Source organism: Manihot esculenta, chromosome 2 (assembly GCF_001659605.2).
Source record: "Manihot esculenta cultivar AM560-2 chromosome 2, M.esculenta_v8, whole genome shotgun sequence".
NCBI lineage: Eukaryota > Viridiplantae > Streptophyta > Magnoliopsida > Malpighiales > Euphorbiaceae > Manihot > Manihot esculenta.
In genome coordinates, this window is record NC_035162.2 from 3,665,764 (window position 1) to 3,787,659 (window position 121,896).

At 33.4% G+C, this 121,896-nt stretch overlaps 17 protein-coding genes, 2 non-coding genes and 2 pseudogenes across 25 annotated transcripts; 10 read left to right on the forward strand and 11 right to left on the reverse strand.

Annotated features, from left to right (window-relative positions):
- Window positions 1-8,316: 8,316 nt before the first annotated feature.
- Window positions 8,317-9,537, reverse strand: LOC110608295. Its single transcript, XM_021747518.1, has one exon. The coding sequence runs from the start codon at window positions 9,535-9,537 to the stop codon at window positions 8,317-8,319; it is 1,221 nt and encodes a 406-aa protein (XP_021603210.1).
- A 3,419-nt stretch (window positions 9,538-12,956) lies between these two features.
- On the forward strand, window positions 12,957-14,118 carry LOC122721909. The gene is made up of 3 exons (XM_043951005.1): window positions 12,957-12,971; window positions 13,114-13,653; window positions 14,038-14,118. The coding sequence occupies exons 1-3, from the start codon at window positions 12,957-12,959 to the stop codon at window positions 14,116-14,118; spliced, it is 636 nt and encodes a 211-aa protein (XP_043806940.1).
- Window positions 14,119-15,990: 1,872 nt separating this feature from the next.
- Window positions 15,991-20,890, forward strand: LOC110609077 (annotated as a pseudogene).
- A 62-nt stretch (window positions 20,891-20,952) lies between these two features.
- Window positions 20,953-22,502, reverse strand: LOC110609076 (expansin-like B1). Its single transcript, XM_021748405.2, has 4 exons — window positions 22,323-22,502; window positions 22,067-22,173; window positions 21,618-21,929; window positions 20,953-21,352 (listed from the first exon to the last, which is right to left on the reverse strand). Exons 1-4 carry the CDS (start codon window positions 22,447-22,449, stop codon window positions 21,155-21,157), a joined length of 744 nt encoding a protein of 247 aa, XP_021604097.2. The 5' UTR covers window positions 22,450-22,502; the 3' UTR covers window positions 20,953-21,154.
- Window positions 22,503-24,246: 1,744 nt separating this feature from the next.
- Window positions 24,247-30,884, reverse strand: LOC110602870 (annotated as a pseudogene).
- An 876-nt stretch (window positions 30,885-31,760) lies between these two features.
- Window positions 31,761-33,228, reverse strand: LOC110604904 (polygalacturonase). Its single transcript, XM_021743195.2, has 4 exons — window positions 32,794-33,228; window positions 32,413-32,702; window positions 32,074-32,302; window positions 31,761-31,979 (listed from the first exon to the last, which is right to left on the reverse strand). Exons 1-4 carry the CDS (start codon window positions 33,226-33,228, stop codon window positions 31,761-31,763), a joined length of 1,173 nt encoding a protein of 390 aa, XP_021598887.1.
- Window positions 33,229-34,724: 1,496 nt separating this feature from the next.
- On the forward strand, window positions 34,725-36,315 carry LOC110609302 (light-harvesting complex-like protein 3 isotype 2, chloroplastic). Its single transcript, XM_021748781.2, has 3 exons — window positions 34,725-35,199; window positions 35,695-35,832; window positions 35,929-36,315. The coding sequence occupies exons 1-3, from the start codon at window positions 34,815-34,817 to the stop codon at window positions 36,177-36,179; spliced, it is 774 nt and encodes a 257-aa protein (XP_021604473.2). The 5' UTR covers window positions 34,725-34,814; the 3' UTR covers window positions 36,180-36,315.
- Window positions 36,316-36,838: 523 nt separating this feature from the next.
- Window positions 36,839-41,485, reverse strand: LOC110609301 (dihydroorotase, mitochondrial). 2 transcript variants are annotated; one of them, XM_021748779.2, is made up of 8 exons: window positions 41,293-41,485; window positions 41,028-41,173; window positions 40,778-40,959; window positions 39,877-40,013; window positions 38,590-38,755; window positions 38,369-38,485; window positions 37,827-37,987; window positions 36,839-37,264 (listed from the first exon to the last, which is right to left on the reverse strand). In XM_021748779.2, exons 1-8 carry the CDS (start codon window positions 41,320-41,322, stop codon window positions 37,070-37,072), a joined length of 1,134 nt encoding a protein of 377 aa, XP_021604471.2. In that variant the 5' UTR covers window positions 41,323-41,485; the 3' UTR covers window positions 36,839-37,069. The 2 variants fall into 2 exon arrangements, with proteins under 2 accessions (XP_021604471.2, XP_021604472.2); XM_021748780.2 differs by having other exon boundaries at window positions 41,289-41,480.
- Window positions 41,486-43,732: 2,247 nt separating this feature from the next.
- LOC110609914 lies at window positions 43,733-49,293 on the forward strand. 4 transcript variants are annotated; one of them, XR_006349912.1, is made up of 5 exons: window positions 43,733-44,008; window positions 47,818-47,871; window positions 47,996-48,171; window positions 48,699-48,757; window positions 48,943-49,293. XR_006349912.1 is itself a non-coding variant. In XM_021749754.2 (4 exons), the coding sequence occupies exons 1-4, from the start codon at window positions 43,888-43,890 to the stop codon at window positions 48,100-48,102; spliced, it is 369 nt and encodes a 122-aa protein (XP_021605446.2). In that variant the 5' UTR covers window positions 43,733-43,887; the 3' UTR covers window positions 48,103-48,305. The 4 variants fall into 4 exon arrangements, 1 of the variants encoding a protein (XP_021605446.2); XR_002487116.2 differs by lacking the exon at window positions 48,943-49,293 and adding an exon at window positions 44,307-44,393 and having other exon boundaries at window positions 48,699-48,910; XM_021749754.2 differs by lacking the exons at window positions 48,699-48,757; window positions 48,943-49,293 and adding an exon at window positions 44,307-44,393 and having other exon boundaries at window positions 47,996-48,305.
- A 10,735-nt stretch (window positions 49,294-60,028) lies between these two features.
- On the forward strand, window positions 60,029-63,127 carry LOC110609978 (cationic amino acid transporter 6, chloroplastic). The gene is made up of 5 exons (XM_021749830.2): window positions 60,029-60,594; window positions 60,732-60,954; window positions 61,335-61,665; window positions 61,770-61,998; window positions 62,483-63,127. Exons 1-5 carry the CDS (start codon window positions 60,171-60,173, stop codon window positions 63,034-63,036), a joined length of 1,761 nt encoding a protein of 586 aa, XP_021605522.2. The 5' UTR covers window positions 60,029-60,170; the 3' UTR covers window positions 63,037-63,127.
- Window positions 63,128-69,194: 6,067 nt separating this feature from the next.
- LOC110609684 lies at window positions 69,195-71,960 on the reverse strand. Its single transcript, XM_021749450.2, has one exon. It carries the CDS (start codon window positions 71,389-71,391, stop codon window positions 69,949-69,951), a length of 1,443 nt encoding a protein of 480 aa, XP_021605142.1. The 5' UTR covers window positions 71,392-71,960; the 3' UTR covers window positions 69,195-69,948.
- Window positions 71,961-72,449: 489 nt separating this feature from the next.
- On the forward strand, window positions 72,450-73,334 carry LOC110609685 (germin-like protein 9-3). The gene has a single exon (XM_021749451.2). The coding sequence runs from the start codon at window positions 72,500-72,502 to the stop codon at window positions 73,124-73,126; it is 627 nt and encodes a 208-aa protein (XP_021605143.1). The 5' UTR covers window positions 72,450-72,499; the 3' UTR covers window positions 73,127-73,334.
- Window positions 73,335-74,325: 991 nt separating this feature from the next.
- Window positions 74,326-74,397, reverse strand: TRNAW-CCA. The gene has a single exon. It is a non-coding gene; the product is annotated as a tRNA-Trp (tRNA).
- Window positions 74,398-75,750: 1,353 nt separating this feature from the next.
- On the reverse strand, window positions 75,751-79,951 carry LOC110609420 (phospho-2-dehydro-3-deoxyheptonate aldolase 2, chloroplastic). The gene is made up of 5 exons (XM_021748981.2): window positions 79,373-79,951; window positions 77,659-77,936; window positions 76,999-77,275; window positions 76,289-76,534; window positions 75,751-76,183 (listed from the first exon to the last, which is right to left on the reverse strand). Exons 1-5 carry the CDS (start codon window positions 79,862-79,864, stop codon window positions 75,899-75,901), a joined length of 1,578 nt encoding a protein of 525 aa, XP_021604673.1. The 5' UTR covers window positions 79,865-79,951; the 3' UTR covers window positions 75,751-75,898.
- A 4,166-nt stretch (window positions 79,952-84,117) lies between these two features.
- On the forward strand, window positions 84,118-86,518 carry LOC110608775 (protein FEZ). Its single transcript, XM_021748066.2, has 3 exons — window positions 84,118-84,866; window positions 85,219-85,520; window positions 85,628-86,518. The coding sequence occupies exons 1-3, from the start codon at window positions 84,674-84,676 to the stop codon at window positions 86,336-86,338; spliced, it is 1,206 nt and encodes a 401-aa protein (XP_021603758.1). The 5' UTR covers window positions 84,118-84,673; the 3' UTR covers window positions 86,339-86,518.
- Window positions 86,519-87,504: 986 nt separating this feature from the next.
- TRNAL-CAG lies at window positions 87,505-87,585 on the forward strand. Its single transcript has one exon. It is a non-coding gene; the product is annotated as a tRNA-Leu (tRNA).
- A 1,393-nt stretch (window positions 87,586-88,978) lies between these two features.
- Window positions 88,979-91,056, reverse strand: LOC110605277 (60S ribosomal protein L34). Its single transcript, XM_021743721.2, has 4 exons — window positions 90,880-91,056; window positions 90,709-90,788; window positions 89,401-89,510; window positions 88,979-89,314 (listed from the first exon to the last, which is right to left on the reverse strand). Exons 1-4 carry the CDS (start codon window positions 90,956-90,958, stop codon window positions 89,221-89,223), a joined length of 363 nt encoding a protein of 120 aa, XP_021599413.1. The 5' UTR covers window positions 90,959-91,056; the 3' UTR covers window positions 88,979-89,220.
- A 1,462-nt stretch (window positions 91,057-92,518) lies between these two features.
- LOC110607353 lies at window positions 92,519-96,306 on the reverse strand. Of its 3 annotated transcripts, XM_043952576.1 has the most exons (6): window positions 96,062-96,305; window positions 95,707-95,776; window positions 94,298-95,616; window positions 93,495-93,908; window positions 93,174-93,406; window positions 92,520-93,088 (listed from the first exon to the last, which is right to left on the reverse strand). In XM_043952576.1, the coding sequence occupies exons 3-6, from the start codon at window positions 95,505-95,507 to the stop codon at window positions 92,831-92,833; spliced, it is 2,115 nt and encodes a 704-aa protein (XP_043808511.1). In that variant the 5' UTR covers window positions 95,508-95,616; window positions 95,707-95,776; window positions 96,062-96,305; the 3' UTR covers window positions 92,520-92,830. The 3 variants fall into 3 exon arrangements, with proteins under 3 accessions (XP_021602136.1, XP_043808505.1, XP_043808511.1); XM_021746444.2 differs by having other exon boundaries at window positions 92,519-93,088; window positions 95,707-96,306; XM_043952570.1 differs by having other exon boundaries at window positions 92,519-93,088; window positions 94,298-96,306.
- A 6,206-nt stretch (window positions 96,307-102,512) lies between these two features.
- On the forward strand, window positions 102,513-104,261 carry LOC110609678 (transcription factor MYB30). The gene is made up of 3 exons (XM_021749443.2): window positions 102,513-102,805; window positions 103,003-103,132; window positions 103,311-104,261. Exons 1-3 carry the CDS (start codon window positions 102,673-102,675, stop codon window positions 104,056-104,058), a joined length of 1,011 nt encoding a protein of 336 aa, XP_021605135.1. The 5' UTR covers window positions 102,513-102,672; the 3' UTR covers window positions 104,059-104,261.
- A 6,515-nt stretch (window positions 104,262-110,776) lies between these two features.
- On the forward strand, window positions 110,777-111,883 carry LOC110609960 (mini zinc finger protein 2). Its single transcript, XM_021749812.2, has one exon. The coding sequence runs from the start codon at window positions 111,166-111,168 to the stop codon at window positions 111,460-111,462; it is 297 nt and encodes a 98-aa protein (XP_021605504.1). The 5' UTR covers window positions 110,777-111,165; the 3' UTR covers window positions 111,463-111,883.
- A 5,615-nt stretch (window positions 111,884-117,498) lies between these two features.
- Window positions 117,499-119,442, reverse strand: LOC110602953 (zinc-finger homeodomain protein 10). Its single transcript, XM_043951684.1, has 2 exons — window positions 118,090-119,442; window positions 117,499-117,720 (listed from the first exon to the last, which is right to left on the reverse strand). The coding sequence occupies exon 1, from the start codon at window positions 119,140-119,142 to the stop codon at window positions 118,156-118,158; it is 987 nt and encodes a 328-aa protein (XP_043807619.1). The 5' UTR covers window positions 119,143-119,442; the 3' UTR covers window positions 117,499-117,720; window positions 118,090-118,155.
- Window positions 119,443-121,896: the final 2,454 nt, after the last annotated feature.

Consider the following 121,896-nt stretch of genomic DNA (forward strand, 5'->3'; position numbering starts at 1 on the left):
GACAGCAAACAGCAGAAATCAGCACAAACAGCAACTGTACCAAAACTGAAACCATTGCCCAGCCACCTCAAATATGCCTACTTGGGAGCTGAAAATTCACTTCCAGCAATTATTGCTAACCAGCTCAGCCAAGAAGAAGAGGAAAAGCTCCTTGATCTGTTGAGGAAGCATAAGAAAGCAATTGGGTGGACCTTGGAGGACATAAAAGGCACCTCAAGACCATTCGGTGGAGGCTCAAGACAGGATGCAGCACATGGAAAGCATGTTGCAGCTGCTGGTTCAACATTTTCTGCCCACAGACCAGCCACGACAGTGATTTGACTAGTGATTTGCCCAAATCACCTGCTCAAATCACCCACATCCCAGGCAGTCCCTTTCCTTCTCCTTATTAATTTTTTCATATTTATGTTTAAACATTGAGGACAATGTTTGGGATAGGTGTGGGGGTATTTGCTATTAGGTTTAGGTTATATTTTTTCCGTTTACATTATCTTTTTGCTTTCTTTTTATTTCTTTTTGCATCTTTTTGCCCCATAAACACACACCAAAATTTTTTCACACATTTTTTTCACTTTTTGCACACACACACACAGAATTTTGACTTAGCTTTTGCTCTACTCAGCATAGATAACAAGGTTAAAAGAGCTTCCTATCTCATGACCCCATTGATTTTCCACCCCTTTAAGCCTAAATTGAATCAATTATAGTGTGCTACCTTCACTTTGGAAGTTCTTTTCTTAAATTGAATCTCTAAATTTGTATTGGTCAAGGGAAATAAAAATATAAATACATGCAAATAAAAAGTTAGTGTAACTCCCTATGAGGTGATTTGCACAAACTGTCATGAAAAGAAAAGAAAAAGAAAAACCAGCACAAAGCACAAATCATAAAACCTGTTCCTATGGCCAAATAAGCTGTGAACAGAGCTAGTAGCCACTTGAAGAAGTGACTAACTGAGTAACCGGGGGTGGGTATCACCAATATGCACCTTCGCGTAAAAAGGTTAGTGACTTTTTCAGGCAAGAATAAAAAAAAAAAAGTGCTGCTGAATAAAATAAAATAAAATGTCCATAGAAGGGCAAGTCTCTCTTAGATGTTGCATTGAGCTTATACAAAGAGAATAAGCATGAATGAATCAAAAACCTTTCCTTTGACCATGATAGGTAAGGGGAAACAAGGAAAAGAGAAGAACAACCTTGGTGCATGTATTCTATACTGTGATACTTCAATTTAGGAGTCTAGGGGGGGCTAATTAAGTGGTACTTAGGCTCTAAGGAAAAAGGAGCTTGATTGACTAAGTTATTTGTTGCTTGAGGACAAGCAAAAAGCTAGGTGTGGGGGTATTTGATCAAGCATAATTTAGCCACATTTTTATCATAATTATTATTGTTTATTTACACATTTTTTAGTTTAATTTATGGTTTTTATCTTGTTTTTACAGAAAATGAAGAAATTGGAAAATTGGAGAAAAAGTGCAGAAAATTGACAGAAAAGTGATTGGGTCAGTGATTTGCCCAAAACACTCAAATCACCGGGCAAATCACTTTGACAGCAGAAACCTGGAGGCAACAGGCAGAAGTGATATGGGCAAGTGATTTGCCCAAGACACTCGAAGACACTGGCCAAATCACTCGCAGAAGACAGAGAGCAAAAAACTGGACTGACTCACAGAAAAGTGATTGGGTCAGTGATTTGCCCAAAACACTCAAATCACCGGGCAAATCACTTTGACAGCAGAAACTGACAGAAGAGCGGGAAATTGTTCAGGAAATCGAATTTTGAGTTTTCAGAAGTCCAAATCCAACTCAATCACTACCAAAACAATTCCAAGAGCCACGAAAGAGTTTCTCACTTAAGGAATTCCAGTTGCAATTAAATTCAACATCAAAAGAGGAATCACAAGCCAAATTAAAAAGGGATTTCAAAACCCTAGAAGGATGGAATTCTTCAGCTATAAAAGAGCAACCTCCAAACCAGCAAGGGGCATCTTCTGATCATCTCTCAGCTTCAGAAACTCTCCAGAAACGCAGCAATCTCTTCTTTCTTTTTTTCTCTTCTGTGATTTTGTCCACCATGAGTGGCTAAACACTTTCCTTTCTAGTTGAAGTTGGAAAATTCAGATTTGTGATGAATTGGGAGATTTAAATCTCCATTGTTAAACTTCTATTTATTTTCAATATTTATGCAATTTGATCTTTCTATAATTGTTGCTTTGCTTCTAGAATCAATTTAGGCCTATTGCTTTTAATTGCTTGAGTAACAATTGTTTGAATAATTTAAGTCCGTAATTGCTTATATTATTTGAACACAAATTTAATCAAGTTGCATGACCTAAACTTGACCACGCGGTTGGCAAGGTTAGAATTAGGTTTCTCTAAATCTTAATGCAGTTAACAGTTGTTCGATGCCAAAGGCTCCAAGGACGTTCCTTGGCAACTTGTTAACTAGTGTTTGATTAGCGAACGTTTCCTAATCAAACTAGAACTAAGGAGGAATTTGGATTGTGAGAAGCGTCTTCCACATCCTAAACTAATTTATTGAGATAAATAGGAGTATTAAAGAATCAATGATCAATTCTAAACAATCTGAAATAGATCCATACTGCAACTAGAAGCTTTTCTCTTATTGATTTACTCATCTTTAAATTATTGCTTTCTTTTGTTATTTAGTGTTAATCCATCAACTCAAAACCCCCCTCTTTTAATTACTTGTTATTTACTTGACCTAGTCATTATTAGGAAAATCATTGGTGTCAATTCCCTGTGGTTCGACCCTATTGCCACTATCTACAAGTTTATTGTTGATTGTTGATAAGCGGTTGTCGAAGCCGTCAAAAATAAACCTATTATCAATCAACAAATAAATTTGCAGATAGTGGCAATAGGGTCGAACCACAGGGAATTGACACCAAAGATTTTCCTAATAATGACTAGGTAAATAGCAAGTAAATAAAAGAGGGGGGTTTTGATTTGATGATTAAAATTAAATAGCAAAAGAAAGCAATAATTTAAATAGATGAGAATTTCAATGAGAAAAAGATTCTAGCTGAAGTGTGAGTCTTAATTCAGTTTGTTCAGAATTGATCCTTGATTTTTAAAGACTCCTATTTGATTTCAATAAATCAGTTTTGGTTGTGGAAGACGCTTCTCACAATCCAAATTCCTCCTTAGTTCTAGTTTGATTAGGAAACGTTCGCTAATCAAATACTAATCAACAAGTTGCCAAGGAACGTCCTTGGGGCATTGTAGCATCGAACAACTGTTGACTGCATTAAGACTTAGAGAAACCCAATTCTATCCTTGCCAACCGCGTGGTCAAGTTTAGATTATGCAACTTGATTAAATGTGTATTTGAACAACCTAAGCAATTACGGACCTCAATCATTCAAACAATATTACTTAAGCAATTTAAAAGCAATGGGCCCTTATTGATTCTAAAAGCAAAGTAATATTTATAGAAACGATCAGATTGCATAAATATTGAAACAAACAAGAGTTCAACAATGGAGTATTAAACCTCCCAATTCATCACAAATCTGAATATTCTCAACTTCAACTAGAAAATAATGAATTTAGCCACTCATGGTGACTAAAATACACAAAAATAAAGAAGAAAAGAAAGAAGGAAAGTTTCTGCTGTGTTGCTGGAGAATTTCCGAAGATGGCAGATGCAGAAAGAGATCCTGAGGTGCCTTTGATGCTGCCCTTTTATAGCTGGAGAGTCCCAAGTCCAATTTGATTAGGGTTTTGTAATCTCAATTTGATTTGGTCTTCTTTGTAGTCTTTGATTCCTCTTTGAATTTTGTGTTTGATTGAGAATGGAACTCTCTAAGTGAAGGGCGTGGCTCTTGGGACTGATCTTGTGGTGTTTGAAGTGGACTTGGACTTCTTTTCTTTGAATTTCTAATTTCTGCTCTTTTCCCGCCTCTGCTGTATTTTCTGCTATTAAAGTGATTTGGGCAAATCACTTGCTCATTTTGCCCCAATCGCTTCCTGGGGTTCAGTCCAGTTTCTGTTTTTTGTCTCTGCGAGTGATTTGGCCAGTTTCTGCGAGTGATTTGGGCAAATCACTTTGACCCAATCACTTTTCCAGCTTTTTCTTCACTTTTTCTCTAACCTTCCAATTTCTTCCTTTTCTGTAAAAACATATCAAAAACACAAATTAAGCTAGAAAAATGTGTAAATAAACAGTAGAAAATATAATAAAAATGTGGCTAAATTATGCTTGATCAATTGTTTAATAGATTTATTTTTTACGGCTTCGACAACCGCCTATCACCCTTTGACTCATTAATTTCCCCAACAGGTTGATTTTCATATGAGCATTGAGCTGCATCATTACCTTCACCCTCATTACTTCTTAATAATTCACTCTCTGTCTCATTAACTTCAGCTACAGGTTGATTTTCATGTGAACTTTGAGCAATAGGGTCATTTGCATCCATTTTAGGACCACACAGAAGTAATGGTGCTCTTCTCTTATATTTTTTCTTTAAAACCGTATAAGAAGATTTTTCTTCTTCAATCTCTTCTAAAACAACACCCTTACTTTTATATTTCATTGTTTCTCTTTCAAATTCTTTCTTAAATCATCTACTGTCAAATGCTCAATAAATACTTCTATAGTTCCCCCTTCCACAGCATGTTCACACATAAACATAATATCCTAGTCACTCCCTAATACTCTAAGACCATCCCTATAATCACTACCAGGAACCCTCCAAAAATGCCTAAGTGTTCTCTCTAACTTTAAAGCTTGGCAAATTTTATCAATTCTTACCAATGACATTATATTATTTTGATATTTTTTAATTGGCCAACAATCTCCATCAAAATATGAGTACTCACCCTTAACTCCCCAAACATGTAAATTTATTGTAAATTTTACAGAACTACCAACTCCTGCCATTATCTTTTGCAACTAACAAGTTTCAATACTCTAAAAAACTTCTTTTTCCTATACATATACCATTTTAAAAAAAAATATAACCAAAATGAATTATATTGAGAATCACATATTCGCATTCTAAACCAGTACAAGAAAAAGTGCAACTTGGATATTGAACGAATCCCCTATACAAATGCTCCTCATTGAACTTCGATTCGACAATGACTATATGAAGAAAAAAAGAAGAAGAACAGATGAAGATACATACGTAATTTCTAAGGCACTTCTTCACCGATGAAAGTGGGAGAACGAAAAAACGTTGAGTTACAAATGAGAGACTTGAGATTTGTGAATATCATATAAAGAGAGGTTTAAAGCCTTTAATTTGATTTTTAAAATTTTTAAGTTACGTATAACATGTCACGCGTATGTTTCATCAGAAATTTAATCAAAAACTCATTTGAGTGACTGTTTCAGTTAATTATTTAAAAATAAATGATTTTTTTAAAATAAATTGAAGTTCAGTGATCGCCGTGAAACAACAACTTAAATCGAGTGACCATAAGTGAAAATTACACGTTTCATTTGCTTGAAGAGGAGATGACATGTCTGTATGTGATCAATATTTTCATTTTAAGGTATAATTTGTTATTTATGACATATAAAATATAAATATGGGCACAGATAATTATTCATATTTAGTAATTCAATTGATAAAACATTTAAAAAATTAATCAATTAATAATCAAAATTTTCTCTAAACTCGGCATTACATGCACGACACATTTAGTAAGATCTACATATCAAATAAGTAATTTTATTTCATTGACTGTTGTAAAAATATTTCATCCTTCTCTATTTCTTAGTCCACTAAATCTTCAACTGCATGAAAATATGTTAAAGCTATTGTTTGGTATATACTTCTTCTATTAATAATAGAATTTAATTCTTTTTTATTTATAAAAGAATTTATTTATTTGAAATTAATTTAAATATAATCAAATTCAATTGAATTTTTTTATATTAGATAAATTAATAATAAATTTAAATTAATTTAATTTTTATTATTTTTAAACTAAATATAAATATTTATTTTTATCAATAACAATATTTTTATCACATTAATTGAAAAATTATTATTAATATTTTTATAACATTTAAAATCTAAATTTTACTTAATTTTTTATGATTTTTTTACATTAGTAAAATAATATAATAAATTTCTTAATATTAATAGTTAATATTAAATTAAAATAATTTTTTAAAAAGTAATTATTAATTTAAAATAAAAAATAAAATTAAAATAAAAAAATAAAAAAAAGTAAAAAAAAATTCAATGGCTAATTAAGTAATTCTAATCTAAATAGCATTAAGTGAAATCATTTCTCATAAAATTCTAACAATTTTAACAAAATTTATTTTTTAGTTCAAAATTAATACTCATAAAAATTTAAAGAAATTGAATTTTTATATTATTAGTTTTGTCAAATATAAAAATTAAAAAAAATATTTTTTTAATTTTTTAAAATTAGGTATTCTAAAAAAAGGCAATATTTATTATCAATGTTCATTATTTTTATTTCAGATAAGATTTATTACTTAGTTTTAAATATTAAAAAAAGGCAACATTAAAAATAAAATAAAATAAAATAAAATAAATTTATAATAGTATGATGATGTAAATAAGAAAAGTGGATAATATTGTAAGAAAATTAAAAATGAATAAATATAGAGAAAGTATGATATAAGAAATCTTGAGTTTGAATTTAAATAGAACTGAATTGAAAAAAAAAAAAAAAAAAAAAAAAAAAAAACAGAGAAACTTTTAAGGATGGAATATATACATCATTGGTTGTGCTGCACCCATCTCTCTCTTTGCCCACAGGAAACTTGAATCTCCTAAATACGGCTGTAACCACCAAAACTTCGCTTCAAATTCATGAATTGCTCATAATTATACAACTCTCGAATTTTCTCTTTCTTAATTCCAAATCTCTGAGTCATTTTGATAGAGATCTTACTTTAGCTAGTTAATATGTCTATGAGCTGATAATCACTTTCAAGTTTCGATTACAGCAGGACTTGTGCATATAAATTTTCTTCCTTCTTCATTGTGATCTGTTCGAGAAATTTGATTGGGAAGACAAGCCATGAGTAGATCCAGAAAATCTCCATGCTTTTCTCTTTTCCTCCTCTGCCTTGTCTTCACCACTCTTTTTTGTTCCCTCAGTGTCCAATCTGATTCGGATCCTGTGGGGGAAGTTCTCGACCAAACAAAAAATGTGACCCAAACAGCCGCCGATCACACCAAAAGCTTCATCGACGGCACAACTTCCACTCTTAATGACACTAAGAACGCGGCGGAAAATGCAATTCATCGGACTACAACCGCCTATAACGATACAAAGAACGCTGCTGAAAACGTCATCAGTGATACAAGAGACGCCTATCATGGGGTTGAAAACGTGGCGAATGATGTGAAAGGCAATGGAGCAGCGGAAGCCCATACTTCACCGGCCGGTCACGAGGAACGTATATTTGCCATACTTCTTGTTATTGGACTGTGTTTTTCCAATATTTGGAATTAAAATAAATAAAAATAAATAAATCCACCGGTGAAATTGGTTGTGCATGTAAATTAATGGTTTTTGAATTTCATAGAACTATTTGTTACTATTTTCAGGGATTTTTATTGCCATGAGCTTCAAGATTTTGTGTTGATTGAAAGGGAAGTTGTTGAAAAATTTTGATGGGATTACTGTTCTTAAATTTTCCTCAAATCCAAATGAAAAGAATTCCGGTTTTTGGTTTCTTTTTGCCTCTTGATTCTCATTCTTATATTTTTAATTCATGCTTTTGCAAGTAGTATCATTTCTATGGGTATTTTCACAATGAAAGCATCTCAGGCTTAGGCATGCCTGATCATTCATCAACTCTTATGAAGAAGAAGGTGGTTTACTCTCTCTCTTCTCTTCTTCTGATATTAGAGAGTTTTGTTGTTACAGTTGATCGCAGTTACGGAATAATGGATATTTTGGCTTATCTTGATCTTATTTATTATGTCCTTGTAACACAAATTAATAATTAATGTTAGCTTAGATATTTAAATAATTTTTATTTTTTAAACTATAAGACATTATTTTAGATGTTTAATTGTGAGTGAGATAAATTTATAAATTTATAAATTTTTATATTTTTTTAGTAATACAAAAGAATTGAAATTAGTAATAAAAATACAAAAATTACATTAAAATTAGTGAAGAAATTTTTGATATACTCAAAGAATTAAAGAAGTGTTATTATTTTAAATGATGAAAATGATAATATGTTTTAAACAACTTCAACTATTCCATTTTTTATTATGTATTTTGTATCTTTTGTTATTTTTGTGAATATTTGATTTTTTTTTTGAATCAAGAAAGACTTTATTTATCTTGTAGAATAATAATCCAAGAGACAATCAGAAATGTCAATCCAAATCTTGAATCTACCATGATGAATAGACTCTCTAGCTAATAAATGGGTGGCTCTATTTTCTGAACGCCGTACCCAACGAACATGAATGTTACCATGAGACCGCATAGCATCCTTGCAATCAGAAATAACTAATCCAAACTCCGAAAAGTCATCCAGAGGAGAGCAAATAGCCAAGACTAAGGATTGGTTATCCGTAAAAATACAACCAGGCTGAAGAAAACAATCTCTAGCATAAGATACACATTGACGCAAGGCCAAAGTTTCAGCAATAACAGGTTGCCCACCCCCCTCATAGAAACCCGAAATTACAATGGAAAAGAAGCCTTCCAAGTCCTCAAATACTGCTGCAAAATCGAACAAATCAGCACTAGCAAAGACTGCACAATCAATGAATGCAATCCAATCAACTTCAAGAGTGGTAGCCTCAACCAAATGGAGCACACGAGGAACAGATGAGTGGGATAACGTCCTTAGCCGAGCCACAAGTAAAGCCACATAATCAGTAAAATAGGAACTAGCAGCATGATGAACCTCACTAGGTGACAAAACTTTATTGACCCATAATCTTTCATTCCTGACATGCCATAACTTCCATGCATGTATAGCCATACGTGCTGTCCTTTCTCTGCCAAAAGTATTATAAATATGAATAAAGAAATCCATGAATATAGGAAAATCAACAGCAGTAGAAAAATCAGCAAGTCTCAATAACTCAACAGCCATTGGACAATGCAAAAAAACATGTGAAATAGATTCATCATGATCACAAAAAAGACATGTAGCAGGTACATGTATCCCACGCCTCAAAAGAATATCCCGAGTAGGAAACACTCCACGATAAGCACGCCAAAGAAAATCACGAACTTTAGGAGGAATATCAAGAGACCAAAGATGGTTCCACCCATCATTATAATCTAGCACACCAGTCCTACCCGACAATTCTAAGGCACAAAAATAGGCAGATTTAACTGAGTACACACCCTTCTTATGCAAGTGCCAAATTAATTTATCTGGTTTTGGGAATAGAGGCAATAGAATAGTAAGAATAGCTCTCATATCAGCAACACTAAAAATATTCATTAGCTTCTCTACATCCCAACGCAGCTCACCTTCAACAAACAAATCACATACTCTCATGGCTTCAGGAACAAACATCGACTCATCTAAAGGCATAAAACCAATATCCCGAGGAATCCAAGGGCAATTAACAACAAAAACCTACTTACCATCACCAATTTGCTACCTTACCCCACGTTGCAACACTTGTTGAGAAGACAAAATACTCTTCCAAACGAAGCTATAGTTAGAACCTAACCGAGCTAACAAAAATTCCCCATTCGGAAAATATCTAGCTTTGAGCACTCTATATAAAAGAGAATTGGTATCAACCAACAAACGCCAACCTTGCTTTCCCAATAAGGCAGTATTAAAACTAGCCAAATCCTAAAAGCCCATCCCACCTTCCGATTTACGCCCACACATTCGATCCCACGAGAGCCAATTCATCCCTCTCCCATCCTCACGACAACCACCCCACCAATTTTGTGAATATTTGATATCCTCAAACAATTAAAAATGTTAGCTTCTAAAATGAAGAAAATGATATTATTCAATTTTTATTATGTATTTGCATCTTTTATTATTTTAATAATAAAAATATTAAAGTGAAGTAAAACATGGAATAAGTAATTAAAACATTTAAATACTACTTATAAAATTATATCTGTAATTTACTATTACTTAAATATTTAATAGAAACTTTTTGAGAAATGCTTAGTTATTAATTAATCAAGTCCTTTTTTTTTGTTTTTTTTTGAAATAGGGGGTGGGGGAGTCGAACCTTTGACCTCACAAGGTTACAAGGATGCACTTTTCACAAGGTTATTGTAATACCCGGCTCGTTCAGGCATCGGAATTCTTACCGTCCGGTGGAATGTCAGATGTCGGACCCTTTGGTAAGGGTTAAGCAAGGGTTTAACAAAGGTTTTCTAAAAGGTTTTAAGTGTTTTGATGATTTTAACATAAGAGGAAATGAGTTTTGACGAGAAACGGTCAAGGAGGTCAAATGCAGGTTCGGCCGCCGAAGGTCAAGTTCGGCCGCCGAAGGTGGCATGGTTTTGGCTTCCGAAGGTCATGTTCGACTTCCGAACGTTGCATGGTTTTGCCTGCATGTTTGGCCGTCGAATGTGGTTGACCAAGCCAGCTATAAAAGGGGCCTTAGGTCGGTTGAGGAGTAGAGTTTTCTTCCTCTTCTCACCCAAGGTGAGCTCATGTTCTCCTTGACGTGATTTTATGGTTTTTAGAAGTTTTTCCATGATTTTTAATGAGTTTTATCCTTGTTTTGAAGAGTTGTGAGCTTTGAGCAAGGTTTTAGAGGTTGAAGCTTGTGAAGCTTGGTTCTCCACGTTGTGAAGTTGAGGTCACACCAACTGTAGAGGTAAGGGTTGATCTCTATGTTTTATAGTGTTTTAAGCAAGTTTTCTGAAGGGAAAAGGGGTAGATATGCATGTGTTGCATGGTTGTGCATGGGAGGGTTTTATGGACCCTTTATGCACTATGTGTGTATATGTGGTTATGTGTTAGAGTTTAGGGTGTTTTAAGCTCTTTTAGAGGTTTATGCATGGTTTTAAGAAGTGGTATGCATGTTAAGTGGGTTAGGAAGGCTTAGGGAGGTGTGTTGGTGCATGATCTGGGTTCTGGATGAACTCAGGTTCGGCCGCCGAAAGGAGTTTCGGCCGCCGAACCCCTTAAGGAGGTAGTTTCGGCTGCCTAACCTTGCTTCCGGAAGTTGGACTTTCGGATCTGTCATGCACATTCGGCCGCCGAAGGTGCCGCCGAACCTACCTGAGTTTCGTCTCTGGAGGAGACTTTTGGCCGCCGAAAGTGCCGCCGAAGGTGCTCTGTTTTGCCTTCCTTTGCATGTTTTTCCATGCATGCTTATGAGGTTTTAGAGGGGTTTAAAAGAGATGTTTCAGAGTTATGTTAGAGTTGTTTGGCACCTCATGTGAGTCTACCTGTGTAGGATCGGACCTGAGGAGAGGTGTTTAGCTCCAGTGTTAGAGATAGCCCAGAGTTAGCTGAGCAGAGGCTTCAGGTGAGTAGAACTAACTATGCATGTTTTAAAGTTAATGTTTAAAGATAATGCCAGTATGAGCATGAGACACGCATCATGGATGCCATGTAATACCAGGTTGTATTGCATTAGAGATCACGAGAATGTTGCATTGCATTGCATTATTATTGTTGATAGGGATGGACCAAGGCGACTCCAGTAGCCCGCGACCTGTTATGCCTAGATAAGACCTTTGAGAGCTTCGCAGTAGAAGCCGGGCACTAGAGCATGTAGTGCTTTTGAGAGCTCCTCAGGGAGCCGGGCACCGACAGAGGGAGTTCTGGAGTCATGTCTAATCCGAGATGTGATATGTTTGTGCTGTGATGCATTTCATGAGAGCATGTAAATGAATGAATGAACTGTTTTTATAGTTTCTACTCACTGGGCTTTATAGCTCACCCCATTCCCCTAACCCCAGTGTTGCAGGGCCAAAGTGTGATCAGAGTGAGCTATCAGAAGGCAAAGATGATAAAGTAAGGAGAAATGAAGAAGTTATATAACAGCATAGTATGGCTTGATATGTAGGCATGTATAAGTATGTGACGAGTTGGTGTATATGTAATGTTAATAGTTCAAGAGATGTTATGTTATGTTATGTATGCTTGTATAGTATAGTAGTGGACATGATGTATATAAAGGATCTGATATGATGATGTATGTACAAAGTTAATGAAAAGCTAGAGGATGGAAAGTATAGTATGTGCTTTGCCCAGTGTGTGCTGAATCCCTAGTGTCTGCATGTGTCCTGTTTTCCGTTTCTTGATGAGAAATGTGTCAAGCTAGGCTTAACATATGCTGTGTTTCTAAAACTCCAGTGATCAGGGAAGAAAGGGTATAAAATCCCTTGACCCATCTGAGAGGGAAGAAAGGGTAAATCCCTTGACCCAGAACAGACATCAAGACTAACCTGTGATATGCTGACCCTGAGAGAGTGGGTTCTATGTTTTCAGACATAGTGCATAGAGGTTGAGTGTGGTAGTAGATCACTGGTGTCGGCCTTGAAGGCTGTGATTTTAAGGTTAAGCCTGGTAGTTTTACAGAAAATGTTTTCAAAGCTAGTGTTTAGTTGGCTCATGTATGGGATTGAGCAGGTACCCAGAGTTCAGTAGCAGGCTTGCTACGGGTCTAGGCGGCCTTAAGCCGATCTGGATCCTAGCGCCGAGCAGTTTGGAGCCGTTACAGAGGGGTATCGGTGTCCGGGCTGTTACAGATGGTATCAGAGCATAGGGCCTCAGAAGTACGGTGTGTGGAGCAAGTTATCTCACATCGGAAAGAGGTTTTGTTTATCGGAGGGCAAGCACAGTAAGAAAGATTAAGGGTAAGATCATGTCCACTAGGATAGGATGAGGAGTCCTGTCTTGCATGTTGATGTGTAATGCCATGTTTACGCATGTGCGTTTATGTTGTATTATGGATGTTGACTGATCTCTAGTTCCTCAATATGTTGTGTTATGATATGAGATGAGTTGAAAGACCAGATATGGCTTTTGACACAGTTGGTCATGGCATGTTATGCTAGGTTGAGGGCTATTGGAGACAGGTTCATCCATTATAGGAGAGTTCATGTGTATGCCACATGGACCCATGATGTTATGTGATGCTGATGCTTGTGTGTATGTGTGCCTGTTGTGTGTCAGAAGAAAGCTGAGATGCAAGGTGCTAGTCAGTCGGTGAAGTCAGATCCATCTGAGTGGGAAGGTACAGACACCTTTCCCCCTGTTTTGCCAGGAGTGCAGTCAGGCAGAGCTGGCAGTGGGGATACAGCAAGAGACCTTGGAAGATCTGTTGAGGTTAATAGAGGAGGTATAGTGCAGAGGAGGGATATAGGTGTGCAAGTGAATATGGATGAAGATAATATGGGAGAATCCGAAGATGATGCGCAGATTAAGGAGTCCAAGAGTTCAAGTTCAGGAGAAGTTGATCCCTCCAGTCTGAGTACAGCTGCGAAGAGAGGCAGAGAGGGGAGAAGAACCCCTAGGCAGTGGGGCAGAACTAGGAAGGGTAGACTGTGGAAGAGGTTGCAGGCTCGGCTAGACGTTGGAGAAGGTTTAGACCGCCCAAGATGTTTAAGGTGTGGAAGATCACACGGAGGAGTATGTCTAGCAGGGACAACAGCATGTTTCAGTTGCGGACAGGAAGGGCATTTCGCACGCGAGTGTCCTACTGCGCCCAGGATGGTACGGTCCCAGTGGTTAGCTCCAAGTAATGTGGCTCAGACCAGTGAGGATAGAAGGGGAGCAGACACATCGAACACGGTGATGCCAGGTACGCTCACTTTTGACTGTTCTGATGTGTGTGTTGTTGTGAACCCTGGTGTGCTTCTTTTTCTGTAGTTGCTCTAGGAGCCTTTGAGCGGTTGAGTTGATCGCTTCTAGGTGTAGGGTGTTCTCTTTGGGTTAGTAGACCCGGGTAGGATTCATCTGGAACAGAGGTTCCGTCCAGTGTCATTTGCGAGTAGATGCCTTCCACCTGATCTTGAGGTCCTAGACTTGAGTGTCTGGATGTCAATCGGGGGATGGATTGGTTTCTTCTTATGGTGCTGGTGCTCTTTGCGTCTGCAGCGCAAGGTAGCCAGGAACGGAGTTCAGGATGGCTCTGAGGTAGGCTTCAGAGAGGACAGAGTAGGATGCCTAGAAGTTTGATGTCAACTGTCAGGCTCGTAGGGTGTTTAGGAGTGGTTGTTAAAAGGTTCTTGTGCAGGTTCGAGAGGTTAGTAGTCAGGTCTGGGAATCAGTCTTAGTACCGTAGATAGTGAGAGTGTTAGTGATCAGGGAAGAAAGGGTATAAAATCCCTTGACTCATCTGAGAGGGAAGAAAGGGTAAATCCCTTGACCTAGAACAGACATCAAGACTAACCTGTGATATGCTGACCCTGAGAGAGTGGGTTCTATGTTTTCAGACATAGTGCATAGAGGTTGAGTGTGGTAGTAGATCACTGGTGTCGGCCTTGAAGGCTGTGATTTTAAGGTTAAGCCTGGTAGTTTTACAGAAAATGTTTTCAAAGCTAGTGTTTAGTTGGTTCATGTATGGGATTGAGCAGGTACCCAGAGTTCAGTAGCAGGCTTGCTACGGGTCTAAGCGGCCTTAAGCCGATCTGGATCCTAGCGCCGAGCAGTTTGGAGCCGTTACAGAGGGGTATCGGTGTCCGGGCTGTTACAGTTAAGCCTCGGAGTGCATTAATCAAGTCCTTATAATGTTAAATTCTTTAATCATTTTATTAGATTTATATTAAAAGATATTAATTAATTTATTTTAAATAATTAAAATATTAAATAGCATAAATAATTAAAATCATAATAACCAAGTAATTTTATTATTTTCAAACTACAGAAATTAAACATCATAAATATTCTAAGCTGCATTAATTTTGCTTAATACTTTTTTTAAAAGAAATATAAAGTTTAATTGTTTTAATTGATTTTTTTAAAAAAATAAAGACTAAAGAAAGTCGAAAACATATGTTTGAATAAATAATTTAAAATCATAATCACTAAGGCATAAATTAACTATAATTTTTGTAATATTTTCTAGAAAAATATATGGAGGTGTAAATTATATAAGTACATACACTTAAAATTTTAAATAAATTAAATTTAATATATTTTGGTTAACATAATTAAAATGGTAAATTTGATTTCATTTATAATATCTTTCTATTTGTGTCGTTTTTTTATTATATATATGTTAACTGAATATATTAATAGTTAATTATAAATTAATTTGCATCTATCATAAATTATGTTCACTTTTGTAAAATTATATTTATTATTACAGGCGTAGTCGCCGCAAGCCTGCAACGGGTTTTCAATCTCAAAGCACTTAAAGCAGTAGGATTGACGTTTCATTCAATGCTGTTAACGGGGAAATTTTCACTTATATGTGCGTTTTATTTATTTATTTATTTTTATATAAATTCCAGATTTATTGAAAAAAAACATAAATGTTTATATTAATTTTCATTTATGATTTAAAATTTAAATAATAAAATAAAAAATTTTAAATTTATTACAATTATAATTAAAAAAATTAATAGTAATTTATAATATAATTCTTAAAATTTTATATTAATAAATTACATAATTTCTTAATTTAAATTTTATATTAAAAATAAATATATTTTATATTTATTGTATATAATATTAAATATTTAAAATTAAATAATATTTATTATATATTAAAATATTTTATTGAATATTAATATACATATTTATTAACTTATATATAAAGTGAAAATAAATAATAAATAATAAAATTGATAAAAAATATTATTAAAATAAAAATATATATTTTAAAAATTATTTAATTAGTAAATAGAAATTTAAGACTATATTATAACTTATTAAATTAATTTCATACTAAATTAAAAATATTTAATTTTATTATGTCAATTTTAAAATTATAAATATAAATGTAAATGATTTTTTTTAATGTCCCAAAATTCTGATATATATCAAAAGAAGCTTTTAAATTACGCCCATAGCAACTTCTTAATAAAAATAAAAATAAAAAAAAAAAGGAAAAAACGCCCGTAGCATGACTAATTTTCCGCGGAATCATCTAAAAGACGCCGAGTTCATCACTGAGACAAAGAACGCGCCTTTCTCCCTTGGCAGTTGGCATTTGCGGGCTTGCAGCTATTCCATCTGTCCCTCGCAACTTCATAACTGACCATTCCCTGTTCTTCTTCTTCTACTCTCTCTCTCTCTCGCGGGCTCGTTCTCTCATATCTGATTGATGATTTCGTAGAAATTAAGCCGGCAACGCTCTCAATTACTTGGTCAGTGATCATCTATATGTGGATCGTCTCTTTTTGATTTACTTTCTATTCGATTTTGGATTTCTTGTGAAATACTATCTGTTGGATGAACTTTTTAAGTAACCAAACAAAATTATGTATACTTTAATCAACCGTTTGTTGAGGATTGTTGCTGCATTTAGTTGTTGTTTATCATACATCGACTGAGCATTTCTCATTATGTGTTTAATGTTGGGTTTGAGCTTTCAATGCTTGTTTGTTTCCTGAGAAAATACAGGAAACTTAGCTGAGTCGAAGTTTGTGTTCTTAATTTCGTTGGACCTGAGAAATTAAGATAGTTGATATGCCATAAAAGAATATATTACGAATTTATATGTTTTATGAGAGATTTTAAGGCTGGACTTCAATTGAAAACTAAAACATATTCGTCTATTACCATGTTGCCATGTAACAATTTAATTGGTTTAGTCGACACTGACGTGGTAGATTGAGTCAACGAGTGTCCCTAAGAATTTGTCTTTTTTATTGCCTTAGTTCCATTTGAAGGCCAATTTGCGCTACACAGTAAGTGTAAATTGTTTCATCCCAGTGGGACTTGAGCATGGAATTTCACTGAAGGCCTTGAGGTTGCATCTTATGTTTATGAAGACTCCATTCATTTGTTGGATTTATATGTGCTTTTCGTTTTCCTGATATTCTTTGTCACAAGCAGAGGGTATCTTTCATTTCGTATAAATCCTTGAAATCAACACTATGATGATTATTTTTGTTTTAGGTTGTTTCGAGGTGTTTCATCAATCTGTTTCATGAGGTGGAATGGGTTTTGCGGATAATACAAAGAAAACGCAGTCATCAAGAATGCTATCATTAAGTAATTGCGATCATTCTGAGGGAAATTGGGGAAGATTGCTGATGGAAAATGGTCATTATGATTCTCGTGTTGGTTTTCCCAAGTGTAAGCGGGGGAGAGTTTCGGCCATTCGGGACTTTCGCCCTGGGTGTGGACAATTTGCCCCTCGGATCTCTTTGAGACCAACTGAAGAAGCCATTTCTAATGGTATAGTTCAGAATTCAGTAGACCAGGGGAAGAGTTGTGATGCATTTGGGGATGGAATTAGGCATGTGTCCAGATCTCCTGAAGTTTTGGAAAATTTTGATTTTACAGTGATTCCTAGACAAACAATTGACGTGGAATCCAAGCCGGAAGCACCAGTGGTATCATCTGATCACGTGGATGGACTCAATTTACTAAATACAACACTTCTTAAGATGCCATGCCCAGAAGCGCCAGACACTTTTAGTAATGCAGGGGATATTGAACCGTTAAAGTCTTCAGAACATGAAAGGTTTAATGTGCCAAAGGATTTGCATAATGTGGATATCTCTGCTCCTGTGGAATCCATGGTCCCACGACATTATCCTTCTCGGAGGAAAATTTCAGCTGTCAGAGACTTCCCTCCATTGTGTGGAAGAAATGCTCCAGTCTTATTAAAGCGAGTGCAAATATGCTTGCTTCCACAGAGAACAAAAATTTTGGTAAACAGGAGTTGTATGTTGAAGAAGAGGTGATGAAATGTGTAGATGTGAAACAAATGGTAGAGGATGACAATGTTTTAAATAGAGATGCCCACAAACATAGGTTGGAGAGGAATTCTTCTAGTCTGAGAGAGGTTAATTCTCAAGCTGAATCCAAAGTGCCTACTACTATAGATATGAAAAATCAAGATGAGTATGGAAATTGTTGTGGGAATAAGATGAAGGTGTGCCAAGAGGATTTGCTAGAAGAAAGCATCAATTCTCCTGTGGAAAGCATTCAAAATCTATGTTGCTTGAAGTCTGAGTCAGTCCCTGAATCAGGCAAGAGGAGGATTCAAGGCCTGGAGGATAATTTGGAGATGGAATTTGAATTTAAGATGGAGAAGAAAAGCTCCACAAGTAAGCTCTTAGCTATAAAAATATAATGTTAGAGGAAGGCAATGGGGATGTGGAACTTGAACTGGACAGAGGGTTGTCATGCAGGGGCTTATGGCTGTAGGGAATGATCCTTGGAGGAAGGGGAAAATGGCCCCTAATGACTTTTCTGGTGGTACCGATGAAAGCAAAGGGAGAAAAATGATTTGACACTGCAGGAACAATCCAGATCTGCTGTTGGAACAAAGAAGAATAATGTTGAGAACTTTGAAGGGACACATATGAAGAAGAGGAACAAGAAGAATTCATTTGCTAGTGGCAAGGCTTATCACGGTATAGGTGAGATGGTTGCATGGGATGCAGGAGATGATGTTAAGCATGGTGGTGAATCTAATGATTTTCAGTTGGTTAGGAGATCAAGTAATTTTAGTGAGACACTTCCTTCTTCCTGCCCCAGCAATTTGACTGCTAAAGGCAATGGTAATGGTACATTTGTCACCAGAAACAAAGTTAGGGAAACACTGCACTTGTTCCCAGTTGTCTATAGGAAACTTGTTAAGGAACAAGAGGCAAAATTGAAGAATATTAAGAGGCCCAATCTAGTTGCAGCAACTATTCTTAAAAGTAAAGGAAAATATGTAAACATGAGCAAGAAAATCATTGGATCTGTTCCAGGAGTTGAAGTTGGTGACGAGTTTCAGTACAGGGTGGAGCTAAACATTATTGGTCTTTCATCGCCAAACTCAGGGAGGTATAGATTTTGTGAAGGAAGGTAAAATTGTGCTTGCAACAAGTGTTGTAGCATCTGGGCGCTATGATGATGATATGGATGGCTCTGATGTCTTGATATATACTGGTTCAGGAGGGAATATAAAGGGGGGTGATAAGAACCCTAAAGATCAGAAGCTTGAACAGCGTAATCTTGCTTTAAAGAATAGTATGGATGCAGAGAATCCTGTGAGGGTCATTGAGGGTGATATAAGAGTGTCTGAATCATCTTGTGCAAGAACTAGGATATATGTTTATGATGGGCTATATTTGGTGAAGGAGTGTTGGCAGGAATCGGGACCACGTGGCAAACTTATATTTAAGTTTAGGTTGGATCGAATTCCAGGTCAACCAGAGCTTGCTTGGAAAGTGATGAAGAAGTCCAAAAAATTTGAAGTAAGAGAGGGTATCTGTGTAGATGATATCTCAAAAGGTAGAGAGTCAATTCCCATTTGTGCTATGAACACCATAGACAAGGAGAAGCCTCCACCATTTGAATACATCACCCATGTTACATTTACTGATTGGCACCACCCTATTCCTCCCAGGGGTTGTGATTGTACTGATAGCTGTTCTGAATCTGGGAAATGTTCTTGTGTGGCAAAAAATGGAGGGGAGTTCCCATAAAACCATAATGGGGCTCTTGTTGAAGCAAAGCCATTGGTCTATGAGTGTGGTCCTTCTTGCAAGTGTCCTCCTTCCTGTTACAGAAGGGTCAGTCAGAATGGTATCAAGTTCCAGCTTGAAATCTTTAAGACTGAATCAAAGGGATGGGGTGTGAGATCTTTAAATTCAATCCCTTCAAGAAGTTATATCTGTGCGTATGCAGGAGAGCTTCTTGAAGAGAAGGAAGAACTGGTGGTGATGAATATTTATTTCATCTTGGAAATAACCGCAGTGACAGTGCTCTCTGGGAAGGACTTTCAATCCTCCTGTCTGAGGCACACTCAAATTCTCGTGAGTCATGGAGGAAAGTTGCTTCATCATTGATGCCGCAAAGCATGGCAATGTGGGGAGATTCATCAATCATAGCTGTTTCCCCTAATCTTTATGTGCAAAATGTTCTCTAGGATCATGAGGACAAGAGGATTCCTCACATAATGCTATTTGCTGCTGAGAATATTCCCCCCTTGCAAGAGCTAACATACTATTACAATTATAAAGTAGGTAAGGTTCTTGATTCTGATGGCAATATAAAGAAGAAGAACTGTTACTGCGGTTCTCCAGAGTGCGTTGGGAGGATTTATTGAGGCTGTCTGGCAAAAGGAGTTGGATTTAGAAGCAGCTGTGTTTTACTTTGTCCAAGTAAGTTTCTCTATGAAGTACAAATATGTATATATCCATATATAGATATATGTTTTGACCCCATATGATAAAGGATGTACGTCTATATGCATGTTTCCTTGTTTGTAATTTGAGCGCGTGTGATATTTCAGTCTCACATCAAAATGGGATTATTGATCTGATCAGTTTGTATATATGGGCCATAAACAGCATGAGGCAATGTCTTCATGTTAGATTTAGTTTAGTTTGGTTTCACCATATTATATTTACAACGCTGGTTCTTAAACATATGCAGGGATTCTCGTATCTGCTGACCAACAAAATCGTAGCTCCCAGTCAGTTTTCATGCGTTGTGGTTTGTTGCGCTCCAGCGTCATCAACCCCATCCATATGGTAGGTTAAATTTATGGTTGGGTAGATTATTTGCTGGTAGGTAGTAATGCAAGCCTTTAGTTTTAGTTTTTCAAGTTCCCATCAGGTGTTGTTTATGTTGAGAGTTGTGGGTTTAGTACTGGATAAAAAAGGAAAGTCTAGAAATCATTGCCATTTTGAGGTAATATTTGCAATAAAATTCATATTTCATATTTTTCGCATGGAGTTTATCCAGTATTCCGAACTTTTGAATTACAATTACTTTTATTATCTATATGTTTTCTTCCATCTCAAACCTAATAGTTAATGATATATAAAGTGTAGTATTTGGAAGGCATCAGCTTCTATTTCGATTAGTTCGACTCATTTGTCAATTCAACCATGATTTTATAAAGTGGTAACAAAATTATAAATTAAAATAAATATTTAACAATGCAAATGCTAAATATGCAGAGTACAAGATACCTTCTAATTGAACATGGGAAGCTGTGCTTATTGGCTTACATGGAAAAAAGACATACTAAGAACAACTAGCTAGTAGCCCCAAACCATATGCTAAAATAATAACTAACTCGCTGATTGCACATTTAAGTGAGCTGAATGTTTGAGTCATAAGCAACCCCAGCTTTCCAATCATTTGGGATAGCATTTGTTGCCTGTAGCCATGTTAGCCCTGCACTCCCACTTACTTGCAACCTCAAGGTAATGTAACCATTTGGTGGGTTCGGCATGTCCCAAACTGCTCCAAAGGCCCTTCTCATGCCTATCCACTCCTTGCAATCTTCCTGCATCATTCCGTTTTAACAAAAACGCAATACATTAGGAAAAAGAAAACCTTTTTAATAGCGTTCAGAATAAACTAATAGCACTTGGCAAATCAGACAAAACCTTTTTAATAGCGTTCAGAATAAACTAATAGCACTTGGCAAATCAGACATATTAAAAAGTATATGTTCGATTGTCCCTTTTTCTCTATTTCTCTCTATCCCTTTCCCTTTATTCCTGTCCTGTCCCCTACTGTTGTAATTGAAAAAGGACTTGGAAATGTACCTGCCATATTTGCACGGCTAAGACATCATTTTGGCCACCTTGGTAAAGAATGACAATGGCCAAGTACTCGGGAAACCTGCTATGCTCATGAACTTTGAACATGATGTTGTAATCCGCGAATCGACAAGAAATCCTCCGGTATTCTACATCGACCACACCATATGCAAACAAGTCTAAGACCATGTTTGGATTTGCTAATCTTGCATAAGCTCGTGTGCTAAGAATGAAGTCAGTGTTGTCCCCTTCACCATAGTCAGTTGCCACTACATTCACCCCATCATCAGTGCAAAGTTGTGAGACCTTACACCTAACCTGAATATTATTGAACCACAAACCATCATCATTAGATCAGTTGCAATCTTTTCATTAACTAATGAGTGCTTCCTTAACTAGCTTCTTGATGGTAGCAAGCACTTTATAAACTTGATTTGAATTATGTTTTTATATACCTGATAGCAAGCACCACAGCCAGTGCCATTCTTATACAACCTAGAAACTCCGGCGACATTAGCATCATTGACCGTCCTTCCATATTCGCCAAATCCACAAGCTCCACCTAAAGCATCATAAACAGAAGGAAAAAAGCAAAAACAGTAATAATGAACATAATTATTTAAAGGTACATATGAGGGACATTTCATGTCTAATTAAGAAAGTGTTCTTGTATTCATTATTTTATACGCAGACAAGGATTGAGTCACGTACTTGGTGTCCCCAAGCAATCAGGGCTACCATAGTAAGTTGCCCTAGAACATGTGAAGTCTTGGGAGTAACATATTACAGGCAGTAGCACCAAGAAACAAGAAAGGCAGTAACCATATGTGAACCCCATAGCTTAATATTAGTAGCAAACAAAGCTACAAGGCACAGAAAATGAAAATGAGAAGTAGGTTATGAGTTGGGAAGCTATGGAAATACCACCCCCTATTTATAGGTGAGAACTGAGGCTGCTGTGGATGCCAATTGCAACCCTTTTTTCTTTTCCACTTGGACAAGGTGGGAGGGTTAGATTAGTGATGTGTCAAGTCCATGTAGGCTCCTGCAAGACACCTTTCCATGTATTAGTAAGAGGATGCATTTGCCAAAAAAGTGCCCAACTTTTTTTTCCTTTTTATTTTTCCATATACGCCTTTTTTTTACGCTCTCATTGTGTTCAGAATAAAAATTTTCTTTTTGAACGCTCTTACAACAGGGGTCATGGTATGATTGTTGTACTTGAGGGAATTGTTAATTCATCATTACATTCCTTCACTAGCAATTCTGTTTTATTATTAATTTTATTTAAATAGTAAGATTTGAATTTCGGATGTAGACAATGAAAAGTATATTCTTTTTGTGAATATTATAGTTTTGATATGGACGATTTTTGACTTGTAATAAGTTTTTTCTTTAAAAAAAACTATAAACTTTAAATTTGTTCTTACTAATGCACTTATTATTACATTTTACAAGATTCACGGCAAAGAGAGATACATGAGAATCATAATACTAATCTAGAAAAGACAAGCCCTCATCAGAATACAACTCCAAATAACAAATTAAAAAATTAATCAAATCCAAGAAAATTAAACCCAAACCCAAAAGAAACCAAGCCGAAACGGTAACACTAGAAAGCATAAGACAAAGCAGCACCGCCAGCAAGCCGTAGCCACACCATTAGAGACTGGAACCGGCATCAACGAAGCAGCCCAACAAAAAATGCATCGATAAGCATCTCTCAAGATAAAAAAAGGCGACAATTAGACTAGCAACAACAAACACTCAAAGAGGGAGGGGAGAGGACAGAGCTCGCAACGATCTTTGCCTAGGGATGCATGTATCATCGGACGTAGCGATGGTATCCCTGAGTTGTCATCCACCCGCACCAGCCCTTGTCCATTCAACAAGGCCAAGATGAGAATTTAAAAAAAAAAAAAACAAATAATTTCGAGTAAAAATTAAATTTAAACTCTAGACTTTTTGAATATGAAGATAATTTGAGTGTCAATGAGTTAAAAAAATCCATTAATAAACGGAACTCTTTACTTAATAGAGTCAAGAACGAAAACTGAGGGTTATGATCAATCGGATCAAAGCTGCTAACCCATTGTCAGTTTGGTCGTAACGCACTGAAGGAAGGCTGACAATCTAGGTAAGCATATAGATATTAGCTATTCCTGGTGGTCAATTGTGTGGATAAGACTGGAAATTTTGGGGTGGGAGCACTTGATCTTTTGAAGATCTCTAACCAAGTTAGTTTTTTCAGAAAAAAAAAAAAGAAATCGTTTTACGACCTTTTGGGCTTCAATGCACTTGGTGTATACAAAGCAAAACGAGGTACGAATGCCAAGTGTAATTCCAGTGTAGAGAAGGGCGTACAACTCAACTTTTTAGGGGAGATTGGGGTAGGTGACTCCTATTCCCAGTCGTCCACTTGGCAATTTCATAGCAGCCCACCAATAGAAAAATAAAGAAAGGAACAATACATAGCCTAATCAGCTGGCCATCAACACTATCATCATTCATACCCAATGATTTTAAGAATCCCACACTGAATCTATCCATTAGAGTTCAGATTTCCAACTCCTCCACTCTCCATTCTCAACGCTATTCCAGAATTAGACGTCCAGCCATTCACCAAAAAGAGTTGTGGGAACAAAGAGGTTTCCAAAACAGATTTTAGCATGGAAAATTTTGACTTTAGTTGTGATTCATTTCCGGAATAGTTGCAATTGAATTTATCGAACAGAAAATTACATGCAAACTTAATACTCTGTTACATGCGCAGATTAACCACAGAAACATGCTAAAATCTCATTCAATGAAATATTCCTTTTCTTGGTCCATACGGGTCAGCATCACCATGAATTCAGTATACCTTGCTCCAGCCAATGCAAAACGTAACCTAACAACATTCAAAAGTAGAGTTGGAAAACCAAAAAAGCATTACCAAAAACAGATATACAATGAAATATTGAACAAGACTCATTGATTTGCAATTAATCCAATGATAATTTGATTGTTCACAGCATACATGGAGATGGTAACTGTCCCTATATAATTACTTATTGTGGCTTGTGTAATATGATATCTCTGTGCTCTGTGCCCTAAAAACTGGAGGCATAATGGAGGAGATGCTGTTGATATTTGGAACCATTAATGTGTACGGTTGATATTAAAAAGGAAATGCTACCACTTGGCATCCCCTCCCTACATTTGTAAATTTGAGATGAGAGAAGGGACCGAAAGCTATATAGTGGTGGATGAAACTGATGATACCAGACAATAAAGTACATCGCCACTTAGCATTGCCTCTTCAATCATTTTCAATTCAAATCCAGCAATTTTAACAGAACAATCAACAAAAGCAAACGCAAGGTGTATCCCACTTTAAACTACTGCGTCAATCTACAACTTACTTGATCCACTTCTCCAGATTTCTTTCTACAGAAATTTCAGGAAGAAGGATAGTGTAATAATGGTTAGGTGGCATTGCCATGAAAAGAACAAGCAAATATCATTCAATCCAGAATATACCCCACCATACATGCTAGAGCATTGGAGCTATAAAATAAACGGAAAAAAAAAAAGCAAGTGGCATTGAGTGGGTGTATGAATAAGAGACATATGATAGTCACGGAAAGATATCCCAAAATATTGGCCATACACAGCTTAATATGTTCAGTGGTAGCGAGCTTGTCAAGGGCAACTGACTCTAATAATGATCACAATAATTATTCAGGATGCCTGTTTCAAAATACGTCTAAAAATCAATTTTTCCAAAATCACCTGCATTTAATATTCAATGATCCAATTCGGTATCAATTCTTGAGCACTGTTACAACTTGTGCTCAAGTCACAACTTGTGGTATGTTTCAAATGGATCGCTGATCACAAGAACCATAAGGGATTCAAGGACAGAGTAGAGAATTTTCATACACACAGTATTATAAAACAATAAAATTTTATATTTCAAAGAAGTTTCACATATTCCAAATCTGACAGTGCCTTGCAGATTATACCTTATGCTGATTATAAAGTATCTTGTCTATGATGCCATATTCAACTGCCTCACCAGGATTAAAGTATTTTGGGTGGCTGATGTCTGCTTCAATCTGCCCAGGTGATTTTCCAATATTCTTCACCAAGAGATTGACCTATAAGATATATAAAAGACCTGTAGCTTTTTTTCACAAGCAAATATTGTGCTGTGATTAAGAAGTTTATGTATACCAAGTATATTAAGTGCTAGACTGCCAGGGAAATTTTGATATTTAATGAAACAAAGAAAAACTGTGAAATTAGTTCTACAAACAAATAAAAGCATTTTAAGATATTCTAAGTACTCTGACTTAAGGAGCAGCACATTTTCATTTTATTTTATCCAAATTTTAATAATGAATTCATGGTTAAATGAATAGTTGCATTTCAAATTGACTGAAAGACCTTTCATTTTCAAATTATAATTAATTTAATACCAAGTTCTTAAAAATCCTTCTATTTTCATTAATGCTTTATTTTCAGGGAATTGGATGGAAAAGAAAAGACAAAAAAATATCATTTCCTGTTTTCTTTTGTTTGGACCACAATTAGATAAAGAAAAACAAGGAGAAAGGAATGGAAAGTAGATCTCCCAATTTGCCTTCAAGCCTACAAAAAAATTTCTCTCCAACTTGGAGTGAAAAGGAGGGAAAAGAGAAAGTAAAATAGTTATGAAAGCAGTTATAAATATACAGTTAACATCAAAGTTGATGAGGATCTAACAGTAAAAATAGACTTATAAATTCATCCCTTGTGTTTTAATGAAAGTAACCAAAAAATAGAAATGAGAATTGATTTTTTTCCTTTCTTTTCTTTCTTCTTTTTTCTTTTCACTATTTATTTTCATTACATAATTAAGAAACCAAACAAAGACTGAAAAGAAAGTAGAAGAATAGAATTACACAGTCGTTAGAATTAGTGGGTTATATATATACACACACAGTTAACTAAGCATTGCCTAGGCTGTAAAATGATACTACCCGCCCAATTATCTCTTCTCATCTTTCTGTTTTGCATTCTTATCCTTTTTGAAATTGTGCATAATACCATCATCAATGCCAAGCCAGATATTGCTTCAGATAAATGGTGATATTACTCTTAGATTAGGCTGTAGTAAAGAGGGACAACCGGTTCACCTTCTCAATACCCAACAAAATGCACTATTGCACTCTTGATTTTTTCTCACCAGAAAGAATGGGTTCCTCAATACTGAAATCTACATATTATAGTATTAAATACCACAAGCTCGGATGCACATCTCAGATGGCAGTACCATGGAGATATTGTTGTCAAATTAGGCAAGTGCAGTGTAAACAATGGACTAATAATGTCTGCTTAACTGAATGGTAAAAGATTGTTATCAGCTACAGAGGTAAGTGGTTGAACATAAGTTACTTATATCACTTCTTTCTTTCTGAAGTGGATTGCAGTCTCTAGCCTTCTTATCAACCAACAAAAAATTGGACAGGTGAGGCATCACGAAACAACTCATGATCTTAATACTAATCTATTGGTCGATAGATACAAGAGCATTATGTTGCCAAAATCCTCTTCCTGGCTTGTCAATTAAAAATACTTTCATATCCACCAAAGTAATCAGTGAGGCTGGAAGGAAAATAAGAAGGAAATGTATATAGTCAATAATATGAGCCAAGTACATAATGTGAAGAGCGTGTAGCTTAACTTATTGAGTCAAAATACAGATAGGATCCCACCTCCACCTTAGCCCTACAATTTTTTGGTCCCAACCCTACTTCATAGGCCTCAGAGAAGGCCTTCATCTTCTTTAAGGCATCAACTACAATAGAAAGAGGAAAAATAATGTATTACATCTCTCTCTGCTGTAAATATAATTGCAAAAACAGTGTGCCTAATTGTCACAGACTAGTTAGAAAAATTATGACCAAGCCTACCCAAGAACAACTATAGTTCCTAGTAGTCAGCAAGTGTTGTATTATGGAGGTTGTATTTATATAAGCAAAATGACCAATATCTACTCAGGCAAAAACACCAAAGCCATTATTAATTTTACCAATTCTGTTTTCACATTTGTCACTTCTTTCTCGCGAGGTTGACATCTGTTGCTTGACCTTGAAATCTTCCAATTGGCTGCAATTGGTAGGGAAAAGGAAAAAAGAATGAGAGATTTTAGAAATATCCAGTAGCAAGATATTAAAAGAAGAGATTGCAGCAACAAATACCATGGTAAAAAAAACACCTGCTTTATCATGATAGTTGATGAAGGTAGAGCAGACCGATTTCCCTTCGACCCAGCAGCCAGAAGTAGCTGCTTCTCCCCAAGCATTACCAACACAGAGAGTAAATATAGGTGGCTTGACATATCTGCAGCAAAATAAGTCAGCCATAAGCAAAATACACGATATAGAATCTCCTTAACAGTTATGTGGCTTACGGATGTTCATAACAAACTTTTACAGTGGAGTCACTGAACATCACAATATAGAACACATACAGTCATAGACAAATGAAGAGAATCATCGAACAGTTATCTCTATGAGTCATGACTCATGAGACATGTCATGTAACACATATGTCCTACTAATATCAGAACTAAATTAATCTCTCTCAATATACTTCAAAATAAGTAAATAGTCAATGATGTGCCCCTACACTGTGATGTAATTTGCAATACATACATGCACATAAGTATGTCTTTGTAATTTGAAAGGGAGAACTAAAGAAGCTTATAATATGCATTTGGAAAAACTGATAAGAAGATGGTAAACAAATATTAACACAAAGTTGTCCTGCATATAGCACACATCAAGCTGGCTTACATTTGATATTGAAGGCATTTTTTTATTCGGAAGCCACTTAGATTTGGATTGTTCATCCCAATATATAACCATAGCATGTGCTATGTTAAACGAACTATCCTTCAACAATTTAGATCACATAAAAGGATGAATTGGACCAGACATGCATTGGTAAAAGCAACTTTCAGAAGATTTAAACTCTATCTTATGTGTAGTTGTGTGCAAAGACGGTAACATTTCATGGGCAGATATCTCCAAGCTACCATGATCCCTCAGCATGATTATGACAAAAAGAAAAAAAAAATACAGAAAAAAGGGTGTGTATGGGGTTAAGGATAAATGCCTTAACAGAATATCATTAAAAGTTATGTGGAAGGGTGCAAGTTTATGACCCCATAACATCATAGATTGCAAAAGCCTCTGTCTCATAACCCAGCTTTTCACCACCCTGACAAAACAAAAGGATATTGTTATCATATTATTACCACATGACAGCATAATTCAAGAAACATGCTCTGGGATACACATAAACACATAGATATCAGACCAAGGAAAGCTAAATTAATGAAGAACAGTCAACCTTGGTTGTACCAGTGGAGTTTATATAGAGGTAAATAGGTGTCTCTTCATCTTCATACTGAAGGTAAAGAACTTCTGCAAGTATTAACTCTGTGACAGAAGGAACAAGAGGCATGCCCATGTAAACAATTTGATTCTTGAACAGGTAAGATGCTAAGTCAGGAGGAGGTTGCTCCCATGCACTTCCCCGAGTATAAGGAATAACCTGCCAAAGAAGGATGACAAATTAAAAAAAAAAAAAAATTTGTTCGCAACATCGCAAATTTTCAGGGATTCTAAAAAACATCATAGTTCAATGGATACTAAGAGCTTTGAACAAATTTATGACATAACATATTAACGAACAGAAAAACTATCAATCTTACAAGCGCAATTTTTACTGATTGACTCTGTTGATCATATAAGGTTCAAATCAGAGGTCAACCAAGATAAGAATATGAAATGAAAGTAATAAGAATCGGTGCTTCAATTTAAAAAACACTATGCCAAACTCAAATATTCCTTTGCTAGGCGGTGAGCCAAAAATTATAATGGGAACTTTCATGAATTTTCAGTCCCTTGAAAGGTCTGCCATGCAATAAGTCGTGACAAGTTCGTCTCAACTACGAGTATACCATTACATCTCCATAATATAGTCTCATTTTGTTGGATCATATATGTTGGAAATTTAAATGGATCATCCATGTGAATCAACCTAATTCCATCAAAATCCATAAGTTGGGCTATATCCTCATAAGGAGACATATCTTTTAGCCATACATACTTTGGCTTAGAAATCACTTTTATGAAATATAAGTATGAATGCACTTAAGTATGCATACTATGGGAAAAGAGAAAAGGATAGTGCATATTATGCATAGACATAGTATATATGTACAAGAATCGTGTGTTGTATATATTATACTTTTTCTTCGATGTATAAGCTCTGGAACCTACCAATGAGATTAATAACCTTGGCAGAGTAGAAATGATTGCCAAGTGTTTGGATGGATAATAGGAAGAAATGTGGCTCTTTATGTGGTGATCCAAAACATCAAAGTTTGCTCCTCGAGGAAAAATATCATGTCAAACGTATAACAATACATGAAAGTTGTGGGAAAATGAATAAACAGGCTAAAAATTGAACTCACCATAATGACCGCGCTTCTTTTGCCTTTCGAACTCGAAATTGATGCCGGATTGAGACATTCAGGTCTGACTTTGGTTCCGGAGAAATCGCAAGTGATACTTCCGCCGCTGGGGAAGGGGGAGAAATGCTAAATGCGCGTGTGGAGCGCGAGGGACGACGTCGTTGTGGTTGCGACTTCCATTGCCGTTGCTGAGCCTTGAGAAGGAGAGACTAGAGAGTACAGGAGATTGAAATGAAGATACGGAAAAAAACAGGACTGATTGTCGATGGGCTTTTTTTGCCCGTTAATGGATCACATAATTGCCCGAAAAGCCCAAAACCACTGCCATTGTTAAGCCCAGTATCATAAAATTAGCGCAGAGTTTATGCTTTGCCCTCACATATGCTTACGAGTTACAATCGTCGTTTACTCAAAACCAGTTGCACGACGCGGAAAAGGAAAATCCCTAATAACCCCTGCAACCTTATCAATATATATGTAATTTTAAAAGCATCAAGTAATTATAAGCTTTGTCATGTCTCCTCTTGTGACTTGGTCTTCTGTCGATGTGAAGTTTGGATTCTCCTATTGCCATCGGGCTTGTTGTCCCCCTGCTCTTGTTTCGTTTATTTTCTTTATTGAGGATGTAGCGTTGCATTTTGATCATCTCTACAACTTTGCTGTGCATGGTGGGTTTTCAGCTTGACTGTCAACACTGATGGTTCTTTTGAGATGGAGACAAAGCAGTTTTGCTTTTGCTATGGATTCTGTTTGGGTTGGTTTGGCTTGACTGGGTTAAATTGTTGGAATAGACTACATGGATTTTTCTATGCTTTTTTCAGACCCATTATTACTTTTTAGCCTTTATAGACCTTGAAATGCATTTTGCAGGTTAAAAAACAGTAAGTATAAGCTATTTTTGTATAAAATAAGCCAAACATCCATATGATCCAACGGACATCTCCAATCCATTGGTATCACATCCATTCAACTGTAAGAGGCCAATGCTTCTGATCATATGAAGATTTAGTCAATATGAAGGACAGACAGAAGGAAGAAGTAGGTAAATTATTGGGCAATGGGCAGTCAAGCAGCTCCTATCCAACCAATTCAAAGAATTAAGAATGAAAATTCAGCGAGCATAACCCCTAATTTTGAAAGGACCTTTGTGCTCAATTATAAAAGGGTTGTATACAAAAGCACCTGTGTCCTTTATCATTTTTAATACAAAAATTGTCCTTCTCTATTTGCCCTTGATTGTTTTATCCCTTATCTATGGATTTATCAAAACTTGGAGGAATTTCTCCAAACTCATAGCGATCGACGTGTGAATGCGATCTCCCACCTTAATACCGAACTTGGCTTAGACAAGACTCCATCAATAATAAACCTGATCATCATGAAATTTTCTAAGATTCTAGTCAATCCATTCAGTAGGTGATAGCTTAATAATAAGCCAGATTTGAGATACAAATAAAATAGCATCAGCATTCATTTTTTTAAGGTCCAATATTTTTAAAAAAAAATTAATAGACAACACTTTGAAATAATTGCATTTAAGAAATAAAATTAGATCGTTAATTGGATACATAAATAAATAAAGTTTACATTCATGGATTTTTTGTGATAATTACTGCAAAATACATGAATTTTCCAAATTATAAGCAGCCAGAGGGTTTAACTATGCCGATGGTATCCCCCAACACATTAACGCATGATGAATGAGCGGTTTGATTTGGGTAAGTTAAATTTACGTTGTACAATCTAATCTTACTGCAGGGGAATTTAGAACTGCAATCAAATTTTATAGCCACTGGTGTAGCTGAGATTCCTCTAATTCCTCGATATATTACATCATTAATTTTTATACCTGAAACCTGTAAATAACATAAAATAAATCATTAATTAATACAAATAATATCATTTTAATTTGTTGAAAGAATACTTTGTAAAATATTTTTAATTACTTACCTGATTAGGACAATTTAAATTGTGAGGACAATAATTTTGATCAATAATAATAGGATTTTGAACATTATACATAATAGCCCGCTTGAATCGAATTCTTTCAACAAATCCATTGCTTGGCCTAGCCCATGATTTGATCCTGAATCCATTTGAAGCATTTCTAAAAATTGTTCTCTTGATGGTTACATTTTGAACTCCTTCTTCATCCATTTCATTTGCTAAGCTTCCGATGCTTAAAGTAATATAAGAAAATAAATTATTACATAATATAAAATAATATAATAAAGATATCATTAACTAAATTAATAATTTAGAAGGCCTAAAATAGGTATAGTATCTTACCTAATGCCATGACCAGGGCCGCATTGAATTCCTTCAATCCACAAGTTCTTAGTTCCAGGGCCGATGGAGATGCAATCATCTCCTGTTTTAATCGAAGAGTTCAATATCACAACATCAGTAGCAAATTGCACATGAATGCCATCTGTGTTCGGGCTATTTCCAGGAGCTTTCACTTTGACCCCTTCAATTTTCACATTATGGCAGCCATTAAGCACGATGTGAAACATCTGGCTGTTTAGTGAAAATAAGCGTTTGATCTTTATGTTCTTTGCGTTGGTAAAGCTCAGTGTCTGCAAGAAAAACAACCACCCATTAGTCTAATTCTGCTAGATTTAAGACAATCTCTCAGATTTACGAATTAAAAAGGTTGTACTGTGATACCGAAGCGCCTGTAGGGCAGTTGCTGCCTGCAGCTTTGCAATCCCACAAGTGGCGTCCCTTAGCATCAAGTGCTCCACCCACAATGGAAACACCAGCAACTCCATAGAAGCTAAGCCAATTGCCAGCTTGACCAAGATGTTGATAACCCGTTGGAGCCACCAGCGTCCCATCAATCTGAATGGTGATATCAGGGCTTTTGCAAGGACCTTTAAAGAGCAGAGAGCCAACCAAATACCTTCCTTTAGGGACGTAAATCATGCTTGAACCTTTAGAGCCACAGGCTGCAAGCCATGCATCAAATAAGGCATTGGTTGAATCGGTTACTCCATTTGGTTTCGCTCCATAACGTAAGACGTTGTAATAGTTTGTTTGGGCAAATGATGAGTTGAAGTGCCAGGCCAAGAAAATGAAGAAGAAGAAGACTAATCTTGCCATTTTGGTTTCCTGAACGAAAGGAAAATGCGAGAAAACAAGAAGATAGCTAAAGGGTGTGGTAGTTAAGAATACAGAAGTAGTGGGAAGTTGAAAGATGAGAGGAAAGTTGAAGGAAGATTAGTGCTTAAATAGAGTAATTAGAGTAGCAGTTATCAAGAGAGCTTATTCAAAAATGGAAATTAAGCTACGCCGGGGAGCACAGGCAAACAAATATTTGCTCGCTTTGACGAGGACCTTTCGGTCCGGCGACCATCAAGATATGATTCCTTAAATAGTTTTTTTTTTCTTTTTATTTTTTTAAATTCTGATCGAAGTATTGATAAATATAATTAATCACTTTTTTTCATATATAAAATGAGGAAAATAATTACCACTAGATTTAATTTCAATTTAATTGTAGTATAAAAAATAGGAGAGTAAAAATAAGAAAGAAAATAAGACGTCTCCTATTTCCGGTGAAGGAAAACAAGATGGGAGGAAATTAAAGAAAATAATTTTACTAACCTTTTTATTTGAATGGGAAATTTAATATAATTATGGATTTTGTTTAATTGATTAGAATCATATGAAAATGTATTAGACTCATAAATGTGGAGATTAAATCTTACTTAATTGTATATTTAAAATAATTTATAAAAATAGTATTATTTAAAAATACTAAAATTTTTAATAAGTAAAATAATAATATTTAATATCCAAATACAGCATAAAATTATTTTCTCTTCATTATTAATTAGGGAAATATAAAAATGAAAAAGGAAATAAAATCTAAGAGAAAAATATTCATTTCCTTTCTTTTTTTTTCTTCATCCTCAAACAAAGAGAAATGAGGTATGCTTACATGCAAAATATCATGTTTTTAGAAAGAATATTTATTATAATTTTACAATAAAAGTAATATAATTTAGAAAGAATAACAAGCATTCACACCTATCATTTTTTAGATTCCAAATTTAAAATGTTTCACATCACTTTAAAATTATTGGTTTTGACTAAAAATTTTGTTTATTATTTTGTGGTTATATTATATTTAAGTTTTTTTAAAAAATATATTTCAGATTTAAAATGTATTCAATTTTTTTTAACAGAAGAAACATACAGATATAAATAATTTTTTTTAAAATAAAAATTAGAGATTAAAAGAAATCTCTCAAATTTATTTAAATATATTTATTATCAAATTAAATATAAATATGAGAAATAAATAATGTTAAATTACAGAATTTCTTCCCAAGTCATGACTTTGAAAAAAACACTCAAAATTAAATAAATAAATCAAAATTTTATTCAATGTTTTCCTATGAATTTGATAGGTATGAACAGTAAATCAATATGAATCACTTCTGTTGTAAATTTTGTGATACTTGACAGTTTTGAAATGTAATTTTGATTAAAAAAAATATTAATAATTTTGTTTTTTCCAGTAATATATTCAATAAACAAATATTATTTTTATTCATTTTTTTTTCTTTTTATTGTTTGTTAGTTCTCTGATGTCATGTCAGAGCAAAAACCCATTTCTAAAGGATAACTCGATCAAACACAGCCATGAACTGACCCCCTCGACACCTCCATCTACCAAAACTATGTCAATTTCAATGGCACTGTTCTCTCCTCCCCCGCCTACCCACCTCTTGCGATCCCTCTCTTCCAAACCAAGTGTTACCCACAAACCTTCTCTCTTTTTTAGAAACACAAACCCTATCCTTTTCTCGTCTCCAAAAGCCTCCACGGAGAACGGTGCTGGAATTTCAGCCGCCGTAGAGGAACCAAAAGCGGAGCAAAAGGTTGCCGAGCCTGCTGCCTCTATGGAGACTGAACAGAGCTCTTTGGGGTCTAATGGAGCGGTGGCGGATGCAGGGGTGAAGCTGGAAAGTAAGTTTGTGGACCCTAGATGGATTGGAGGTACTTGGGACTTGAAGCAATTTCAGAAAGATGGGAAAACTGATTGGGATGCTGTTATTGATGCTGGTAAGGTGTTGGATTTACCTTGCTTCTTGTCCATTGTTTGAATTGCAATGGTTATTTTATTTTGTTGATTGTATTTGGTGCTACGAGTAAGAATGTAGGAGCATTTTAGTTTTGAAGATATGCATATAAATTATGCAAATTGAATCATCTGAACATTACCAATACAAATTATGTTGGTAAAATTGTCAATGCAATGATTTGATAGAGGGTAATAATAATAGCTGAAAATTTAGACCCCAAGTGATACGACTGATCCAAATTAGACGTCAGTATCTATGCTTAATGGATTGCAGTGCAAATAAACTCGAACACGTGGGTTTCTATGTTCTTGGAAGAGTAATTTTTCCCTTCTACTTTCAGCTGGAACATCATTTGCATGTTTGTCATTCGATTGAGTGGATTTCATATATAAGATATCCTTCATGTATGTTTTCTTTTATAGCTGCTGGTGGGATTAGTGGTTTCCAATGAATTTGATTTGATGATCTTTTCTAGAGGCTAGGAGGAGAAAATGGCTTGAGGGTAATCCAGAATCATCCAGCAATGAAGATCTTGTAGTTTTCGACACCTCAATCATTCCATGGTGGGCGTGGATAAAAAGATACCATCTACCTGAAGCAGAACTACTTAATGGTTCGTTTATATCTCTCCATCATTTGCAAAATACATTTAAAATACGCCTTTATGGCACATTGATTCTAACTGATACAGTTTTATGACTTCGAACAGGCCGTGCTGCGATGATCGGGTTCTTTATGGCTTACTTTGTGGATAGTTTGACCGGTGTTGGTCTAGTTGATCAAATGAGCAACTTCTTCTGCAAGACATTATTGTTCATAGCTGTGGCTGGAGTACTTCTAATCCGAAAGAATGAGGATATAGAAACTCTAAAAAAGTTGCTGGACGAGACAACCTTTTATGACAAGCAATGGCAAGCAACCTGGCAGGATGAGACCCCTAGCAGTTCCAAAACTGAGTAGATAGAAGTTGTTTTGCCCTGGTAAGGTTTAATTGTTGTATTCAATTCTCATTTACGTGGTTTGTAATTGTGTATTTGCAGAGGGGAACAAGATTTATTTTTGGTCCCACTTTAATCAAGGTTTTATTAAGGAAGCATATCATGATTCCTTGAATTTTATTGCTTGTAGCGTGATTGTTGATGACAAGTCAAGAATCAAATAATGTAGCTCAATTTCCATCAGCTTCCATGATGATTGAGTAGGAAAAATGAAAGAAAGAAAGAAAGAGGAAAGGTTCTTACCTTAAAAGCTAGGGGATTAAGTTAAGAATAAATAGAATTCTGATCCATTTGCATTGGAAATTCGAACCTCCATATTCAGTGCGTTCTAAAAGTCACTTTAGAAATACTAATTAGACTATCCTTAAATCCGTGATATATTAGCAATTTGTTGATATATAAAGCGCAAATCAGCTGCGATAAAATATTTAAAAAGTTGAGACATTTATCAAAAAATAGAATAGATTAAATGGTGTTTGAATTTAAAATGAATTAGAGACCAAGTATCAAACGTAAATTAAAGAGACAGTACGAGGTGTCCTGTATTCCAAAGAATTGGTCCTGACACTATTCCTATTAATGGTTCGCATTGATCCATATAATATGGAGACTGATGAGAAGTGAGAACATAATTTTCCTTGTCGACGTTGCATTTATTTCTTAACAACAAGAAAGGGGGAAATTACTTCCCTTATGCTAAGTGCATTTCATGGGGGAAAAGGAAAGAAAAGAAAAGAAAAAGAAGAAGAAAGAAATGAATAAACATCCAGAAGTGGTATCCTATCATTTTATGCAGTAAGGTTAAGGAATAAGAAAACCATAAATTATTGTTTCTTGCTGTGAAGTTTGAAATCAGACACAGGATGACTGCCACTCAAGTGTTTCTCCTGCAAACATTGGTACGATGTCTCCAAATGAAAATGAAAAAGCTTCTGGCACCTTCCATGAGGTCTTGGTCAACTTGATGTGTGATGTGTTCCTTGGAAGTCCATAGAAGTCTGGTCCATTAAAGCTCGTAAATGCCTCTAGCTTATCAAGCGCACCAGCCTAAAATTAGCAAATTACCACGTAAGCAACAACGAAGGTAACATATCTGGTGGTAGAACTCATAAATATGAAAAAGCATTAACAAGTTATACGGCATACAAAAGGTCGAGAGACACTAAAATATTTGGTTGACCATATAAAAGGATATGATAATTATAGAAAAAGACGCTATTTTTGAGCCGATAAAGCTATTGGGCAGGTCTATTTCAAAAAAAAAAAAAAACCCATTGGGCAGATCCTAACATTAGACATTCTGCAGTAGATTGTGATATTGCTTACTTGATTAAAGACTGAGTTGCTTTTAAAGCTAAACTCACACAGTGCAGCCAAGAAGGGAAAAACAAAGGATTTTTTATTTATTCTTTGTCAATATTTTAAAACATGTGGATAATTAGATTCAACTCAAACAGCACCATTTTGACCACCTCACCTATGCAAATGAAGCCTACACCTTACAGATAACAATGTTGGCTTTTCGGAAGGACATCTACCCCATCTCTCTCTCTAGGATTAGATCTTGCTGTTACGCTTGGTAAGAAGAAAAATAAGGCAAAAATTTTACCTCTTCGAAAATCTTGGCATACAGTGACAATGCAACAGGAGCATTATAAATTCCAGCACATCCACAAGGACATTCTTTTTTCTTTCTTTCATGAGGAGCACTATCAGTCCCAAGGAAAAATTTTTTACTTCCACTAGTCACTGCTGAAACAATTGCTTGTCCTGGATGAGACATAAAAGTATAAGCTCACATGTAAGAGAAATATAAAAAATGATAGGTAAGAATTCTCTAGCACTCCATTTTTTACTCTATTATTTGTAACTGAGTGAAGCCTGCAACCTTATACGCAACACATCAAAATAATATTTGCCAAGCACAAATTATTAACAGGACCTCATAGACAACTGAGTGAAGCGTTTGAATATAGTGACCGCATGCTAAAATGCCCTTTTAGCCTTGTAAGTAATTTTATAAAGATGCTGAATCACTTAAATGCCATTATCATCTTTTTCTTCAGCATAAACAAATTATTATGCTCAAGATTTTGAAGTTGTCAGAAGCAGTTCATTTGCAGCTCAATATAAGATGATAATAGAACATACTATGGGTTTCCCTTTTGAGTACTGGAAGACAGTAACTGTGTGGTTGCAACCCTCCTTGGAAGAGAGCATTTCTATTGAGAACAAGATGCTGAGGAGTAACTGTTGCTGCCACAAACCCTAGAAGATTACAATAAACGTTAGAAAATTCAAATATTTACAAATTGAAAACAAATTGTCCACCATTGATGGTGATGGCAAAACAATTCCATGACTACACATACCATCATCACAGGACTCAACAAACTTGGCAGCATCCATTGTAGTGATATGCTCCATCACAACCTTTAGACGTGGAAGCCTTTTGATTAAGGGCCGCAGGACGGTCTCAATGAAGACTTTCTCACGGTCAAATACATCAACATTAGGATCTGTCACCTCCCCATGAACCTGCAAAAAGAATCATAAAATGCATATGAAAATCAATTAAAAAATTTCAGATCCTCCTGGTATGACAAAAACCATTAAATATTACTCTAATGAAAAGTCACATTGGCTCCCTTTGGGTTAGTTAAGTGAGATCTACAAGCTGATTCACTTGGGGTTCTAGAAATTTATTTTGAGAGATGATGCATTCTCTCCAAAACAGTGTAAGAAAATCATTTAAGCGTTTCCACTACTATAATTATTTCTACTGCCCTACCATGCCACAACCAACATTTTTATCTCAAGCTACCACTACAACCACCATCATAACACTTCCATTATCTTACTGCAGTTATGGAGTTGAGCACTAATAATTCAGTTGTAATTCATAAAGATCCTAACAGGGTCCCTAGAATAGGATCTGGTTATGGGATGATTGAGCGTAAAAAATGGAGTTAATGGATGAGGGTAGAATCGGGTTTTCTTTTTTCAACCTACGATGAAGGTTGTACAAGCTCGTTAAGAGAAAACTTGAAAATCTCCTGAGTTTTAGTACTCAACAACTTTTAGCAATTTTCAATATGACTACTTTATTGATTTGTTGAAGTTAAATACTAAAGGGAAGAGATAACCTTTTCCTACCAATAATGAAGCTGAAAATCATGAATTTAACATGGAGGAACACCCACCAACAATTAAGGAATTAGGAAAGACCCTACTTAAGTGGAGAATATGGAAAAAAACAACTAAGTAAATGGAGAACATGGCAGAACTTAATCCACAATCTTGGCAGCAACTCAATCATGTTGCAAGAAAAACAATAATTTCTCAAATGCCATGTTTAATGGCTTTGACCTGATCTTACATTTCAATATTTTTCTTTCTCCATGTATAAATCTCTTGTATATTAGCAAAGGTTTTGCAAACAGATCCATTTCATCAGATTGCACCACAATTTAAACTAAATGGTTGAACAATTATATAAGCAACTAAGTGCCAACTGCACCTCATTAAAGTGGGAAACAAAAAACTGACTCCCTGAAATTTTAAATCTGCTCACACAAGCAAAAGGAGAATAAACAAAAACTTCAAAGAAAGGGATCTATTAACAAAACTTGATTGCCAACTAAATATGGAAAAATTACCAGCAAAGGCATATTTTGTTCCACCATCTCCTCGAGCACAGGAAGACATTTCCCAAAAAGATCAGTAACACCATCTTGAGAATTTGTGGTAGCACCAGCTGGATACAACTTTACAGCATAAATAACTCCACTCCTTCCTGTTAATGTAATCAGCCATATAATGTACATGAAAAATTCAAAGCAAAATCATAGTGCAAAATATTGAGAGCCAGGGAAAATAATAAAATAAATAAATAGGAGTCTCCCCCATCATCTATAATGTACTTCATACTAATCCCACAAATGCAAAGAAGAACTAGACTGAATAAGTAACCTAAGCCAAGTCAAAGAAGCCTTTGTACAAAATAATTTCTCAACAACAATAAACAGTTATTACAAAGTACTGATGAGGTAAATCAAAGATTACACTATCTCATTTCACAAATTGAAATTAGTGGGACTGGGGAGCCTGGTGCCACTATAAATGCCCTTTATAGCGAAAAGAACAAGGTAATACTGGGGGAGCCTTGTAACCCCTTACTTCAAAAAATCTGAAATTGGTAGCCTCACAATCACTAATAAATTTATTCAACATCAGCCTTTTAAGTTAGTTCAACGTCAAGCCATTACTTTGACATTCCAACATTTACAAGCCTTTCAAAAAGTTTTAATTGCAATCTATTTATTCCACCCAATCTATAAGCCAGTCCAACAACAAGTTCCTTGCGGTTCCAGAATATTATGCCTCAAATGAAACATGAGAAACGGGTACTTAGAGCCAAAGTATAATCAAATGCGTTCACATTCTCTCAGATCAAACTTCAAGAGAAATACACTTAAAGGAAAAGAACAAAGGCATGTATCTTCCAAATATGAAATAACCAACAGGCTTCTTACATTTTCATATTCCAGTTAGACTTACTTGCGAGCTTGATCTCATCTGGACTGGTTGAATCTGTCAAATAAAGGGTCATCAGTGGAGTAAAGTTGCTGTTGGGCGGCAGCGCTTTCAATATAGATTCTCGGTAAGCCAGAGCAGCAGCAGTAGTAGTAACGGGGGGTTTCAAATTTGGCATCACGATTGCTCTTCCAAAATGACTAGCACTGCAGGGCACAAGAAGCATTAGAAAACAAAATGAAACCAATACCATCTCAGAAAACGCGAGTATGACCTGTGAGGGACAACAGCTTCGAGAAGTTCATTGTCGCGAAGGTGAAGATGCCAATCGTCGGGACGTGTTAGAGTGAGTTCCATATTGGATGCTTTGCACTTTAAATTCCTAAACCTTCTAATCTCACAAGATGGGAACTGAAATGCCTATATACAGGAAAACATAAAACAATTAGAGATATAAATTTGAATAAAAAAAACGAAAGTTGAAATTGAAAAAATATATGATTACATTAAAAAAAAAATAAGGAGCAAAAGGTACATGCTTTGAGATGCAGAACTGAAGTCTTTATCATTCTAATTCAGACAATTACTCGAACAGGTTGCACGCATTAACTGAACACGGCTTCTGAGGCGGGTTGCTTCCAAGGCAAAATATAATAATAATAATAATATATCGACTAATTTCCGTCCATGGGCTAGCGTCCAGTCCACAAGTATGGTTTTGGGGGTTCGGGTTCTGGTTTATTATGGAACATGGGGCCGCATCCTTTTTGGTGTTTGCCCTTCAACCTCGAGGTTCAAGCTGCGGCCTGCGGTGCCGGTGATCCAATTGTCGAGCTAGTAGGCCTATAGACAATGGAAGTGGTTGACTGACAGTGGCAGAGCAAATAACGGTACTCATCCGTTCCATAACTTTTGTTAGATTTTATTATTTTTATTCATATTAAAAAATATAATTTTTTATTAATGTTATAATTATATTATTTTAAAAATATTAATTTTATTAAATATTTTAAATATTTATTTAAAAAATAATTAATAAAAAGTTATTTTAAATATAAGATAAAATTAAATAGAATTATAATAATTAATATATTTAATTATGTATAAAAAATGAAAGTAAATAATAATTTTAAAATATTTTTAAAAAATATAAAAAAATTATGAGATAGATAAATTAATTAATAAATATAAATAAATCAATTTATTTAAGAACAATGATTTCGATGTTTGAATCATTCATTTTTATTTGAATTAATTATAAACTAAAAGTGTTTAATATATATATATATATATATAAACTGAAAGTTGCAGCATGTATTCAAATTGTCTAACCCGATCCGTACATATTTAATTGAGTGTAATCACTCTCTAATAATCTCAATTTTATTGAAAGGAAAAACAAGTGATAACGCAAAATTCTAATTTAGATAAAGTCCATTAATTATAAATGATACATATATATGAGTTATTTTCATATAAAAATTGATCACCGCTGAATTTCATTATCCCGTTACGAGATCGGACCTATAATGACAGCTCATGATTTGAAGACTTTTAAACCCCGAACGAATCGAATTCAGCCCACTCATCCTGGAAATCGAACTCCATTTAGATCTCTCAATCAGGCCAGTCTAACCCTTCCGGCCTCGATACCAGATTTCCTTTTCGTTCCAGTCCTACTCTCATCTTTCGGCCCAACCCGGAGGAGGAAAGACAGTTTGTCCATCCGTATGCATGCCAAAGGAGAATTAAATGGCCGTTACGCATGAAGCAGAGATCTAATATTTTCGTATGTCTGTATCAGTAGGGCAGACACAGATGGTCCAATGGCAAGAAATTTATTATATATCACTAGCAGATAAAAGAAATAAATAAAAAGGGAAGGGGCATCCTCCTCTCTAATTAAGTTTTTTCTAAACTTACAGAACCATTTGTAAAACCCTATTTTCTGTATCTCACATTATCAAAAATTATATAAAATTTATTCATCTATATTTTGATTTCACAATAAATTATATTTATTTTTTTTTTACTAAAGTTCAATAGTACATATAAAAATATTTTAATTTATCTCCAAACTATATTATATATATATATATATATATTATAAATATTCATCGTGCTAACTCAAGACCGAGGGTGCCATTTCTATCATGCTTAACTGCTTATTATTAGATTAGTTGAAACACAACACAAATTGCATGTTTAACTTGGTAATTTATCACATTATGCAATTATTTAATGTTTTTTTTTTTGCAAGCTTTAAGTGGAATTTTAACTTTGCTTTTGCATAATTTTTGTGGCCAGTTGTAGTAAATCGAGATCCTGTGAGTTTAATTGTATATTTTTTTCTATATTTTTTTAATTCATTATCGTTTCTTATTACGAACAAAACTAATTAAAAGAGATAAATACATAAATTACTAGGATCAAAATAATTTTAATTTAGATAAATTTATTAACAATTTATTTATTTATTTCTAAAACATTACTAAACTATTTTTAAATATTATCACTATTAAAAAGTTGATTTTTACATTTTGATAAATTCATCAAAATATTTCTGAATTTAATTTCATTAGATATTTTATTTGCTTATCAAATTTCTAGCTATATTCTAATATACTATTTTATACTTAAATTTTATCATAATAATATTTTAATCAATTTATTTTAGAAAAATGTATTAAAACATTTGTATTTTTATAAGAGCATTTTAGTAAGTTTTTAAGTATTAATAGGAGGAAGAAAATGTTTAACAAATCCAACATTGAACACTTTTTAATGAATTTATGAAAATATGAAAAGTGAATTTGTAATTTACTGAGGATATTTTTGCAATTCAACTTTTACAAAAATACAATTTTTAATATATAGTAGCGGGAAAGATTTTCCCAATAAAGAAAAAAAAAGGAGCGCGAAAGGTATGTTGTTTAATATATATATATAATAGAAAGAAAAAGAACGTCCGCTCAGACTCCACTCCCTTCCAGTCACGCAAATTTCACCTCATTGTCCGTTTCTCCGATAAAATTAGTAGTAGGCAAGAACCAAGGCGACGATGCCAAACACAGGTTTCTTAGCTCGCTTGTTCGCTCTCTCAGTCACGCGATCGGATTCCACAATCCGAGCCAATGCCAAGTCCCTCCATATTATTCGCTACTGGCTATTCTCATCCTGCCCATCTCTCTGATGTTAATTACGATCATTTCCGTCATTCGCTCAATTTTCTCGCCGTCGTTTTCGTCTCCGAAGGTAAGGTCGTACTCCACCCTCCACACTAAGGCCTTATCACAAATAGTTTGCTCGGTGTTTAATATTATTATTGTAGTAGAGTGTTTTGTCAAGAAAAGTATGGTTAATCAACCATTAAACTTTTATTTTTCTCTAGGAAAATTAGACTGGAGGTGATTTTTTATTCTTGATTTTCAAATTTTCAGAAGGGAAAGAACATTTTAATTCGTGAATTAAGATTTGAACTGAATGCATAATTTTATTCTAGGTTTGGCTAATATTGCTTTAGCTGACGAACGTGTTTTCTCCGTGCCATCAGTATTTGATGCGGAAAAGGAATTGAAACCTTTGAAACTGGGCAAAAAGCGACAAATCCTGCTCTGTTTAATGCTGATCTCCAAGCTCCGTATGAACTGTTTTCTTTTAATCGCGCAGAATATAACTCCGAGTAGTAATGTTTTGCAAATAGAACTGTGGCTCTCCCTAATAAATCAAATAGTAAATTAATCCTTGCTTCATATACTTATTTGGTTCATATTAGTGGTTTAGGGTTCTGTGACTCTCACTAATACATCTAGTGCCAGTCACAAACTAATAGTTAGTGTGACTGGTGTATATACATTAATTAACCGCATACGAACACATAGTGGCTGCTCGTCTGTATGAGGATATATCTGTTAGCTTCAGCTTAGGCCTTATAATTTCGAGGTTATACTGTGGTTATGTAGTTGGATTCATATGTTCGTCTACCCCGGTTATGAACATTTTGTGGTGTGTGATACATTTGCTACTCTTGCAGTCGTCGAACAAAGATTTGATGATTTATGAATTATGATAAACCAAATCCATAGCCATCTTACATTCTGCTTTAATTGTCTGTCTGCGAGCAGTCTTATAGCATTCGTGCTATAAAATTGATTGCACGCTTTATCTGTATTGTACAGTTATGATATCAAGATATTTTAAGGCTAACCATTGCTTTAGATCTCTTTTACAAGTTTACCATTTACTCCTCTGAAGTTTGGCTGTTAAAGTATTCTTAATAACTGTAATCACCAAATCCATTTCTCATCCTTAGACATGCTTCTCTAGACAATGTAATTACTGAACAGATTGTGGGTTCAATAAACAAGCAGCCACTTCTTGATGCTCCATAGGAGTCGTCGCTAATTGTTGTTTTGGAAATAATTTTAACTTTTAAAATGACACTAAAAGAGAACTTAGAGGACTACACATGGAATTATATGGTTTTGTTTCAAGTCACGCGGGGATACTTGAACATGTTCATCCTTGAGTCTCCATTAATCATTATTAGAAGCTATAAAGGATAAAAAATATCTTCTTCACACTTTTGAGCTATAGCTTACGCTTCTAAAGTGTCTGAATTTTGTGATACTACCATGAATCTGCACTGATAATTTACTGAGCTTGGCACACACACTGCAATACTTGAGATTAAATGCTGTTAATTCTTTACTAAATTTTTGTTAATATGCTCAATGACATTGTATTATTTATGCATTTAGAGGTTTTTTTTTATCTCAGGAAGCTTCTATCCATCTGAGATTAAGATATGTATTATTTCCTGAAGTCTAGTCTATATATCCATATAGTTTAAACGAAGAATCCAATGAACTTTTTTTTCTTCAGGTGATAAAATTTAGATGTTTTGGCACTGGACATGGAATTTTGATCCTTTTTGTTTGAATAGAAGTTTCAACCCATGCTTGTTTCCTATTCTTTTCTCCCTCTCTTTTTCTCTGTCTACATAGTTTATTAGTATCGAATGGAAAATATGAGAATGCAGATTAGAATACTTGATGCTCTACATGTCAATGTTTAAGTCCAGCAATCTGAATAGAAGTTACTACACAAAAGTATATGAGTTAGGGCCTGATTGATGGGTTTAACTTATTACAGTTGGATCTAATTGCTGGAGCCTTCGTCAGAGTTATATGAGCTGGAATCTTTTTTATCATATATATTTTTTAAAAACTTCAACTGCTGTAATCTGTATGATTATGTACCCAACATAGAATTTAGGGTTGTAATTTAGTGTATTACTGGGATTTTGTTTTGCACTTGTACAAAACTTCTCTTTTTGAGTTCCAACTTTGATGTATATAAGCCTTTTGGAGATGTTTTATCCTCCCATATTATGATTTCTCCACCCTGCAGATCATGGATTTTAAACCTGGTGAATTCCCAAGTGAAAGTATGCTTTTCTTTCTGATTGAAACTGTTCTTCATTTGAATTCTTCTTCTTCTTTAATTTTTCAACTTTTGCAAATAAGTAAGCCTAGCTAACATAAAACAACTAGCGATATGATAAAGATAAGACGGAAGAAATATTTCTCCAATTAGGCTGAACAACAGTTTAAAGGGTACTCCTCTGAAGGCCCATGGAACAGAAGCCTAAAAAAACAGCCTTGTCCAATAACAGATTAAGGGACAAAGTCTGATTTTGGAAAAGCACACATTCCCCTCCAATCAAATACTCATAATGCTGCCAAAAAAATAAAGAAGAAATAAATAAAGCTGGCAAGCAAGCTTTAACATCTATTATTTCACTAAAAAATCGTTGTGTGGAAAACCAAAGTGTTTGACATTTCAAGTTCTCATCTAAAAGCCCAAAATGGCAGTTTCAAATTTCCCACACCATCAGACAATGTAAAAAGAAACGGGAAAACTCTCTAGGCTTATAACACATGACACACCAATCAAGAGACAAAACCTTGTTAAGCCTCCTTTCCTGTAACAAACCTTTAGTATTCACCTTTTGGAGAATCACAGGCTAAGAAAAATCTTGAACATGGGGCGATATCTTTATTTACTTTCAAAAGCTTAGGTATAATTTTCTTTTGTTTATACTGATTCATTCCTTGACCAATATCAATTCAGAGGAGAATGAAAAAAAAAAGTCAAGCATACCAGATTTTGTGTAAAATATTCAACTAAATTATGGTCATTCTTGACAAAAAACTGATTTGTGTAGATAATGTGAAACATGGCCATATGCCCACTGCTAAAACTTCTCTTGAAAAACTGTTGGGCTTTACTCTGTATATTGGGGCTGGTAGCGTTCTTCTTGAAAAATGCCATGTTCTCAATAACTTTATCAGGTTTAAGCCATGTGAATGTAACACCTTTTTCTTCCTATCTGAATGCTTCACAGGAAGGCCATTATAATAATTGATAAAAAAAAAAAATTCTGGAGTTGCAAGTGTAAAATATTAGTTTATTACTGTGGTTTTCTTTAGCAATCTTCTGTACTTTCTGCTCTTTCCTTGAATGTTTATGATTAGTTGTGCATTTTATAGGCGATGTAAATTAACTCGATTTTTGTTGCATTGCTGGGAAGCTTTTCCACAAGAGTACATGTGGAAGACCAGAAAATCAGATGTTGTATCATGTGTAAATACTTGTTTTATATAATAATTGATGAAGTGCTTTTATGTGCATCTGATTCATGCATAGAATTCTCTTTTTATGAGAAGTAAACAGCTGAAAGGATTTGGACTTCTTGGAACATATTAGTACCACATGGGAATGAGTGAATAATATCATACTTTCATGTTATAGTCAGTTCTTTGTTTGTGATTCTTTGTGTCCGTTTTGTGTGTGCCAAATTTCCATTTACCCATGTTTTGCACAGCCAAGCTCTGATTGGTTGCTTTTCTCAACACTTCTACAACATCTTTGATGCAACATTACTTTAACCTATCACTTTATGCCTGCTTTTGATATGCTTTTTTCTTCTGTATCATTTCTACCACTTAAATAAAGTCTGTTCTTATGGCATAATTGTATGCTTTTTATTTTTTACATAGGTACCCAGTCCAAGCTGGTGATGCCATTTGGATGGCCCCATTTGTGCCTCTATGGTAAGGAAAATAATGACCCCCCCCTCTCTCTCTCTCTCTCTCTCTTTCCCACATACAAATACATGCTAAATAAATATCCTGACTGAAATCTTATAGGCAATGATGTATTTTACTATTTTTTCAGGTATGCAGCACTTGGTAAAACCCAGCATGGTGTTTGCTGTACTAAGATGTAAAATAGGAATCCATTGCAACGATATGCAGCATAAGATTTGCCCTTGGACTCATTGACATTTTCTCGGAAGAAAAGACTTTACAGTGATAGGTGACCGTCATCCTCGAGTAATCTGTGCACTCATGGTACCAGAAAACTGAGCTTGTATAACTTATTTGGTAAATAAATGCACATGCTATCCTGTAAAAAACAATTCTTGGACATTGGAAGATATGTTCTGGTAATCTTAACATGCAAGCAAAGATTATGCTTTAGTTAACTACATTTTAGTTTACATTGCTCATGAGCTTCCCAGGAACCCCTAACTTGTGAGTGAAAAAATCACCATCTAAAAATTGAAGCACGGTGAACTTTGAGAACCACAACCGGTTTCTTTGAAACCTTGTTGCAAATTATCTTGGTTTCTGTATTTGGTTGTAATTTTGAGATGAAGTTAACGCTTAAATTTTGGAACTTCCTGATATGCTTTTTTTGGGGATTATACGTTTGAACTGTTTCCATTAGGAATCTGTAGTTACAATCTGCTGGAAAAGTGACTTCCCCAAAATTTAGAGACCAGGAATGCGTTATTTGCATGTGTATGTTGTAAAGTACATTCATGCAAAAGCAGTATATCATACTTGTCAAGCCAGCTAAAAATGTCTTCTTATAGGTTCACATCAATAATGTACTCCTGCTGTCTAATTGAACAAGCGAGACAATCACACAAAGGTAAACTTGCATCCTTATCTCAATTCTCTGATATTTAGTTTTACAATTAAATTTTCGTCGTGACAATTTTACCTTAGTGTCTGATTGAATTCATTTGACCAAAACTGGTTTTTATTTTTATTTTTATTTTTTTCCTTCCTGTGGTGCACGTGATAATGAGTTTAAAACTTTTGCTTCTCTCTAAGGGCGGAGGGAAGGTACGACAAGGGGTACGTGCCGTACCGGCGACCGGAAAATGCTTTGAAAAATGCTTTGAAGGGGATGAAGGTGCCGCAGCGGCGCAGCCGGTGCCCTACCAAAAGGGAAGCTCCCGGCTCCGCCAGAGCTTCTCTCATCCCATCCTTTGGCATTAGAAGAGCATTTTCTTTCTTGTTCAGCCTTCTGATTTTTCGGATACGAGGGCACACCTGCAATGACCAGGGTTCAGTATGATTTGGTTCGCTTGCTGTTTGATTCATTTCAGTCATTCTATTTTATTTAATTTAGTCCAATTTAACTAAATTTAAGAGTTAATTTGTTCAACATCTTTTTCAAAAGTGAATTTTATTTTATTTTATTTTTAATTTCAAATAACAGTGAATTGGATTAATCCGATCATATTTAATTCTGATTTTAACTGGGCCAGTTCCAGTCCAAAGCTGGACTAAGCAAATGTCTTCCTACTCCTTCAAATATTCTGCCGGCCCACATAGTAGCTGCTAATGCCTTGATTTGGGAAAACTTCCATAATGTACCAAGCAACTAACGTGCAGATCCAAGGATTAAACCTCCCAATACTTCCGTTAAAAAATAGTAAAATAACTCCCAATAACTGATTTTCTTATCCTCAGGGGTTGATAGTGGCACAGTAGTCAAAACCAAAGGTATCAAATGCCTGGCCACCATAATCCCAATCCCTTAAATAAAGAAATGTACAGGATAAACACTAATTTGGTCCAGAATTTGTGGTTGGCATGCCAATCAAATGAATTGAAATTAACATAATGAAGATGTTCCTCTTAGTGAAGCACATTAGAGAATTTTGGAATCACACTACAACCTTTTGAGTTAAATTATCAAAGATTACAATCAAATGTAGTGTTTAACCTTTCAAAGGCCAACACCCTTGCAGCCCAACAATATTATGGTGGGATAGATTAGAGAAGGACTGGTTCATAGGATGCCACGTGGCATTTGATAGACCCCTAGGAATAAACCCAAATTGGGACCCTCCACAAATACCACCACCGACCTATTCTCTTCACCACTCCTTTCTCCATTTTCCCTCGAGCTCTTTGGATGGATGCCCCCAATCCCAAGATCAGCCTTTCCCAAATGGGAATATTGTGATAAACATTATCTCGTTTTGTGCAAAGAAAAAAAAGTTGATTATCTTTTCCTTTGGAATTAAATTACTTCTCTAAAGCTATCATTAGTGGCAATAATATGTCACATAATTCCCTTTGTTCGTTTTCTTCTTGGTCATGAAGGCGATTTACTTTTGTTAGTCTTCGCTAATCAATATTTAACTCAAGTTACTTGCTTAGTTACTTTAGGACCATTAATCAATTAAGTGTATCATTGATAAGTTTACACATTATTAAGTTTACACATTTTTCTACCTTACCATAATGTTTCTTAAGGTGTTAGATGTATTAATTAATATTTATTAATTTCAAGAACCATTTAATAATATAAATTTTTTAATTTTTTAATGAATTAATATAAATGGGGAGATTAAAAAATTATTATTTTTTAATATTAATTATATTTTTTAATGTGTGAATATAATTTACATTATGATGAAAGGTGTAACATACATCAAAATTTAATTGAATAATTTTCTTATGGTTTGATTAATTGAATGATGCACAGTCCTTTGGAGTTCTGTAAGTCCAATAATTTACTCCCCTATCAAGCAAGTTGCAATTAAAATACCATAAAGCAGATTTAATGGTAAATTATTCAAATTTGCAATTACGTTAACTATTTTATGGCAAAGTTTGAGGTATAATAATAATAATAATAATAATAATGATGATGATGATGATAATAATAATAATAATAATAATATTATTATTATTATTATTACCTCCGTTCACAATAATTATTATTTTAAATAATTTTTTTTATTTTAAATTATCTATCACTCTAAAAATTTGAAGGTAACATTAATTTTCATTTTTTATATATATTCTTACTAATTTTTAAATTAGTGTGAAAAAAGCATACCCACCTGAAAAGTATTTTAGATAAATTATTATAAATTTTTTTAAAATTAAAATTATTAATTAATTTTATAGATATAAGTGAATAAATTTTAAACAACAGATATTATGGTAGGAAGAATAATAACTGGCTTTATTATGGGTGTAAATATATGCATTAAGATTCACTTAATACACTATTAAAATAGCACATTATAATTTTAATGAAAAATAATTATTGATAAATAAATCTTGGTAAGTGCATATTTGTAACTATTATAATAATAATAATAATAATAGAGGTGGTAGTGATAATTGTGCAATTAAGTTCACTTTGCAGGCTGTCCTATGGATGAGCTGAAGAGACATTTACCTATGGTAGTGTTTTTGAGGAGGATTAGATGATCTACATTTAAAGTAACGGCCTTTCAAGATGATTAGATGCCTAAGCTTAAAGAGAATTAACATTTGAAGAAAAAGCCTTAGATACTGAGTTAAAGCATGCCTGGACATAAATCACATGGATTATTTAATTATCTCTCCCAAAAGCATGCTCCCTAAGTTTATTAGTCATCATTGACTAAAATTCAATTTTCAGATTCTTTAGTTCCTTAATACTCTCTCTCTCCCTCTCTATCTATTGTCTTCCAATTAAAATTTTGGATGGCTTCTTGCAAAAGATTCAAAAGGAAACATGAATGTTTCTCGGGAGAAACATCAATGATTCTCTTGCAAGCCAATCAAACAGGTTTCTATTTACCTGTAAACCTGCGGTGGTACTAAGCAGACAACAGAACCAAAGAATCCATGATCATGAAAAATTAATTAATTTGCAATATGACTTGACACAAAATACTCCTCAAAATTTTGTCAGGCTTTAAATTCAAAAGTAACTGTTCTGAGTTAACCCCACTTCATCTACTTCTGCATTGAATCTCTGCCATTCATTGCTTCAAAACAATCAGTTTTTTATTTTATTTTATTTTATATTATTTTTTTTACAATCAGTTCACAGTCACTGGGAAACCAACTAGATATGCCGTACAGACCATTTAGTCAACTTTCTGAGAAAGGTTTGCTTATGCCTTGTGGGGTTGCACGGCTACTGTCTTCAGACCATTTAGTTGTCAATTCCTCCGGTAATTATCAATATCATCATTGCTGTCTATTCATGACAGCTGCATTCACTAAAAATGATTCCTCAAACATTGATATATTAAGGAATCATTCATTGAAAGGAAGCTGAAACAGGTTTTTTTTTTTTTCGGCTCCTATTGTTTCCATTCACATAAAATATTTCTTTCTTTTTTATATATTTTTTGATATTTATATATTCAAATAAAATAGTTAATAAAAAATATTTTTAATTAAAAATTAAACCATTTTTAAAGATTTTTTTTTACAAAAAAGGGAATAATTGTTTTTTTAAAAAAAGAAAAATCATTTTTTGCTTCTTTTTACATATTGAAAAATCAATTTATTGCAATTAAATTTCTTATATATAAATTTATTAATATTTTTATTTTTTTAACAATATAATTAAACATCGATAAATATTTTTTTAAAAAATATATTTATTAAAAAAATTTTCTTTTATTTTTTTATTTCATCCCCTTATCATATCAAGTGGACTTGAATCCTTAACCTAATATTCCTTCTAATACGTCACACAACATAACATACGCACGCACACATACTCGCACTTCTGGCAGTAATTGTGTCTAACTATATAGGCTAGGCCATTGAGTGTTTATGATCAATCATACTTTAGATGTAGTGGTGGAAGTAAAGGCGGCAGGGGAAGCGCAGGCCCCCTAGCTGCAAGGAATATATATATATAATTTATTTTAATTATTTATAATTAATTGATAACATTTAATTCTTTTTCGAGAGATTTAATGATTTATATTTGAGAGATAAAAAAGAATGAGGAGTATTTTTACCAAATTATTTTATGCAGAGGATTTACATGGACACTTGAGGAGTATTTTTATCAAAATATTTTGTGTAGAAATTTAATTTTAAATGATTATAAATTTTATTAGACTCTAAAACTGATATTTCTATTAAATGGATTCGTATTAATACTACTCTAACTGTTTATACTTTGACTAGATAATCTATTAGGCATAATCGTCTTTATTTGGGATGATATCTCTCTTTATTTGATAAAATTTTATTAATACAATCAGTAGTTTTGCTTTTAAAAAAAATTCTTTAAAATATAATATATCACCTATTAATATATATTTCAAAAGTCAATAAAAATTAATTAATATATTAAAATTTTATTTTAAAACATCATTAATTAAAAATACTCAATTAAAAATATAAAATATAATAACTAACTATCTATTATAATTAATTATTTCCATTAGTTGATAAGGGTATGGAATTGGAGATGTGATGAGTACTTTTTTTACATGCTGGTATGAGATTTGTGCCTCATGCAGTGCTTTCTAAGGTTGCAGTGGTGATACTCTGAAGGAGGCTATTCTATCTTTGATTGCATTTGGTATGCATAGTGTCATTATGGAGAGTGATGCATTGTTAGTATTACAAACTGTTGTTAAAAATAAAATTGATGCTTCTTATTTTAGTTTTTTTATTCAGGATATTATATTACTTTTAAATGAAGTTTTAAATTTCTTTTGATCTGTGAATCAATATGCTCATACTTTAATTTAAGCAGTTGTTTCTATATTAGATTTGCTATTTGAAGTGTTCAACCTTTCAATGATATATCTGCTTTATGATTTGTTTAATATATCATATTTCAGTATTTATTTTAAAAAAATATCTATTATAATTAATTACTTATATGTAAGTGTTCAACACTATTTTCTTTACTTATGTTTAATTTAAATATTACAATAAAATTATTTTAGTAGTCTTTAAAAATTTGATCTGCCATTTCATTTTTTTTAATATTTCATTAAGACTTGTCATTCACTCAAGTACTTTTGAAGAGTTTCTATTTGAATGCTTGATTATTTTGCCTTATTATAATGTTCTGTGTAAAAAGTTTCTTCTTAAATACTTGATTGTAACTTGCTGGAAAATTTAGTACGGACAAAGATCATAAATAAATCTTATATAATAAAAGAGCGATGTACACAATTCAAAAAGTGAATATATATATATATATATGTTTTTTAATTTTTATATTTTTATTTTTGTTATAATATTAACATATTTTTAGTTACTTTTACTTGTTGATGCATTTTCTATTTTTCTTTAATATTTGGGTTCTAGGTCGTATGTTTGGTATGTCTGATTACTTGGATTTAATTGGACTTAAATTGTTAATTTTTTAAAATTTTAATTTAATAATATATTGATATTTTAAAAAATAATATGAAAGCTCTATATTTTAAAATAAATATGTAATTTATGATGTCATCTCTTTTGGTTTCCTAATTTTTTTTAGCTCCGTCTATATATTTATATATATGTTGTAAATGAAATTATCAACCTAATAGAGCATAATTGGATAATGAAAAGAAACCTTTTCAATTTGTTTTAAAACATATTTCGGAGCAGAAAAAAGTCAAAAAAGTTATTGATAATGGTCATTGTGAGAAGAAAAAGAGCATGAAAATTATTTTAGGATGATTTTGTTAATTCATCGAATGAGTTGATTGAAGTGTCAATTTTGTCTATTTTTAATTCGAAGGTCTCTAATTAAACTTTATTGTTGGTGGACGGAAGCCGAAAGTACTCTAATGAAGATGCTGACTGGTACTGATGTTTAACCCTTGTACTTTCCACCCCAAAATCTGTGTATTATATGATCTTTTTTCGAAAAAAGTATTCAATATGGTTTAACGATGTCTCTTTGCTTTTGCTGGCATGAAATTAATCTTGTCATATGGAAGGAGATTGTGATCATATATACCTTCTGTTTTAAAATTCTAAGTAGTTTATTCATGCAGAAAACGCAAATACATCACTCTTTATTGGCGATGCTACGCATGTGATAGAAATTATTAGATATAGTGCTGCGTGGCTCATGTCCAAATTATTTTATTATTTGCTTTTGATTTGGAACAAGAAAATGATGGGGTCTCTTTTTAATGATGGCAGACCATCTTTATTAATTAGATTTATCAAGTTTTTTACTTTCCTATGTTACAAAACCTACCTAGTAAAAGACAGATATTTTATTGGTAAGTTCTCTTTTTTGTCTGGTGTGATTTTGAGTCTTCATGTATATTTTTTGTGAAACTAGTTTTCCTATGTCGTTTTTTTTATCTTTTGTCTACATGTTAATGACTTGTATTGTTATGAACCTTTACTATTTTTTTAATTTTTTTCTCCTTTTGTAGTGGATCCACTTGATTTGCAGTTTCAACGTACAAGAAAAGTACTTGTAGCCAATGAAAGACATCGGTAGGCGAGGTAAAAAAAAAAACAATTAAACGAGTAGAGCTCGACTTGAAACTTAAAGTATTCTCTTGTGGTAGGTTGTGTTGGTGCATACGTCTACTTGCATTTAGAAAGCTTCCATTATATAAAGTTGACTTAACTGAAATGAACAATCTCCTACTTCTTGGATTTTAAAAGAACCCCACCACCAAATGTTTTATGCATATCCCGAATAGGAAACAGTGTAGATACTGCATGATTTAATTATCCAATTAATTGTATTAGCCATTGAAAAAAATAATAATTTCTAGAGGTAGATCCACATGCTCAATTCAATTTAGAAGGTAGAAGAGGAAAGGTTTGCAAGCAAAAATAGCGCAAGTGTTTGCCTTTACATATTCTTTGCATCAAGGGACTAATCTAAGGCCATGATGTTTGTACTCATTGGACATATTTAATCAATCTTTAGCAAAGAATGAAAGAAATGATTTTGGGAAATGGCTGTGTGATGCCTACCTTATTTTTCGGCTTTTATGTATAGAAAAATGAGTGGGCAATGAAGTTTATAATCATTTCCTTAAGAATTGCTGCCATTTTATTCTATATAAAATGAGCATGATAGTCATGTGAAGGGGGTTTAGACCTATTGGAAGCCATAATGCGTTTGGGAAAAGCGTAGTTGCAGGAGATCAGATCAGGGGGAAACTATTCTTTTCCCTTTAAATGCATAGCTAGTCTTAGAAAAAAGTTTTGTTCTTGAGTCATCTAATCATACTATAGAGTGTACAAGAATAAGGTTTTTTATTGCAACGCCATGCCGGTCTGTTACAGTCTTACTGTGTGGGGACTTTACACGGATTGCTTGCAAGCTTCATTTGTTGATTAACAAGGTTGCTAATCATGTTATAGTCATATGCTTCTGTTGGCGAGGGAAATGAGTGCATTCATGTATGGTAAGTTTCACTTTAATAATAATAAAAATAAAAATAAAAATAAATGAGATTTCTTGAAATTTAATTAAAAATGAAATTACCTTGAAATTCTCCCAAAAATTGATGTCAAGTTTTCTATCATCAACTCTCTGTCCTTTTCTTCATCTGAAAGAGAATATCATTCATGATCTGTCTCATGTACCTATGAAAGCATACACTATATCCAATCATATTTAGCAGACATTATATTACTTTATTCCATTTCATTTATTAATGTGAACCCTAAAGTACGCAGCATTTGACATTATGCTTTATTCCATTTCATTTATTATTGTTAACTAGATAAGAACCATGATCTTAGTAATTAATTAAGAATATTAAAACCAAATATCATTTGCATGTTAGTAGCTCCTAAATCCCAGTGTACATGAATTTATATACACACCCGATTTCTGTGAAAAGCCTAAAAGGTACTTTGTAGTTAAGGATTATCCCAATTGATTCCACTCCCAAAAAAAAGGCAATTTGCCCCTTCGCTGGCTACTCTCGCAATTTATTTTTCCTCACCTTTTATTAGTAGATTACTAAATTGTATTAGACATATACACAAGACAATGCACTTTCCATATGCGACATGACCTTGTGAAGGTTTCATTAGTCCGCGACATAAAAAAACTAAATTGTTGGCATTTCTCTTGCTAAGAAGGAGAGGTGAGGAATGAGGTCAACGGAAATTTAGATGAACAATAGAGAAAATCTAAGCAAAATGCTCCTACTCCATCCTACCAGTGTAAGTTAACCATACAATTATTATTATTATTTTTTTAAATTCCACTCTTTTATGGTTCCCTTATTTTACTTATATGAATATCCTCACTACTCTATTATATGGGCTTTTAATAATCAGATCTTATTGGCTCTAAATTAGTGGTGCTGTTTAAAGCTGAAGAGTAATTTTAGGGAATTCCTTAAAGATGGGTATGTGCATCACAAGATTATAATGGAACCAACATCATTAATTAGAGAGAACAACTAGTAATTGTGTCTAGTCACATATATATCAAGTTAGTCAACCCCCCCCCCCCCCCAGAATAATGATAATAATACTAAATAAATAATTCATATAACAAGTTGCATGAAAAATTTTAACACTATACGTTAGTGCTCATTATCCATTTGATGCTGTTGGTATGGAAATGTTAGGAAAAGTGCTTTAGCAATTACTTTCCTTACTTCAAATCATATAGCTCATTGAAATTAGGTCATATTTAGGCCAATTAAATGTCATCAGTGTGTAATGGATTATCTATGTAGACTCTTATTTCTGAGAACTGAGAGTGAGCTTGGATGTTTGCAATTTTAATGAGCAATTCAAGTCTTTCACTTGGCCTTTGCAATTTTGTTTCCAAAAGAAGCAGTTTCAGTGAACATCCTTTTTCCTTCCTTTGTCAATGGCTTTCTGAAGAGGTTGAGACGAGAATTAAAGCATTCTTTCTACATTTACTTTAATTGTCCTGTACATTTTTCAGAAAATTGACTATGCTTGATGACCTTATAAAAGTAATGGACTACCAACTAGTAGTTTCGAGACTGGCTTCTGATTTATTTTGATCATTAGCAAACATTGTCCACTTAATTTGCCCAATCATTTCACTTGAGAGTATGATTATCTTTTTGCCATTTAGATAACCATATTAATTAATGCATGATGCTTCCCAAGCGGTGTTGTCCATGGGTAGCTTATTCTCAACACAGTAATGAAATCCAAGTGGAATTTGACATGCAGGAAAAAAAAATGGTCCCAGAGGAAGCAAATTCTGAAGCATTCCCATATTGACATTTGTGGAGATGTGATCGTCAATTGCCATGGACCACTCAATCTCAACTCAGAATTTTCCAGCAAATTCTGTTTTATAAATATCACTGATGAGTAAAAGATTTACGATTCCTCATTCACTGATAAATCAATGATGGTAAGATGGTGACAGTTGGGTTTTACCAGCAAAGGTCATGATAATATAGGAAGATATATTTAGATTTGATTCACCCCAAAGAGCGTGTCTTTTCATTTGAAATGGATGCTTAAAAGAGAGAGAGAGAGAGAGAGAGAGAGAGAGAGGGAGAGAGGTCAATCACTAGCTAGAAAAAAGTGCACGAGCTATAAAGCTTCCTGGTGGAATTCTTGCACCACCATCTCTCCCACTAATTGACTTTTAATAGGATTTCAACTATCATCTTCAACCGTTAGCTTCTGTAACTGATTCCCATCCTTTTTTTTTCCTCTTTGATTTAGTGATCATTACACAAAAGCTTATCTGGGCAGCTAGTAGCTAGTGAAGTATCTTGATGCATCATTTTGATTGGATATGCTAAGCCCCCTATAGATATTAAGAGGCAAATGCTTTATCTCTACTTAGAAAAATGGGATAAAATCACAAGTCTATTTCACTTTCTGATCTATATCTCTACTACCGAAAGACACTCTTATACTTGAGTTGGGTATATACCCTAGAGAGCTATAACCTTTGTTAGATTGAAAAAGGCTAGTACATTCAAGTAGTATATCACACCAAATCTTGATAACTAAGAAGATGAGCAAATGAAATTCGAGATGCTTAAAAATTCAATTTTCAATTGCATCAAACCACTTATTTGGTCCGGAATTGACATTTCCATGCCCTTCCACTTTGCTAATTCCACAAGCTATAGGGAATCAGGAATTTTCTATTTGTAATAAGGTTAAGCATAACCCATTAAAAGTCTAAAATGCTATTACATTTAATGACAACAGGATCTGCGCTATTTAATGCATAGTGGAAGTGAATTTTATTGACTTCAAATTATGCTTCTAGATGGGGCTAAAGGGACAGCAGTCCACGGATTTATACTTGCAGTAATTATAATTATGAGTTAAATGTTACACTTTTATAAAAATTAAGTCTTAAAAATTAAGCATTAATTTTTTCTATAAAGATTAGATTTAATATCAATTTATATATTCAATATTTTATATATATATATATATATTTATATCGTAAGAGAGTCTAAATTTAAATTTTTTTAAATTTATTTAAATATTGTTATCGCTAAAATTTGTCCGATTATAAACTGGAGTTGAATTTAGTCGCAACTGTAATAGCTTTAACACACACGAGGTTAAAAGAATTCCAACAGAAAAATAATAAATTGTTAACTCTGCTTCTTCACCTCCATCTGGGTATTCAAGATATTCAGAGAAGGGTATGATAAATATGACTACTTTAATATATAAAAGAGTATCATTCTTGGATTGATCATGTGTTGGCTGTTGTTAGGTCTGCTTGTAAAATAATCATACCAAAAGAAAACATAACCACATAACTTAGTGCACTTACACGTGTTGCGTTTGATAAAATTTTAGAGATTGCTTGAAGCCTGGCATTTTGCAACTGTGGGTATGGTTCTGTCGAGGAATCAAGTCCAAATGTTTCTTGAGGCCTTGATGAAGAAATAAATCTTTTTTTCAGCTTTAACAAAGTGAGTGCGGGTGGGATGGATGCTGGTCACATCTTTTCAAAGTTTGAAGTGAAGGAGAAATTCCAAAAGATTAGGTCAAAGTCGCTTCTCACATTGGCTGTGATTTGTGATTCCTCTTAAACAAGAGAAGCTCATTTTCAAAATTGCTATGCCTTTTCCTACCTTTTCTTTTCTTTGCATGCTTCCATAACAGAAGAACCCCCCACCCTCCCCCTTTGGGTTATTGGGGCACTAAAAAGATGTGTATTTGAGGGTGCCCTTGTCATTTAACATCAACGCAATGAGCAACTAGGTATTTTCAATGAAGATAGGGACACCCATTTGTTCCCCATCAACCTTTAGCAAAGAATCTAGAATTATATCCTTTCTCTTTCAACATCCATATTTAAAAACCCTCACCTCAGGCTTCTCATGGAAACCCAAAAACAACTCACTTCTTTCTCTAACATGGCAACCATTCAATCTTCACCAGCCAATACTTCCTTCTCCAAGTACCTCCAGTCACTTTCACAAACCCCTCACAGGCTTAAGAGGAGAATGCTAGCTACATGGACCCCAGACCAGGAACTTAACCAAGTAAGGCAAAGGTCTGGTGCAGATATGAAGAGGAAACTCAAATGGCATGACTTGATTGCTCTTGGTATTGGAGGCATGCTTGGTGCTGGTGTCTTTGTCACCACTGGCACTGTGGCTCGTGATAACTCTGGCCCTGCAGTTTTCATCTCTTATATTATTGCTGGCATATCAGCTCTTCTTTCTTCTTTATGTTACACTGAATTTTCTGTCCAGATTCCCGTTGCCGGGGGCGCCTTCAGTTACCTCAGTGTTACCTTTGGTATGAGCAATGCTCACTTCACCTCTTTCTTTTTCTCCATTTCTTGATAGACGCAACTACTATCATTGATCTTGATCTATGTTAAATTGTTTCTTTCGTTTTTTGAAATGATTTTCTTTCTTTTGGCTGTGATACAGGAGAATTTGTAGGCTATTTTGCTGGGGCAAACATCCTGATGGAGTATGTACTATCAAATGCTGCGGTTGCAAGAAGTTTCACTGACTATTTTTGCCGTGCTGTGGGGGAGAGTCATCCAAACTCATGGAGAGTTGAAGTGGATGGACTAGTAAAGGGTTATGATAAGTTGGATTTCATAGCAGTTGCTCTTATTCTTCTTCTCACTCTCTGTCTTTGCCATAGGTATGATCTCTTGTTATAACATTTAGTTTCTTTTACCCCATTTTCCTTCTATATATGCATGAACAGTATATTTCTATTTTCATAAGTTTGGTGCAGGCAATTGTTTTCATCACTATATATTCTTTGGCAAGGGTAAGTGGGCATTTTGGCTTGTTTAGTGAATTTGGATTAATAGTTCTTGGGAGTGATTAGTGCCATCTGGATCTATAACTTGCGTTGGCAGGTTTACATATTGTTTAATTTATTCTGTTAATCGGTAAAAAACTAATAGTTTCTTATGTACTTATTGGTAATTAGCAACTAGTTGTTGGAATGTGAAGTGATGGCTAAAGGATTTTGAAAGTGATGGAAGTCCCTTTTTTTTCTTTTTGGGATTGCAGTACTAAGGAAAGCTCAATGTTGAACCTTATTATGACAGTCTTCCATGTGATTTTCTTTGGATTTATCATAATTGCTGGCATCTGCAATGGGAGTGCCAAGAACTTGGTTAAGCCAGGAGGGCTTGCTCCTTTTGGTGTCAAGGGTGTTGTTAATGGAGCAGCTATAGTATACTTCAGTTTTATCGGCTATGATTCGGTTTCAACGATGGCAGAAGAGATCCAAAACCCTTCAAGAAGTCTTCCTGTGGGCATTATGGGTTCTGTTCTCATAGTCTGTGTGCTATATTGCCTCATGGCCTTGTCTTTGTGTATGCTGGTACCTTACAGTAAGGTAGGTGATTTAAATTTCATTACTAGTAATAGCAGATATATGCATCATCTCCTAAATGCACATCTTAATGATTAATTAGGTATCGTGATTGAAATCATTTATAGATACCCAAAGAAGCATCCTTTTCTGATGTTTTCCAAATTACTGGGTGGAACTGGGCGAGCAATGTGGTTGGGGCTGGAGCAAGTTTGGGAATAGTTGCTTCTCTCCTGGTTGCCATGTTAGGCCAATCAAGGTACCTTTGTGTTATTGGAAGGGCTCGGCTGGTGCCTTCTTGGTTGGCCAAAGTGCATCCCTCCACAGGCACCCCATTGAATGCTACACTCTTCTTAGGTAAGTGATTCCTTATAACTCTAAAAGTTCCATTTCTTTAGCTTATGAATTCTCTCACAAGTTAAAAACACAAAATCTAACGCAATCAAGGTGCTTTAAATTTGGAGGGACTTGGTTAATAAGGGAAGAAGATGGGTGTCCTATTTAAATAGTACAAAGAAGATTGGAATCAATTCTTATTGGTAGACTGTAGGGTTCTCACAAGGCTTATTCACTTTGATGTTCATTATCAATGGTAGTAATAAAAGAAAATGATAATTTTGATTTTCTGCCTCCTTTATTGAGATTCACAATGAAAAATGCTTTTTTCATTTATTTCATTTAATAAAACAATATATCCTTAACACGCTAAAACCATATTGGGATTCTAGAGGAACTGTGCTATTATTTAGGCACATTTGTTTTTGGACAAAATTAGGCTTAAAAGAAAGAGAAAGGGAAAAGGAGATCCAATTAATGAACTTTTGTCTTTTTTCTCATGTAGGGCTTTGCACGGCTTCAATTGCACTCTTCACTGACCTCGACATAGTTCTTCAGATGATCTCCATCAGCACATTATTGGTATTCTACCTAGTAGCCAATGCTCTCATCTACAGGCGATATGCGATCATTAGCCAAAACCCACCTTCACATACCCTCTTGTACCTCTTCCTTCTCTCATCTACTGCAATTAGCTTCTCCATTTCATGGAAACTTGAAAAACAAATATGGGTTTCATCTATATTTGGTGTAATTATGATTGCCATCACAGCTTTCTTTCAAAACAAGATACCTTCCATCAGCCAACCAAACGAAGAGTGGTCAGTGCCATTCATGCCATGGCCAGCTGCAATATCAGTATTCCTTAATGTGTTTCTCATGACCACATTAAAGCTGCTGTCTTTTCAAAGGTTTGCTATATGGGCATTTTTAATTACTGTGTTTTATGTGTTGTATGGTGTACACTCAACTTATGAAGCTGAAGAGATGGAAGTGGGTGTTGATGAAATACAACACCCACAACTTCAGCAAAGTAAGCTAGAAATTCAAGTGCTATAAGGACCAAAGAAAAGGAAAAAGTTTACTCTGTCCTTTTGTCCTTCTGTAATTAATTATCCTTTACTGCTTTTTCTAAAGCATTTTACTTTCAGTTCTTGTGTTACTGTTGCAATGTAGATATGATAATTGGAAGCTCTCAAGAAAATGTATATTATCAGAGCTGAATGGAGAATATATATATATGTATAAAGAACAAAATAAAGTGAAATAATATAAGGAAACAAGGCATTTGAGAGGGATACTATTTTTTTTTTCTTAATTTATTCTTCTTTATTTCATGGTGACACCACCATTATATTCACGGAAAGATAGCAAGAACATGGTCTTTCCAGGAGTGGGGAGGATGCGCTGAGATCATATTGGGCCATAAGAAGCAATAAAGAATGCAATATTGAAACTCCGAGAAAAGTATACTCCAACATATACTTGAATTTTGTCATTGACTAGCTCATCCAAAATGGGCAAGTTGACATCTTCTAAACGGAAGGATTTATTTATAATAGAGACATGATTAGTCCACTGAATATATAGAGCCAAAAACCTAAAGGGAATGACTTAACAAATTTTAGCTCTAATTTTCTGAAATCCTTTTAATTGGCAATTAATCAAAGAATATACAAAATTTTCTTTTATTATTTTTTTCCAATTTAAAACATTGTGTTTAATTAATATAGCTTGTATAAAAACCAACTAAAAAAAATAGTTAATATATACATATGCAAGAATTGAACAAGCCAAAGAACAGCCAATCATATCCCAACAGCTGTCAAGCCCCCCTTGTTTTGAGTCCAAGTTTTATGAATCTGATGTTAACTGCTATTACCTACAGGAATTTCAATGGCAAGATGGAAGTGGGCCCTCATTGTTTGAGAAATGAAACCTACAGAGATACTATAGTGGGATCTGATGGAAAATTTTCATCCTTTTTCTCAATGGCATGGTGTCCAAAAGGAAGCCTATTAATTTTGCTTACTGCTTTTTCAAGTGTTTTTAATTTGCATAGGTGTGGCCCTCTGTTGTCAGTGCTTTTTCTTCTTTTCTGTTTTTATCTCATTCACATCTCCCTTCTCCTTCGTCATCATCCAGACATATTCTGCAGTCTATATCTGTCAGCTACTCTACTGCACTGCATAATTGATCACCTTTTCTTCAGCCGCAATTAATTCTATGGACATCACATCACTGATCCAGTGTCTGTCTCTGTCCTCCTCCTCCTTCTAGTCCTCTCCACCTAATCAGTTTTTTCTTTGGATGAAAGAAAATTTCAGTACATAAAAAAAAAAAAAAGATTGGTGAAAGAAAGATAGAGGACAGAACTGTTCCTGAAGAAAAAGAAATAGAAGCTGCTGGAAGACAGTTATAACCCATCTATGAAAATCAGAGATGAAATGGGCCTTCCCATCAGATGCTATCTGTCAACTTTCACATGAAAAACCAACCCACTCGCACATTATCCAAATTTAAATTTGAGATGAATGAACGTCTGTAATTGAATAATGTGGTATACTTTGTGGACTTTTTAAAATACTTTCTTATGGGTTTTCTTTTTTTCAGATTTAGATGTGAAAGGAGAAGCATACAGGAGAGGGAAACGAAATTTGCATATCAGACAAGAAAAGCAAATGGGTCGTCACTGTCGGTGCTACTACAAATTCTCTTGTCAAAAAATCAATTTATTAGGAAACCTTCTTAGAATTTAAAGTTGAGAAACTAAAACAGGTTTCCTTTTTACATTGAAATGATTTGGGATGATCTGGGGTTTGATTGTTAGAAAAAACAGTTATGCCACGTCATATTTTGTGGATTTCATAAGAAAATATTAAAAAATATAAAATATGCCACATCATCCTACCATACACATTCATCCATCTCAAATTTAAATTTAAATAAAATTACAAAACATCAATTTCAAATTTAGATAAAATTGTAAAATATTTTTAAAATTTAGATTATTATATTAAAAAAGTTTGAATTAAAATGTAAAAACACAAAAAATTTGAATTTTTAATAATAATATCCCTTTCGGTCTTCTCTGTTAATTATCTTATTTTTAATAGATAAATTAATGAAAAGATTACTAAGATTGGATTAGGTAATACAACACATAATTTAATCAAATTAAGACAACATTTTACCATTTTGGCATGATTCATTTTTTTAAAAAAAAATTAAATAATTTTTTATAAAATTATGCATAGTTTTTTTAAAAAAAATAAAAATTATATAAATTAAAAAAATAAATTATTTTATTTTAAATAAAAAAATTAATTAAAAAAATAAATAAAATTTTTATGAAATCTTTAATTTCAAAATATTGATAAAAATTTTATATTTGTTGTGCTAAAAACTAAAAGAAAATATTAATTATATAACAATGTTAATCAGATTTTGATTGAATTTAAAGTTTGAAAAATTAATTAATTAAAATTACTAAATGAATTGTAGATAAATAGGTCAAATTTCCCCAACTTGTGACCTACGTGAATACCATGTTTTTTTTTTTTTTTGTCGATCACCTCTAATAACTTCAAATATTCGAAGAATGTTTTATGCAAATTTTGTATGGAAATAACAAAAATTATGGAGTATCTCTATTTGTTTATTGAAAAATAACTTACATATTAAAATTTTTTTTAAAAAATTTTTATAAGAGGTTTTTTCTATGAAAATATTTCATAAAAAATTATATGTATTTTTTATTATAATTTAAAAAATAAAAGATATGAATAAATTTATATATAATAATATTAACAAAATTATGAAAATTTAAAAAATAACTTGTTATTTAAAAAATTGTCATTTTTCTGAAAATGAAGAAAATATTTTCATTAACTTTTCTTTTGAATTATTTAAATATTAAAAAGTAGAAAAAAAGTATTTACCTAAAAAATCGGGGTAAGTGTTTTAATAAAAATCATTCGATTAAAGATGATAGCTGATGACGAGTCATGAAGATTCATTCTCTTGTCTTCACTTGCAGATGACTAAATGACTTCGTTGAATAGCTTTTTTTTTTTTTTTTTTATAAGAAAAAAAATTATTTTCTAAAAATTTTGGATGGACAAAACAGAATAATGGAAAATTTTTAGAGTGAAATAAAAATCATTGCCCCCTTCTTTTTCTTCTTCTTCTTCTTTCATTTTCTTTGTCTAGCAGCACGGATGGCCAAGTGAAGTTTTATTAATGAATTTATAGTTCTATGTCCTATGTCCTTTATCCAGATTTACTTTCCTCAAGTTTGTTCTACGTCCTTCAATTTTGATTAATGAATTTATCCTTTTCAATTTTGACATTTCCTTCTCAAGGTAAATTGATTGATACATGCAGTTCTGAAGTTATAGTCATCTTGACCAACACTACTTTGCAAGGTCCCCCACCTTTCGGACAAATAGTTCCAACAAGGTCGTCATTGATTTTACACTTGCAAATTCTGAAGAAATGGTAAGATTACAATAAGCTAGTTACTTGAATCCTTAGATAATTAAGATGTGCATGTCTAAACAGCATAGGTTCTCATGCATTATCTGAAATTAAATCACATAATATGCTTTGAAATTATTTGCAGATATGAGTTTTATCTAAGGGTAACTCTGGGACCAGGAGAACCGATATTGAGATCTTGAATTCAAAATAAAAACACTCACAGAAAGCCATCAAAGTTAACATTTTTGTATCAGACCTATTTTGCTGTTTCGGATATCAGGTTTTATGACCAGATTATATGTTCTATCAGTCTTCTGTCGTGCAGTATTCTATGTGCTTGACAATTTGTGGTGGACTTTCTCCGTGTCCAAAACTTCACCTGCTCTTTTGTTTGTCTTTTTCTTTCTTTTTTTTCTATCTCTCCAATTTGTCTATTTCTCATACTTTTGGTTGCTTAACAATGATAAACCAGATTGCACTCAGCTACAGACAAGCTTGTGTGTCAATTTTTGTTGTTGATTGCACAAACTTAGCAATTATGAGAATACAATAACGAACTATTACATGTAAGCCATTTGTGTCAGAAGATAAATTTAGCAATATGACATGTTGGGAGAAATTTTTAGATTTAGTAATTAGGTTAGGACATCTTTTGAGTGATGTTGGTATCAATAAATGAAAAATTGAAGGCAGCATCCAATTTGGGACCAGGAGTACATGGCATCAACTAAATATGCAAAGCATCAAGATCTTGTTTTCATATTTTTTTTTATGTGGGCCATAATGTTCATGTCTGATAAGTTAATTAATTCTTGCACTTGGAACCGATAAGAATAGTATCCTATAGAACTGTAAAGGCATCATTTAAAGCAAGTTCTATATGGTCACTTTACACCAGTGTGCCCAAGTATACCTTTATCAGTTGTATGACCAGTCAATAGAGTCATGTTTTTCGCACGTCTTTTTAAGAACAACATATTACTGGGAAAAAAGGATATATTCTCTGTATTGATTTCTAATTATGCCAATTTACTCTGTTGTTTTCTTATACAGTGAATTGTGCATACAAGGACTGGAGACATTGGATTCTGCATACTCTTACCAGTTTCCGTGTTGGACATGAAGACTGTTGTATGAACAATGATCCTTGCTATGTATGTTGAGTGAGTTTTGAAGGCCTCATAATCGTCTCGCGAGTCAGAAATTGTCTGATGTTTTTTATAATGTTTGGGATCATTTGGTTTGAAATTTTGCCTTCAATCAGAACTAGAAAAGATGATTCCATTTCCCCCCCTCTGTTAATTGCTTTCGCTTTTCTCCTTTTCATATCTTTCACTTCTAACTGCCTTCAATCAAAAGCGAAAGATAATAGCTTTCACTTTTCTGCTTTACTACAATTTGCAAATTATGCTTATGAGGTTATTATTAAGTAGTCAAGATAGATTAGCACAGCTTCTCATGAAAGAAAACATTCTTCATGTTAAATACAATTCACTTCCTTTTCTTTTTGTGTTTTTTTTTTTAAAGAATTATTCTGTTAGTGTGTATTTAAAAGAAATTTCTTCTTCCTTTCTTTGAATAAAGATGTAACCCTGTTCTTCCAAACTGTAGATGTGCAAAAAGATTTTACTTCTCTGAATAAAATTTTTAATTTAATGTCAGGCAATCATAACCGAACCCCAAATAGAATAACACATATTTCCATTTCTAAAGAGAATGACTCAACTAGTGGTCATTAGCATGGTCTTGTAATGCTTGGGATAAGAAAGCAAAGGCAATGCCTGCTTTAGGTAATGACCAATACAAGCATGTTTTGTGTGTAGAGGGGAAAGGAAGAAAGGGGCCCATCCTGTGTATGTTTTGTGAGTAGAGCACTCCATGCAGATAAAAATCTGAAGCACAACCATGGAATTGATATATCTTGTTCCTGCTGAAATTGCTGGGTGAGGAACCATTAGTGACGTAATGAGAATGCCCTTGTAGATGGAGGCAAAGCTTTAAATTTGTTTTATTTTCATGAGAGGCACTAGGTGGTAATCAATTTTGAAGGATACGAGCAAGAGCGACTGGGAAGCCTGCAGGGCCTTATATTCATGAGCGGTACCCACATAAGCAGGACATGGCTATCTATCTGGCTCTGAATTTGGTGTCCTGAATCTTAAAACCATTGTAATTCCTTGGTTGGCATTTCTATTTCCACTAATAGGCGAGTAACATGACAAGGTAGACTCACATTTCCATATAAAACTCCATCTAAATTCACTGGACCTCGAATTTAAGATCTTGTAACGAAAATCCTGAACTTGATTTTTGAGCACAAAATTATGTGCAATACACTGAGGAGCAGACTATTGGTTGGCATGGTAAGAAACAGAGAAGGAAGAGAAGACAATAATGGAGTTCTTTAATTTCATCATATGATTAATGGGACAGTTGACGAATGTGCAACGGCTGACACTGGAACTCTATCGACATGGTTGCATTTCTAGAAATCTTGGATTAAGGTTAAAGTTGTGAACTCCTCCAAGTTTCATCTTCTGAAACCACTCAGGATACCATGTTAATCTCGTTTCCTTTCTAGCAGGGATTGTTAGAAAAATTCTATATCTAAAAGAGAAACTCACGATAAAAGTTATGTTTTTGTAAATGGCTAATTTTATCAGAATGCCATATACAGCCAATAGCAAAATATGTTGTACTAGTAAAAATTTGGAGTAATCACCAAAACAGAGATAAAAAGAGAAAGCATGAAATGTCTCATTTCCATCGACCATTGTTTATTAACAATTTCGACCATGTTTTTCGCTTCTCTTGGTTCTAATTCAATAACAGTTAACCATTAACTTGTTTTGCCTGAAATTTCAGGGAAACTAACAAAATGAACTTCAACCCCTCAAGTGGTGGAGCATACATCAGAGAGAGAGGAATTTTTGTTTTCTTTTCAGAGGGAATCCTGGAAGCATATCATTTATATCTTGATTTCCACTTGCCAGAATTTGGAGGTTTAAGAAATCATTTGTTCGGTTTCTTGTTTCACCACATCCATCATGGCAACTCGATGCAAATTTCCATCTTGTTCTTCCTATCATCACCGCGCCCAGCAAGGCTTCAAAAGTTCACCTCGCACTCATAGAATATTAGTCACCAGGCCCAGAAGTTAAGAAAAGTTATGCAAATGAGATAAATTAGACAGACATGAACAAGGACATAATTGAACCAATCAGCTTTACCTAAACAATGAAGGTTTGTAGATACATTCAGAAAAAAAGAAAAAAAAAATCATTCCTTTTTACTGTTCTTGATATTTACCAATGAAAAAGATTGCTAATTTATTAGTATTCAGCTGCTACATGAATGAAAGGTTTACGCAGGATTTGTTAGCGTGTACTGTGGAATAATCCCTCATGTACCAAAATGGAATTAAAAATAAAGGAAGGCCACCAAGAAAATCCCCAATCTCCAAAACTTCGATTGTTCCAGATCTGACAGTCAAGTGAAAGCACCTTCGCATTCTTCTTTCAAAATTCCACTTCTGCCTATGCTTTCACAATCTGTTGCTGCAACTTGAGAGTCTCCATTTTTGTTTTGATAAGGTGACAACCTCCTCTTCTTCTCCTTCTTTTCCAAAAATGTTTTGGCAAATGCGTCTACAATTTGTTGCTGTGACTCCAGTATCATCTGGTTGTGCTTCAACAACATATCCATCCTCATTTTCTCAATTTCCATTGCCATTTCCATTTTTCTCTTCTCCACCTTCAAAAAACTTTTTGTTGACATCTTAATTGCTGATACAACCTCTGCAATTGGATCCATCACTTTCTTGCCACCAACTTCAATGTCCCCTTGCTTGACATTCCCAAACACATTCAAAAGCTTAGAATCAACATCAAGCTTCAAGCTCCCATCAATCTTGCAATTCTTCTTTGGTCTAAACCCTGGGGGTGGTGATACCCAGCCATTGATAACGTTTTCCCCAAACTTATTTACTTTATCACTTGTGTAGTGAACATCATTACCAAAATTAGGGGTGGATTTCCTATCAATATTCCTATAATTTTTTGGCTTAAACCCTGAAGGCACATCACCTAGGGTTTTTACTGGAAACCCAATATAGGTATCAGCACCTTCACCAATATTTCTATTGATAGGGCTAGAATCACCAACAATCTTGCCATAACCTTTCGATCTAGATCCCTGAGGCTGGAAGCTCCTACACTGTGTTTTTTCCACTTGCATACAAACGCCAGCTTCATAATCACAGTGAAAGTCAATATCAGACTTGAGTTTCACATCAACTCTTCCATAATCCTTCGGCCTAAATGCCACAGACACCGAATTAATATCACTAACCGGTTTCAGAGAAAACCCATTTCCCAAAGCACGAGAAACATTCGAGTTAGAATCCTCCCCAATCCTGCCACATTTCCTAGCTCTAAGTGCCAAATCTGAATCCAAACCCGAATCAAAATCTGCGTCGAAATCCTGATCAATATTGGCTGATTTGTTTGATGTTACCAAATACCTATTCCCCAGCGTTTTCACTTGAAACCCATCTCCAATATCATTCTCTTCATCGATATCTTGGCATGGCTTGGGTCCAGCAGACCCAATTGCCATCGAATCCAATAAAGGAAACAAGTCCCAAGAAGAAAAAAACCGACCTGGATGGTTAAGGGACCTCTGCTTCTCCGCTCGATACCGTTTCCTGAGCTTCTCGATCTTATGCCTGCACTGCAGGGAAGACTTGGGCGGGTCGGCGGTGGAGGAATCAGCCACGGAAGCCGCCACGGAATCCCAATCGGCAGCCCGGAGATTGCCACGGTTGACTGAATACCATTTGTCCCGATATGCTTCAATTAGAGCAATAGTTTCTTCTTGGGTCCAACACGGAGGAGGAACCCGCCGGGGAATGGAATCAGTGGTGGTTGACATGGCGGAGGAGGATTGTGCAAGGAAGGGGCGGTAGATTGGGAATTGGGTGGAAGAAAAGAGGAGGAGAGGCGTAAGTTAGAAAAGAGGGGATGAGGTTAATGGTAGTGGTGGCGGTGGCGGTGGGTATCATTGTTGGGTGGGAAAAAGTGGGTGAGGTGTAGTTAAGACGAGGGGTGGTGGCAACCACCAGGAAGTGAGTGAGTGGAAAAGGAAAGGAAGGTTGCTAGCGTGCGAGTGGTGGTGAAGTGCGCACTTTGAGACAACCAATTCCCCAACAACTCCGCCACCACTCACGCCTAATACCACCACACCTACTTCAACTTGTACGCGTACTCAGGACGGAGCCCACTCCTTTTCTATTTATTTTTAATTATAAAATTTTAAAATTTTAAGAATATAATTAATTAATGAGATAATTCTCTCTTTTTACAATAAAAAATAATTTAAAAACAAAAAAAAAAAACAAAAAAACAAAAGAAGAACTCCCGTAGAAACGTACACAGCCCCTTAGTTAATGGAGGAAGATGAGATTATCCAGACTGGCGACGGAGGAAGACCTACTCCTTTTTTGTTTCTGTTTCTTTTTTTCTGTCCATCCAAGGGTGGGACTGCTTTTTAGTTGTTTGGGTCATTTGGGCCTCCATCTCTGATTTTATTTCAGTTGGGTTTTGCCTGAACAATCAAAATCACTTGTTCAGTTACAGCCCATTGCATGTTTGGAGGGTCTCGAACCTCCAAAATCAAGATTTTCCAGTTCAGGCCGAGTAAATATTATATTCCATATTCAATTTTTCTTAGAATAATTTTCCAGAAAACAGGTTGATTTTTGCATGCCAAAACAAAAACTAACAAAAGCTTTTATCAAAGAAAAGAGAACTTAACATGTGTAGCATCTCTCAAAACAGGAAACACCCAAAAGCCAGGTCCCATCAAAAACTCTCAGAAGCATCGCTTGCAGGCTTTCCCGTTAGCAAACAATTCAGAAATAGCCAGCACAGAAAAATACCATGAGTTGTCCGAGGTTTGATCCCACCACCTATATAAAGAAGCACCAAAGCTTGAAAATTCAAGCCACTTCCAAAGTCCTTCTATATCCATAAGAATTAAAATGGAAAAATTCTGCAGCTGCATATCTATTTCCTTGATCCTTGTACTTGGAAATGCAATTCATGCCAGTGCAGGAGATCCTGATATCCTGAAAGATTTCTCGGTGCCTCCAAGCCTTGATCCCAGCACCATAACAAGGCAATACTTCACTTTCACAGGCTTCAGATCCCTCAGGAAAGCTAACTTAACTGGAAAAACAACAGCCCTGGTGACGAAAGCAACTCTGAAAGAATTCCCTGCCCTGGAAGGCCAAAGCGTATCCGTTTCTGCGATAATGTACCCTCCTTCAGGAATGAACCTTCCACATGTTCATCCCAGAGCCTCTGAGCTCCTAATAGTGCTCTTAGGGAGTTTAGAAGTTGGGTTCGTCGATACCACCAACAGGCTCTTTACACAAACTCTTCAGGCTCCTGACATGTTTATCTTCCCAAAAGGACTGGTTCATTTTCAAGTGAACACCAAAACTGATTCTCCTTCTATTGCTCTTGGGATATTTGGGAGTGCAAGTGCTGGGACTGTCTCATTGCCTAGTACTGTATTTGGAAGTGGAATAAGCGCAGAGATACTTGCCAAGGCCTTCAAAACAGATGAGGAGACCATCTCCAAGCTAATACAAGCAAATAAGTAAGTAGCATCCCAATGGTGAAGGAGGTCCTTTTCTTGCAGGCTCTGTGGGAGTAGCATCCTAAAGCATTGGATTTCTATTACAAAAGTAGATTTAGTTGATTTTCAGGCCAATCTGTTCCGAGTAATAAGCAAATAATGTTTATTATGTACTGCTGTTTAATCTTCACATCGAGCTTTGGGAATAATGGTATTCATAAATTTCGTAACTAGCTAGTATCCCATTTCCTGCTTTTAATTTTCTTCGACATCAGTTGGAACCGCGAAATGTTGCATACGAGGATGTCTTAGTTTGAAATCCCACGAATGGGGTAAAAAGGAGATAATTACTTCATTTTATAATTTTCAACCATTACTACTTTTACAAGTGGGTAAATTCGACGGAGGGATTACTGTCTTTTAGCTAGCTAGTTTTCGCATCTTATGGGAAGTTTGAAGGTAGAACGATAATGTAATTCTAAATTAAATGTCAATCCACTAATACTTAAATATATAGATAAAATATAACTCAAAAATTAAAAAAAATATAAAAATAATTGGTTGAGAAAATTTAACATTTACGTGTAGAAAAATAAAAATAATGATCTGTTGACTAAACGATAGAATATGAATAATGATCTATTGATTAATTAATTTATGACTAAACAATCTAATAATAATTGATTGATGGTCAAACCACTTGACGAACTAATGATCTAGTGACTATGATCCAATGTCATTTAATAATTAGACTAACGATTTCACGATCTGTTAATTGATGTAAGCCTTAATGATCGACTTAACGATTTGATTAATTGAATATTATTTTATTAATGAAGTTTATTTGAATTAAATTAATTTAATCTGAATTCTTTAAAAACTTTTGTATTATTTTCTTTTCTCGTTCGAATAAAAAGACTCCTACATTATTTTGATAATGTGCAGCAGCTTGCAAGTTGCAATCTTCGTTTCGAATAAAAAATTGTTGCATTTGTGAAGTAAGAGGACGAGCTTGCTATTTGCATTTCCTTGTTAAGAAAAATAATATTCTGTAAAGACGAGCTTGCTATTTGCATTTTCTTGTTAAGAAAAATAATATTCTGTAAAGACGACGTTATAAATAAGGTTTTTTAGCATTGCATTTATCATCATTGAGGCTGTCTTCGCTGAAGCTACAGATTACAAAAAAAGGTATATTACAAATCCGCTAAAGGATCGGGGCTTTGAACCCGACGTGAATCGAACACGCAACCTTCTGATCTGGAGTCAGACGCGCTACCATTGCGCCACGGATCCTTGGTGTTCATCTTCTCACCTGGTTAATATTGTTAGAGTAATGATTGCGTTAAATTTTCATTATTTTTGGGAATAATTATTCTTTGTTTAACGCTTTTTCGAGCGAACGGCTGTGATTTAATTTATAATAATAAGAATGTTGTGGTTTCTGAGTTTTTTTTTTTTTTTAAATTGTTGAAATGTTACAATTTAATTTTTTTAATATTTAGTAAAATTTATAAGTTTTAATTTAGTAGATTGAAGTTTTATTTTATCATTAAAGTAGTTTTTTATATTTTTTAATTACAATTTATCCTTATATTTTGACAAATGAATCTCTAAATATTGAAATTGTTTTTACATAAATTATTATATTTATAAAAAAAATAAATTAATGATGGCAGAAAATTACAAAGGAACTGAAGATTTTTTAGTTTAAATTTGGATATATTGTATCCATATTCTTAATTTAATTTTTATTTTTTGAAATATAAAATAATGAAATTTAATAACTATAGGAGATTTATTTGAAAAATTATAAAAAAAAATATTTTTATAAAAAAATGTATTATTTAAAATCAATTTACAAAAGTATTGAGATAAATTGTGCATCTTATTAATAGAAGGACAATATTCAGAAGCAAGCAACAAAAAGCTAGGAGCTATGAAAGGTCTTCAATTCTTTAGCAACTGATTGAAGCGGCAAGGTTGTGTTAGGAGGATTAGAACTGCTTGATAGCATATTGCTGCTAAGGTGGCGAGACTTTCTCAGGGAACGTTTACCGAAAAGTATGCTTATCGGTTGGCCAAGACCTTAAAACTAAATTTTAAAAAAATATGATGTCAATTATAAGTTTTATTTAATTTTAAAAATTAAGACATAATTCATTTTAATTGAAGATCAAATATTATATCTGTACTTAACCATTTATTAATAATATTAAAAAAAAAACAATTTGATAATTACGTGAAATCATAATAATCTTTTTATTATACATTAAATTGTAGAACTTTATTTAAAAAGAAAAATCAAACCACATAATAAGTCTTTTTATAATTTGTATTTTATTTTTAATGTAAATTATATATCACTGAATTATTGTATACATTAAATTTCTTAATTAATTCAATATTATGAATTAATTATTTATTTTTGTCCTTTTAATTTGATGCGAGATTTCCAACTCTCTGCAAGTGGCCCGAAAACCTCGACCATAATCTTCTTCTGACAGAACAAAATTGAATGCCCGAGCTTGATCAGAATCTTTTGTTCCATAACTCGCTGTTAAAGATTCAAACCCAAAGCCGCCTTAAGCACACGTGCGGGCGTGAGTGTGTAAGAGAGAGGAGACAAAGCAGCAAACTAACAAGTTGTGGATAAGAGTCCAAGGGGCCTCGCACTTTGAAACAAAAAACATATGTACCAGTACAATGTATTCTACATTAATTTATTAAAAGCTCAAACAACCAAAACTTACTATATTCCTTAATAACTTAACAACAAAGACAAAAGTCGAGCATCTTATGCCACAGAACCACCAACATTGTGGCCGATAAGGATGCCATCGCCAGACCTTAACCTTTTCCTCCGCAGCCTCTCTGATATAGCAAATGCCAGCTCCAGGGACTGTGATGCATTCAACCTGGGGTCACAATGTGTATGGTAACGAGAATTTAAGTCATCAAAAGTCACAGTCTTTGACCCTCCAACACACTCTGTTACATTCTGCCCTGTCATCTCCAGATGGACTCCTCCAGGGTAGCTGCCTTCTTGATCATGCACATCAAAGAATGCCCTAAGCTCAGCCTGAGACAAGTTGAGCTAATTTCTGTTAATGTTCCCCTAGATGAGCAACTCACAGAAATGATTAATTTGAAGTTCGAAGGAATGTAGTTTCACAATTTTTCTTACCCTTATTGCATCAAATGATCGTGTCTTAAGACCGCAGGGAGCCTTAATAGTATTGCCATGCATAGGATCACTGACCCAGGTGACTATAAGCCCGGCCTGGCGTATAGCTCTAATGAGATAGGGCAGTTTTATCCGGAGGTTATCTGCTCCCATTCTGACAATTATTGTCAACCTTCCAGGTCTGTTGTGAGGGTTAAGAATTTCACACAATTTCACAAGCTCCTTTGGATCCATCTTGTCACTCACCTGTGCAGCAGTTCACCACATAAACAATTAAAAATGTAAATTACCACAAGAAGTGTTGGTGGTGATATGTTTGTCAAATCTTTTGAGATTTAACTGAATGAAAACAATTGAGACACTGACTTTAACATTTCAATCCACACAACTCTCATTTTATTGAAGAATTTCACCCCAAAAAATATGTGCCAAATGCTTCAGAGTACTCATGATTCTATTCCAGTCGCAGCAACAATTTAAAGGCCAAATAAGGCAAATTATCCTTATTTATTTCAAGGCAAACAAGAACCCATGTGAGTTAAAAGTGCTATTAACATTATGACTTTGAGTAAAATTTTGACATTAAAATTATCCCCCTCTTTTAGCAATGAAATTCAGCATAAAATTTCCATATAATATTTTTCAGCAAGATTCTAGCATCATGTATGGGTTTAGGCTTTCGGATTCTACAGACTGTAATTGCTACTTACCTTGATGCCAAGAGGGTTTGAAACACCTCGGAGGAATTCAACATGAGCCCCATCCAACTGCCGAGTCCTCTCACCTACCCAAAGCATGTGAGCAGAACAGTCATAAAAGAGGCCGGTTGTTGAGTCCTCTCTGGTCAAGGCCTGCTCATATGGCAAGTGAAGGCACTCATGAGATGTCCAAAATTCAGTTGTGTTCATCTGAGGATGATCGACAGTAAGACCAGCAGCAGCCATGAACCCCAGAGCCTCATCTACTCTCCGTGCGAGTTCCATGTACCTGGCTTGGAGCAAAAGATATTTAAAAATATAAAATAAAAGCTACTGTAAATCATACCGATACACCTAAAAGCAATTTTATCCTTATTGATTGACTAATATGATGCCAGTAAAGTAAAGACCAAATGTACAAATTATATAGCAGAAAACATTTGGGCCCTCATAATGGATAATAGGAAATCCTTTATTTGGATACATATTACTTATCATTAATGGCTCAAAATGTGAACCAGATAGCAGAAATACCATACAGACCGATTTATGGCAGCAGTATATCACACTTCAGGGGTGACTATGCAAGACCTACAATTCGAAAGTTGGTTCTAGAGTTTAAAGTTGATGAAAAATCTTAAATATATAAGAACATATAAATCCAGCACACACCTGTCTCCTTGCTCGCTATGCAGTACGAAGTCAAGATTCCATTGTGAAACTCTTTGCATGGCAGCATATCCACCTGTAGCAAATGCCCTAAGGAGATTCAAGGTGCCAACAGATTGCAGGTATGCTCTAATCAACCTTTGAGGATCAGGCATTCTAGATTTCTCATCAAAGGCATCAGCATTAATATTGTCTCCTCGATAACTTGGGAGTTTCACACCATCTTTTATCTCAAATGGCTCTGACCTTGGTTTTGCAAATTGGCCTGCCATCCTTCCTACCTATCATGTAGTTAATCAAAATAAATGAAGTTTCATACTCAATTTCTTTGTAAGAAACCGCACCAATTCAGAACATAAGGCTCCAAGTAAATTATGTAGATGTTGTGAATGCTCCACATCAGTAGAGTGAAGCATTTTAATAAGGATTCACTACAATTCAGAAGCTAAAATCTAAAAAGCATAAGCTATTAGCATGATTAAATTATGGAAGCAACAAAGCAATTTGGGTACTACATTCAGAACAGATACAAGTATATCATTGCAAATACAACTTACAGTAGCTGTGAAAAAAGTGCAGTACAAGTTCTTTCCTATTAAGGCTAATCCCAGAGCAGTTAGGAGAGGGTCAGGAAAGTGAAATTAAGGAAGGACGCCATGTGATCAAATTGCTGAAAGAGGCAACTGAAGTTTGTACATTGAAAATAATTTTACTTCGTGGAGTAAACAGTTGAAGAGTTCCTATAATTTCACATTAAAGCACACTATTTGGAACAATCCCAAAAATAAGCAAATTAAGAGTTTAAATGAATCTAAAATTTTTGGATGTTGATGAAAATTATTTTAGTTCGTAATGTAAGCATTCAGTACAATTCCAATATTTCGCGCTCAGGAAACATTGGAGATAAAATTTGGACAAAGTGAGAAGTCCTATAGAAAAGCGCACTCAGTACTCGCTAGTTTTGCACCTGATGCTCATATTTCCTGTACAAGTTCGTATATCTTCACAGCCGAACCCATCCATATGAAGATAACTAAAAAAAATTAAAGAAAGAAAATAAACACCTAATAAAAGATTTAACTTCAAAATTAAACCAATGCATAAACATCCATCGTGAATAACATCTTGAAAAAGTACTATTTAATCTCTATGCTAAGGTATATAGAAATTCGCTCTTTATTCCTTTAATTTTAAAAAAATACACTAACCTAAGTCTACTAAATTAATCTATTTCTTAATTTTTTTATTAAATATTTTATTATCTAATCATTATAGTTTTAAAAAATTTATTAGTTATTTCTAGTATTTATTAAAAGTTTATTAATTAGATACTTTCACTTTTTTCCAATTTTTAATTTTGAAAATTTTTAATTTTTATTCAAAATTAAAGCAAAAAATTAAATGGTAGATTTTTTAAAATACAATCCGGTGAGTTTCTCCATAATTTACCCTAACATCTTTTAATACCATTTAATCTCACACAGAAACCAAACACAAACACAAATCGACATGAGCACAATGAGCGTTTGCTTTTGTTGAATTGCAATAAAAATTCAGATCTAAAATTATAAATATTTCGAAAATTGGATTTAACATAACCCGGAACCAAACTCGAAAGGGGTTCCCGAAAGACAATCCAATCCTCGAAAATCCATTTGCACTCACATTCAACCACACCAACAAGCACACATGTATATATTATGTAAAACGTTCGGACCTTGATGATAGGCATTTGGGCACCGAAAGTGAGAACAACACCCATCTGTAGCAAAACCCGGAAGGTATCACGAATATTATTGGCATTGAACTCTTTGAAACTCTCCGCACAATCTCCACCCTGGAGTAGGAAGGCATTTCCTACGGCTGCACTGGCTAATCTTTCCTCGAGCCTCCTCGCCTCTCCTGCAAAAACAATTGGCGGGAAGGTGCTGATGGTGTGAAGCACCGATTCCAATTCTCCCAGATCAGGGTATTCCGGGAGCTGGTGAGCCGGTTTTGATTTCCAGCTGTCCAAGGACCAGTTGGAAGAAACTACGTTGGACGATGAAGTAGAGACTGAGGCAACGATTGCAGGTCTGGGTTTTTTTATGGTGGTGGGGGTCACATGGAGGGGGAAGGTTTGAGGCTTGAGAGAATATGAGGTAGCGGCCGTCGTATGGGAGATCGGGGTCTTAGCGCAGGTGAGATTGGAGGCAGCAGAGAGAGCCATTTCTGCGTGAGAATTGAGCAACGGAAGGATGGATGAGGATACCCGATTTTTTTCTTTTTTTTTTTAATGTGCGACTGATTATTAAAAAATGAAAAATATTTAAAAGATATTTAACGATTGTTTTTTTGTACGAGTTAAGGAAAGATTTTTAATGAGTTGAAAAATAATTAATGAGTAAAGTAGAAAAATCTCTGCAATTGGCAGGCGTTGTCTATTTGGATATGCGTCGACCATCGTTGCGGATAAAACGACATCGTTTTAAAAGGTCGTTTTATTTCCGACAGCATTCGCGGGGAAAATTTTCAGTAGCGGGAGTACTCTATCCGGCAATTTTACGCGTATCTTTTTAAATTTTATTTTATTCATAATTACTTATGCTTTAAAAAATTAATAAATGTTTTTTTTTTAATTTTACAGTTATTTTTACTAAATATAATTATTATTTTCAAAATTTCTTAAAACCTACCTCTTTAGACCATTTACTCTTATTCCCTCCCGTGGAATGTTTTGTAATAAAAAATCTCTCTTACAAATATGACAAAAATAAACTATATTTTTTATAAACATAAACCAAAGTGGAATTTATAATATATATATATATATATAATTGATAATTTAAATAAATATGAAGAACTAAATTATTCTAGTCTATCAATTACATTATTTCTTTAATATCATTATCATAATTTTTGTTAAAATCTTTTAATTTAATTTATTTATATAAAAAATTTCCAAAAAAATTATTTATAAAGAAAAATATATATTTTTTAATCAGAATAAACTTTATCAGAGGTAGCAAGGCCTAAAAGCCTTAATACACAGGGAGAATCAACCTATAACTCAAGATTTTAAGGCCCAATAGTACATAATACATAAATACATAAAATCTCTCTAAAAATTACATACCTTTCTTTATTTTTATAAAATAAAATGCATAATTTTCCTGTTATATTTTTTTTATAAAAAATTATTTTATCTCATCATCTTTAATTTTATCGTATTTTTTTAATTTTTAAATAATAAAATAATTTCATTTTTATAATTGACCAGTAATATTCATTATACACACAATATAAATTATTTTATTTATCTAATGAAAAAAATAAAAAAATAAATTTTATATTTAATGTTTTAAAATTTAAAAAATAGGATTTTATATTGTGTAAGTTTAGTTTGGAAGAAGCAATTCTCTCCCCTTTTATTTTTTTTTTCTTCTAGTGATGCATAATTGCCCTTATTATTGTGCCATTTTTTACTGGCATTTAAATCCGTATGTACAGATGTACCAGCATACCCCTCCCTGTCAGACGACCATTTAATTCTTTCGGAACCCGTACTGATAGGACTGTGAGGTGATTGGGTATATTCTCTTACATATCACTAGATTAGGCTATTCTCAAGTGGACTTGTGAGCCTGATCAATTCGGTCAGACTCACATTACCGAATTGGGTCATGCAATGTTAGACTAGTCTCTATCTAGGGTTCGGCATCGCCCTATGATATAAGAAACTGATACCAATTGAAACTGATCTAAATAACTTTTGGACTCATTTTTCAGTCCAAAATGGTTAACCCAAATTATTCGATAGTCTTGTGCTAATTATTATATACAATTCGGATTTGCTATATTCTGTCGATGTGAGATAGAATTCCAAGCAAACAGCTGATTTTTACGCTCTCCCCTACTAAATTTGCGATATCCTTGTTATAACTGAATTAAATACAATTGTTAAATCAAGACCGAATCCTTGGTATTATGGTTCGCTAATATCTCGGACGGCTCCACCTTATCTCATATGGATAGCCCTTTCTTTACAAGTCCACTAACTCTGCATAATTTGTTTGATCAAACGGTTAGAGCAGAATTCACCATCCTTTTAATATTTTTTATTTATTAATTGAATTATTATATATAAAAAGTTTATCCAAAAGATAGAGGTTTGAATAGTAACTCATCATTTACGCAGATAATTATGTTTAAATTATTTTTGTATTAAAAGAAGGTTGCTTTCAAAGAGATAATCTCAAGCTTTTCTTCTTCTTTTTTTAATGTGAAAGATCATATTAATAGACGAGTGCAATCCACAAGTGACAGTAATAACTTACTGTGCAAGCAAGCTCGCTCAAAACTTAAGTTAGTTAATAAATCTCAATATACAAACAAGTGATATTAGAAAAATTAAGTTAAAAAGGAGATCATTCTAAAAAGAATTTAAGGCATTAATAATAAATGAGGATATTGCCAAGGGCACTTCTGGGTTTTAAAACTTTGGTGAGGATTTTGTAAACTTATGTTGAGAAGGATATATGAGGACTAAAATGAAATTTAAAAATAGTATATGGGTAGTATCAAGACATATATAAAAGAAGGGGGGCAATATTTGGGGAGTATCAACTAAATTTGGACTACCCATTTGGGTTTTGACCAAATGAGGTTCACATAATTATTAATGCTTCTTAGCTTTGCCTTCCAAGTAGCAGACACGGTTAGCAAACTTAAGCAACTACCAAATATAGTTTTAGCACCATCATAGGCATGCATGCATGCATGCATCCACTTCAATTAAAATGGTTGGGCCTCACAAAATCATTGAAACCTTGAGTTGGAAAAAATGTGGCATCTCGAACCAAGTTGGCAAAATTTTTGAAAATGAGGACTTCCACATTTCAATGTTCTTAAATCAAAGTGATTGACCTATGCATTCACTTATCTTCTTAATGGCAAGAACGCATCACGTATGTAGAATTTTTCTATGGCTGAGGTTCACCCAGGGAAAATTATAGATAGTGTTAGAAAAAGCAAGGCAACGAATTTTTTTTTTTTTTCTCTCTTTTTGGTGTGACTGAAATTGAAGAAAAAAAATGATAGTGTTGGTAAAATTATAATAAAATATAAATATAAATATAAATATTAAAATTAAAAAAATATTGATGACATTTATAAGACTGACGCATGGATATCTCGTTCCTTTTGAGAAGATTCAAATCCTCATTGATAAATAAAAGTCTGTATATTGATATAGCAGACCTTCTTAATTGATTTATCTCTTCCAAAATATAAGAGCTCAAAATTTTCATAAAGTGATTCAAATCAACTCTCAGCTAGTGGATGAATCCAAAGCTCCATTCAAGAAATATATTTTTTTATTATAAATTCTTTTAATTTTTTTTTTTATTATTTAAAAACTGCTATGAAAGATGGACAAGCCACATATTTATATAAAAACCTTTAATTCTTAATTTAAATTAAGTTACATTTAATGAAATAAATAAATTAATTAAGATTAATAAATGCAATAAATGTTAAAATGTTACAGCAAAATGCAATAAATATTAAAATGTTACAAGATAGAAACTCATTACGATAAATAAATTTAAAATCTATTTATATTCAGCAATGAATTTAAATATGTTGAAACTTTTATTATATTGTTGCAGTGAATCCGCATGTTACATCTCTTGATCTAATATATACATATCAAGCTTTTGTTATTTTATAAATCATTGAAATAATCCCTTAAATAGGAATTATAGGATTATTGCATGGGATAAGAAACAAACGATTGAGAAAAAAAAAACAGAGGTATTCACTTTATAATGAAAACTTTGGAGATTTAAATTTTTAATTATTTTTTTTTATATAATAAACACGCCTTCACCCCAGCCCATAGAGAGTGATTCCAGGAAAGGGCAGAGCTGCTAACCTTAGCATCAGCAGGAGATAGAGAAGGGCGATTGACCAATAGCCCTTGCGAGCAACGATGAAAACCATCAATTAGGTGAAGGCCCTACTTTCCTATACTAATTATAATTAATAAACCTTTTGGGCAATCTCTACAAACTCCAATAATAAGCACTCTAACAGGTCACTTGTTAATTATGTGGCAAAGAGAATGGAATAGAAGTAGAAAAAGAATGGAATTAGAAAGGGCATTTTTGGATTAAATCAAAGGAAACCAAAATTGATATTTTTTTCTCAGAGGGAATTTATAGAGAATCTTATAAATCTAATTAATTAAGCCTAATTTGTTTTGTTGGAAGTTGGTCCAGACAGCCTCCCATAATAGTAGTCCACAAAAAACAATTCAACCAAAGATTATTATACTAGGGAAATAAAACAAGCATGATATTGGAAGCTTGGTTTGTCTTCTTTTGTTTGATTTGTTTGAAGATGTAAGGAAGAGTTTTCCATGAAAACAATTTGGTTCATAAATCACAAAATACTGCTAATTTTGTAGTCTCTTTTAGATCCTTAAATTGGATTTCAACAGCTCCTTATAAGGGTCAGCAAAAGCAAGAGACCTCCATTCAAAACTGCCGTCTCCATGGCATCCTTGGTAGCAGTTTCTAAGAGACTGCTTAGTTTATCTTAGCTAAAGTTTCTCACCAACTCATCTTGATTTTCGCATAAACACACTCTCCATTACAACTTCCCTCAAACGTCGGCCTAAGCTTCGGGGGGAGACTCCTCCTCACGAAGCAGATATTTGGGTTTTCATTAAGAGAAACTGTACTGTGAACTCACTCTCTTCAGAGTGTCCTCTTCAGTATCTGCTTCACAGCTTGTGGTCTTCTGCTGTTTACATTAATTAGTCTTTGAGATTATCATTGATGGGTTTGGTTTATTTTCCCCAGCAGCTTCTAGTTTTTTGAGAATAAACTGCACTTGGAGTTTCATCATTTCTGGTTTCTGAACACAAGAACACCTGCTTCTAAGTTCACTTCATATAAGTTTCAAGTGAACCTTCCCCACTTCAACTTTCTCTAGATTAACATTTTAAGGAGATTCAAGGAAAGGCAAAGAGAGAATGAAGAGGATCATGGAAGAAAAGAATGATGTTGATAAGATTGAGGATGCGATGTTGCCTGGATTTCGGTTTCATCCAACAGATGAGGAACTAGTTGGTTTTTACCTGAAGAGAAAGATACAACAGCAACCTCTGCCTATTGAATTGATTAAGCAAGTGGATATCTACAAATATGATCCCTGGGATCTTCCAAGTAAGATAGTTTATCTCTGCTGTAGGATTTACTGCATCTTCTTGCTTCAATAGTGCTACCTTTCACAGTTTTGTGGGTTCCCAATTTCCATGTATGAACAAGTTTTTCTTTCCTTCTAGTTGTTTACTTTTAGTCGTCCTTAAGTGATCATTTTCATGATCAGGAAGCATATAAAAGTTCAGCATCTGTTCTTTAACTTCCATTAAATTCATTCAGCTAAACCTTTACATGATAACCTTCTAAAGCCCTATTCCAATGTTCAACTACTTTTTCTATTAATGTTTCTGTCATTCTTAGCATACAGTTCCTTCCTTATAAGCAGTAATTGACTGTCTTCTTTTCATGCAAGAAGAGCTGGCGACTACAGGGGAAAAAGAGTGGTATTTCTACTGTCCAAGAGATCGTAAATACAGGAACAGTGCAAGGCCAAATCGAGTCACAGGAGCTGGGTTTTGGAAGGCAACTGGAACAGATCGTCCTATTTACTCCTCTGATGGAACCAAGTGCATAGGTTTAAAGAAGTCCCTGGTTTTCTACAGAGGTAGAGCTGCCAAAGGGATCAAGACTGACTGGATGATGCATGAGTTTCGACTACCTACTCTTGCAGAACCATCACCTCCAAAGAAGCTCCTAGACAAAAGCCTTCCTCCAAACGTATTGATTCTACATTCCAAGCCTCATCATCTCAAATTATTGTCCACATTTTTTGCGTATGGATATCATATTTACTAATATCTTTAAATTTTTTCCTTGGACAACAGGATGCATGGGCTATATGTAGGATATTCAAGAAAGCCAACTCTATGGCACAAAGAGCTCTTAATATCTCCTGGGTCTCCCAACTATCAGATACTGCAGCATCTGATATACTTAATCAAGGACCACAAAGCACTCAGTTCATTTCAGAGAACATTTCTTGCACCACTGAAATTGGATCAGTTTTCCAAATGTGCTCTAATGATTTACAACAAGCCTCTTCTGCAAACTTTTCTGCTTTAGATATATCCTCCTACAAACCCATTACAACCACTGTTGACAAGCCATCTCTATTTCCTGTTTCAAATGGAGACCTACCCAACAACTTCATGTTTTCACCAATTGAAATGCCAGCTCCTGCCAAGTGTACAATTGATGCTCCTATGCTAGTGAACCATGACTTGATGGTTGATGTAAACAAAGCTTCAGAAAGTATGGACTACGATGGGTCACAGCACCAGTTCAATGGTTTCTCAATCAGTCTGCACCAAGATACACAAGGTAGTGTGGGTGCAGAAGATGGTGAAACAGGCTTGAGGAAGAATCCTAGTGGATTTCATGATAATAGCCAGTGGGAGAATATGCAATCCATTGGATTCCCCTTCAGTTTACCCTCAAATATACCAGATGACTGGAAGTCAAATCTCCCATGGGATTCACCACCCTGTCCTAGTGAGATGTCCTCCAATTATTCTGCAAACAAATGCTATACTTAAATCCTATTAACTAGAGAGGAAATGGTATTTAGGTATAGCATATTGTTAGTATATCCTGCTCTGGGTGAATGGTTGGAGCTAGACTCTAAACATATCCTGCTTTGCTATGTTATTGTACAGTTTGATATATTCCAATTTTATGCACTGGGCTAAATGTTTTTCTTATTGATTCATTTCTTCAGCATTGTTTTCCTCTCTCTTTCTCCTTCCCTTAAATCTTTTATTGAGTTGAGTACTGCTAGCTATTACAGCCTATATGCTGCATTAAACTCCACTTAAAGAAACAAGAGTACAACTTGCTAAAATGATGTTAAAGATCATTAATTCATGCCTGGCAACTGTGAACTCATCATTTTTGACAAAGCAACTTACAAATCGGGAAAATAGCAGTACCCACAATCTTAGCTTGTTGCTTGTTGCTTATTGGTTGGTGCGACTCTCAACTGGAGCAAAAATCGATCCATGACCAATCCAATTCAACAAGCAAAGTATCATAATTGGTAACAATTAATAAATGGCAATAGGTAACAGTAATTCATCAGAAATTCAGAATTAAGTGCATGCACTACCAAGATGGAACAAGTAACCATAATATTTAAATAAATAAATAAATTTCATTGAGCAAGCGATTGTTATTGGAATGTCAAATTAGGAACAAAATCATGCAAATTACCATTTTTCTGGAAGAACGTCCATCAACGGAATTTAAAGTCAGTATTTGGCCTACAGGAAGTTCCAAAGAAGCGTGATTCTGAACTAAACATTCATTTCAACATCAACTCAGATCAGCAACTTCAGGAAGATGTAAGAAAATGTGCAAGTTCACAAATCAGAAATATTTTCTTGAAGACATGTGGAAGCCAGTTGGCGGTTCCCTTGTCATAAGTATGTTTTTGGATTCACTTCACATAAGCACAAATGATTCACATTATGTCCAGCACATTGCAAACTTGACGATCTCTGGTTTTTGCTTCAATGCTTCTCTACTCTCTATCCTCTAGCTCTTTATCGATACAGTTTAAGCCTTTTTGTGATTTATCACACTTTTAACTTTTTGTGTCGACCATGAATCCAGCGATGCAAGCGATTGCGGTCGATTATATCATGGATTTTGATCTTGATGCTTATTTTACTATATTGTTTTTCAGTAAGATATGACCACCAAAGTCAAGATGGCCGAGTTGGTCTAAGGCGCCAGTTTCAGGTACTGGTCCGAAAGGGCATGGGTTCGAATCCCATTCTTGACATTATATTTAAATTTTTCTTATTTCGGACGTCGAAGAGTTGCCTTTTATTTATTTTTTTCTTCCTTTGATAATACTAATAAGAAATCTAGTTGTAAATGATGATAGTAATAGCATATTTCTGAGCAATGAGAATGAGTTTGATGACAGGAAGGGCAATCTCTCTCTCTTTAGCTTTCTAGAGATCTTTGTTTTCTCTCTGTTCTTAGAAACTCGAGAAGCCAAATGTCCTTCCACCTCTAGCCTTACCTTCACCTCGCGGCTGTTAATCTGTTCCTCTTCATCTCGTGTGGATTCTACATATTTTTGTTGTAGAGTGAAGTTGTGTTGTAAATCATAGGCTTCTAGAGAGAGATTTTGCTTACTTCTTTTCATAAAATCTTGGAGAAGCCAAGCATGCTTCTCTCTCTGTCAGGCTTCCCCTGCCGTCGCCTTCACCTTCACCTTCCGGCTCTGGATCAGTTCCTCTCTACGTTGGATGGGTTGTAAGCTATATATAGTTGTGTTGCAAACAGTAGGCTTCCACAAAGAGGATGACATATACTCGATCTTGCATGTGGAGAGTGGCGTTGAAGTGTTGCTCCACCTGTGTTGAGTTTCTCTTTAGGGTGAGTAGGAGCTCTACCTTCCCGCGATCATTTGGTTTCTACTTTCTATAGCATGAATCCAGATTATGTGGCATCATTAGTTTCCAGCCTCAGTTTCTTGGCCCAGTGAAGCAGGGTCTTGTTGTTTAGAGCGAAAGGGTCTCTTCTGGCCGTTGTCAATTTGGCCTCTTTTAGACTTGCTTGTAGACATTTCAAGAGAATAGCATTGTGGTTGATCCCTATCCGAGTCGTATTGCGGATGGGTTGATGCTCATCCAGTTGTAGAGTTTCTTGTCTATGGGCTTTGGCTTGGTGGATAAAATTAGAGTTATTTTGTATTTGAACTTTATAAACTGTTATTAAGTGCAGGTTATTGTACGTAATTCTCTGCCAAATTGAATAAATTAAGTTTTACATACAACCATAAAGAAAAACCTACAGAAAAAGGAAGAAGGCGACACAGCATGATTTCTAAACAATTATTAGGCTTGGGAAAGTACAATCACAAGATATGCTTTATGGGTCAATTCCCTAGTAGAAGCCCCATGAACCACCAAAACTTCGCGAGTAAAATTGCTTAGAAACTCGTAAAAGATTCGGATAATGATCCTTCGGCATCTGAACTTATGAAACTAGTGAGCATCCCATGGATTAATTTCAAATCAAAATTTTACGTACTCAACTATGCAAAACAATGCCATTACCAAGAAAGGTGTAGCACGCTTTTAGAGTGCTGTGGATTTTGCGGATTGCGGATATCTTCAAAGACATGACCTAAGCGATTTTGTTGCAAGGTTTACACAAACATGTTACAAAAGCAAATTCAAAGCAGCATTAAAATTTTCAGTACATTAACACACGATGGGATATTCCAAGCGATCAAAAGCACAAATTATCACATAAAACAACTAGCTGGCAATCAGGTATCCAAACAAGATAAAATTAACAATCTCCAAATTCAAATTCCACATCTCATTCTCATCAATTGCCCCAAAATTTCTATGTAGCGTATCTTCTAACTTCCAGGATTTCGCTGTATCTGCCTCTCATTTTAGCTCCTTGACGCTTGCTTTTCCTTTGCCTTTTGAATCTTCAACACCTTCTTTACTATCTTTTGCTCTTCCACCAAGAAGGCTCGGATAATTCTGAAAAAATGTAGAAACTGATTAAACCATTTGTCATGTCTTGAAAACTAGAATTGAATCCAGCAATATTGAATCAAGTGATCTACCTTTCCCTGACAGCACTTCCAGACAATACGCCACCATAGGCACGATTGACAGTGCGCCGGTTCCTGGACAATCTAGATCTCTTGTACTCGGCAGGTCTCAGGTGAGGGATCTGAAGAAATAAAAATCAAAAGCACATTGTCAGGCTTTGCAAAGATTATATAAAGTTTATATTTTGTTGGTTGTGGATTGGTTAATCCACTCAAAAAGTGAAGGGGCAAAAGAAATCCTCAAATGAACACAAAATAATGAAAACAACAAAATATGCAAGGGGGGCCCACAGATTCCAAGACAATCCAAGGGACCAAATTCAACACTCTTCATAACATATCAACTAATAAAGTAAAAAAATATACACTAAGCAATCCAGAAAGAGTAGCAGCAAAATGATTCATCTAAAAAATCAAAATTCACTGTAGATTTTAGAAGTATAATGAAATATTGGCATGAGATAAAATTAACTGCAAGCACAACATATGATGAAAAGGTTCAGAGATAACAGTGTCCAAGTAGGCAAACTATATGCAGAACTCATCCCCTCACATTTTTAGTGATGAAAAAGTGTATCATTGTTCAATTCCCATATTTTTCTGTGAGACATCAACAAATGTAACAGTTGGAAATATTGAAACATAGAATCGTGAACCCATCAAAGATGGGTATAAACTGTTTAATTGTATCGACAATTTCAACCAAAACCATTCCCGTGAGGAAATGATAGAATATCCATTATATGAAAATCTTCAGTGAGCAATGGATATTCTACAATTTAAACCTCATTTGAGAGCATGTGTCTAAGCATTTATTATCAGAAATCCATCTTCAATGCATGTACTACAACAAAAAGAATTCCACTTCAGAAAAAAGACTGGTCCAATTATCCAGCTTTTAGGAATTGGAACCAAACAAACATGCAATCTCCAAATTCTGATTACCAGAATAAGATTATAATGTAGTGGTGGAACAGTTGATTAGAACATTACTCTTCGATGTGATCAAAACTAGACTATCCAATAGTAGGCTCATCACTTAAATCCTCAGAATGGTAATCTGATTACCTAAAGATCTCAAGTAGCATGGAACACGAGAAGTAATTCGACGAGCCCATAAGATGCCTCAAACAAGTAAAGGTAGAAGTAGTAAAGATGCAAAGATATCATGATACGCATTTCCCACTTTTGGAAGTCACAACATGCAATAGCTACAATAAGATATAAGCCCAAATGATGCCATTAATATTAGATAATCAAGATTCAGAACAATCTAGAAAAACAAGCCACAAACAATAATTAAAGAACTAGAAAGCATACCCCTTGAATTCGCTTGCCAGTGACAGGACACTTAGGCCCACTTGCTCTCTTCTTGGTGGTCTGATACACCAATTTTCCGCCTTCGTTGCAAAAACGACATTAACACAACCATTAAAGACAAAACAAAATCAACGGCATTTGAGTAGATAAGTTAATATCATGGAAGAATACCCGGGGTTTTAACGATGCGGTGCTGATTAGATTTGGTGGCATAGCTGTGCCTTTTCCTATAAGTGAGTCGCTGAACCATTTTCCCCCTTCTCTGATCTCCTCTTCAATCTCAGGTCTTCGTGAGCGAGCAAAAGAGGAGAAGAGAAGCCGAGACCAGAGGAACAACGAACGTATAACAAACTCTATAAATAGGGTTTTGTGTAGGTAAAACCCTAGATCTGAGGGCTGCTATTGTTAGGATTTTCTGATCTACGGTTAAGATTGCATGGAACGTGTTTCGTCAGGATAATTTTCAAAAACATAGAAAATTATTTAAATTAGAACTTTTTTTTCTTTTTTTCATTAGGTAATTATAATAGATTCCTTGAAATGTAACCAAAAATATTATTTAGTCTTTATTTTTTTAATAAAGATAATTTAATTTCTTCAGTTACCATTATACTAATAAAATAGTTATTTTATTAAATTCACATTTGTTTTATCATAAATTGAAAAAATAAACTAAAATTTGAAATAATAAATTATTACTAAACTACTAAAAGAGTGAAACATAAACAGCTAATTTATTATATCTAATAGTAAATTTTAGGGCTGTTTACATAAAAAGATTTAAACTAAATTTAAAATTTGAATTGAATGATTATATTTTAATAATGTAAATTATTTTATTATAATTATATATTATACAAGTAAATGTTATTAATATAAAAAAATTTAAAATTTTCTATTATTTTGTAATTTAATTTAAATATGTGTAATCTAACTTAAATCTCTAAATTTATTTTTTCTTTATTTTCATATGATTCTGTGAAAAAAATTACAATTTTAACTTATTTCTATTTACCATTAATTCTAACATAAATCAAAATAGATTTTATTATTGATTTTTATTTTTTAAATATTTTGTGAGATGTTTATCAAAATAAATTTTATTATATTTATTAAAAAATTATGTTAATATAATAAATTATAATTTTATTGTCTATATTTATGAAAAAATCATGTCAATATAATAAATTATAATTTTATTATCTATAATGCTATTAATTTTTTATTAGTGTTTAATAGTATAAGTAAGCATTTAAAGCATAATTATATATTTTGTTTAGGAGTAAATATAATTAAAACTCAAAAAAATTAAAATATATAATTAAAATTTAAAAAGAAATCTTATTATAATTTTTTTATCAAATAGATGAGAATGAAATATAATAATAGAATTTTAAAAATTTAATAGGGAAAGAGGATAAATTTAAAAATTTTGAGTTGAGTTATATTAATTTTAAAAATTTTGATTAAATAGTAAAATAGTTAAAAATTTTAAATTTTTTATATAATACTATTTATTTACGTAATATATAAATATTTTAAATAATCACATAATAGTATCGTATCAACAAAATATATCTTCTCTAATTCAAGTTTTAAATTTAATATAATTATAACAAAATTTATAATTTTAAATAATTTTAAATTAAATTATAAAATAATGAGAATTTTTAATTTTTCATATAAATAGCCCTAAATTTAAACATCAATATTTCTCGGTTAATAAAACAAAAACTCACAAAAAAGTAAAATTGTTTCTTAACAAAAAAGCAGAAATTAAATTATGATTTTAACTAAATATCAATAAACATATAGTGAGGATCATTTAAATTAAACTAGAGATTAGCTTATCAGACTTATGATGAATATTAGAATCAGATTTTCGTTAATAATGGATAAATAGCAGAAACTTAGGCCTAAGTTTCTTAAATTTTACTCCGGAGGGCACCATGGGAAGCATTTATTGCAACATACATCTATTATCATCCATTGAATTTCTGATCAATTTGAATTATGGTGATTATCTTACAAAATATTCTAAAAAATCCCTCCTCTGCATCTATAATAAAAATGAATTAGTAACAATTTTACACTGGCAAAGAGCTAGCTGCTGCATATGCTATCAGCAAGGAAAAAGCAAAAATGATGTCTCTACGTGTATCTTCCTGCTAACGAAATTGATATTGTTCAATTTGTTGCGACACCATATTAGTTTATCCGTTGTTAATTTCGACATGTTAAGCACCCTAGACACTAACTTCATATCTACTTGTGAGAAGAAGTAGAGAACTTGCTCTGAACTACTGTCTTCATGACGTTTCTGGAACTTTCTCAGTATGCAATTCCCACTCCTCAATATGTCTTTAAGCTTCTTCTCCTTCTGCATTTTCAAGAACATGAACAATCATGTCTAGTACTTGAAGCAATAGATGAAGAAAACAAATGGAATTCAGAAGCTAGTTAACCTTTTGCAGACTCGCTCTGACTTCTGTCACAAGTTCTAGTTCAGTGGGATCTTGGGGCTCGATTTGAGTTCCTCTTCGACTCTTTGGAGTCGCATAATATGCGTCTTTATCAGCTCGGAGAAATCGCCAGAAAATTCTTATTGATTCTTCTATCATCTCTACTAGATTATCACTTGTTATTGCATCATCGTCCTTCATTCTTCTTCGTGCCTTCTTATCCTTTATACAGTCCTCTGCAGAAAATTAAGCTCTTCTACGTCAATGCTTCTTGTACATTTTACTGCTAAATCAAGAAACAAGCATATATAGCTCAAAAGTTACCCCTTATCACTGGAACTTGAAGGAGATTACGCAGAATGCAGCGATTCTTGACATAATTTTGTACTCTAGGTCCTTCGAAAGGTTCATTCTCTAAAAATCTCTGCATGAGTACTTGAAATTGTTGAAATTCACCAGCAACTTCATTGTATCTACGCATTCCATAAGGGTCCAAATCCCAAATCTCCAGTGCCTTCTGATACTGCCAATGAAGGATTTCCCATGAGAGACACATTTGACCAACATAAACCATTTCCAAATCACTATGCAATTCTCTAATGAAGCTCGTCATTGGATCAGAATTGGATTTTTTACGCTTGCCTAGCAGGAATTTCTGTGAAACAAGGGATGTCAATGCTGGTCCTGAGGCTTTACGCCTTGAAATTGATTTAAGTGGGTCCTTCGATTGAAGAAAGCCTATATAGATTGCCATGAAACGCAAACGATAAGGCACTAACTTAATTACAATCAAATTAGGCAAAGCCATTTCCATAATAAGATAATACATAAAATGAAATGAAGTGCCAAAGCTGAAAAATGAAGTTTGGTAGGATGGGATGAAAGATAATGGATATGCACCTTTAACCAACTTAAAATTTGGATTTACGCATAAAATAAAATGGGTTAGCTCCATATGCATAATCATTATTATATCTTTTCACCTTGGTGGTATAAAATAATATTTAGTGGCTTTACAGGGAAAAGGCACACAATCAAAAGGAAGTGACAATAAATGAAGAAAACAAATGAATAGAAATCTGCTGTAATTAAAATTGGATTAAAAGGGTAAGCAAAAAGGGACTTACCCATTGCATACATTTTCTGGTAATTCAGGATATCAAATTTCCGCATGCGTTCTCTGTAACTCTTGTAGAACTTGTGGAGCTCATCCATTCTATCTTCATGCTGGAACTTCTCATCAATCTTCCATGGCTTTAAATCTTCCATTATTTTTGGTGACTCGTCTTCTTCCAAGATGGTTGGCAGACCTGTAGCTCGGACCTTTTTCAGCTCCATCTTCAGCTGTTCTATCAAATCTTGATGTTCCCATAAAATTTCCAACCCATTTGAATCTTCACAACTGTCTAAGCTATTAGTAGGTTGCTTGTCACTGCAACCAAATTCTTGTTCTTCAACATCTTTTTCGTCAGCCAACTGTTCTGTTTCATGCATATTGGAGTCGTCTAGATGTTTAAACTCCTCCAATATATCACTATCTTCATCCCCAAAGTCATCAGGTTCATAGCCAGCACTTAAATGCTGCGAATTCATATCCTCCGTCTCCAAATCCCCTATTAATTCTGCCTTCTCCCTTCCAATGTTACCCATAATATCAACTTCAAATGCATCTTCAAAATCTTTATCTGACAAGAAGCCATCGCCGGATGAAGCTGCAAAACGACTTATAATCTCATGGCTTGAAGTAATCGAATCAGAATCAGAATGATAATCTTGAGCAATAAAGTCCTTCTCTGATAGAAACTGATCATCATCTCTTGAAACTTGTTGATCGCTCAACTCAGTGTGCTCTGCAACAACTGATATTCCCTTCCGCCAAATAGACCCTTCAATGCATGTTTCAGACTCGAGCTTCCCTGACACCTCTTCTTTACATGCACCATCAGCAGAATTTTCTTTTCTCTCCTCTCGAGTAGATTCTACTTCTGCTTTCTGCTCCCCGAAGTTCTCACCGGGTAAAATTTTATCTTTCGCAGTATCTGTGTTGCTAATAGAACCATCAATAGAATCAGCATATAACTCTTTCACCCTAAGACTAAAAGTCTCTGGCTTCTCCAAATATAGACTTGAATCTTTCCCGGAAGAGAACTCATACTTATTGGTGGTTCTAGAGGATACAAAATTTGAGAAATCTCGCTCACAATCCTCTCTGTAAGTCTGGAACTGAAATTTGAAAAAGAATTTAGGTGTCTCTTCTTCTAAATCAGCATTTTCTGTTGTGCTTCTACATTCAGTGGTACCAACTTCTGGTTCTTCAGCTTCAGGTTCCTGCTCCATAAAATCGGAGATGAGTTCCAGTTCCTTCGCTTCAGCTTCATGCTCTGCACAATTCGGATTGAATTCTAAACATTTTGAATTGATTGTTTGAAAGCTGTTTCCTTCCACCCTGGAAATGAAAGTGGGAATAGAGTTATGTTGAAAGACTATCTCATGAAGTTTTAGAAACGGAGGAAAAGAAAAGGAAATAAATGAATACCTGAAAATGGTCCTATTGAAGAAATCAAACAGAATAAGGAAAAGAGCTGAAACAGAGACCCAGAAAAAGCCTGCAAAGGGAATCAGCTTTTGATGGAGAAAACCATTAAGAGAACCCATGCTCAGCTATCTATAATAGGAACTGATCAAAAAGTTCATCAATCTAACCCATAAACCTGCTTTTTACATCTTGAAGCAAAAACAGAAGAAAGAAACAGAGAAATCGTGGAAACTCTGATTTCTAGTTTGAAATCGGCGAAGAAGAATGGACTTTTCACCAGTAAAAAAAATACGAAAGAACGTCAAAATCAGAGTAGTATGCATGAAAATCTGATCCAGAGAAATAGAAATCTGACCTAAAATGGGAGATTAAACAGGTGAGATTGGTAGGCAAAAGTTAAGGAGAGAAAAGAACATGTCAGCGACTGGGGTTTTAGAGCTTGCTTAGAGCCTTGGAATTCTCGAGACCGTTATGTGATTCGGATTTACAGATAATTTTTCTTCAGTTGAAGGTTCTGTTTTCGTCCCATGTTTTGTATGCAACTGCAAGTTCTATGCGCGTGACAAAGCGATGGAGGGAGGGAGAGGAAATTGCGTATTGAATTTAATTGTATTTATAAATTCATTGCTTAGTGGGTTAGAAAATTTAAGTCGGTCTTATGAACATTGGGAGGAAGACCTTTTCAACGTGACACGGTATGCGGAAAAATAAGAAAAAGAAAATGTGAATGAACAGAATAATATATGGTATTAAGAAGATCTCATCCGAGGAAACTTTTTCACATCCGTATATAAAATAATTTACATATTTAAGCTCTATTTATTAAATAAAAAAATATTTTTAACATTTCTATTTAAAAAATATTTTTTATTTTAAATTTTTTATTAATATTATTAAATATTATATAATTTTTTAATATTGTAATTAGAAACTGAAAATTAAGATATTATTTAATAATAATATTAAAAAAAATGGATGATACTAATAAATTTATGTTCTATGAGATATTTTCCGTGAGCAAAGTCTTAAAAATATTTTTATATAGAATATTTTTTTTAAAAAATAAATTATTTTTTTATATAATACTAAGAAGAAAAGGAAAAAAAATTACATGACTGCGTGCAGAAAAAAAGATTCAGTAACGAAATTAGTTTTAAATTTTGACTGATGGTTCTGTGATCTTGCTCGTGCCTTCAGGCAGAGAAAGAGTGTTTTGCGTATAGTTTTAGTCGGCTTATGGTGGATGGTTTCCATGTCATCTCTCGTTGTCGGCTCCAGTGAATTTGTTGGTTTTGTTGATAAGAGTACGAGGGTTTCGTTTTTGAAAAATTTATAATTTAATTTTGTACTTTTTCAATTATTAATAAATTAATTCATATATTTTTAAAAATTTATTAAATTTTTTTTATTTTTTTTTCTATTAATAAAATAATCCTTTTATTTATTTTTATTAAAAATATAATAAAAATTAAATTATCCCATTTTTTTCATCATCCTCTTCTTGTTATTATGCATTTTCTTCTTCGATAATTCTTCCTCCTTTTTTCTTATTTAGATTTTCTTTTTCTTTTTTATTTTTTTTCATTTTTTATTTTTCTTTTTTAAATAAAAAAATTATTTTTTTTCTTTTTCTTCTTCATTATTATATTTTTCTCATTCTTCTCCTCCTTCTAAAAATGAGAAAGAGAAAGAGAGACTATTTTATTGACAAAAAAAAAAACGATAAATACATTTTAATAGATCTAATAAAAAATAAAGAAATTTTAATATATATGAAAATAAATAAAAATATTTTAATATATTTCTGAAAATATGGGAATTGATTTGTTAATAATAACAATATCAAAAAACTAAATAAAGGATTTTATTTGAGGGTAAAATTAGATTTTAAAAGTTTTATCTCACATCCTTTATCTATTTTTAACGGAAAATAAAATAAAAATATTATTTTGCTGACGGAAAAAAAAAAGACAATAGCGTTTTAATATATTTCTAAACATGTAGGAACTGACTTATTAATGATAACAATATTCAATAAAATATCATTATCGTTTCTTTTTCTTCTTCTTTTTCTTCTTTTTTAAGGAGAATGAGAGAAATACTATTTCGTTTACGGAGAAAAATAATAAGTACATTTTGATAAATCTAATAAAATATAAGGATATTTTAATATATATGAAAAAGATAAGGACATTTTAATAAATTTTTAAAAATATAGAAATTGACTTGTTAATAATAATAATATCAAAAAACTAACTAAATGATTTTATTTGATGACAAAATTGAATTTTAAAAATTTTATTTCTCATCCTTTATCTATTTTTAATGAAAAATAAAATAAAAAGACTATTTCGTTGCCAAAAAAAAAAAAGAGTTTTAATAAATTTTTTAAAAATATAAAAATTAACTTATTAATAATAACAATATCTAAGATTTAAATTATAAATCTCCCATTCTTTTTCAATTTGGTATTCATGAGTTTGTGAGAACTATGACTTCATTGTGAGGAGCTTTGCATGCTGTTGACAATGAAATTCTAAAAATTTATCGTTACATATTCGGTGATTCAACTCTCTTAAGTCAGAGATATTACGGACTTTTGCATGCGGTTGATAATAAAATCCTAAAAATTTATTGTTACATTCGGTGATTCAACTCAAGTCAGAGGTATTGCATGCTCTTTCTCATCTTCTACTAGTGATGTCACTCAATTAATCTGCTCTTATCCTAGCTGAAAATTACATACTGTGAAAAATTACCCATAGCAATATTTTTCTGTTATTTGATTAAAATATTAAAATAAACTATATTAATAAATTTATATATCAAAATTTAATGATAATAATGAAATTTTTAATATTTATATCGTTTGAAAGAATAAAGTTATTTTGCTTAAACTTTTTTATTGATTAATAAATAAATTTTAATAAACTAAAGTTATTTTTGGTTTGAGCAAAATTTATTTTAAATTTTTTTGGTTAATTAAATTCTTATTTATTTTATATATCATAATTAATAATTTATATTTTCAAATTGTAATGATTTTATTACATATGATACATAGAATTCTGAGTTTAATATAATAATTATTTTTAAATTTGAAATTAAATTTATTATAAAATTTCATATAAATAAATATTTAAAATTCCCAAACCATCATAAGTTTTGCTCAGCAGGCGTGTGAGAATTAACAAGAAGAGGAAGTTTAGTTGCACACCAGAGGGAATACTTCAAATCCCGATGGAATTATAGCAGTAGCTTGCAAATTCAACGTCGTTTTCTTTTCTAGTTTACTGTGGGACCCCCTGGCGTTTGCTTTCCCATTCCCGTTACAGCTTTTTTTTCTTTTTTTTAATAGAAAACTACAATTAATAAATAATATTTATTTAAATTTAATTTATTATTAATTAAAAAATTTATAAAATATAAATGAGTGAATTTCATTATAAAAAAATAAATATAATTTATTTTAATATTTTTTGAGTGATAAATTAAATTCATGTAAAATTTTTTTATAATTAAAATATACTAAAATAGATATTATTATTGATTCGCTTATCATTACAGGAATCATCACGTGAATGATGAATCAATTTTTTTTCCCAATAATAATAGTATAAGGTCTGGGAAAATATCGGCCTAATAATGTTGTTTAAATTGAGTTCTCTTGATTAAGTTAAAATTTTAAAAGTGTAATAGATTAAAAAAATTAAGAATTTATTTTGTAATTAAATTTAAATTTAAAATATATTCCTTCTATTTTTAGATTATGATTTAAAAAAAACAATAATTTAATATTTATATTTGAAATAATTTTCTTTCAATTTTTAGTTGATTATATATTAAATGACTGAAATATTATATATAGTGAAATAGTTTTGAGACATGAGGTTTACACCCTATTTGGATATTTTATGGAGAGAGTAAGGAAAATAAGGGGAAAAAATATTTTCATTTTTTTTATGTTTAGAAGGAAAATAAATATGTTTTATTTCCTCTCCAATTTAGAGATAAAATAAATAAAATAAAATAAAAACTTTATTTCCTTCTTGTTTCAAACAAAGAAAAATGAAGATTCTCTTTTACTTTTCACCTATTATTTTCTTTTCTCACCATTTTCCTCCCCACTTTTCTACCATCCAAACAAAGGATTACTGTAACAAGTGGCAGCTCAACACCATATTCAGAATAAGACCATCAGGACACCAAATATACAGCTAATTAATGGTTTTTTTTTTTTTTTTTTTTTTTTTAGATTCTCTCGTCTCTCAACTATAGTGGGGGAAAAATATTCATTAGGAAATGGGCAGCAATAAAATATATTAAAAAGGGGAAAATTATTTAGATTATGAGAAAGACGTTAGATTTGAAACCTTACACCTCAAGAAATAATGTTATATTTTCCTTGTCCGTATCATTATGTCCATTTGAATACATGGGAGATACAACTGCCAGCAGAACCACGCCAATGATAAATAATAATGAATCAAAGAAAGATAAAATTGTAGGCTATATATATATGAATAATAAGAAAATCAGAATTTATTGAAATAATTGATAATTTAATATTTTTTCCATGTGAAAATAGACAAAAATACTACATAGTAACAAAATAAAAATGAAAAATATTTTAATGAAATTTTTTTAAAAAATAGGACTCATTTATAAATAATAATAATATTTAGAAATAAAATAATAATTTTTTTTATTTTTTAAATTATTATTAATGTAGATTTAGTGGATATTTTTTTTATTAATATGTTATAATGTAATTGGCTAAGTGTACTTGCTCCAATAATCTCTCTAGTCTCATTCTCACCTATCGGTTCAAGCTCTTTCCTTTTTTTTATATATATATTTATAATTTATGATGTTTATTTATTTAAAATTTATAGTTTTTTATTATAATGTCATGTATTTTAACTATTGTTTTACTACGTTGATTGTGTTCTATATGCATATAAAAATAATATTTTTCTAATAAAGATCAACAATATGATTACAATAATATAAACTAATATATAAAGGTTTTGTTAATTTAATTTTTAAAAAAAAAGAAAAAAAAAAAAAGAGAAAGCTTTCTTAAGAAAAGCCTACCGTTGTCGTATGAGAATGAATATTATTATTATTTATTTTGAGGTGACCGGTTGCCTGAGAATGAGATGGGGAGAAGGGGCAAGCCGTTGGCGCAGGCCCTAGATCTAGATGGTTTATGTTTTTACCGCAAGAATATAAAATCTGGGTGACCCACCAACCCACCTATTATGACGATCTTCGCACAAATATTTATTTTTAGTCTTCTTATTGTGGATTTGTAAAACCTTTTTGACCAAGCTTCAAATCAAGATTTATTTTAAATTAATTTAAAAAATAAATTAAATTATCAGTTTTGAACTGAAACTACATTAAAATTAAATTATTGATTTCAAATCAAAACTGAGAGGATTCTAATTCGTTTGTAAAAATAAATTTAAATCAATTATGTACACATGGCTCATTTGGACGCCATATAATTATAAATTTGCTAAAATAATTAAATTAAAATAAATAGTTTTGATTCATAATTCAATAGATGCATGGTAGTGGGACCAGTACTTGAAAATGTTTTACATTAAAACATTAAAACCCACATGAAAGTCATAGGGCACGGCCATGTACACACCGCTTTCTACAATTTTTTTTGACACGTAAGAAAATGTATTATAAAACTGCTAAACACAGAAAAAAAATATTATTATAAAAATTATTATAATTTAGACAGTTAATAACCACTTTTTATATATATTAACTATTTGGCAATTTCGTTAATTCGATTCAAAGTTTGCTCTCCCTAAATCGATATATCCTAAAAGGTATTAGATGACAAATAATTCATAAACTCAAAGAAAAAAAAACTTTTCAAAAAAAATCAAATTTTGTTCGATTAATTCAACAAAAGCTTTTTTTTTTTTTTTTTTTACAAAATTCAACAGCTAATAGTTGATTCCGTTAAGAGGTCAGGCAAAAATGGGTGGGCCTATGATTTATGAGGGATGTTGGACCAAAGCCCATTGTGGAGGCCCCTCTCTTTCTCTTCTGGCATACGCGTTGTAATATTAAAAAAAAAAAAAAAAAAAAAAAAAAAAAAAAATCAAAATGAGGCTAACATGCGAATATCAATGTTGGAAACGAAAATCATAAGACAAAATCCAACAATTAGATCATTCATTTATGCGTCCAGCAGGTAGCACTCTTGTCAAGGCAAGCAATGATCTCTCTTTCAGTCTCTCTGTAATTTCTGAAAATAAATTATTTCTTCAGAGAGACTACTTTCGTTTAGCCAATGATGATTTTATTGAATTTTTTGGAGTAATTTTGTTATATTATTATTATCTGGGTTTATACATTTACTTAATTTATAACTGAAAAAATTTTTAAAATCATAAATAAATTATATTTATAAATATAACAAATTTGATAATGATATATATTAAAAAAATTTTTATTAAGTTTATAATTCAAATTATGCATCCCAAGTCCCAACATAAAGTAAAAAGTTCCCCCAGCTCACGAGCTCAAAAACATCCTTTGTATTTTATAACGTTAAAATATATAAAAAGATTTCAGGAGATAAATTAAAAGCATATAATTTTTTTTCTTAAAATTTTTAATTTAAATATTGCAGTGCAAAGTGCAAACCCACATTGAATGCCCCGCGGTTTTGTGAGGCAGAAGAGGTGTTGGCACGGCTGACTTTGGGTTGCCAATTAGTAAATGCATTTGCTGTCATCTTTTGACTCTTTTGATATCCGTATTGCTTCTTTTAGGTCAGCTCATCTCTCTCTTTAGGCTCCTTTTTCCTATATAATGCAGGCCAGGGTAGCCATCCTCGGCCTTAGATGAGTGTTCTATCTTTTCAACCAGTTTAAGGGAAAAGAGAAAAAAAGAGAGACTCTAATTTGAAAGGCTTTGAAATTTTTTTTTTCAATGGGTAGATCACCTTGCTGCAATAAGCTTGGGATGAAGAAAGGTCCATGGACTCCTGAAGAAGATATCACTTTGGTATCATACATTCAAGAACATGGTCCTGGGAATTGGAGAGCTGTGCCCACTAATACAGGTTTGTTTTAAATCTACCTCTTCATTTTTTTTTTTGTGGTTACCCTTTTCCTTATACCCTTTTGGTTTCTTGATCATGTGGAAACTCAATTAAAGAATCATGGTTCTGTTTTGTTACAATGCTGCTTTTGAAATGAGCTATTAGCCAGGGTTTGATGATCTCTAATTAGTTTAGCCTTTCCGTATGGGGCTTTTCAGGGTTGCTTAGATGCAGTAAGAGTTGCAGGCTTAGATGGACTAATTACCTGAGGCCAGGGATCAAACGTGGCAATTTTACTGATCATGAGGAGAAGATGATAATCCACCTCCAAGCACTTCTAGGCAACAGGTAACTGTTAATATTTTATCTATTTTTGATGCTTTAATCATATCTATTTACTCTATTAATTTTTCCAATCCTAATAGTATAATATGCAAGTAAAGATTATTTTAGTGAACTTGAAATGACTTGAACACTTTTATCTACTCAAACTATTGGCATAATGGAGAAGCTTTGATGATTGCAGGTGGGCAGCCATAGCTTCATACCTTCCACAGAGAACAGATAATGATATTAAAAACTATTGGAATACCCATTTGAAGAAGAAGCTCAAAAAGCTCGAAACTACAAGCCATGCAGGTCACTCGAAGAATGAGCTAACTTCATCAACAGTTTCACAGCCAATCTCTAGAGGTCAGTGGGAGAGAAGGCTTCAAACTGATATCCACACAGCCAAGCAAGCTCTATACCAGGCACTGTCACCAGAGAAACAAAGCAACTTATTAACTGAGTTGCAACAGTCTGGAGGGGAGCATTCTTATGCCAAACCAGCATCAACTTACGCATCAAGCACTGAAAATATAGCCAAGTTGCTTAAAGGGTGGTTGAGAAAAACACCTAAGCAAACCCAAACGAACTTATCAGCAACTACGCAGAATTCTTTCAACAGCATAACTGGGACTGATTCTATATGTAGTGAAGGGATTCCAAGTAAAGCTGAAAAAAATGGGATTGAATTAGAAGAAGCATTTCAATCACTTTTCGGTTTTGATAAGTCCTTTGAACATTCTTCAAATTCAGATTTTTCTCAGACAATGTCACCTGATGAGGCTAGCCTTTTCCAAGATGAAAGCAAACCAAATTCTAGTTCCCAGATGCCACCATTCCCATTGCTTGAGAGGTGGCTCTTCAATGAAGAAGCTACACAATGGAAGGACTATCTTGGTGAAGTCACACTAGATGAAAGTAATCTTTTCTTTGGAACTTGCTTTTAGGGAATCTTTAATTTGATTTAGTTAGACTAATTGAGCTTCTAATTAATTCTTATTCTGAAGGAGTTCTTAATTTGCTTGTGGGTATTTTGAAAACCTTTTAGTAGTAATTTTTATTTTGTGTGTGCTGGAACACAGAAAGTGTAAATCCCAATTTATTATGTGATGACATGCTTTCTACTGAAAATAAATTCCTCCTTGATTTATATATATTGCTTAATTTATTACTATTGATCTTTTTTAGCTTGTTGTGGATTTGGAAATAATGACGAAATAAACCTATAATCAACATGATAATCCTTCTATTTCTCGCTTTAATTATCATTGAATTTTCAAAATTTAATTATTTAACTAGAATGTGATTTCGCATATTGTAACTTTTGGTCTTTCTTAAAATAAAAAAAATTATAGGAATAAATACATTAATAATAATAATAATAAAATTGAAATTGAAGGCATGCATGAGGTTTTATTTATTGGATGTGATGAAGAATTAAAGGATGACCTGCTTTCTTGTGAACTTGTGCATGCCAACTTGCCAAGGAAAGGGAGAAAGTCAACAACCATAAACTCTTGAAATTGCAAGCTAGTTAATCAATGTTGAGCTAACAATATTGCTGCAATAATTAGGGCAAAGAGGCCTCTCATTATTTATATCATACTAATTTTCTTTTTTTTTTTTAGAAAAAAAAAAAAGAATAGAGACTAATTGCACCAAGTAAATTATGTAAATTATAACGTCAGCACCAATCTAATTAATAAAAATACTGAATTCCAAAGGAACCAACTCGTTCTTTCAGAGTTTTTTCTTTATAAACAGTTGATGCAAGAATTCCAAGTGGGGCATTATTGCCTAGAAAACCTTTAGATTTTTATTTAATGCACATGTGAAGGGATTTGCCGATATACCTCTTTATTTTATTTTATTTTTTGTGATAATTTTGAACAAGTAGCTGCAGCTAAGACCAAGTTGGCAGTGGCCATGAAAGTACTCCATACTGGAAAGGCATGGGAAGGAGCATAAGCCCCTCATGAATACCATTATCAAATAGCAACAGCAAAGTGGAAGGTGTCCCTATCTCCTACACATACTTGGCTACTGAGTGCTGATCATCTCCTCGTATCAGAGATAATATAGCGGTTTAGAAATATTGCAGGGTTTGGATCTATGCAACATGGCAGCTGACTATGGAAGCTAACCACACAAGAAAGTCAACATCTTTCATCACACATCATTTATGCAATTCCGCGTGATGATAATGGTTTCAAAGTTGGCTTTCTGCAGGTTGCTGCAATTCAATAGTGGGGCATACCCCTTCATTTTCATACAGTAATCACTGTTGTTTTTCATTTCTAGAAGCTGTGCTTCTGATAATTTCCCTGTAAAATTATAGTTGTGCTAGAGTCATATCATCATCAAATTATTCACCTTTTATATGTGCAAAATATTATCCACATCAGCATACTTATAAAGTTTGTAAATGAAATAATTTTTACAGATGTCAAAACTTGAGAATTGGAAGATTTAATGAATTAAAAATCAAATAAGGTATTAATTTTATATATTGTGTAATTCATTATTTTGTGTTTGTTTCTAGAAGAAAAAGGAATAAGTAAGGAAAAGAAGAAAAGAAAAGCGAGCAATGAATAAGCATGTTGAACAATAGTACAGAGAGAGCATAGTTAAAAAAAAAAAAAAAAAAAAAAAAAAGAAAGAGGGCCCAGTCGAAATTTATTAATTAGTATGGGATTAGAATGGTGTCGAGCAGTCATTGGGTGATCCTTGAACCAATAATTTTGTAGTTGATGACATAATATATATATATTTAAAAAAAAAAAAAAACAATTTCATTCCCAGCCCAGCAGCCCACCTTAACCTCGTGTTGCATTTAAGACCGCCATGTGAATTTCATTACATTTCCCATTTGATTTAAGCAGTTAATATTTGTAAATTAAAATTAGAAAAATAAATAAAATTAACCTCTCTTACAATTCAATCACATGTCTTCAAATAAATATACAAATCCATATATTGATTAAGAGGCCATAAATTTCAGACATAAGGTTGCCTATATAATTTATAAATTATAAAAATTAAAATATAATTCCATGGATCTATACCGTTACTCATATGTACACTATTTTTTAGTATATGAGTATATATTAGAGTTTATAAAAAAAATAAACATAAATGTTAAGGTAATATTCCTTTCCTTTTATAATTGAATAATTTTTTAATTAAAAAATATTAAATTTTATTAAATATTAAGAGATTTTAAAAAATAAAATTATAATAATTTATATATTGTTATAATATAAAAAAAGTGAATAATAGTTATAAAATAACTAAAAAGGAAAAAATAATAAAATTTATGAAATGAAAAAATATAACGTAAATTAACCTGAAAATCTTGAGCGAAAGTGGTTTTTAAAATAAGTATATATAATAAAATTTATTTTACATTTATTTAGTCTATCATATAATCGTATAGACCTCTAAAAAAAATTTCAGTTTCGCCCTTGCTCAAAATCTCAACAACGGCGGATTTTCTTGTCAGCATAGCTGGAAATCTATTAATGCTCTAATATTATATTATATATATACTTAAATATTTGCAACGAAAATTGCAATAAATAATTTATATATATGAAAATCAATTTTTTTAATAATTCTTTTATTTGAATAATTTTTTTATATGAAAGTTTTCAATTTTTTAATTTAAAAAAAGTTAGAAATTTTATATAGTTTTGTTAAAATTTATTTTATTAAATAAATTATTGCAAACGGAATTTTTTTCCTCGCAGTCATAGTGTAACCTTGGTGGGATTGGCATAATATTAAACCTGAGTTTAATTAGACAAAAAAATCAAAAGTTTAATTAGTTTCAGCTTAAATGACGATATGATGACAGTCTTGCTTGAAATAAAATTGAAAGTCAGCTATGAATTAACATGATATGCTCACCATAATTAAGCATTGGAACTAATTATTTATCAAAATTCAAAATTTCTGAAAATGCTTAATAATTATTTATTTTAAACACGTCAGATTTGACTCATGTAAAAGCTGACATATTAAAAAAGATTTAAGTCTTTAAAAAGCATTAAAACAGATTATTTTTTTAATAAAACAGTATTAAAAAGCAAGTGCTGCGACATTTTTGGGATCAAAGAAAGATATTATTAAATATCAATTGATTTATATTTAAAAAAAAAAAACAGCAAAGTTTTACCAGGAGAGGGTTGATATATGGTAAAAGCACATAAAGAAAGCAAGAAACAGTGAATTGAGGTGGTAAAGACAATTTGTACAGATATTCTGTGGTCCAAACTGAAGAATTTAGAAAGCAGAATTGTTTGGAATAGGAAGTTGACATGTCCTTGGCAATTAATAAGATGTGTGTAAATTATGTGGGGGATAATAAGAGTCATTGATACTTTAGGTGTTGTTGCATCAATCAACACCAACTTTCCTTATATAAATTAGCATATCTATGTAATCTACATCATTGTTGATCTTGATTAGTGACTTGTTTTTCTTCATTATTTTTAAAGTCAATTTAATTATTTAATTGAAAAAAAAAAAAAGGAAAATGTGTGATTTAGAAGTGTAAGATGCCTTATCCAATGACCCAAAAGCCAAAATCACACTAGCCTTTTACTGTGCATATCACTGGTTTGGGTTGGGTGGGTGAGTAGCAATAGCCCTCATCATTCGCTATCTTCTCAAAAACACCATCATACTTAGTCTTTTTCAACCCCACAAAACCATCCTTACAATTAAGAATCTCTCATTACCCAAAATTTTTTGACAAGCAATTTATTTTGTTTTAATAAGGTTATACCTTATTGTAGTCTACTTCTTACTTGTGTTAGACTTCTAAGTGGCACCAAATTCAATACCCATTACCAAAGAGTAGTATCCTCAACAGAACTCGATCCTTTGGCAGAAAATTATAGAGTGAACATTTTTTTTTTCAGGAAATAAATAATCTTTTGGCTATAAATAAGCTTTTTTATGCCTTAGCCAATTATTGCTAAAAAAGATTTGAAAGAAATGGGTTCAATTATTGAGAAATCTTGACTATCCATAGCCCCAAACGAGGATGATTTGGGATGATCCACAGCTGATTCTGGGGCATTATCAGCTGTTAAATATTCAGCAAAGTATGTGCCACACCTGATGACCAGAAATAGCAAGAAGGGTTGACCCACATGCCTATTTTTAGTCTCCCATCAGTGTCAACCACCAGCATTGCCTAATCAAATGTCTATAATAATAAGGTATAGAAATAATTAAGTACATTAATTAAGAGGCATTTTGGATAAGTATGGCATCAAAAGCTAGCATCTCCTGGTCTTACAATGCCAAATTAAAGCAGCTTGCTAATTAGACAGCCATTAAGAATTGCACTTTTTTGTTGGGATATTTAAACATGTTTGTCACATATGTCCAAAACACAGATATATAATTGAAACAAAACTATATATTAATACAATGAGGGGACGATGATCAGATGTGTGTTTCCTCATGCATGCTAGTTTATAATTATTTTCAGTTTTCTTTTCTCTCTTTATAACCTTTTACAATGTAAAAATATATATAAAATTTCTGTTTTTTTTTTATAAATTAATAATTAATTATGTTGGTTATATCGCAAGTATTGTTGGGATGATTTTAATTTTAAAGCAAATTGGTGAATGAGCTGTTGCAGATATGTGTACAAGCTTGTTGATTGTAGTTGAGTGACAACATATGTGACAGTTTGATCCTTAAAATTCACAAAATCTTACCATTTCTATAGAATCTCAATCAATTCCAAGGTGAAAGCAATGCCATAATTTTAGTGTCACATCAAATTGATAATTTCATAATATATATTAAAATTAAATTTGTAATTTTATCAAACTTAAATACTTGATTCATTCTCTATACAAGTTAAATTTTTAAAGTTTAAAACTTTCGCACAAAATGCATATCCATTTATAATTTATCCTGTCCAACTTTATTTTACCCTGCTAAGCGAAAATTATTCTCTTTACTGCTCATTTGTTCATTTACCATCTACAATTTCAGAAAAGGACATGTCTTCTCATGCATGAAAATATTTATGAAATTTCACAGTAAAATTAATTGAATTAATGTGAATTTAATGAAAATTAAACAGTCAGACTAAAATCGGTTTAAATAATTTTTAAATTTATTTTTTAATTAATTTAAATTATTTAATAATTATGTATTAATTATTATATACAATTCTAATTTTTCATATTTTAATGGTGTGGAACTCACTCAATTTCATACTGAATTGGTATAATGGTTCGTTAGTGTTTCTGTTCGCAATTTTATCGTGTTGAACGGTCGCAATTTTATCGTATTGAATTGGGTATAGTTGTTAAAATAGAATCAGACTCTCGAATACTGTGGTTCGCTAGTATTTCGGATGGCTCCACCTCATTCTATATCGGTAGTCCTTTCCACACTCGAATATTGTGGTTCATTACTGTCTCGGACGGCTCCACCTCGCTCTGCACGGTAGCCCTTTCCTGAACATAATCTTATTGTGCTGAATTGAATACAATTATTAAATTAGGACCAAACTTTTAGATATTGTGGTTCGCTAGTGTATCGGACGGCTCCACCTCGTTTTACACCGGTAATTCTTTTCTCGCAGATCCATTAATTTCGCACAATTTTTATGATTTAGAAAACTATCTGATATCAATTATAACAGTACAGTCCAAATTGATCCAAATAACTTTTGAATCTATTTTTGAGTTATACAAAATAATTCATTCTAAGTTATTTAGTAATTTTATACTAATTATTATATACCTTTCCATTTTAGTATTTCAAATATTACCAATCAATTGTGATAAAAAATTCAAATAAATTTTAAATTTTATTTTAATTATCAAGTTGGAGGGAACATGGCGGCCCTCAGCCCTCGTAGCTCAGTGAGCGGATTGACTAGTTTCTTAACATATATAGTATCAAAGCTCTCAAACTAAGTTCAGTGCTTGAATTCTAACTTCTAATTCTCTCATTTATCAAAGTGGATTTCTACTTGTTCACACTTAGAGCTCAGTGGGTATTCATAAGCAGGACTATATCATATTAGAGATGCAAAATTTGTCAACAGTCATCCTTATAAAAAGTATGTATATTCAAGAGAATAACGAAAAAGAAAAAGAGAGAAAGGGGAAATTAATTAGCAAGCAGCAACTATATTTAATGCCTGATCATAAATAGGTTGTTAGAGAGTTGATTATTTTGCCAAAAACTCTAATTTACCCAACAAAATGCAAAGTTAAGGAAAGGAAAAGAAGGAAACACTTGCTAAGCTGACTGGACTTGAAGTTCCCGTACAGGTTTGGCAAACTCTCACAGAAGACACAACCTACCCATGTAATTAGGTCAAGTTAGACAAATGTTGTTGGCATCGTATCAATGCACCCCACAATCTGCCTTTTAACATCAGCAACACAGTAGAGTATTAATTAATTTAAAGAAATTAATTAACGGGTCATTATAAAAGCAATTAATTAATCCACTATATGAATTAGGTTTAAAAGAAGCTTTACCAGTTAATTCTATTTTAAACCAATCACAGTCCCATATGAAAAGTAAAGCTTTCTCATCTTTTTTGTTATGGGTTTCTCCTTATTTGCAAGAGAATCGTTTTTCTTTTATACTCCATTTAATTAAGGGTTGTTAAGGGAGTTGCTTCCTCATTTCACTACTACTATTTTAGGGTTTACTGGTAGAAAAAAAAAGCATATTTATTATCTCAATAATATACTAATCAAAAGCTAATAGTTCCCCCTATATATGGTTTAACAGTGACCCAAGACTAAGTCATCCACTGGAGAGGAGAAGCTTTACACTCCTTTACAAGCTATAAATATAACCTCTAGGGTTAGGGCTTGTAATAAGAACCCAAAAGAGAGCTCTCTCCCACTCAGCCTTTCCCTGTCCTCGCACTCTCTTCTTCTCTTTGTGCTAGATTTTGTTCTAGCTCAGCGAACAAAATTCCGCAATTATTGTGCATACCCTTTTGAGGATTCGAAGAAAGAATAAGAGGGTAGAGAAGAATAGGGACTTCCAAAATGAGGAAGCGGCAAGTGGTGGTGAGAAGAGAAGAACCTTCATCAAGACGGTCCTCTTCTTCATCGATCACCATTAGGAGTGTTAGATATGGAGAGTGCCAAAAGAATCATGCTGCTAATGTTGGAGGTTATGCTGTTGATGGTTGCAGAGAGTTCATGGCTAGTGGTGAGGAAGGCACAGATGCTGCACTCACTTGTGCTGCTTGTGGCTGCCACAGGAACTTCCACAGAAGAGAAGTGGAGACTGAGGTAGTCTGCGATTGTTCTTCGCCTTCTTCAAATGGATTTGAGGGTTAATCTCTCTCTCGCTTTCTCTCTATACACATAAGTATGGAGGTTCTTGTGTAGTGTATAATTGACTTCTAAATTTCTTTGTCGGGTTTGAGATTTTACTTTGGTTTTGCTGTCATGTTCTTCATCGTAGTAGTGTCTAGGGTTGATGGGCTTCATTAGACCTCCTTTATCGTACTTTTGTGTGAAGCAGATCGAAGAAAGAAAAGGGGGAAATAAATTCGAAGTTGTGGTGTGTTATTCATGATCAACAAAGAACGCCATAGGAAATTGGTGGTATGAAGATGAACACTAGCTCTTCTGTATTAGGCTTCATAAATTTAAGGTTTGTAATTCGGGAGCTATCATAGTTTCGAATCATGATTTTCACCAAGTAGTTTGCTGGATTGGGAATTTGATAATTACGAAGAATAATGATTTTCTCTTATACAAGTTATTCAATTTTGTGTCATCTAAGTACAAAAACCAAATTCATTTCAGTAAGCAAATTTATAAACCGGAAGGTTGAAGAAATGAAAAGCTGGATAGAGGACAGAAATATACTTGAATTGTTGGTTCCTGATGTAAATTCATAAACAATTTTGCAATATTATCTTTTGAAGCTCAGAGAAAAAATCTATGGAATATTTTCCAAATGCGGTAGTCATATCTGTATGGTAATATCACTTTGTATTTAAGGTTACAGGCCCACATATCTAATCATGTTGGTTGTTATGATGGAAATTTTGCTTAACAATGTACGTAAAAGGCCATTAATTAAAGCTAATATCAGTCCTATATTCTAATCTCTTTTGATTGGTCAATAAAATTCATTAATTACTTGGAAAATCCAGAGGAATAAACAATATGAAAGGAAATCCAAAGACAAACTTGCTGCGGGATTACCAAGCTTTATACATTAATCACTACACTGAATTAAGAATAATATTCACTAACTCTTAAAAATTGAGATAGGACACACGAGTCTCTATTAACACAAGTTTCTATTTTTTTTAAACAGTAATTTTAAATTTTATCCTTTTAATAGAATTGTTCTTGAAGAATAAGTGATTACTTTTATCTGACTTTTATTGTCCAATTCAAAAGCAGATAGATAATATATTTCACTTATTGATTATCGAACGTAAATTTGAATTAATCAAATTAATAAATAAGAGATATTAAATGATTTATGCGAAAAAATAATACACTTCATAAACTCAGAATCTAGTAATAACAAGCAACAAGCACTTATCTCAAAATATCATATATGCAAAGAGCTTCACGTTTTTTCGTTGAAGATATTATATACATATATCTGCCATTTGAATATATAGAAATTAATTCTTGATTTTCTTGTTTGTGTCCTGAAAAAAGCAAATGCGAACTCAATAGATATTTTGCATGTGAGATGTGTAAGCAAGTGATGAAGTTAGGTTGTCCTGAGTATGGTGGGAACAAACCTTTCGGTATACGTTGTATTTGAATTGGGTAGATGTCAGTTTCAAATTTCACCATTTCTTGAACGATATTGGAGCCAAATGGTGGCAGTATCTCAAATAAATTTCTGTTTGCTCAGGCCTCCAATTGGATATGTAACAATTGCATAAGGTCATTAATGACTCATCTTTGATTTGGAACTTCTTTCAAAATATATATGCATTCTATCCTTTTTGGGTGTAACTTGACAAACTCTTGCAGATGCTTTATTTATTTTCCCCTATATGTCTATTATTTCATTCAAAATATCCAACTATGTGCATTACATTTGGATTTTTTTTCTCATAGTAGAATTAAAGCAACGTTTGTATTTAAAGAGAAAAAGAAAAATAAGTAATTATAAGGAAGCTCATTCAATTTCTATCAAAATTTAAAGTATGTTAACATTATTAATTAACTATGAAGAATCTAAAATCATATTTTTTGCCGAATGATATAAATAATTTACATTAAACTAAGTCATAAAATATTTATAGTTATATAATTATACTTTGAATTCTAGATCAAGCTAGGGTTTATGTTTTGGACAGATTAGTTTAGGGCCTGTTTGTAGGTTTTCTTGTATGGGTGCTGCTTCAAGCCTTGGGCCTTGTTGGTTCTTTTCTATCAATGGAAATTTCCTAACTTTATAAAAAAATAAAGAATAATATTTCTAAAATATGTATTTTGTACATTTATCTTGGAAATGGGCTGTTATTGGCTAACAAGGTTACTTGGACATGGTCCATAATCAAGGAATAGGCTCCAGGTTAACCAAGCCCGTATTCCCATGGAAAGTTTCAACTGGGCGAACACCCTGTAATTAAAAAAAATGAAAAAAAAAAAAAAAAACTCAAAAGAGCATTAAGTGCTTGTTCTAATATTTTCACTCACTCATTTCCCTCCGATATGAACTTACAAATTCCCGATAAGAACTACAGGCCGTTTTTCTAAAAGAAGAAGAAGAAGCAAATTCCATAGAGGGGTGTGGGGATAAGGTCAGGGGAGCTATTTGGAAATGGTAAAGGTTGGAATGAAGACTGAATCTTATGATCCCTTTCTGAAAAAGGAGTATCTTTTTGTAAGCATCGAAATATATGCAGCATATAACTTTTAAAGCTTATAGAAAAAGTTGGACCTGTAAATAATTTTGCACAATAATAAATTAAGATTCTGCAATTCATCAAATAGATAAAGTTATACTACTCTACTAATCCACCCATATAACCAAATCTATCCATATTTTGATCTTCCTTTCAACTAGCAGCGAAGGAATTTTCTTTTAAGCAAAGCTTCAAACACAGCATGTGCAAATAAATAACGCTCTTCAATTAGCATATCATATCAGTTACATAGTCAAACATTGTTTAAATGGAAATTCTATATAGATTTCTTAGTGAATTTCAAAACAAAAACTTTAAGGATTTGGTGTAAATTATTTAAACAGCACACGCATCAATTCCCAATAATTGAGAATTTGAATATTGGCAAAGAGATAAAAAGTTATAAGTTACAATGTCTTCTCAAATTTCCTTCCAGAATCAGAGTAGATTCTCCTGCAAGTAATGGCAGCTCATGTGTCGATTGTACGTTACAAGGTCACAATCATCTCCTTAAGTGGCTTGCATGTGAACTGTACTACTAGTTTTCCGGTTTGGGTCAGACAAATTGGGCCCGTTCCACTGTGTTCTCACATGCTCATCAGTCCATAGCCATAGCTCTACTGATTTTTTTTACCAAACCATAGCTCCACTGAACAAGTCATATTAGGATGCTGTTCAGATGGTCGGCGTCTAAACTAGCGACACGAATGCTTCAGATTTCAGTTGGGACTCTCACAGAAGCTTTGAGGTTCCTCATGGGTGGGCCGAATAACATGGGCTTATGTTTGAAGTCTATGTGAGTCGATCATGTCCCATTGAATTGTTTTAGGGCTTTTGTGGGAAAGATTTTGATCTTATTCTGTCGGGCTTAGTTCTCCTTGGAAAAAAAAAAATCCTTATCAACAACAAATTAATAACATGTGAATTATAGATAATATGATTTTTTTTTTTTAAATATAAAAAATGAGTTATCTATTTATTCTGAAATATTCATTTTAGCTGTGCTCATATTTTTTTTTAATAAAAAATAAATTTATAATGTCGTAACAGAATACCACATGTTCAAAATTTAAAAAGTTTTGGATTCTCTTCAAAAAGATTTTCAAATCTTGTCCATATTTTGTAAAGATAATGTGACTTGAATCTTTTATTTTCCACATCATTCAACTATTGTGAAAATTATATAAAAAAAAAATTCTATTATGTTTTTTTAATTAATTAGCATACTAAAGTTAATCAAATTATTATTTTCTATTATGAAAATATAATAAATTTATAAACTTTTAACTTAATAATAGTATAGCCTATTTAAAATCATAAAAATATGAAATTCCAGAGCCAAATGAGTAATATACATACACATAATATAAAAGCAAGTTGAGATTTGTACACAAATAATGAAGAGTGGGATATGATCAAATTGTGCAGAAAGAAGAAAGTTTAGTGGACGTAAGCCTAATTTTAAAAAAAGAAATGAGAATATGAAAGATTAAAAGGAAAGGGAGGCATATTGAGTTGATAAGTGTTTGGACCACGTCGTAAAGTGTAATAATCTTTATGCTCAAAATAAATTTGTGTGGTCCTGTCTCTCTCTCTCTCTCTCTCTCCATTGACTGCTTATTACTACTGCAAATCAATGGTTTCTTTCAACTTTGATCTGTGTTTATTACATGGCTCCTTTCCTTTTCTTACCAACACTGGGTAAGAATTTAAAGCTTTATACTTTATTTTCTTGTCATAAATTTCAAGTGGCTTTGGCTTTCCTATTAGAATGGCATCTTGCATTTTCATGTCCTTCTCTTCCCTACAATTCTACGATTTCCTTTTTGTTTTTCCTTAAAAAATCTATTATAAAATTAAGGGGAAGTACTAAAATATGCATGTGAAGAGATTGAAGATAAGAAAGCAAATAGGTTGTTAGCAACAATTTGAATGTGTAGAAAACAAGGAAAAATACAAGAAGATGAAACCTGCAGACAGAAGCACAAGATGACACATGACTTAATGTATAGCATTGATGCAAAAGTTCACCCACAAATTGAGATTTATGAAATGGGTTAATGTTGAAATGAGATCCTTTCACCACTTATTAGGGTTATATCACTGAGGTTATGGAAATTGGACACAACCCATGGTCTGCAAACTCAGGAACTAGCTGCGGCTGCAACTTCTCTTGGACTTGATATGAAAAGGGAGGATTATCACAAAGGTACTTTTAAAGAAAGCACCAACTAATAAGGAAAGCCTACCATTTGTTTTAATCTTTTGGGTTAAGTTTAGCTTTAGGGTTCTATCATATCAGTTTCTACTTTTAGCTTAAGCATTATTACAAACAGTTTCAGACAGTTGAAAAATTTTGAAATTTTAGATTAGATGCAAGTAGCAAGAGAAAAACATTTTGATGAAGTGCCCAGGTGCAGACACAAGATAAGATTGTGGTGCAGAGTAGTAGATCCATGCCAAAGGGATGCTACGGAATCCATTTGTGCTGTAGAGTGTGGACCACACATACATACATAAAGCTCCACACACGCAATTAATAATTGTAATTAGAAAGTTAATCCAGACTCTAATGAAGTATTTAGTTGAGGTGTTAATCCTCCAAAGTGAGATTGCGTAGGGAGAATCTTGGGTAATCAATTATATTTTTCAGAATTTAACAAAGATTTGAAGATAAGAAGTTATTTTCCTCGAGTTCCTTCATATAAAAAAAAAACATTGATAAAAAGAATAAATAATAAAAATAAATTAAATATTATAAAATAAAATGAATAATCTTAATAAATTTTTAAAGTAAATAAGCTTTCTGCAAACATTTACAAAATCAACATACTAACAAAATACAAAATTTAAAATATCTTCATCAAGAAAAACCTAATTACCCACCATTAATGAATAATTGGCATCTGATACTGTTTATTGATTATTTGGGTTGGTAGTCCATGTTCCAAGTTGTAGGTAGTCTTCTTAAGGCTACCCACCCCATGCTTTTATACAGTTGGGTCCTTCAATTCTTCAACTCAGCCATAAAGACTTTGCCCCCATAAAACAACATTACTGACTTCATCAATCACCATAACCAAAACTACCCATTTAAGTCCCCACTTTCGTCAGCTTCTCCTCCTCCTCCCTTTTTTAAATTTAGCTAGTAAAACTCATCATCATTCCTGCTTCCCTTTAAAGACAAGTGAAATATAAAATATTGCCCAAATAGACTTTGCTTGCAATCCCCACCTCATTAAAATAAATGGGATTAACTTAATTATTAGGACTTTCCCTAATTAGCATTAAATATCATATCCACATAATCCAAACCACTCAAAGGCAAGAACCCCTTTTGTGCACTTGATTAGAAGAATAGATTAACATGTTTCTTTAATAACACAGTGGGCTTATCACAAACTAAAAATACTATAAATGGGTGAGAAACATCCAAGAACTTAAATTCCAGAATCCAATTTAAAATAGCAATTGCTAATCATTGAAAAAGGTCTTGAAATCATGCATTTCTGATTAAATTAAAAAAATTAATTGTATAATCACAAGTATTAATTCTGTCTTTGCAAAATCCTTAAACTATTGTAATAAAGATAATGAGATATGTTAGAATAATATGTAACCGCTTTTTGCTTCTTTCTCTCAGACACAAGATAAGAAGAATCTCTCACTGTGGGTGTTCGTCTCTCTTCCCTCTACATGCTCTCTGTCAAGAGACATTAGATTCAGAAATTGAAATCAAGAACAAAGATTAACAAATATTAAAATCCACCAATTGAATTAGTAAAGTTTAAAAGCTTTCGATTTCAACTCTAATAACACTAAAGTGAAAGGAAACAAATCATGCATGCTACAGAAAAAGGCAAAATAAAGCTAATGGAGCAACTCAAAAGAACAGATTAAAGAACTTCAATTTAAATATGTTTTTTTCCCTTTTGATCAATCTCTTCTCTCCCAGGTTACCCTCAACAAAGTGAAGATCGTCACTAATTAAACTAAAAAAAAAAAAAAAGAAAACAAAAATCAGAAGATGAAAGAAAGAACTGAGGAGAAATTAGAAGGAAACAACTACTACCATGCTTACTCTCTATATATCTAGCTAACATTTATTATCGTGGTCATCATCCTCCCCGTCGAAAGATCAAGAAGACGAAGACGACCCATTAGTGCCGACATGCGCAACATTATCATTCTCAAAGAGGTTGTGATGATTCACGTTCTCGCTGCTGTCATTGTTGTTGGTAGTGGCGGTGGTCGGAGTGTCAGTGGGAGTGTGGTGGGCGTTTTCAAGATCATTGCTTCTAACACCATTCCCATTAGCATCCCTCTTGCCGAAAGTATTCTTGTTATTATGCATCCACACTTTTAAGACGCCTTTGTCAACCCCAACTTCATTGCAGAATTCTTGAATCAAATCTTCGTCCCTTTTCTGTATTTTCCAGCCCACTTTCTCTGAGAACTGGTACATTCTCTCTTTCTGGCTCTGGCTAAACTTGGTCCTGAAACGTTTTCTCGCCGAAGAACTACCTGGAACATGTATTGTCGAATTGTCATTTAAACCTGCAGATACACCCCCTGAGAGCGCCAACAGCATGTGCGGAGCAGAGGGGTAAGAGGAGGAGATCGGCGGTGGAGATGCGGAATTGGGGCTTCGATAAGGTTGCGGTATTGCTTGCGGAGGTGGGGGCGGTGGGTGGTGACGGTGGTGGGGCTGGTACTCAATGGTAGTGGTAGTATTAGTGGGTGGAGGGGAATCTTCTGGTTCACGGCGATGGAAATTACGGTGGCAACCGCAGGCAGCACATTTTATGGAAGTGGGGTCGTTGTGGTTAGCGGTAGGAGAAGGCATGAACTCTCCACAGCCATCTAGAGCATGACCACCTAATGAAGCAGCGTGGTTCTTGAGGCATTCTTTGTAAGTTATGACTACCGGAGGAGCAGCGAGGTGGTGGTGGTGATGCTGCTGGGAATTATGGCGCTTAAGAACACCGTTGGTGAAGGATAAAGGCTTAGCAGATTGGATCCGGGTAGGCGTTTCCGTTTCCTGGTCAGGGGATTTTGCAGTTGCGGTATTTGTGATGGTATTGTTGTTGGTGGTGGTGGAGGTTGTTGTTGGGGCTATGTCCATGGCTCAAACATTTAATTGAAGTTGTTAAGGAAAATAAAAGAAAATCAGAGAGAGAGATGAAAGAAAGATTTATGAAGGATGGTGGTGGTTTATGAAATTAGGGTTTTGTAGAGGTTGGTGGTGATGTAGGCAGCCATGGAAGTGATGGTGGTGGGGCTGTAAAGGGAAAACGGGAAATGTTTTTTTTTTTTTTTAAGAGGTGGGGAGAGAGATAGAGATGTAAGAAGAAGAGGAGGAGGAGGAGGTGGAGGAGGAAGGAGGATGATGATGATGATGAGCAGTGATGACTGTTGATAATAAAAATCTGGGTTTTGTGGTTGTGCTTCTTAACCTTAACCAAAATGTTGTTTTTAACCCTAGTTCCAATATCCATGGTTAAGTCACTTGACCCAGCTTTGGGTTAGACATTGTGGGTAATAAATACGCCTACATAGCCATTGACCCTATAGTACGCAATTTGTATTCTAGTTTTTTCTAATCTTTTACAGCCTGCACTGCACAAACATCCTTGGCCCTTACCTATCCTCCACTCTTTTACCTTGTCTCCACCATCCTCTTATCAGTCCTCTTAATAATAATTAATATTGATTACAAATTTAAAATTCTCAACTCAGTATTCGAGTTGACCTGTTTGCGTATGGAGGGGTAAATGTGTAAAAAAAATTGGAAAATGATAGCAGAAGATAACCTTAATTACTGTATTTGTCTGAGACATCCTGTTACCTCTCTCTCTCTCTCTCTCTCTCTCTCTCTCTCTCTCTCAGTCTCAGTTTTGTCAACTTGCAATGACTACGGTCTGGACAGCTTTACCAGTATGAAATGCACCCTTCTTTTGTATACTTGATTTTGCCAGCCTGAATTTTCACATCCCATTATTGCCCTCACCTCCTTCTCTTGATGGCTATTCTCAATTCTGTAATCATACACGAACAGTGCAGACGTGTTGTGGGTAATGCTGTCTTTTGGCTATAAGTTTCTTTTTTTAAAAAAAAATCCAGGGTGTTTAGGACATCGCGTCCTTAGAATTAAAGGTATCTTTGTCGGCTTGGGAGAGTTTTCGGACGTTGAAGGGCGAATATCTTAAAAAATAAACCCTTTACCTGCAGCTAAACGATTTCGTTTTATGAGAATGGGTTCCAGCAGTAGAATTAGAATCATGCTTTTTCTTTTGGACGAAATTGACCTCAAATCACAACCCGGCCCGATTGCGATGGATCAACTGGTTTGGAGCATAGTGCATGAAACACGAGAGACTTGGTAACGTAAATACAAAAATTAATCACAATTATCACCTAAAAGAGACTTCATAATTATAAGAGTGACACGTAATAATTAAGAATGTACGTGGCCCGACACGTGTAATAGAATTAAAATCAATAGCTGCCACGTAGAGAAGGCGGGTCAAGTGGTTCTTGCATGGCTAATAAAGTCAAAATCTCTGATAATTGAAGTGTCAGCCTGAAGAAATTAAAAGAATAATGCATCTAATATCACTTTTTTTTTATTAGGCATCTAATATAACTTTAACTCGCATAAAAAATGGCTATTATTAAATTATTTTTATTACGATAATATTTTTACATCAAATTAAATTTTTGTTTTTTTTTAAAAAAAGAAAGATGAGAGAGAGAGAGAGAGAGAGAGAGAGAGAGAGAGAGAGCAGCGGTTCACTGATTCTGGTGGTAAGGGTAAACAAACAGTAAAATGAAATAATTAATTAATAGGTGGAAAAGAAAAGAGGAGAGATGACGTAAGCAGAGCAATGATAGAGGAGCTAAGGTTTAATCATCGAAGGGTGTGTGAAGAAGCTAACCGTTGCATTGAAACTCACAAATCAGAATCCATTGTGAATTTATTAGCGGAAGACTTAGAACACTGTACTGTATTGTTCCTTTCCATTTTCCTTTTTTTTTTAAACTAGAAAAAATTATAATTATATGGGCGAAATCAGTTTATATTTTCTTTTCTTTTTGCCAAGCATGGGTTATGATATGGTTCAGCACTTCTCGAGGTCTTTAGGGATTTTTTTTTAATTATTTAATTATAGCTTTTTTATGTTTGATTAGATCCGACACCTTTAGGCTTTAGAGAGTTTTATAATTGGAAAATAAAATTTATTTTTATAAATAATTATTAAAGATAAAATACCATTTTTTTTAATGCAAAAGTTACTTACTTTAACATCCAACGGCACAAAATGTTACATTGCAGTTACTAAGAAACACAATGCTTTACAACAAACAAGCAACCTTAAGACTTGGAAAAAGGGAAAAAAAAAAAAAAAAAAAAAAAAAAAGAGATGTAGAATCAAATCAATAGTGCTGTGACTCTTCACAACCAAGCTCATCCAACTTCATTATTGGAGATTAGCTAACGAAGACAATCACAAAGTAGGCCATTCAATCTCAGAACTGGTACTACTACTTGGTACAGGCTTTCTCCCCCCATTGACACAGTACTGGCTGTACAGTTGAAAAATATGGCATACCTAGTATTGGCCTGAGCATCAAAGGATTAAAGATTCTAGAAGATATAGAATATAGAAATAAATTTGGAGAAAGTGGGTGTGATGAATCGGACAGAGTAACTTCTTGCACCTAAGAGTTTGCTCATTCTTAGAGACAAAGCTCACAATTATAGTTAGGGTGTTGCATGATAACTACTTCCACTCTCTTCTCCATTTTAAACTATTAATTTCTTCTTCTTAGTTATCTTTCTTTCTTTCTTTCTTTCTTTTTTCCTTGCCTAAATTTC

Bases quoted from the DNA above. Each gene is read 5' to 3' on its own strand.
- LOC110608295 (XM_021747518.1), bottom strand. From the start codon at position 9,537: ATGCCTTTAGATGAGTCGATGTTTGTTCCTGAAGCCATGAGAGTATGT.
- LOC122721909 (XM_043951005.1), top strand. The intron at 13,654-14,037 runs GTACGGTCCCAG...TTGCGTCTGCAG, and splicing joins GTCCTACTGCGCCCAGGATG to CGCAAGGTAGCCAGGAACGG.
- LOC110609076 (XM_021748405.2), bottom strand. From the start codon at position 22,449: ATGGGGTTCACATATGGTTACTGCCTTTCTTGTTTCTTGGTGCTACTG. The intron at 22,174-22,322 runs GTACGTGACTCA...ATGATGCTTTAG, and splicing joins TGATTGCTTGGGGACACCAA to GTGGAGCTTGTGGATTTGGC. The intron at 21,353-21,617 runs GTACATTTCCAA...GGAATGATGCAG, and splicing joins TAGCCGTGCAAATATGGCAG to GAAGATTGCAAGGAGTGGAT.
- LOC110604904 (XM_021743195.2), bottom strand. From the start codon at position 33,228: ATGGCAAGATTAGTCTTCTTCTTCTTCATTTTCTTGGCCTGGCACTTC. The intron at 32,703-32,793 runs GTATCACAGTAC...TTTTTCTTGCAG, and splicing joins ACTGCCCTACAGGCGCTTCG to ACACTGAGCTTTACCAACGC. The intron at 32,303-32,412 runs GTAAGATACTAT...TATTACTTTAAG, and splicing joins GGCCCTGGTCATGGCATTAG to CATCGGAAGCTTAGCAAATG.
- LOC110609302 (XM_021748781.2), top strand. From the start codon at position 34,815: ATGTCAATTTCAATGGCACTGTTCTCTCCTCCCCCGCCTACCCACCTC. The intron at 35,200-35,694 runs GTAAGGTGTTGG...GATCTTTTCTAG, and splicing joins GGATGCTGTTATTGATGCTG to AGGCTAGGAGGAGAAAATGG. The intron at 35,833-35,928 runs GTTCGTTTATAT...GACTTCGAACAG, and splicing joins TGAAGCAGAACTACTTAATG to GCCGTGCTGCGATGATCGGG.
- LOC110609301 (XM_021748779.2), bottom strand. From the start codon at position 41,322: ATGATAAAGACTTCAGTTCTGCATCTCAAA. The intron at 41,174-41,292 runs GCATGTACCTTT...TCCTGTATATAG, and splicing joins CTTCAGTTCTGCATCTCAAA to GCATTTCAGTTCCCATCTTG. The intron at 37,265-37,826 runs GTAAAATTTTTG...TGCTAATTTTAG, and splicing joins ATGCCAAGATTTTCGAAGAG to GCTGGTGCGCTTGATAAGCT.
- LOC110609914 (XM_021749754.2), top strand. From the start codon at position 43,888: ATGCCAAGTCCCTCCATATTATTCGCTACTGGCTATTCTCATCCTGCC. The intron at 44,009-44,306 runs GTAAGGTCGTAC...CCGTGCCATCAG, and splicing joins CGTCGTTTTCGTCTCCGAAG to TATTTGATGCGGAAAAGGAA. The intron at 44,394-47,817 runs GTATGAACTGTT...TTTTTTACATAG, and splicing joins AATGCTGATCTCCAAGCTCC to GTACCCAGTCCAAGCTGGTG.
- LOC110609978 (XM_021749830.2), top strand. From the start codon at position 60,171: ATGGAAACCCAAAAACAACTCACTTCTTTCTCTAACATGGCAACCATT. The intron at 60,595-60,731 runs GTATGAGCAATG...GCTGTGATACAG, and splicing joins TTACCTCAGTGTTACCTTTG to GAGAATTTGTAGGCTATTTT. The intron at 60,955-61,334 runs GTATGATCTCTT...TTGGGATTGCAG, and splicing joins ACTCTCTGTCTTTGCCATAG to TACTAAGGAAAGCTCAATGT.
- LOC110609684 (XM_021749450.2), bottom strand. From the start codon at position 71,391: ATGTCAACCACCACTGATTCCATTCCCCGGCGGGTTCCTCCTCCGTGT.
- LOC110609685 (XM_021749451.2), top strand. From the start codon at position 72,500: ATGGAAAAATTCTGCAGCTGCATATCTATTTCCTTGATCCTTGTACTT.
- LOC110609420 (XM_021748981.2), bottom strand. From the start codon at position 79,864: ATGGCTCTCTCTGCTGCCTCCAATCTCACCTGCGCTAAGACCCCGATC. The intron at 77,937-79,372 runs GTCCGAACGTTT...ACTACATGATAG, and splicing joins CCCAAATGCCTATCATCAAG to GTAGGAAGGATGGCAGGCCA. The intron at 76,535-76,998 runs GTAAGTAGCAAT...ACTGCTGCACAG, and splicing joins CAAACCCTCTTGGCATCAAG to GTGAGTGACAAGATGGATCC.
- LOC110608775 (XM_021748066.2), top strand. From the start codon at position 84,674: ATGAAGAGGATCATGGAAGAAAAGAATGATGTTGATAAGATTGAGGAT. The intron at 84,867-85,218 runs GTAAGATAGTTT...TCATGCAAGAAG, and splicing joins TGATCCCTGGGATCTTCCAA to AGCTGGCGACTACAGGGGAA. The intron at 85,521-85,627 runs GTATTGATTCTA...CTTGGACAACAG, and splicing joins ACAAAAGCCTTCCTCCAAAC to GATGCATGGGCTATATGTAG.
- LOC110605277 (XM_021743721.2), bottom strand. From the start codon at position 90,958: ATGGTTCAGCGACTCACTTATAGGAAAAGGCACAGCTATGCCACCAAA. The intron at 89,511-90,708 runs GTATGCTTTCTA...TTATTTCTTCAG, and splicing joins CTGGCAAGCGAATTCAAGGG to ATCCCTCACCTGAGACCTGC. The intron at 89,315-89,400 runs GTAGATCACTTG...ACATTTTTTCAG, and splicing joins GGAAGTGCTGTCAGGGAAAG to AATTATCCGAGCCTTCTTGG.
- LOC110607353 (XM_043952570.1), bottom strand. From the start codon at position 95,825: ATGGGTTCTCTTAATGGTTTTCTCCATCAAAAGCTGATTCCCTTTGCA. The intron at 93,909-94,297 runs GTAAGTCCCTTT...CAATCTATATAG, and splicing joins CCAGAAAATGTATGCAATGG to GCTTTCTTCAATCGAAGGAC. The intron at 93,089-93,173 runs GTTAACTAGCTT...TTGAAAATGCAG, and splicing joins TCAGAGCGAGTCTGCAAAAG to AAGGAGAAGAAGCTTAAAGA.
- LOC110609678 (XM_021749443.2), top strand. From the start codon at position 102,673: ATGGGTAGATCACCTTGCTGCAATAAGCTTGGGATGAAGAAAGGTCCA. The intron at 102,806-103,002 runs GTTTGTTTTAAA...GGGGCTTTTCAG, and splicing joins AGCTGTGCCCACTAATACAG to GGTTGCTTAGATGCAGTAAG. The intron at 103,133-103,310 runs GTAACTGTTAAT...TGATGATTGCAG, and splicing joins CAAGCACTTCTAGGCAACAG to GTGGGCAGCCATAGCTTCAT.
- LOC110609960 (XM_021749812.2), top strand. From the start codon at position 111,166: ATGAGGAAGCGGCAAGTGGTGGTGAGAAGAGAAGAACCTTCATCAAGA.
- LOC110602953 (XM_043951684.1), bottom strand. From the start codon at position 119,142: ATGGACATAGCCCCAACAACAACCTCCACCACCACCAACAACAATACC.